The 102,679-nt window shown below is 50.9% G+C and overlaps 4 protein-coding genes across 9 annotated transcripts in view; 1 reads left to right on the forward strand and 3 right to left on the reverse strand.

The window, feature by feature from the left end:
• Window positions 1-2,458, forward strand: part of VANGL2 (VANGL planar cell polarity protein 2) — a 43,422-nt gene extending 40,964 nt beyond the window's left edge. For both annotated transcript variants that reach the window (XM_054010730.1, XM_054010731.1), the window contains exon 9: window positions 1-2,458. This exon is cut by the window's left edge and continues 3,000 nt beyond it. The gene's annotated coding sequence lies outside the window, so the exon portion shown is untranslated.
• A 7,944-nt stretch (window positions 2,459-10,402) lies between these two features.
• Window positions 10,403-25,651, reverse strand: LOC128827049 (uncharacterized). 2 transcript variants are annotated; one of them, XM_054010748.1, is made up of 7 exons: window positions 25,587-25,651; window positions 16,483-16,695; window positions 14,564-14,665; window positions 13,825-13,863; window positions 13,076-13,137; window positions 12,198-12,299; window positions 10,403-10,902 (listed from the first exon to the last, which is right to left on the reverse strand). In XM_054010748.1, the coding sequence occupies exons 1-7, from the start codon at window positions 25,645-25,647 to the stop codon at window positions 10,858-10,860; spliced, it is 624 nt and encodes a 207-aa protein (XP_053866723.1). In that variant the 5' UTR covers window positions 25,648-25,651; the 3' UTR covers window positions 10,403-10,857. The 2 variants fall into 2 exon arrangements, with proteins under 2 accessions (XP_053866723.1, XP_053866724.1); XM_054010749.1 differs by lacking the exon at window positions 14,564-14,665.
• A 4,640-nt stretch (window positions 25,652-30,291) lies between these two features.
• On the reverse strand, window positions 30,292-69,864 carry LOC128827042 (SLAM family member 5-like). 4 transcript variants are annotated; one of them, XM_054010737.1, is made up of 10 exons: window positions 69,810-69,864; window positions 45,880-46,185; window positions 43,474-43,740; window positions 42,177-42,200; window positions 40,689-40,790; window positions 39,342-39,389; window positions 34,952-35,004; window positions 34,120-34,212; window positions 32,820-32,921; window positions 30,292-31,432 (listed from the first exon to the last, which is right to left on the reverse strand). In XM_054010737.1, exons 2-10 carry the CDS (start codon window positions 46,178-46,180, stop codon window positions 31,346-31,348), a joined length of 1,077 nt encoding a protein of 358 aa, XP_053866712.1. In that variant the 5' UTR covers window positions 46,181-46,185; window positions 69,810-69,864; the 3' UTR covers window positions 30,292-31,345. The 4 variants fall into 4 exon arrangements, with proteins under 4 accessions (XP_053866712.1, XP_053866709.1, XP_053866710.1 ...); XM_054010734.1 differs by lacking the exon at window positions 69,810-69,864 and adding an exon at window positions 61,407-61,530; XM_054010735.1 differs by lacking the exon at window positions 69,810-69,864 and adding an exon at window positions 49,907-49,962.
• A 1,015-nt stretch (window positions 69,865-70,879) lies between these two features.
• On the reverse strand, window positions 70,880-89,241 carry LOC128827040 (signaling lymphocytic activation molecule-like). Its single transcript, XM_054010733.1, has 7 exons — window positions 89,151-89,241; window positions 82,422-82,742; window positions 81,260-81,541; window positions 78,163-78,261; window positions 75,765-75,838; window positions 73,378-73,473; window positions 70,880-72,216 (listed from the first exon to the last, which is right to left on the reverse strand). Exons 1-7 carry the CDS (start codon window positions 89,212-89,214, stop codon window positions 71,920-71,922), a joined length of 1,233 nt encoding a protein of 410 aa, XP_053866708.1. The 5' UTR covers window positions 89,215-89,241; the 3' UTR covers window positions 70,880-71,919.
• Between the last annotated feature and the right edge of the window lie 13,438 nt (window positions 89,242-102,679).

Genomic DNA, 102,679 nt, shown 5'->3' on the forward strand with positions numbered 1-102,679 from the left:
GGAATCAGAAACCTGCAATTCGTTACCGTGCCCCGGCCTCCCACTTTGTACCAAGTCTCCCCACTCAGCTGGTGCGTGTGTCTAGAACTCCCCACCCAGTGGATACTAGAACTGTCCGTCCGTCTTTGCCATGGGCCTGTATGAATTCTGCCTATGCCAACTTCAGTGCTGGGGAGAGGCCTGGGCTAGGCCTGCCATCCCCAACTGCAAGTGGCAACTTTACGATGGGCCCCTCGCTTGGCGGGTTTTCGTCTGACGTTTGTTTGTTTGTTTTTTAAGTCAAACCGACACGAAGTCTTTTTGGTTACAAATACCTCACGGGTTTTCTACTGGGTCCTTTCTACCGTCTGTGCCGTTGTGGTTGTGTGTGTTCGGTGTGAGGAGAACACCGGGGCTGTGTGAGGGTACTCAGAAACGGCGGGTCGCTGTCGAGGTTGGGGGGGGGGGTTGTAGGGCTCGCCAATTTCGTCACTGTGATTTTTTTTTTTTTTTAAGCACTAAAGTTATTAAAGGACTGTGACTTGTGGGGGCATGAGGGGAAATTGACACTATTTTGCTCTTGAAGTCAGATCTGTGGTTAATGTTTTTCCTTTTATTTTTAAAAGTAGGGGTCCCCCCCCCCCCCCCATGCTGTTGCTCAGAGGTTTACAATCGTGGTAACTCCCTATCTTTCTAACAGCCTCTGGGATGTCAACTGCCTTTCTGAGCTCAACTCCTCCAGGCTAGCCCCCCAGCTCGTGCCAGTTGCCGTAACATCTGTCCAGCAGTCCGCCTATCAGTCAGAGGGTGTTGTTTTGCCACCCATCACCGTAGTGTCTGGGCACCTTCCACATAAGATCAATAGCAAAGTCCCTAGTGGATTTCATGGCCCTTTTCGGGGTCAAAATTTGGCTTGGGGGTAGGTTGAGCCCAGCTGGGGATCTGGGTCTCCAAGTCTGTACAAAGATACTCTGCTCTCCTCACTCTCCTGTTCTCTCACTGTTCTTTGACTTAATTAGCACCAGGTTCACCATGCGGTCCAAGTTCACCCTATGCTGAGGTCCGTGCCCCACTAAACCCCCACTAAACCCTAAAACAGCGTTGATGGGACATCACTGGTGCAACTGCTCTGTGCACGACCTTCTGCACAGCAGGGGAACTCCATCCCCTCTCTCTCTTCTCGATTCCCAGCATCCTCTTTGCTTACCGCCCGGGTCCGATTTTGATCTTGGTTACACTGGTGTAAATCTGGAGTCACTCTGGATTTGCACAAGTGCAGCTGAGACCAGTCTGACTGTCTTTAGTCTTCCAGGGCTTTTAACCCTTTGTTTCTATCTCCCATTCCACCTTGCTTTGGATCTCTGTACCTTGGCCTTTCCATCACCACACCAAGCTGCCAGCTTCCCCATCCCTCCCTGCTGGGTCATCCCCCAAGATGAGTTCCCCTCCCTTTGCCTGGCTCCATTAGTGTCTTGCCTCATGTCCTCTCGACTTCATTTGCTTCCATCCTTCGGGCCAGATTCCGATCCCAGTAACACTCATGTGGAGTCCCGTGAGGAGGGTCCCTGGAGAGACTCTGGCTTGACACCAGTTTCACTGAAATCAGAAACCGGCCTCCAGCTTCACCTCCAGAGTCCGATATCCGTGTCACAGCACAGAGGGCAGTGAAGTGACTCTGGTTTTACACTTGTTTAACCACGATCAGAATCTAGGGCCTGATTCCTCATTGCCCTGCGCCTAGCTTTACACCAATGCATAGCAGGTGTCCGCGACGAGACCAAGCGCAGGCCCACCGAGAATCAGTGCCCATCGCTCCAATCTCTCAGATCCCTTAACATCCTCCACCTTCCCCTAGAAACCAAAGCCCTTCGCTGAAAACCCTCCGCTTCAGTATTCCAAGGACAAGAGGAACCAGCTAAAACATCTGGATCATTGAAGATGCTTCATGCAAACATCTGCTTCCATTACTGCTGCCTTCCACCATCAGGGTGATTACTTTACTTTCACCATTTCTTCTGCTCCAGATGATCTGTTAATGTCTCCTTTCCTGATCCTCCAGGGGGATCTTTCGCCGACATTGCTTTACGGATCAGTCACCGTCGCTGTGATCATCTTGTCATGTTTCCATGTGCACATTTACAGGGGTAGATTTTTTTTTTTAAGTTCCCCCCAAAAAATAAAATAAATACAGACTCTTCAGTGGAGTGAGATTGTAAATGTAGAGGTTTTAGGGGGGTTGTTTTTCCACTCTGAGTTTAGGGGGAAAAAGGTTTTGGGGGTTTTTTGTTTTGTTTTGTTTTTTACAGAGCTGATACCTTGTGCATGCGTGTAGAAAATTGTAAAATGTAAAATTGTTTTTTAATATATAAAAAGTTTGTTTTTACAGTTTGCAGTGAATCTAAGCATTATGGCCATGTTAGGAACTTCGGGTTTTTTTTCATAAATATAGGAACTAAAACTGTACAAATTTTTTTTTATATAAAATAAACACATTTGACATTTTCCTTTTCCTTCTTTTGCCTGTGACTTTGTTACTAAATTGAGACATAGAGATTTCTCTACGCTGGTGTTTTCAGTCTGTACCATACCAGTGCCAATATGGGAAGGGTGGCATGGTCCAGCCAGGCAGCATGACCTAATGGTTAGAGCACTAGACTGGAACTCTCTTTCCAGCTTTGATGCTGGATAACCTTGGGCCAGTCAGTTCCCCTCTCCGTGCCTCAGTTTCCCCATCTGTAAAACAGGGCTGATAATGCCAATAGAAGAAAATTCTGGCAGGGCTATTAAACCGCATGCTTCAGGGCATAAGCTAGTCTAACTATTTAGCAGTCAGGAGGGAACCTATCATGGGGGGCAGAGTACCTCACCTCTGCCTAGAGTGACATTTCTTCCACCTTCCTCTGAAGCAGCTGGTGCTGGACCACTGTCCAAGATGGCATACTGGGATAGATGGACCATGATGGGTCTGATTCAGTCCGGCAGTTCCTAGGTCCTAAGCAAGAGAGCTCCTCCCCTCTCTTCCTACGGGAGCCCATTTCCCAGGTAAAGATCTCATTGTCCGCATAAACGCTGGTGGTGTCAGCTCTGTGGGATGTAAACTCTGATTCTCAGCTGCTGCGGTGCTGCAGATGTTGCCATTGGGCTGGGCTGGACACAGGCAGAGGCGAGGGTAACAGTGTTTCCCCCAGTATTCTTGGTTCCTGTACATTACGCCTGTTTGTTTTTACAACCACCAGCTGTGGGTTTGGGTGTGTGCGTAGTGGGGGAGGAGGTGGGGTGATGGAGGGAAGTTGCTTTTTCCTCTAAGCTCACTCTGTGATCACGGGCTATGCACGCTTTTTCCAGCGAGTGCAAAGAATCTCAGAACAGACTGCTGGGGGTGGGGGGAGATGGATCATGTGACCACCACAGAGCATTTCTTCAAACACTGAACAGGAAACTTTATCCCAGTAAGGGAAAATGCATTCTCCTTCTGGCTGCACTGTGGAGTTTCTGCCCTATAACCTTCCCCGCTCTTGCCAGACTTCCTGTCACAATTTTAAAGAACCAGGACACGATCACAGAAGGCCAGCTTCTCATTTACAAGACCTTGGCTACACACACAAGTAAACTGTTTTAACTACACTGGTATAATGAAAACTGTACAAGCCGTAGTGTGGATGCAGTTACATCCGTCTAGCTTATTGCCATAAATGTGCCAGGCCTGGCCTTCACTGAGGTGTTAGCTACAGGGGAGTGGTGCTTAAACTCTACCGGGTACAGCAGGGGGTGGGTTGGAGCTCAAATGCTACCTAGTTTGTAGACACTGCTGCTACTGTCTGTGCTCTGTGCAGCGTGAGTGGTGGTTGTGCCACGGGTCTCACTCAAACCAGGCTAACTGCAGGGGCGTTAACGGTGCCATGAAGACAAGCTAAGTGTCGGGTGGGCGGGGGTGGGTGGGGATAGTGTAATTGAGAATCAGGTCGTTTGGGGTGTAGTTAGTTTCACTGGTTCCCTGGTATAGCCACAAAGACCCAGATCCTAAAATAAGAACATGCGATCGGCCGCACTCGGTCAGACCAATGGTCCATCTAGCCCAGTGTCCTGTCTCTGACAGTGCCCAGTGCCAGGTGCTTCCGAGGGAATGAGCAGAACAGGGCGATGATCCAGCCCCTGTCGTCCAGTCCCAGCATCTGGCAGTCAGAGGTTTAGGCACAATGAGAGTTAGGACTCAAGAAGCTCACACCCTTGCCCCAGTTCGGAGCCTCAGTGACTTGGCTCAGTCTCCTGGCGCAGAGCGGTCCACCTACACAGAGCGGCTCCCCTAGTCAGTTTCCCTTGGTGTGTGAACCAACCTACCCAGAGCGGGGAAAGAACCGCTTGAAAAATAGGAAAATGTGATTGTAGAAAACATGCCAGTTAGCCAGGGCGGGGGTAGCTCGAGCTACTTTTAATCGGTTTCTGCCTGGACTGGATTCCAAGCCACTGTTTTCCCTCCAGATTTGTCCCCTAATTTAAAGGTTCCACTCCCTCTGTGACCGACGGGAATGTTGTCGTGACAAGGGAAGACAAGAAGATATTTAACTAAAAGGGGAAACTAGGAAGGTGTGTGTGTGGGGGGGGGGAGTGAAAAGATGACGAGGGAGGGGTTTGGAGTCTTCTGGACGCCTCCCTGAGCACTGCGTGGCACTGGAAACATCCTGTATTTTCTCCCTTTTCCCCCAGTGCTGGCTCATTCCAGGAGGTCTCAGACGCCCTTCCCACCCAGTCGGCCTGTGCCGATGGCCAGTGTCCCCCTTGGTGGATCATTCTGAGCAATGTTAGTCTGTGACACGCCTCGAGCTGCACGTCCGAAGCCCTTGCCCATCGTTGCTCCACTCCCCTGGGGCCTTTATGAGTAAAGCCAGTTAATTCGCTAATTAAGCTCCATTAAGGCAGATGCAGAGGATATGTTTGAGATGAGACCATGGGGCAGAAATCTAATTGATGGAGAGCTTGCATCACGGAGCATGTTTTTCCCTCTCTGGTGGAGTCTCCCCCGTCGTTCTGCATTATTTTTTTCCATTGCACCTTTGTTGTTTGTTCCCTGGGAACTTTGCCACCTACTCTCGGACCTGGTGTCATTCTTCAAGGGCGACTCTGACTGCGAGGCTCCTAGGCGGACAAAGCACTTAACTGGGCCTTGGCAGACCTGAGGTCCAGTCCCAGCTCTGCCTGAGACACACTGTGTATCGTTAGGCAAGTCGTTTCCTCTCTGCGTGCTTCTGTTTCCCCAGCTTGGAGCTCTCCAGCGGAGTAATGGGGATTTCCACCAGCTGGGGATCTGGCCCTAGGACTGTTGATTACAGAGCAGTTGAATGGGGAAGGGGACTGGAGTCAAGAGGGAAACTAGAGGCCAGAAGGCTCAATGTAATTGGAAGAAAGGAGAGATGACAGTGAACATGTGATGACAGGAATCTGCCCCAAGAGGGGGCTCCAACCAAAAAAAGAAAGCACATGGTCTCTGCACCCCATACTGGAGCCAGCCGTTAGGGGTCGGGCACCACTCAGGCAGCAGCCCAGAGCTGCAATTTCTGGGGGAAATATTTGAGCCAAATCAGAGGGAATTGGAGATTTACATACAACATCCCGCCCTCCCTTCCCCCCCACCCCCATCCAGGACACTTGTTTAAAAGGCCTTGCAGAGCAGTGGGATTTATTCTAACCCACGGGGGCTCTGGGGACAATCAGCAGCTCAGATCCTACAGGGGGAGCAAGTCTCGGATCAATAGCTAGGGGAGGGGCCAAATAAATCAAACCCACCTTCCCCATGGGCTCCCTGGAATAGCCGAACATTTCCAAGGCTCAGAAATAGCCTGTGAAATTCCCCTCCCCCATTTGGGCCATACACCCCCTCCCTGCCTCCCCCCGCCGGTAGTTTATTTGTCTTACGGTAGCGCCGGGAGGGAGCCTTCCTCGTGGACCAAGCCCCCCACAGTGCTAGGCGCTGTACGGACACAGAACAGAAAGATGAGGCATGCCCCAAACAGCTTGCAGCATAAGACAAGAGATGACAGGTGGCTCCAGACCGACGGGGGAGCACAAGGAAACAGCCAATACAGGTTCTGATGGGCAGGTCTCAGCTCACGGCGTTCGTTGGGGGCCTCACGGCAAAGGAGAGGGAGGTGGGCCAGGTGCCTGATTTGCTCCACAGAACAGAGGAGTCAGCGAAGGCCTGTGGAATACCCGATGCCAGTACGGGGAGCAGCTCGTCCGTCTAATGCGCTCGTCTGAAGTGGCTGGGGGCTCCAAAGCCCAGGGGACTGGCTGGCCTGAGTCAATGTGGAGGCATCTGGAGCTTCCCCAGCAAGTCTCTCCCCTGCGTGGCTCTGGTGACAGACTCCTGACAGCACCGGCCATCGCACCTGCTGGACGCTTAGGCGGCGGAGCCGAGGCAGGAAACTAAGAGCTGGTTGACACACAAACGTTGCCCTGGTATAAGTAAAATCAGGTTAGTTGGCCCAGTGCAAGGCCCTGCCTGGGCACTGCTCACAGCTGGATTATAGAGAGTTAGCCTAATTCGGTCAATGGCCCGGCCAGAGTAGGGGGCGTGGCCAGAGGCGGCAGTAAACGAGAGCGTTCAGAGGCAGCTCTAATTTATGCCAGGGGCCCTAAAGGCCAGGTTTGAACCAGGGCAGCTCCCTTGGTGAATAACCGCTGATGGCTGAAATCTGGGCAAGCCCCCAGTGTAATTTCATGTGTCTAAGGTCACGGCCCCTGGCCAAAAGTAGGGGCTTGAGTTATAGCCACAGAGGGCCTGTGGGAATGGCCTGCCGCTCACTCACCAGTTGGGGGAGGTGGGGACAGGATATTCCATTTATAACCCTCAGCACACCATCCTCCGCCCCCAGAAATCCCACGCCCGTGGGGGACGTGTGAGTATGCAAATAGCACCTTGCTTTTTTGCAGACAACAACTATAAAAAGATGCACCCCGCGGAAATGTCAGCTACGAAAAGTTCAGGATTAGCAGCAGCAGCGTAGATCATTGTGTGTGCATGTACACATGAGCACATGCATGACACACAAACACGCGTGTGTGCATGCACATGCGCTGCAGAATGATCCAGTGATCAGCACCTGCCATTTCATGGCAGGAGCTCCGGGGGGGGTTGCTAGGGAGAGTTTGCTTAGCAAATAGAACAAGGTGTGTGTGTGTGGGGGTTCTTCTCCCCCCCCCCCCCAAATCATCCTGTTTTCTTTGAAACCAGACCCCAGGCCCATTGCCCCCACCAATCCACTTGTGCTTCATCGTCCTCAGAATGAGTCACCTGACAAAGGTGCCATGGTTTTGGGGCGTGAGTCATTTCCTTTGGCTTTAGCATTGTCTTATTTTCCCCTTCCACCTTTTCCATGGAAGATCCAGCCCCGTCTCTTCCTCAGAGAGGACTGTGGACAGCAGCAAACTCATTTGGAGTTGGGGGTACCCTCATGCCCCTGGATGTAATTCTCCGTGGCACCTCACCGGAGCGTGAAACGCCAGCACTTGGAACCAGCAGCGTCTCACACTCAGTTTGCACCAGTGCAAATGGCTGTGTATGGTCCAGTGTGCTGGGGAATCAGGCCTGTATGCTAGGAAGTGCATGGGGTAGGAGGCTGAAGGCACTGTTGATACCCTGCTGGTGGACTAGTCCTGCGACAAATCTGCTACAGACCATGGTGCTTATGTAAACAACCCCCCCATCCCAGCCGCCGTGCTCAGCCCAGCTGTGCGAGATTGGCTGACAGACTCTGGGCGCGTTTACACTAGCAAAGAAGGGGCCTCCAGATCACCAAGTCTGCTAAACCATTGGAGCAAACATCTTGGGGCCAGAGCTAAGACAGGAGCCAAATTGCCCTGTCTCCTTGTGCCAGCCCCCTCCAGGGAGAGAGACACGGGGTTTGCATTTCGGGCGGTCTTTGCCCTAACATGCATCCCTGCTATGGGGCCAGAGGAACACGCCCCCTCCCAACTTGACCACGCCCTCTCTCCTTTGGTCCTCGCACGCCCTGTTCCTGCTCCACCCCCAGCCTGGCCCCTTCCGAGATGCTGCATGTGGGTGCAGGTGTCAAGGGCCTCGGGGCAACAATGAACTGGACCAACAGGTGTCGCCTTTGTCTGCACTCCAGCGCCCTCTGCTGCTGGCACCAGGGAACTTGCACCGGCCCTAGGGCTGGCGTGACTCCCTGGACCCCGCCCACGTGAGCTTGTCGAGTCAAAGCTGTGATCTTGTGGTGGGACTTTTTGCCGGACGCAGTCACGGGTTCCCAGTCAGACCCAGCACCATTGCCCCTAGGGGGGTCAGAATCCCCCAGAGCGCAGCCTGAAAAAAACCCAGCTAGAAATTCCATCAGACCCCCTGACACTGAGCGGTGAATACCCCCGACTTGCCCTTTGGTGGCTGGACTTTTGTGGACCATTCAGATAAAAAAACGGGGCCCAGAAAAATGTTTGCGTTACAGATAAGTGCGTTTCTGTGAACCAATGTGTACCAATTCCCAGAAAGAGGAAGCAGCGTCGCTATCTGCTTTAACCAAGATAATTTTAAAACATGAGCTAGATATTTCTTCTTTTGCTCAGTTTGCATTTAACGAGCTCAGCTCACTTCCTGGTGTGAATCTGAAGTAATTACTGGCTTCAGTGCAGCGACTGATTCCCTTGCACCTTGTGCCTGCTTTGGAAAGCGGGAGGAGGGGTGGGGCCCGAGACCTTAGTCTATCCAGAGATGATAAAACTGCCCTATGACCTCACAGGGTGCATTAAAGATTGTGAAGTGCTCATAACCGAGTAATGGGGGGCCATGTAAGTACCCAAGGTAGACAGGTCAAATGTTACTGCCTGGGTGTAGTAGAATTTTACCCCTTGTCCCAGCGTGAGTGACAACACAAGGTACAGGGCAAGGGGACGCCAGAGCCCTCTGCATTTTCACTGGCGTCACTGAGCTCCGACGCGGCCCACTGTGGCTTTTTAGACATGCCTCTCCAAGCGTTGGCATCCGCAGCTGAACCCGGCCTCCTTCGCTGTGGGCCTGGGACGATCTGGGGACGCTCTCTGTACAGTGTAGGAAATCGGTATGAGATGATGAGCTCTCTGGGCATATCTGTACTGAGCTGAGAACTCCATTTTGAAGGTGCAGCCTTTTCTCTGGTGTCCATTCGCATCCCTGTGGGACCAAAATTCCAGCAGAGCTGTAGTGGGCCAGGGCTGAAGTGGACCAAGGCTGGAAATAGCAGGTTGTTAATTTGGGAGTGCTCACCCATTGAAATAGAGTGTCTCGAAGCAACAGACTGGCTTCCAACCAGGAGAACTGGTTTAGAGGTTGCCTGGCATTGGCGGAAGGCTCAGATCCTCAAAGGCATCTGGTGCCAATGGGAGTTAGGCACCTAAATACCTCTGAGGATCGGGGGTCAAGTCACCCGGGATCGGGGGGTCTGGAACCACCTGAGGAGGGTGAGCAGGAAGCCACCTGACAAAGGGGGCTAAGTGTTACAAAAGGGCAGGAGCTGGCGCTGCCTTACTCAGGGCCTGTTCTTCTCCGGCTCAAGAGGAGCGAGAAGCCACCCAGCATGTAGGAGCTTGATGAGCCAGGGGACCCTGCCTACCTCCCCGAGAACAGCTGGTCCCCCCCAGACTCCGCTGAGAAGGGTGAGTGAACGGGGGGGGGGGGGGCCTGTGGGTTGGAGGTGAGGGTCTGTGGGAGCTGTACTCCCCTGTGCGTTCTCTGTTCACTGACAATGATGGGGTTAGAATCCAGGGCCCGGCGTGCGCCTCTGAGAGAGGTCAGTGGACACCCCTTTGGGTGGGGTTCTGGCAGAGGGCGTGTTAAGCAATGGCAGATGGGTCAGCACTAAGCTAGGGGCTAGACCCTGGTCGGTGGGCTCCAGCCCTCAGCAGGGGGTGGTAGACAGGGGGTCTGTGCCCCAGGGCTGTGTTCAGGCTCCAGGGGCTTAAATCATCCAGCAGCAGGGTTCCCTCCAGGGCCGGCTCCAGGCACCAGCTTGTCAAGCAGGTGCTTGGGGCGGCCACTCCGGAGAGGGGCGGCACGTCCAGCTGTTCGGCGGCAATTCGGCGGATGGTCCCTCACTCCTGCTAGGAGCGAAGGACCTCCCACCGCATTGCCGCCGCAGATCGCGATCGCGGCTTTTTTTGTTTGTTTGGCTGCTTGGGGCGGCCAAAACCCTGGAGCCGGCCCTGGTTCCCTCACAGCGATCTAGCAAGTGGCTGAGAGGGGCGCTCACCCGGGGCTGAGATGTGGCCTAATCCTGCTTTCTTTGCAAACCCCCAACTCCCATCAGTTCCAGAATCGGGGCCGGCCGTGTTTCAAACAATAAATATTACTTTATTGGATGAAATCCTGTGTATTGTACACACACACACACACCCCTCCACCCCCATTAGATTGCTCTACAGTTTTGATACTCCCAGAACCAAAACCAGTCCCCAATCTCACTAGGATTTAGACACGTGCTTAACATTATGGAGAATCAGGACCAAAGTTTGCCATCCACAAGGGAGCAGCACCACAATCAAGGCTAGGCAGCATAGTCCAGTGCCAGGCAGGGTATTAGGATTCCTGGGTTCTGTTTCCTCGCTCTGTTGCTGGCTTGATAGGCACGGTCACGTCACCTTTCTGTGCCTCAGTTTCCCGTTCTAAAATGGAGCTGTTGATATGTACCCCCACTTGCAAAGCATCTTGAGATCTACAGGAGAAAATCGCCATGGAAGGGGTGAGATTGACTGTCACCTCCTTCTTCATCAGGGGAAGATTTGGGGCAGGGTGGGAGTGGTGTACAGAGCTTTCTTCAGAAGTGACCAAAGCCTCTGTGGTTTCTCCATGTGTTGGCATCGCGCTGAGGGGCCAGGAGGCTCTGACATCGTGGGCTAGCTGGGCGGGGCCGCGCTATCAGCCGCTGTGTTCTGTTCAATCTAAGAGAAGCAAAATCCACATGAAAATGAGCTGGAAGGAAGCCAGGGAAGAGTTTAAAGGCTTCCACAGGCACTTCCCTTTCAGCACGCAGCTGCCCGTGACTTGTGGGTGCTGGGCACGGGATGGGAGCTGGCAAGAGAAGCAGAAAACCAGCCCTCCCGCCCAGGCCCAAGATTCTGGAATAATCACACATCCCGCTCTCCAGGAGCCCGACTGGCTGGGGGCAGCTGTGGAGTTTGCATCAGGACAACTCGTCTCTGGGCGCCGCTCAGAGCCTCCCCGGTGACCTGCAAACTCCTCTGCGGTTTGAGCCCAGCTAGAACAGGCCTGAGAAGTTCTTCTTCTCCTCTCACACCTGTGTTATCCCTGCTTTGGGCTGGTGGAAAGAAGAGCAGGTTCAGGCTCTCAGTGAGATGGCATGAGCAAAGGCCCTGCGGGCAGGCAGACAACTCCCCCCTCCGCTCCCAAACCAGGAAGGGGCTAACCACTGCCTGTAGTCACACTCAGCCCCACCTGCAGCCTCAGGTGTGCCAGGGCGGGGACTTCCTTGGAGGGTAGGAAAGGCTGCATCCCCTGCCCGCCAGGCAGCTGTGGGGAGACTGGTCTCCAGTGAGCCGTGGAAGTGTTTTTCATTTTCTTTGGGCTGCTCTGGCTCTCTGGACGGGATGGGCTCCTTCAGTAGCACCTGCCCCAGCCAGCAAGACTGCTGTCACCCAGGGACTGACCTCCAAGGTAAGTCACCCAGGGTGTGATGGGGAGAGGCAGCCTTTGGCGACCCCCCTTGCTAATTGGGGATTAACAACACCCAGCTCTTAATGAGCGATGGATGAAGAGTGCAAGTGTGTCATGGGGGAGGGTTAAAAACCTCTTAAATGCATCTGCTTAGCAGCTGCCCTTCATCCAGCCCTAGCTGTCTCCAAGATGGAGACGTGCCCGCAGGCTAGTCAAGTTGTCTAAGGTTTGGGTGGAGGGGATTTTGCTTTTGGGGAAGGAGTACGTGGGTGGGTGGGACAGGCATGGCAGGAGGAGAGAGACATCCAGGGAGAAAGAGAGAGACCGAGCAGGACAAAAAGCCCAGCAGACACCGCCTAGAAGTTGGGAGCAGGGTGTTTGGACACAGCAGCTGTCGGGGGTGCTGCAGGAAGTCAGAACTAAGCGTGAAGTTTTGCCATGGACGTCGGGGGCCCAGGATTTCACTCTAGTTCTTGTAGCAGCTGATGGCCAGGGGCAATTCCATCAGTCCTGGTGCTCATTATTTTCAATAAAGTAAAACCAAGGAGCAGTGACTTCTTGCCTGGCTGGGGGAAGGATCTGGGTCAGAGAGAGCTGCTTCGTTTTCCTCCGTGGTTAGTGTCTCCTTTGCCTGCAGCGTCTCCGCATGGGTCTGATTCCACGCCTGCAATACAAAATACAGCCACGGTAGATGTTCGAATAAGCCAACCCACTGCTGCCTGCCTAGGGGGTGTTCTGAAATGCTTCCCAAATGTGAATGGATGGAGCTCCGTTGCATTCTTGCTAAGCATTGTTATTCCCGTGTGGGGAAACTGAGTCACAGGTGCAGGGCTGTGGGGTAGAGCCCAGCATAGAGCCCAGGTACCTATCACGGAGCAATGTTTCCATGAGAAGTAAGGGCCATAGTTTCAATCCACTTTTGTACTGGTGCAGGGCTGCTGGAATCAAGGGAGGTATGTGGGCATGAAACTGGATTAACACAGGGGCTGAATCAGGCCCTAAATTTGAAGAAAAAAAATGGTTTAAGGCAATCTAGGAATGAAGACCCATTCGTGCGCAGGTGCTCACACTAAGGCTTTCTAAGCTGTGGGGTCATTGCATTAGAGACCCGTAAGTGGCGCTGGGGGGTGAGCGCTTTGAGATCTACGGATGCAAGCTTCTTTCCAAAGCAGGGTCTGGATCACTTACTCCTCCATTTTACAGATGAGGAAATGGAGGCCTAGCGAGGTGACTGGCTCAGGGTCCAATGGAAAGCCTGGCAGGAACAGAAGGCGGGATTCCGGACTCTCAGCCTCTTGCCCTCTCTCTGCCCCCCCATTAAACTGGGCCAGCTCAAAGAACTAGCCGGGTTCTAATCCGGGCGCGGATGGTCATTTGCTGGGTGGCAGGAGGGGGAGGGAAAATAATTTCACCGGGGCAGGAAATATCTTAGGGACCTACCTCCGGATGGGGGATAACATGGGCTGCACTGTGAACCACTTGATTGTCTTGTGAGTCAGAGTCTGCAATACAAAGCATTGGGCTGGTAATAAACCCACAAAGAAAAACCACCCAGGAAAAGCAGGTGCTCCACACCCGTTCCTGCTCAGAGCAATCAGGGGGCTCAGCCACAGCTCCTCAAAGGGATTTGGGCAGCTAACTCCCATTGAAATCAGGCCAACGGGGGTCAGGCCCTTAAATACCTTGGGGCAGGGACGGTCTGTGTTGCCTGTGTTCGTACAGCTCCTAGCATCGTGGGGTCCTGGGCCATGGCTGAGGCTCCAGGTTCTGCTGCAATAGGTGTAACTAATACATGTTTGTAGGATTTAGCCCCAACTGTGCTGAGCCATGGAAACTGGCAATGCGCAATGAACGGAAAGTGCAAAAGAAGGGAAAGGAAAATAGACCATGGTGGGGGCAGGGGGGGAATCTTGTTTGCAGTGTTGTTGTAGCCATGTTGGTCCCAGGGTATTCGAGAGACCATCCCATTGAGAGTCCATGAGATTTGTGCTTCTGAATCACTCAGGTCCAGAGCCTTAAAGATGTATGGGTGCCTAAATCCTGGTGAAATCAGGCCATCGGTGGGAGTTAGGCCCTTAAATAATTTTGAGGTTCTGGCCTTGGGCACCCCCCGATCCTCACGACTCGGATACCCCAATGATGGGCACAGCATAATGTGAATAGAACGGAAGGAGGGGAGTGAATCTTACCTGAGGATTCATCAATGGACCCGGCTCTGCTGCGGCTTTCTGAGGAACAAAACCAAAGGGCGGCGTTAAGTTAAATCACCGGGGGAATAAGTGTTTTTTTATGTTCTTCTGCATTCTCCAAAGAAAGCAGCGTGGTGGTGAGGGTGACTGAGGGAGGCAGGGAGTGGGGGGGGGGGGGGGCAAAGGGCTTTGGCAGGAAACTAAAGTGAAGTTTCAACCCTGACTCCCTTAATGAGCTGGCTAGTGTGTGAGTGCATCGTTGCTCTCTACTGGATGAGAATCAAAACTACTCCATAGTGTCATAGACCCTACACAGCTAGCCACTGATGGGGATTCTCCTGTAGCTCAGGTGGCAGGGGCCTGAGGTTTGGGAGCAGCAGGATCTAAAAATCGGACCCTGCTGGGCCCGCAGTGTGCAGCGCAAGTCCCGAAGGGCTGTGGGTGCCTGCAGCAAGGTTGCTTTCTGGCGTAGCAATGTGCAATGGCATCGTATTGCACGGGCCGTACAAGGTCATGCTGCACAGAGAATGCCACTGCGCCTCAGCCCGGCTGGCCTCCACGCGCAGTCCAGGTTTGTCTCCGTATCGGCCCCTCAAAAGAAGGACTGTCTGGTTTAAAACCAGGCAGCTGACCTGCCTAAGTCAGAGTCACCTGCTGCCTGTCACTGAAGTTAACAGGGCAGTTGAGATCAGAACTGGGCCTGGAAATTCCAGGCCCACAGCCAAGCCACACCCCGCACCTCTCTCTGTGGTCTTCCTGTACGTGAAATACAGGGTGATCAACGCAATGACCATGAACGCCGGCGGGACCCAGTACTTGATCGAGCTGAAAGCCGAGGCTCCTACAAAGGGAGGAGAAGGAATTGAGTCACAGCCAGGGACAACTCTTTAGCTGGTGTCAATCCATACAGCTCCAGGGATGGCGACAGAGCCTGGTTGATTCAGAGCAGCCCGGAAAGGTCTCCCGTTAGTTCACTGCCATAAACCCGCTTGTCACTCTGCTCTGTGCCTTATATCACCGAGAGGGCTGGCCCTTAGGTGCAGCCTCTGCCCCCAAGGAGCTTACAGTCAAAGCAGATAAAGGGCAGGAAGGGAAACTGAGGCAAGGCAGGACGTGACTTTCCCAGTGGCAGGAGTAGAACTCAGGGCTCCGGAGTCCCAGGCCAGTGCTCTAACCAGTAGGCTGTAGACCTATCTAGTGAACATGCTGAGCTGTGGGTGGGAATCATAGAATATCAGGGTTGGAAGGGACCTCAGGAGGTCATCTAGTCCAACCCCCTGCTCAAAGCAGGACCAATCCCCAAATGGCCCCTCAAGAATTGAACTCACAACCCTGGGTTTAACAGGCCAATGCTCAAACCACTGAGCTATCCCTCCCCCCTACTGAGTGCTTGCTCGGGGACACCGTGCTGGAATTCTTGCTCTCCATGCTGCGGATGGTGCAGGTGTAGTTCAGGAAGCCATTGGCCGGCTTCTGGGTGATGCGGAGAACAGGCTCTGTCGACAGAACGTGGCTCTTCCCAGGCTGGTGACGTCCCCGCCTCTTTCCTGCATAGTGCAGGTCAAGGTGACGTTGCAGATCCCCTCCCTGGAGTGGATTGCAATCACTGGCTTTGACAGCTGCCCTGCTGGGTTGACACGGGGACAATCATCATCCTTCGCTCTCCAAGCACCTCACAAAGGGAGGTCAGGATCATCCTGCCCATTGCACAGATGGGGACGCTGAGGCATGGAGCAGGGAAGTGACTTGCCCATGGTCACCCAGCAGGCCAGTGGCAGAGCTGGGGCTAGAACTCGGGTCTTCAGAGTCCCAATCCAGTGCTCTAGGCACAGGTGTGGCAGATCCAACTGCAGTGTCTGCAAATGCAGCTGCCTGTAATTGCAGTCAGGGAGTAAATCCTACGACCTAATCTTTATGATCTGTATTGGGGTGGCCCAGGACCCCCGGTGCTAGGTGCTGTACAAACAGACCAAAGAGATGGCCTCTGCCCCAGAGAGCTTGCAGTCACCTCCATTTGCAGTTTGTGGGGGATGCTAAAGGTTAACATTTTGGAAGTCACCTCAGTGACTCGGACACATAAGCAGCTTTTGGGGGACTGAGGCGCTTCGCCCTCATTGGCTTTCCAGGAGATCTAGACTCCAAGTTTTCTTGGAAACTTGTACCCAGCGTGCCTAGAAGCGACACGGCACCAGCAGGACAGAGAGCTCCTTTCAAGAAACTGTAGCTTGGCTAATAAACCAGCCCTGGGAAGGGAAGGGTTAGTATGAAAGTCTGTGTTGAGTGGCGCTTTGGTGGGGAGGAGAGTACACGCTGCGTGGATGGACCTAGTTCTGGAATGGGGGAGATGCTGCTACTCTCTCTCTCTCTCAATACAGCTTCGTTTCTCCTTTGCTGTGTCTTTGACCCAGGCTGTGTGCTGAGCAGAGGTTTTCCTTGAGCTGCTCTTGGCTCCTCCGATGCCTGTGTGGCTACAGTTACACCCAGTTCAAATTTCTGAGTCATTCAAACTATTTCCCAACCTGCTGGAGTCTGCCACGTCCCCTTTGGCAAGAAATCCCTGGGTTCATCTGAGTGGATTCACTCATGGGTAACAGCTCAGCGAGGGGAGTGGGGGCTCGCCCTGAAGGCGGTTGGCAGAGCTCTCTGCTCAAGACTTACTGGTTTTGTGCCCAGGGGTGTCCTGTACTGGGATGAGAACTGTTGTGTTGGGCGTTGTGGGTCCTCCTGTGGAGGTGGCTGTGTTTGTAGTGCCCCATGTTGCATTTCGGTCTGTTCTCTCTGCTGTCCAGGTGAAGTAGCTCGCGGTTCCTCCGACAGGCCCACTTTGCCCCGGGTCCTTGGACGATTGTCCTTGTTCTGCTGCTCTGGCAACTGCAAAAATTGCGACAGGTTTTATTTTTAAATGAAAAATGGCACATTAGCACTTCATAGACACAGCACTTCAATGCCTACATGAGTGGGGTGCTAGTCCATGAACAGGGCTCCCGGTAATACAACAATACAGATAATTAATATTAATTGCCAACCCAAGCGCTTAAAAACCAGGAGGCAAGCTCCCAAAAATCAACACAACTTATTTAAATCTCATATTTTTCAGCTAGTAATTAATATACAATTCTCTCTGTTTGCCTCCTGATTTCTGGGCCTCTAAGGTGCAATTGCTTTATGTTTTCAAGCTTTTCGCTTTCTAACCCTGCAGGATAGAAATATGTGGTGTGACAAAGTTCCTCCTCTGTCTTGGTGGGTTCTGCGCTTATTGGCAGATTTTCTTGCCTCAGAGATTCACCATGTGGGTTGGGGAACAGCCCAGAGACCTTCCCCTCTGGAAGAACCCACAGTCCAGGTCAATTGGGAGGTTTGGGGGGAACCCAGGCCCACCCTCTACTCCGGGTTCCAGCCCAGGGCCCTGTGGACTGCAGCTGTCTATAGTGCCTCCTGTAACAGCTGCATGACAGCTACAACTCCCTGGGCTACTTCCCCATGGGCTCCTCCAAACACCTTCCTTATTCTCACCACAGGACCTTCCTCCTGGTGTCTGATACACTTGTGCTCCTCAGTCCTCCAGCAACACTCACTCTCAGCTCCTTGCACCTCTTACTCCCAGCTCCTCACACTCACACCACAAACTGAAGTGAGCTCCTTTTAAAACTCAGGTGCCCTGATTAGCCTGCCTTAATTGATTCTAGCAGCTTCTTCTTAATTGGCTCCAGGTGTCCTAATTAGCCTGCCTGCCTTAACTGGTTCTAGCAGGTTCCTGTTTACTCTAGTGTATCCCCTGCTCTGGTCACTCAGGGAACAGAAAACTACTCATCCAGTGACCAGTATATTTGCCCTCTACCAGACTCCTGTACCCCACTGGTCTGGGTCTGTCACAGTGGTTTGTTTGTTTGTTAAACAAATAAAGGAAGTGGAGATTATTATCTAATCACAGGATTCCAGGAGTAGGCGCTTTGAAAAACACCAAACACTGTGAACAGAGCTGGGCAAAAATATGTCAGTGAATGGTAAATTTGCCCCCCAACATTTTTTTTTTCAGGGAACCAAAACTATTTGCAAATTTGGGTCAAATTCAGCAAATAGTTTGTACAGGAAAAAAATAATTGCTTTTTTGGAGGGTGTGAAGGGGAAATGTCAAATCAAACCATGTTGATTCAAATCAACATTTTCAAAACATTTCATTTGACCCAAACTAATTTTTTTTTGTTTGTTTGTTTCAGCGAGGGGAAGAACAACAACAAAAATATTCAGTTTTGGTTCAAAGCGAACTGACTTTTTAGATTTTTGGTTTGGTCACTGAACTGAAAAAATCAGTTATTTGCCCAGCTCCAATTGTGAGACTCACGATTCAATCACAAGAGTTGGCAATATTGGGACTAATCCAGACCTGGCCTATGTCGGTGCTGCTCCAACCAGGAGTGGCTCCAGGCACCCGTGCAGCAAGCGCATGTCTGGGGCGGCAAGCCGCGGGGGGCGGTGTGCGGGTCGCTGTGAGGGCGGCAGTCAGGCTGCCTTCGGCGGCGTGCCTGTGGGAGGTCCGCCGGTCCCGTGGCTTAGGTGGCAATTCGGCGGCGGGTACACCGAAGCCGCGGGACTGGCAGATCACCTGCAGAAACGCCGTTGAATCTGCGTGACCCCCCGCAGGTATGCCGCCGAAGGCGGCCTGACTGCCGTGCTTGGGGCGGCAAAAAAAACATAGAGCCACCCCTGGCTCCAACTGAGATCAATGAAACTGTATCAGCTAACGCCCGCTCTGCCTTTACCCCTCTCTCTTCTGCGTAAAATACACGTTGCCATTTAGCAGGCCAGATTCTCTCATCTGATCCTGACTCTCTGCTCCACTCAGGCAGCACCGATTCCTTTGTGACCTCAAAGCATCACAACAATAATCTAAAAGGTAAAACAAAATCTAATAATGAACGTATACAGGTCTCATTGAAAGGTGACGATGTTGACTAGAAAGGTCACCAGCTCTAGCATCATCTTGTTCATCATTCTGATCGCTGACGAGAGTGTGCAGGAGACCACAGTTTTCATTGCCTTGGTGTGTACACAGGCAAATTGTTCTGGCTACAGACACAGCTGATTGTGCGGCTACTAGGGTTACCATATTTAGTGCCTCCGAAAGGAGGACACTTTAAAGGGGCCCCCGCCCCCAGCCCCGCCCCCGCGCCTGCCCCAACCCCGCCCCCTCCCCAAAGTCTCCGCCCCCTCCCCTGCTTCCCGCGAACATTTGAGTCGCGGGAAGCCTGAAGCAGGTAAAGGGGGGTGTGGGGGGGAGGGGGAGGAGGCGCGGCCCACCCCCGGCACCGCAGGTCCCCAGCCCGTCCCCCGAGCCCCCGGCCCGGCACCCAGTCCCCGGCCGGGCCCGGCACCGGGCCCCCCCGAGCACCGCCGGCCGAGCCCCCGGCCCAGCACCCGGCCCGGCACCCGGCCACCTCGAGCACCGCCGGCACCCGACCCGGCACCCGACCCGCCGGCCGAGCCCCCCGGTCCGGCCCGGCACCCGAGCCCCCGGCCTGGCACCCGGCCCCCCCCGAGCACCGCCGGCCGAGCCCCCGGCCCAGCACCCGGCCCGGCACCCGAGCCGCCGGCTGAGCCCCCCGGCCCGGCCCGGCCCCGGGTCCCCCCGAGCACCGCCGGCCGAGCCCCCGGCCCGGCCCGGCACTGCCGGCCAGGCCCCCCGAGCACCGCCGGCCGAGCCCCCGGCCCGGCCCGGCACTGCCGGCCAGGCCCCCCGAGCCCCCGGCCCGGCCCCGGGCCCCCCCGAGCACCGCCGGCCGAGCCCCCAGCCCAGCACTGCCAGCCAGGCCCCCCGAGCCCCCGGCCCCGCACCGGGCCCCCCCGAGCACCGCCGGCCGAGCCCCCGGCCCGGCCCAGCACCCGAGCCCCCGGCCCGGCACCCGGCCCCCCCGAGCACCGCCGGCCGAGCCCCCGGCCCAGCACCCGGCCCGGCTCCCGAGCCGCCGGCGGAGCGGCCCAGCCCGGCCCTGGGCCCCCCCGAGCACCACCGGCCGAGCCCCCGGCCCGGCACTGCCGGCCAGGCCCCCCGAGCCCCCGCCCCGGGCCCCCCCGAGCACCGCTGGCCGAGCCCCCGGCCCGGCACTGCCGGCCAGGCCCCCCGAGCCCCCGGCCCGGCACCGGGCCCCCCCGAGCACTGCCGGCCGAGCTCCCGAGCCCCCGGCCCGGCACCCGCGCCGCCGACCGCATGTCCGATTTTCCCGGACATGTCCGGCTTTTTGGGATTTCCCCCCGGACGGGGATTTGGAGCCCAAAAAGCCGGACATGTCCGGGAAAATCCGGACGTATGGTAACCCTAGCGGCTACCCCTTCTGATAGAGGCACAAATAAGGGCTTGTAGAAGCTCAGATCTCACTGGGCCCTTGAAGGACACAGGAAGTCGTTCATCAATCATTCACATTTTTCCATCCCTGTGGCAATGGTGATCCAACATCCGGTGTCTCAATATACAAAGACATCCAACTCTGTGTTTGCCAAGATGCTCTTATGACATGTTCTTCAAGACTGTCCACATGGTGGGCGTTTGCCCAGTGACTTGTCAAGGGCTAGATTGAGGGGCAAGCAGTTGAGGTCTCTGGGGGTCTCCTTTTCTTTCTCACTCTGGACGTACGACACTGCTGCCAACTTCCTTACTGCAGAAATTGCAGCTTGTCCATCAATCTCTGAAGGATCTCTGAAGTGGTATGCTCCCTTCGTGCTGACAATATTAAACACAGATTTTTCCCCCTCAATACCAGATAGGGATGACACAGAGTCACATCCTATGAATACGTGTGAAGCCAGGAAGTACGTTGCAGAAGTCAGGAGTGAGTGTGTCGCAGATTGCATGCATGGAGACAGAGGGATGCTTGTCAGTTGTGCTTATCTGGCCCCCATCGCTGTAGGTTGTGCCTCGCAATCCTTAACATAGTTATCCTTGCAACACCCCTGTGAGGCAGGGCAGACCTATTATCCTTATTGTACACATGGGGAAACTGAGTCACAGAGCCTGGTGGCCCAATGGGCAGTGGCGCTGGAACGCTTTTTATAGTGGGGGTGCTGAAAGCCAGCAAAATGATCCCAAAACACTTTACCTCGCGCCCCCACCCCTCAGAGTGGGTGTTGGGAGCAGGGCCATGTCTCCAGGAGGTGGAGACACAGACGGGGTAAAGGGGCCGAGGCTGGGGCCATGGCTGGGGGCAGGCGCGGGGCCAGTAGCCTGCATGCAGGGCTGGCAGCTGGGACCCTGGGCATGGGGCCAGTAGCCAGGACCCCACATAAAACCTGGGGGTGCTGCAGCAGCCCTCCACCCCTACTGCCCATGCCAATAGGCGTTAGATACCGAAATACCTCTGAGGATCAGAGTCTAAGTGACTTGCCCAAAGTCCTGCAGCAAGTCTGTGGTAGAGCAGTAGGGTGACCAGACAGCAAGTGTGAAAAATCAGGACGGGGTGGGGGGTAATAAAAGCCTATATAAGAAAAAGACCCAAAAATTGGGACTGTCCCTATAAAATCGGGACATCTGGTCACCCTATAGAGCAGGCACTTGAATCCTCTTGTATCTAGGCCAGTATTTCTCAACCTTTTTGATACCATGGACTGGTTGCTGCCTTCTTAACCTGCGTCAGGGAGATCTCAGGGACTGGCGCCAGTCCACAGACTGGTCATTGAGAAACACTCTCCTAGGCTACCTGCTAGTTGAGATCCCCGAGAGAGCACGGAGGAGTTACCAGCTGCTGCGGCGTTGGTATGGACGTTGCTCTGTCTCCAACCCCCTCTCTTGGCCCCAGTCCTGTGCAATCCATCTGCCTACCTACTCAATCTAATCTAACATGGTACAGGACCGGCTGGTCCTGATCCTGTGAGCTGGTGCATGCGCTAATCTCTTTGGGCCTGGGCACACTAGGATGAAAAGAGTTTTCTTTAAAACGTGTTCGAAAATGCCCCCATTTAATCCTGGTGTGCACAGGCCCCTAGTAGAAATGAATCGGAATGCGAGACTGAAAGCCTTGATTGTCACTGCTCAGAAATATTCCAGGTGCTCCGTGCAGAGAGATGGTTGCATACAAAAGGAAGGGGGAGTGGGTGATTAACATGCACAATCCGAAGTAACCAGGTCAGGCTATTGAGACTAACAGCTTGATGGACCTTTCTCTTATCCCAAGTCTCAGGGGGTCGCCGTGTGAGTCTGCAACCACAAAAACAACAAGGAGTCTGGTGGCACCTTAAAAACGAACAGATTTATTTGAGCATACGCTTTCGTGGGGAAAAAAACCCACTTCTTCAGATGCACGTCTTAAACCCACTTCTTCAGATGCACGTCTTAAACCCACTTCTTCCTTTATCCCAGTGTCAATCAGAGGTGACTCCATAAAAGGCACTCATGGGTGCAAATGGAGAAGTAACTGCACAAAGCTGGTCTGAGTGGAGAATTGGGCCCTGCATCTGTTCCCAGGATCTGAGAAATCCCTCCCCCCTCCCCCCAGTCTAAGGGAATATTATCCAGAAGCTTTTCTGCAGAGCTCATCCCTGCAGGGGCTAAGCCTTTGCATATGAAGTGCTAATATTCCTTTAAAGACATGGTAATGCCAGGCAATCTGGGGGTCTGCATTGCAAAGCAGGGAGGTTTGAAAGAATTGCCTGCATTCATTAGCTTCCCATTCAAGCGGATGCCTCATGCAGGTTTCTGACATTCCCTCGCCCCTTGGGATAGTAACCAGCTCTAAGGCTCTGGTTCTCGGGGCTGCGGACCCCCAGGGAGCCGCAGTCTAGGCCTAAGATTTCCAAAGGGGTCTGCGCCTCCCTTTGACATTTTTTAGAGGTCTACAAATGAAAGAAGGTTGAAAACCACTGCTCTAAGGGACAGAACGTCACGGCACCCATCTTTGAGCCTGAACTCCGTTCCCCGCACTCCCATAGGTGAAAACAGGGGTTACAGTCTGCCTGGGAACTCTACATTTCCACCTGTCCTGCAGGAGAAAAGAGCCGTTTGGATGGGAACTCGGGACTTGAGCATCAAGCCTGGTGCTGGAGGGATGGGCACGCCAAGGACCACGGGCTTTGGGGTGCATTTGACTGGCTGACCAGCTCTCTGAGCTATAACGGTGTCCCGCCCTCAGAGCACACGCAGCCAACGAATGCTCTACACCGAGTGTCTGGTTGGCTGCACGTGGGCCGTTGTGGGCGGAGCTCTTTGGGAAGCTGAGAACACGTGTCTCGAACGGTCCCCTGGGAGCCATCTTGGCGGCATCAAGTGGGTGTCACTGTAATTCCGACCCCTGCGAGCGTCCCGTAATGAGCCCGCAACAGAGGGCGAGGAGATGAGATTCCTACTCGCTCAAAGGGCAGATACAAGCGGGCAACAATTCGGAGTCATTAAAGGAACGAAGTGACGCTAATGACCCAGCTTGACCTCACCCGACATGCAGCTGCAAGCTAAGGCTTTGTCTTAGCTCCCCCCTCCGCCCCAAAGGCCCTCCACAGGGGTCGGGGCAGGGTGTACATACTAACCCTAACTACCTGCCTTGTGCCTGCTCTCCACTAGGAGAGCGATCTCGATGTGAAAACCCATCCGGCCGCAGCAGTGAAGGCAAAGCCTATGGAATGTGGAGCAACGGGGTGACCCTGGAGAGTCCAGGCCCGGGGGGCTGGCGGGGGGGAGGGAGGGCTGGTCCCGTCCCATGTCAGTCCTGCTTGGGCACAGGACTGGCGTATCTGGCTTGTGACTTGTGCCCCAGGCTGTGTGCTCTCTCCCTGCTGTTTGAGGGAACCAGGACTTTGTGCCTGTCTGACAAAATCCTTGGTGCCCCTCTGTTTACAATTCCTCCTCCTCAGCGAGGTCCGACACTTCCTTTTTGATCAACCAAAGCGAGCAGCAGAGCGCCTCCGTGGGAATTAGAATCAAGGCCTGTAAGCTGGATTAACCTCTCCACTGCCGCCACAGCACCAACGGACGCTCCCTGCAGCTTAGCGAGTGCAGCGGCCCCCTAGGAGGGACCGACCACATCTCTGACTGACAGGAAGCGCCTGTTGGGTGAAGCAGCTGTTGCCCAACACCTGCTCGAGCAACCCTCCTAGAAGCATGGCGCTGAAGTGATGTTGAGCAACGCTTCCCCCAGAGCTCATGCGAAAACAAGGGGAGCATCGAGCGGTTACTTTGCTGCCTCACGGTGACGGATAGAAACAGCAGGACCCCGAGCCGCCTCAGACTGACCCTCCCAGGTGGTTGGGAAACTCGCCCGCTGCCCCCGACTCAGCTCTGCGAGTGTGCAGCGATATCTAGAATGTCGGCGCATAGCCAGGGATGGCTCAGCGTCCGGGAGAAACAGGCCCGAGGTCAGGGGATGGAAATCAGTGGCAGGGAGACTTAAAGCAAAGTGGTTGTTTATTTGTGTAACCGTCGCATTTAGGAGCCCCAGCCACGGAGCAGGACCCCGTGGCGCCAGGTGCTGTACAAATACGCAGCAAGCAAAGACAAGCCCCTTCCCCAAAGGGCTGACAATCAAAGTACAGATAAGAGACGGGGAGCACCAGGAAACAGTGAGACAACAGCCATCACCCTGATAAGCTGGGGTCTCGGCTCACCAGCAGCCTAGCCATTGTCCTGCTCTTTGTATAGGCATCCCGGCAAAGGAGACGTGTAGGCCAAGTGGCAGGAAATGTTGTCTGAGTTTTTCACTCTGATTAGCTAATTCGGAATAAAAGAGCAGCCAACACACAAACTCTTCATTCGACCTGTGTTAGCTGCACAGGTTCAACCCCAGGCTGCTCTCTAGGCTTGAACTCGCGCTGCTAACCCAAGTTAGACGCCGAGCTGCCTTATCTCCACTGCTGTTTGAACCCGGTTTAGCTAACCTGAGTTAAACTCACACTTCTTTTTGTAGCGTAGACGTGCCCCAGTGTAGCCAATCTGTGAACTCCCTGCTGCAGGAGAATCCAATACTCTGGATTATACAAAGGGCTAACGCTGGATAATTAACCAACAGAGACACTTGTCGTTTTCTGTGCTAAAAGACTAATTCAATCTTGTTTTAAGGCATCAGTTTATGGCTCTAGGGGTCAGAAAAGAAATCCCAGTAGCCAACCACACCTACAGCTTTGCCCAGCTGTATTATGGGGAGTTTTCAAATTCTTCTACGGCATCATGCAGAGGAAGGGCCCCGGGTGTGGGGGACCAGTGGCAGAGCACCACTTGTATGGTGTTCCTGGACCTTGTCCAGGGTAGGGTTACCAGAAAGCAAGTGTGAAAAAACGGGACAGAGGGTGGAGGGTAATAGGCGCCTATATAAGAAAAAGTCCCCCAAAAGGGGACTGTCCCTTTAAAAATGGGACATCTGGTCACCCTAGCCCAGGGTCACAAACCAGTCAGTGACCAAGTTGAGACCATCACTCAGCTCCTTACTGTGACTACTGGACCACGCTCGTCCTATCCCACACAGACCAGTGGAGCTCTGTAGCCCAGTTTCCAACTCCCCTCTTTCTAATGATTAGACGACCTGCCCTTCCCAGAGCTGGGACCAGAAGCCAGGAGTCCTGCTTCCATTCCCCTGCCCTAGCCACTAAGCCAGATTCACCCTCCGGGGGTTTTGCTTTCGCCTGATGCTCTGTTATGTTATAAAAGCCCCCTAGCCTTGCAGAGGCTGTGAGCGTCAGCTACATCCGTAAGCACAGATCTCTCCTCTCGCAGGTGCAGCCAGGGCCACTGAAGCCCACTAGAAATAAAACAGTCCCCGATCCTCACCCCCAGTCCCTGACTCTGGACTCACCGGTTCCAGCACACAGCACCGAGATCCAAACCCACCACACGCTTCTGTCTTTTGGCACCATTCTCTGAAACTCAACCACATGCAGCTGAATTCGCAAGCTCTTCCTTCTCCAGCTTCCTCTTGGGGAATTAAACAATGTGCAAGAAATCCATGTAGCAATCTGGGTGATGAATAAGAAACAAGTTGCGTTCTGGGCTTCTGGTTTAAAGCTGGAGCGGATAGTTTGAGAAAGGTGGCTTTATTCAATTGCAATGTCTCACTGATTGTGTTTATCACAGTAGTACTGAAGGACCTGCTGAAAGCAAGGGAGGGCAGGGTGCTTGGAGCTGTACAAATACAGGGTTGCAGACAGTTCCTGTCCTGAAAATCTTATAATCTAAATAGGCAACACAACAGGGGTGGGGGCTAAAACATTCCAACAGCGATCAGGGTGATGGGGGTACATGTCATGTTGGTCCTCCCATTTTGGGGGGAGTGGGGTTTAGTAGTTCCATTAGCTAAATGGAAAGACGTGGGATGGGAGAAGGTGGGGTGAACAGAGCAGGGAGAAGAGGGATGAGGGGAAGGAGGGATGGATGTGGAGCTGCCTGGTAATAATTCATGAATACAGCTGCCCTTTTGTGTTCCGAGCGGCTAGTCAGATTTCAGGGCCCCTGGGGCTGTGCCGGTGGGAAGTAGAAAGTGATGGAGTCTGGTATCTTGTCTGATGCTGTCTTGTTTGTTTTGTTACAGGGAAATGCAGGAGGAACCGAGAACGAAAGGGGCAGTTTCTGAGCTCGCAGCCCCAAGTCGCTGTAGCCAACACCAGCCCCAACAGCTGTCCAGCTTTCTCCAGGGTGTGTCTGTGCTCTCGGGCTACGGCTTGGCTTTCTGGCTTCTTGCCTCCGCCTCGCTGCTGCGTGTGATTTACACACACCTGCTCCCCACTCAGGCCAGACTCCTGGGTGGGATCAAAACCCCCTTTCCCCTTGCCGGGGGAGGGAGGCGGTTCTGATTAACCCAGCCTGACAGTTCTGTTAATTGAAGGGTGCGTTCATGCCCAGTCTCAGAGCCCACGACCGTCAAAGCAGTCACCAGGGCCCCTAGCATAAACTGCTGTACACCGGCCTGGCGATTGGGATGTTACTGTAGGAATAGATTGGGTTAACTCTAGAGTGGGCTGACTGGGGAAACAGGCAGGACGGAAAGGAGCGGCTCCAGGTAAGCGCCCGCTTGGCCAGCACTTGAGTTGGCAAAGGACAGCGCCGGACCTATGGGCTCTCAGGGCTTCGGCTCAGCCTACAGGGTCTGTCTTGAAAGTCCACAGGCCGGGAACACCGAAGAACAAAAGAACTAGAGCAGGATTTAAAAGAGACCCGCTCAAGTGTGTGTATGCAGGGGGCTAAACGGGGGGGTGGGTATTTGAGGGAACCAGACTGGGACATGACCCTGCTGGGCCTGCCTAGGTCGCTAGCAGGGGATGGTGAGACTGTAGGGGAGGAGCTGGCTGGAGACTGTCTTTAAAAGTCCTCTCTCTCTAAAAGCTTTGTTCCTACTGCGAAGATAACTAGCGCTGTTGTCTGCAGAAGGCTGTCTGGTTGCTGTACACCGGTCACAGATTCCCAAAGGGAAGAACTGCCCATGCCGAACGTGGTCACACCTTCAGGATGCCGGGGGGAGGAGGGGGGGGAAAGGGGGATGTAGCCCAGGGCTCGGGGTAGGCTTGGGAGAATTGTGGCATTGCGTGCCAGGAGAAGTAAAGGCAGGAGGGCTGACGCCTGAGGGGATGCACGCAGAGACCATGTTACCCGCACAAAATTCTCTGTTACTCACACTCTAGGGCACCCACCCGTACCCTGTTCCTAGAGCTCAGGGGTCACCTGCAGGTTTACAGGACCTTTTACCGGTGAAAGAACCTTACACAGTAATATCCTTATCCTTATTTATTAACAATCCCACAAACAGACGCACACGCTACACACACCATGCTCACCGCTCCCAATAAGACAGATGAACTTTTCCCTGCTGGCCAGTCAGGAGCCGGTCCATCTGGGGAACTCCAGTCTCTGCACGGTGTCATTGGCAGAGAGTTGAGGTCTGGCCGCTCTGATCTTTGGGGCTGTGTCCTGGAGTTGGTTCCCAAAGAACTTCCTTTTGGACCCCAGTTTATATAGTGAAATTTGAATCCTGTTTAGCTACAGCTTAACCAATCATTTTATTAAGTTTTACTAACCAATCCTAACACGTGTAACAAAATTCTTTAACCAATCCTACCCCACTACCTTAATTAATTTATACCCAGCAAAATTAATTATGTACAGACAGAAAAAATTAAAGAACCAGACAGAGACCATACAGATAAACAATAGGGAAGGGACCATAATGACAAAACAATGAAGAAATGAGGCTTTCACAACCGCAACTGGTGATAAGTGATTTTTTGACAGACAGACGCTATCAAAATAAGTTTTCTTAAAGAACCAGATCTTAAAATGGTTAATCTGGTGATAGTGGGGGCCATTAGGACGGGGGTCTCCTTCTTAACAGCCGGATATGACATTGTTTTAATGTAATTTAGATGGAATGTGAGGATATGACTTCCTGCTTCTCAGTTAATGGCCGCTGCTCTTTCAATCTAGCTGCAGACGAAGGCTTTATCGTTACACCCAGAGGGGAAGAGGTGCAGACGGAGTAACAAGGGGGAGGTGTGGAGGCGGGAGAGGTGAAGACTTAGCCCGGGACATTTGAGCAATCAGCATAGAACACTTATATGGCTCCATCCCCAGGTCTCCGAGTGCTTCACAATCCCCAGTGTAGTTAACCTCCCAGCACCCCTGGGAGGTAGGGCTATATACACACGACATAGATAGGGGAACTGAGGCAGAGGCTACATGACTTGCCCAAGGTCACACAATAGAGCAGTGGCAGAGTTGGGACTAGCTCCAACGTCTCCTGACACTGTACTGACTTGTACTAGCTGAGGATCACACATATTGACTGTAGCCCTGGTGGTGCTGGGACAATCTCCTGCTGAGGGTCTGTGCTCTGGCTCCACGTGCCGCTGCACGTCGGCTTAGTGGGTGATCCTCTCTGCTGATAAGAACTCCTGCTCTCCAGCCAGCCCCGCGTTCCCACTCCCACCCTTTAAAAAGCATTCCCCCTTTCCACAAGGTGTCTGCACGTCTAATCTCTCAGCCCCTGGCATTGGCCTGCTAAACCCAGGGTTGTGAGTTCAATCTTTGAGGGGGCCATTTAGAGATCTGGGGTAAAAAATTGTCTGGGGATTGGTCCTTCTTTGAGTAGGGGGTTGGACTAGATGACCTCCTGAGGTCACTTCCACCCCTGATATTCTATGATATGATTCTATGCACAGGCCTTTCCCTCATTGGCTTACACTGATGCAAAATTTGCATAACCGTGGCAATATCTGGAGACCCCATCTATGGTCAGGAGTCCATTATGTGCACAGCGTCCACACACCCCTGAAGTGTTCTTCTCTGCATCAAGAACACAAATGAATTATTCCTTTGCTGAGCATTTTGGGACAGTCCTTCACATACTGTGATGTGCTTAGCTCATAGGAGTTGCAGGTAGAAGAAATTGGCTGAGTCCCACTTGGTCCAATCTCCCTCGTCTGTGGAGAATCCATTCATGTAAAGTCTCTGGATCGTGTCCTTACACAGTACACCATTATAGTCCAGGACCCCATGGGGTTAGGAGCTGTACAAACACAGGACAAACAGCCTGTTCTTGCCCCCCCCCCCCGCCCCCACTCCCAAAGAGTTTACAGTCGAAGTAGGAAGTTTAAAGTGGGAGACTGTTGCAGGTGTAGAGGCAGCATGGGACACCCCAGACTATCCGGATGCCGACCAATATTGTTTCCTTGAACTCCCTGCTGGTCTGTCTGTGTCCGCCTGTTCTCTCTTGGTGGAGAGTTAGATTGGAAGCCCTTTGGACAGGGACCGTCTTTTGGCGTGTGTTCGTACAGCATCTAGTCTGTGACTGGGCTCCGTTTTCCCAGGAGGAAGGCACACGAGAACACACACAATAAATAAAAGGAGGATGAGGCAGAGGGACCAGTAGGGATGTGAGATCGGGGAGGGGGTACATAGGGAGTGCTCAGTAGGCAAGAACTGTGGAAGTGGAGGAGGTAGACGTAGCGTAAAGGGAGGAGAACGGGATGATTGTGTGGGGAAGACAGCAGAGAGGGACACCGAAGAATCGAGTTCATGTTGTGGCCCTGCCACAGGCTCCATCACTTGAGTCCAGATTTTCAAACGAGCTTTGCCCCCAGGACTGCGACAAGGGCAGTGGGCTGCGGGGAACCTGCCCCGGCCTTGGGCTGAGCCTCGAAAGTTTGGCCAAAAGTTGGTCGGTTTTCAATGACTTTTTGTTCCCAAATCTCTGTTTTTAAATCTTCCAAAAATGAAATTAGTCAAAACCAAACCAAACCGCTGAGATTTTGTTGAGACAAAACAGTTTGTTTGACTCAAACTGAACTTTTCCACTGACGTCCTTCCACAAGACGTGTCCGTCATGTTCTATGTCCCACCGGCGCAGAGCATGGCACGGCGCGTCTCCACATTTCTGGTCGGGTTTGCATTTTATTTCCTTTGCTTTATCCCGTCTTCACTTTTTTTCTTTTCCACGTTAGTAAAATTCATCCCCTTTGTTATAGCTGGAGTGTGCAGGGGAATGAGGAGATTCCCGCCGAATCCATCTCAATGTTCCCCTTCAAGATATGACCTGACCCACCTTGTCTCTGTAATATCCTGGAACCGACACGGCTGTGACACCCCTGCTTACCCTCAAGACTGAAACTTTTCCGGGGCTACTCTCTGCCTGCTGAGGCATGTTTATATGGAATCCCTGTGCAAAAAAAGTTCCTTCATTTTTGAATAGGACGATATGAGGTAGGGCGGGAGTAAACTCGATCATTTATTTGTTTGACCAGCGCTGGCTGTTTGGAGCGGATCATTGGCGTGTCGCTGGGCAACGAGAGATGCCATCCAGTGAAAGAAAAGTGCTTTGGATTTGCCCAAGTTATAGATACTTAGGGCCCAGGTCTCACCGCTTTGCAGATCATTTTACACAGGCCTGACAGGTTCCAGGTACCTGAAAGTGGGGGGTAGCTCCTTTTTAAGGCGTCTGAACACTGCCAGAGCACTGTCAAGGGGCCGTAATGTAACAGAGAATCAAGACTTCATTTTTTTCCCTTGATGGGGGAACCTAGAAAATTCAGCAGCAAAAAAGATTATGCGCCTGACCTATGTACACTAATACCGAGTTTTGATCCTGTGTTTGTCACCAAGGTCTAGAGATACTTTACCTCAGCCTTAAAGATGAAGAGTGTTTTAAGGGGGGCAAAGCTCTTGGGTAAGGGGCAAGCACGGAGGTGAATTTCACGCTACATGCCTTGTTTGTTGTTTTGATTTGCATTGTGTAACCACACACTGCCTGGGTGTGGTCTGTCCCATCTAGCAGCACTGAAACCACTTAGAGAGAGAACCGTTAATGAGTCTGCTCTGTCGCCTTAGCTAACACGCAGTTGGCTTTTAGTTCATGAGGTAGCGGCTCATGCTTTAAGCCCGCCAAGGACCGGGGTCTGTCCAAATTACAATTGCAGTAGCGGATGGGAGCCCAGTCAGGGACAAGGACCCTATGGTGCATGGCGCTGTACAAATTATACGCATTGATCCTCTGCTGTTTGGGTGTCTGATGCTGGAGTACTGAATTATTCCTTGATTCTCGCTGCATGTTTGTGTTGCCTTGACAAGCTATTAGATGATCTTGTCGTATTCTGATGGCCCTTGAGGTTTTGGAGTGACCGCAGAATCATCAGCATCTGTGGACTTGGCGGGCTTTGTCTGCAAGAACAGAAACAGCAAAGAGCAGAAACGTTAGCGACGGGAAAGCCAAAAACATTGAAGAACCGTGTCAGCTGCCCTGCACCCAGTGCCAGAAACATGCCTAGGTTACCAGGGGCCAGTCTGTTCTCACGGGGGATAGAAGGACTTGTGGGAGTGTCTAGAGTGTTAAGATTACAGCTGGGTGACATTTTTCAACTGAAACTTAATTTCAGCAAACAATGCAGATTTGGCAACATCAAACCAGTCCAGGAATTCGTCTTGGTTTGGCTGAATTGTTTGTCTCGGAACTTTTTTTATTTTTTTTTAAATCAATGTTTTGACATTTTTGAAATGAAATGTTTTTCTTTTTTTTTCTTTTTTTGGTTCACAATGACTTGTTTTGAAATTTCCTTTATTTATTTTTTTTGAAATTCACAAATGTTTGAAAATGCTTCGAATGGAACTGAAACATTTTGTTCAACCTAGGGTTACCATATTAAAACATTTTAAAAAGAGGACACTCCACGGGGCCCCGGACCCGCCCCTTCCCCGCCCTCGCCCCAACTCCGCCCCCATTCAAACCCCTTCCCCAAAGTCCCTGCCCCAACTCCGCCCCCTCCCCTGAGTGCCCCGCATTCCCCCTCCTCCTCCCTCCCAGCCACGCGAAACAGCTGCCCGAGCGCTACCGGCTTCACGGTTTGCCGGGCAGCCCCCAGACCCTGCACCCCCAGCCGTGCGCTTCCCCAGCGCAGCCGGAGCCCGGGAGGGGAATCGCCCAGCTGGGGGTGCAGGGTCTGGCAGCTCGGCTCTTCAGCTGCGCAGTGCTGAGGTGTCTGGGGGGAGCAGCAGCCGCCGCCGGAGCCGCTCTAAGGTAAGCAGGGGACAGGGATGCTGGCAAAGCATTTTCCCGGACATGTTCGGCTTTTTGGCAATTCCCCCCAGACGGGGATTTGAGGACCAAAAAGCCGGACATGTCTGGGAAAATCCGGACATATGGTAACCCTAGTTCAACCCAAAAGTTTATTTTTTTTCTTTCAACTTTTCAATTTACTGCAAATCTTCCTCCCCCTCCCTCCCCCAAAAAGTTAAGATTGAAGTGTTTCCCTTAGCTCTCCTCTTGGGTGATGGGGCTCCCCTGTTCCCTACAGGGGAAAATTCCCACTATGTCCCAAGCCCTGAAGTCAATGGAAGTCGCAACCAATTTAGGCCTTGACTTCGCATGCTACAGCTCATGACTAGAGCCCATTTGGAGTCAGCATTGCTCTGCATGGACGCTGGGGTCCGCCCACATGATGTCATTGCAGGATCGGGGCCCAACTGGATATAGAACGTGGCCTCTCAAGCAGCCATGGCCCTACAAGCCCTGAATTCCACCCTCTGATAACAAGGAGCAAACCCCTCGTGCCTGGGTTGGCTGGTTGACTGTGGCATAAATGGTTCTCTCGCTCTTCTCCGTGGACTCCAGGCCGTCCTTGGACAACTTCTCATCATCCGTTTGCGGAGGCGACTGCAATGAAAGAGACAGAGCTGTCACTCTTTCTGGCAGGAGACAAAAGCTCTGAGCGCTGGGAGATCCGGGGGGGAGACCTGGTCCCACGAGCGTCAATGGGGCCGGGAGTTTGCTCTGAGCCAGGGGTCCCCAGTGTGGGAAAGCTTCCCTCTGGTCCGGCATGGGATGGGGACTTTGGGGGTACGTCTACACAGCTCGCATCAGCCAGTCTCCGAGCCCAGGCCCGCAGACTCAGGGCTTGCAGAGCTCAGGCTCCCATGCTAAAAATAGCTGTGAATACGTTGTGACTCGGGCTTGAAGCCCGTCTCCTCCCAGCTCCTGTCTGAGCCGTAACATCTGCACAGCCGTCTTTAGCCTCACAGCCCGCGTCTGATCTGCCGACCTGCTGCTGCCGGTGAAAACAGGTGGCCGGCGCCTGATTCTCCACTGCCCCTGGCGCGGTCATTTACCCCAGTGTAGAATGCTCCCGTCCTGAGCTGGTGGCACTCGACAGGGCTGTCAATCAGCACAGAAGGAGCGGGACCATGGAGAATAGGGCCCAGGGAATCTGGCAACCTGGGCATGCAAAGGAGACTCACTGGCCTCACTTCCGTGTCTTGCTCTGGGCTGATTTGGAGGCATAAAGAGGGGCAGGGGAGCCTCCAGCCAAACCTCCCAGGTGCAGCGGGGTTTCCCTGGGGGTACAGGGTGTCCCTACACTGCCTGTAGAGGCCCTTGCCCAGGGCCACGCCGGGGGTGGACTGGCAAAGAGTGCAACTGGTGGCTTGGGAACTGTGAGCTCCCACTCTCCTGGGCCCCTGGGGCTGCTCTAAGTTGTGCTGTGGGGGCTGGTCCTCTTCCCAGACCAGATCTCAGAGCATAAAGGGGAGATAAAGTCTCTTTTGCCCTGTCTCTATCTGCACTGGCCCCTGCCACGCTCCGTCTCCTGCAGGGCTCAGCACAGAACTCAATTCACTGTGTTTAAGCATCAATTGTCATCCCTGCCTCCAGGTTTCACTGATGTCCAGCTCGTTGTCCATATTCTCCCTGAAATCAGAGTGCACCCAGCCACGGGCCCGTTACCCCAGGGGCGGGTGGTTGTTATTAGAGCCCGTAGCATGCTAGGGGTCAGCAGTCACAGTGTTTAACTCCGCCAGCCAGGAGAAGGAACCCACGCCAAATAAACATACAGGAAAGCAAGGTGTAGAGCTCCTACCTCGTTTGGGTAATGGACCTTGGAATAGATAGTTTTTGTCTCATCCTTCTTGGTCTCCAGGCTCGCTTTCGGAGTCCCCGTTCTACTGTGAGGCTAAATAGACAGACCCCCCCCAAAGCATCCATTAGTGAGCTGCACACAGATTTGCAGCAGCTGAGGCACTGAGCAATCGATCTATTGGGGATCGACTTATCGCGTCTAGTGAAGACACGATAAAATCGATCCCCGATGGCTCTGCCGTCGACTCCGGAAATCCACCGATGCAAGAGGTGGAAGCAGAGTCGACGGCGGCGCGGCAGCGGTCGACTCGCCGCCGTCCTCGCAGCCAGTCGACCTGAGAAGATACGCTATTCACGTAGCAGAAGTTGCGTATCTTAGGTCGACACCCCCCCCCCCCCCCCCCCCGTAGTGCAGACCTAGCCTTGACTTTAAACAATGCTTTGCAGAGTCAGGTCAGAGTGCAATCATCACCAGGGGCAAACGAGGTCAAAGCTGTGGTCAGAAAAGCCCCAAAGGATCGGAACGGCTGCTCATTCTCTCTAGGAGCAGCTGCCGCTTTCAGCTCGACCGAGCGTTATTGCATGTTCCAAAGGGACGTCAAAAATGTTCTGGCTGCTTCCAACCCCTCTTCCTCCTCCCCCATCACAAAGTGACCCCAGTGTTTCTGTTAGCCCCGCATATCCCTTGATTGGGGCCCCACAGTCCCATACGTGTGGTAAATCTAAGGCACTGGTACCATCAACCCATCCTGGCTATTCGTCTGGCTAAGCCGAACCACTGCCTTGAATTGGTAACGGTTTCACCACGAGGGAGCTTTAGGTGAACAACTCACCAGTGGCAAATTGCCGACTTGGGCGTAAACCGTGTTTTTTTCTGGATCGGCCTCTGCAATGAGAAGAACGTGAGAAGTAAGTGAATGGAACAGACCCCACTGCCAATGGAGACTGGGAACTGGGAGACACTGGACTAATTACATAGGGCTGGGAAGTCCCCCTGGGGTGCCCTCATCCGTTCTGTATGGTAACTTCAGACAGATGGAGAGGACATGCATTCTCCTCTCGCCTGAGTGCTTAAGGGAAATCTGTGTTATTTCTGATCCATGTTACTGGGCTCATTGGGCAATTAATTGATCTTTGATTATTAGCGGTAAATCTGCCCAATGGTCTGTGATGGGATGTTAGATGCGGTGGGATCTGAGTTACTACAGAGAATTCTTTCCTGGGTGCTGGCTGGTGAGTCTTGCCCACATGCTCAGGGTTTAACTGATCGCTATATTTGGGGTCGGGAAGGAATTTTCCTCCAGGGCAGATTAGCAGAGGCCCTGGGGGGTTTTCGCCTTCCTCTGCAGCATGGGGCACTTGCTGGAGGATTCTCTGCACCTTGAGGTCGTTAAACCACGATTTGAGGACTTCAATAACTCAGGCATAGGTTAGGGATTTGGGTGGGTGAGATTCTGTGGCCTGCGTTGTGCAGGGGGTCAGACTAGATGATCATCATGGTCCCTTCTGACCTTAAAGTCTATGAGTCGTTAAAGATCCCTGGGCACTTTGTGAATGACCAGGGGGGTTCACCTTAGAACCAGGCCAAACTCTAACTCTGGTAACTATAGCAGTGTTGCTATGCAGTATTAAACAGCTGCCATGTTCCCCCTCAGAGGTGGCTGCATTACAATGATGGGTGACAAAAATCTCCGTAAACTTTATCAATCATTTTGTAAGGCACTTTGGGATACCTAGGGATGAAAAGTACTAAGTAACTGTTCAAAGAATAAATAACAGGTGACTAGTTGTCTGTGGAGCTTTTACTTTCAGTAAAAGAAAAGACTTTTTAAATGAGTAATCTAATAGCCCAAAACAATAGTGGGGGGGGGAGGAGCGGGTTAAAGAGGGGAAAATACTTATATTTCTTCAATTCTTCCCCCTGTTTTTGTTGAAATTAAAAATTCTTTAGAAGCTCGACACTTTTTTAGAAACTTGAAAATTTGCAACCAGTTCTACACTTGCTTCAAAACAGGGAAAATGTAAAAAAACCCAAAATATTTGGGGAGGGAGAGGAAGGGGGGGTGAAAATTCAAAATTTGTGAATTTTTTACAATCAAGATTTGAGAAATTGCTCCCAGCGCTCTGATACAACCACTAAAACTTAAAACTAAGCTTAAAACCACACAGCCTTAAAACTAAACCAAAATAGCAGAGGTATCAGGGATCTGCCAGATCCCGCCCACCGCTGCCGTAGAGGGCTTGGATATCCACGTTAAGACATCTCCAACCACAAAGAGCAAACCAGGTACTTCTCCATGCATGTAGCCTTTATTTCAAATTAAGGAAAAACAACAAAGACAGAACAAATATGAAGTCTCCATGGGAGAAAGATGAATAGAACACAATGGCTCATTTTGTAACATGTCCAGTCTGCACAATCCCTCGGGCTAATTCTCCTCTAGCTTGCATGTTGTGATGATGACGACAACTCCAAAATGAGTTATTAAAAGTCCAGGGAATGGGAAGCATTTGTTGAGTGGCGACAATCCCGGCATCTTTTCTCCTTCCGTTTGGTTTCTTAGAAGGACATTTATACTTTGCAGCTTGAGAGGTTAGTCTTTCCGATTCAGGGAAGCACTTAGACACGTGGTTAGCTTTCATAGTAATTAATATCTACCTCTTGTCTAGAGCTTTTCATCAGTCAATCTCAAAGCGCTTTACAAAGGAGGTCATTATCCCCATTTTATGTAAGGGGAAACAGGCACTGAGCAGGGAAACTGATTCCTCCATGGTCACCCAGCAGGCTAGTGGAAGAGCCGATACTAGAACCCTTGTCTCCTGAGTCCTAGTCTGGGTACTGTCCACTAGGTAACACTGCCCATCAAAGCCAGCTTTAAGTCCCATAAACTGCACTGGGGCTACGAAAGTGCTTCAGTGTTCTCCTGAATACAGATACCCTCCTGGAGTGAGACAGCTGCTTATGAAGCAGCGCCCTTCCTCCTTATGTGCCATCTCCCCCAGCGTCTGCATCAGTCTTTAAACTTGTCAATGTCATTCTTCTATTTTCTTAGCTCTTGTGGGATCTTTTGCTGTTGCTTTCAGCTGCATTTGCACTAAAATACTGTTCAAAGTTACAAGTCCCATGCTTCCAAAAGTTCCTTTGTTTCACTTAAGCCGGAACCTTTCCATATTCCTGTAAGTGTCCATTCCACCTTTCTATTTGTCTTCCCTTTAACCCGGAAATCTCTCCCACGCTCCTTCACTTTCTCTGAGCTACTTGTTGTTTTACCGTCCCATCCTCACGGCCGCATCTTTGTCCTTCCCGGAAGTGGAGAGTAAAAGGTATTTTCATGCGTAGGTGCCTTGTATTCCAGATTTAACAAAAACAACAGACAAAGGAAGAACAAATGTAAAGTTGCCAGGAGAGGGAGTGAGAGCCCAGTGTGTGTTATTGGCCCTGCGACATTCTGCCTCTGAGAAAAAACACAAAGTGGCACCTGCCTCACTGCTACCTACAGCACAACCCTTCCCGTGGCTGTCCTGTGCAACCAAACCAGCCTAATGGGCAGCACCAGGCTTTGGTCTCTGGCCTAATCCCTGCACTAAGATCTCTGGCTTTTGGCCACCTACTGTATTTTCTAGGTAGATGGGGCTGCATAAGTGTCCCTCCTCCTCCTCCCCCCCTACCAGCCACTCAGCTCGCAACCTTGCCCTCATCTCCTCCAAGGAGAGAGACCGATGGAGCTGGGGGCGGAGCTGAGGGGTGGCAGTGTGAGGAACAGCTGGCAAGGGGAGGGAGGGTCTGGGGGATCAATGCCACAGACACAAACTGTGCACCCCTTAGCACCCCCCCCATTAGACACGGAGTTAAGGTCTGGGGAGGGAGGGGAGAGGGAAGCACAGCACTAGAGGGTTAGGGTGACCAGATGTCCCTATTGTATAGGGACAGTCCCGATATTTGGGGCTTTGTCTTATATAGACTCCTATTATCCCCCACCTTCGGTCCCAATTTTTCACACTTGCTGTCTGGTCACCCTACAGAGGGTATGCAGGCTAAGGGAGCTGGATGGGAGTGTGGCTGAGGGGAGTCCGGCTGAGGTGCGGGGATTGGATGGGGAACCAGCCAGAGGGGGAGTAGTCCTATGGAAATAATGCACATTACAGTAACGCCCTGCGCTGTGTGAAAGACAGTACAAAGACAGTACGCAGGAAATGACCCAGGGAAAGGAGCAAACCACCTTACGTGCATATCAGTTAATGTCCCCTCTACATTCAGTCCCAGCTGTTTGCTCCTACATCTGTTGTGGTAGCTCCTGTGACCACCATGCAGCTACCGAGAAGCTGGAGGAATTAACCTTTTGGCTGTTCGGTGGTGTTCTCCGGCTGGAGTTATTTACAAAGTTAATTTTGCAGCTGGCCAATGACTGTGCTCTACTTCAGGCCCAGCTCAGCAGTAGCTGGGTGAGATTCTGTGTTGTGCAGGAGATCAGAATCCTTGGCTTGTTGGGGATAATGACAGGGGTGAAAGTAACCGAGGACACTTACCGATACGGGGCAGGGCGGCTCTGATCCCTGAAGGGGAGGGGCATTGGGCAGAAGGGGCGGGGCTAGGGGGTCAGCATCCCCCAGCCAGCCCTTCCAGGCCACCTGTCCCATGCCGCCTGGGGCTCCCGTGTTGATTTAAAGGGCCCGGGGCTCCAGACGCCGCTGCTGCAGCTGCCTTTTAAATCGCCGGCCCCAGGGCAGCTGCTCCCTTTGCCCCCTCCCGCCTGTCGGCGGCCGGGGGGGGGGGAGAGGGACGTTAAAGCGCTGCAGGGTCCTTTTAACGTTGCTGCCCCGTCCCCCCCTCCCCGTCGACGGCCCTGCCGGTACAGACCCTACCAGCAGGGCCGCCGACAGGGGAGGCAAAAGGGGCAGGGACTTTAAAGCACTTTAATGTGGGCTGAGTATGGGCCGGTGCTGGTTCTTACTGGTACGGAGTACCAGCCCATACCGGCTCACTTTCACCTCAGGATAAGGACCTCCTTCTTGGGCTGGTTTTGCCCAGTGCCTCGTACCGGGGGCTGCATGAGGCAACAGTAATAGCACACGATTGTAACAGTCCCTTCTGGCCTTAAAATCAGAGTCCGTGTTTGCCCCAAAGGGAAAGGGGCTGAAAATCAGACTTGGAAAGTAAAATGCACTTGGGTGGGTGGGAAGAGGTGCAGGCCAGGAGGTCAGTGGGACACAGGAGACTCTTACCTGCGCTGCTAGCAGGTCCTGAAGTCCTTTTGCGAGGCTTTTGCGAGGCTGCGATGGAAAAAAACAAAAGGGGACGTGCATTAGAAGACCACAGATCAAACCAAGAGCAAAATGTCGTTGCTTCCTCTGTGTCTTTCAACCTTCTCCACACCTGGAACCCTCCCTGTCCAGCCAGGGCCGTTCCTCCCGCACTAGGGGAAGGACAGGCTGGTGGTGGGGAGAAGCAGAGCAGGGGCCTTGCTGCTCGGATGCGGATATCCTGCACCGTCTCCAAGCAAAGCCCTGCCGCAGCGGCAGCTGTTCCACTCCTTCTTTGCTGCTCTTTGCAGACCCCCCACCCCAAGCTAATCCCGCGACCCACACTGATGGGGTGTAGAGGGTAATCACCAGTTCCTTCCGTGATTGCAGAGTCCAGGCCGGGACTCAGGGAGAGCCTTACACACTGAAAGTGGGTGGAAATGGCCCCCTGAGAGCGCCTCCTACCCCCCCCCCCCCGCACTGGGGACCTCCCTGGCTGTGTTGGAGCTGGGAGAAGAGCTCTGCACCTGCCCTGCCGCAGCACCTGGTGTAGGGGACAAGTCAGGAGTGTGGCTGAAGTGTGCTGTGCTGTGCTGCAGCTAATCTCAGCAACCCAAGGCCATCGGGAGCACCAGGAAGCAGAGCATAATTAGACCAGCCTCGGGGCTGCTCTAATTTACAGCAGGGGAACATGGGGAGCAGAAAGGTGGCAGAAAACCACCTTGGTCCTTGCTCCAGGAAACAGCACCTGACAATCAGGGCCCACTGCAGCGGCTCTAGGTAGCACGGAATGGGAGCTGGGGAGCCAGAGAGGACCACGGAGTCCGTCTTTGTCCTGCAGCCTTGATAAAGATTCTGTTTGTATTCCTCAGAGCCCAGCCCAGCCTCTTCTCTACAGCGAAAGTCGTCACAGGCTGCTGCACCCTACGTCCAGCAGGAGAGTTATTCTCCCCAGAGGGCATGAGAGGGTAATCTGCCACCCCTCCTCTGCAGCGCCCAGTGGAGTTACACTGGGGGGGTGGGGGGCTTTACAATCTGTACCAGCCCCCTCCCCTGGCCTTTTTAGCAGCATTGCATCTGCCTCAATCGAAACGCCTCCTAGCGCAGTGCGCTCCTATCGGGGCTGGGACTTTGCAGTCACAGTCCAGCCTTTGTACCGCGTCAGCTCCGAAGGGCAGGGGGCTTTGCCTTGCAAAGCATCATGGTCCTGCCTCAGTGCAGGGGGCGGGACGGGGTGACCTCGAGGCCCCTTCCAGCCCGACATTGCAATGATTGACACCTATTGTGCTACAGAAGCTGTTGTTATTCCACCCCAGTGAAGAAACTTGCCTGTTTTGCGCCACAGAGCAACGCTGGAAAAGCCGACGATGACAATAACAATTGGAACTGCAATTGCAGCTGTATTGGCAGGTTGGAAGTGATGTGGGTTTGCTTAAAAGAGAAAATAAATAGTTCAGTGACAGTGAAGAAAACGGCCATGAGATGTAACTGAAAAGCGCATTCCTCCTCTACACCACAACAGGATGCCCGTGTGGGCTGCAGGTCGGCAGTTTTCAAACCATCTCCCGAGACCCACCAATAGTTTGCAGGCTCCTCTCCTGCTGCTACAACCAGCCAAGCAGTAGGGGAATGTTTGGGAGGCCATGTCCTGCCTCAGCACTGAGTGTTGGTAAATAACCCTCATTCAAAGACCGTTGTTTGTCCTGCTGACCAGTACAGTCGCCTTGTTCGCTTGTCCTCCCTGGTCTGTCTGAATCCAGCTGTCTCCTGTCTTATCTCTTTGGGGCAGGGACCCTCTGTTTTCGTTCCGTGTTTGCACAGCGCACTGGGGTCCCCGTTTGTGACTAGGGCTCCCAGCTGCGACAGTAATACATTATTATTATTATAGTTTAGCCACTCCATGGTGTTACGTGAAGGGAAAATGGCAGATGTCTTGTGCAAGGACAAACAACACATTTAATTAGGAAAAAAAAAAACTTGGGGAGCTTTGGGCCTCAGTCACATTCACACCCCGGCTCCTCCCCACCACTCTGGCATTGTAAAGCAGACTTAGAGTGAGTGTAAATATAACTTCCACCCCCGTTTGAGATCCCTGCATGCTGCCATTGCCATGTAAAGGCACCAGAGGAAGAGCTTTTGAGGGGGAAATACAAAGCGCCTGATTCACATGGACACTGAGTTCAGTGGACAGACATAGCCAGAAGTCCATGGAGCGACGCCGATTTCTATTTGCTGAGGATCTGTCCCGTTTTGTTTACGTTCCTCCAGATGCTTTCAGTACTCCAGCCCTGTAGGGGACCCCAGCAATAGCTTGAGTTATTTCCCTATGTCAATGCCAAGCCTCCTGGCCTGTCTCTGCAGTGATGTTTTCCAATGGACCTAAAGAGTTTCTTCCATTTGAACCCAGGTTTGCTCCTGAATTACCACTTATTGGGCCAGGGTCCCCAGCTAATGGAAAGCGGCATAGCTGTATTGACTTCAGTGGAGCTATGCTGATTTATACCCGCTAACATCTCCAATATTGCCAACCTCCAAATGTCCAAATATCACGAGATTCAAAGTAATATTAATTTTTATTTTTCTTCTGTTTATTGAGCCCTTAGGGGTCTATAACCACAAGGACTAGAAACTTAGGTCTCCCCCGCCTCCCCATGAAAGCTGTGATCTTATGTAATCCCATGATTCCCGGAGCTGGGGCTTGAAGAAAAACAGTAAATATCACAATAAAATGGTGAGAGTTGGCAGCACTGGATCTAGCCCCCCGAGACAGTAATTAGCTGGCAGTTAAAAGCAGACAAGACGGTAAGAGTGGCTCACCAGTGGTGGTGGTTGTTGTGGGTGCTGACGTCATGTGGTAAAGTGGCGTTGTTGCAATGTGCGTGATGGAATACAGCATAGGGAAGAGAATGGGGACAAGGGAATAAGTGTATCTGGAAAGACACCATGTTCCCGACGCAGACCCAATGCCAAGGAAAAGCATGTGTGTGTGCATGAGTAATATCCCTTGTGCGCCCAACCACCACCCACCCTCTCTCCACCCGCACATCCCACTTGGAGTACCAGGAAGAGGGAGGAACTAATAGCTCCATTCTGTTTCTCCTAAGTAAGGCCAGGGAAAGTCAGTAACAGTCTCCACCTAGACTGGAGTATGAGCCGCAGGGGGACTAGATCTTCATGTAGAAGAAAAGGGAGTTAGACCATTCTTCTTCCATCAAGTGCAAGTCCTGCTCCAGCTACTGGCAGGAATTCTTGGGGTCCCAAAAATTCCTCACATAGGCAACAGCTCCTTCTGCTTCTCCCACCTCTGATCCCACTGATGTATGCCCCAGTGAAGAGGCAGGAGGGGAGAGACCTCTGCAGTTCTTGGCTGCCTCCAAAAATGGAAGTATCTAAAATATCCCATGATATTTATGAACTGGTGGAAACAGGAATTATGGGGACTCCTGGGACTCAGCCTGATTCTCAGAATTTCTCAGAAAGATAAATATTTGAGCTTCTATATTCTGTGCTTATCCATCACTGGGCACCCAAGTTCTTCAAGTACTAATTGTCATTATTTGCCTTCTTACTCCCTTTTAAAGAAGTCATCCTTATACTTTCATCTCCATAACAATAGATAGGTTTGAAAAATGAAAAATAATTTCTTGATTTTTTAAAAAATTGTTTGTTATGCAAGGTTCAAAATGGACCCTTTTAAATGATATGATTGCAATATATTTAATCAATTTTTTATCAAACTCATTGTTGAAATGGTTATCAAAATTAAACAATTATTTTATTACCAAAACCAGTGTTTTCCCATTAACCAAACATATAACCATTTTCATTTAAAAAATAAAAGAGTCAATTTTTCATGAAAAATTTTGGTTTTGTAAAAAGATCATTTTTCAGTGCAAAAACTTTTCAGATGAAAAATGTCAACCAACTCTAGGTAACAATCAGTTCTGAGTGAGAGAGTGCATTTCTACTCTTCTACTGACCCAATCAATCTATGATTACAATGAGCCTGCTCCTGCCATTGACTTGAGAGTTCTGCATATGACAAGTGGGCCCTTTAGTATCATTGACATTTATGGGTTAAAAAAAAAAAAGTCTTTGATGCAGCGAGAGTTACCTTTGCAAATGGTCTTTGGAAACTCTGTCCTGGAGCTGTTACTGACGGGGTTCTGGGCTGTGCAGGTGACGGCCAGGTGAGCATCACGGGGGCTCAGAGAGATGTGCAGAATGGACTCATTGGGTACAACAGCGCCCCCTGCTGTGTGAGTCCAGCTGTAGGTCACATGCTCCCCTCCATCCCTGACAGTGCAGCTCAGGTTGTAGTTACAGGTTTCACTCACACAGGTCACTGAGTCACAGACGACAGCTGGCTCCGGTACTGGCTCTGCCGGGGGGATGGCAGAGAAAGCAAAATATGAAAACGCTGCAGTCTTACAAGCAACTGCATGAAGACACCAGGACAGCAGAACCACAGGTATCACAGAATTACAGAATATATGGAAAAGACTCATAGACTTTAAGACCAGAAGGGACCATTGTGATCATCTAGTCTGACCTCCTGCACAACGCAGGCCACAGAACCTCACCCACCCAGTCCTATAACAGACCCAGACTATCTGGCTGAGTTACTGACATCCTCAAATAATGATTTAACGACTTCAGGTTACAGACAGAGAAACCACAATTTACCTATCCTAGAGCACATCCTGTAAGCAATGCAGGATTGCGCCATACAATATACTTTCCAGGGCTTTCTCTATTCCAATTTTAAGTGACTCAAGTGATGGAATCATCTAGTAGAGATGTGTACAGATATTCCTATTTGAATTCATATTGGATGATAATTGTATTCAAGGGTCCTTATTCAGAAATATCCACATTCAGGAAATCTTAGGGGTAATGGCACAATATTTATTTTGTGAGTTCTATTATGGTTCTTAGAACTCACATGAAGTGGAGTTCGTATACAGCTTGGAATGAGGGAAAGAGAGCTGAATAGCTGGATGGTGTCTCAATCATGCAGAAAGACAAGGACAGGACTTCCTTTTCCTTCCCTGCAAAGGATTCTGGGCAGGGAAGCCCTCTATAAAACTCCCTGGCTTTCAGTTGGGAGTCACAGTTGGAGGAAGCAGTTGGAGGAGGAAGGGGTACAAGGAGGAGCTTGGGCCTGGTGGAGTTATGTTATGGAAGGTGTTCCCTGTTTTTAATTTAAAAAATTTGGTATTATTTTTAATCCCCCCTAAACAGGTGATGCAGGGGTGGGGCATGCAGGGTCCCCAGATTTCCTGCTTGGCTTATACTGATAATGCTCAGTAACTCTGCTGAAGCCAGCTGTCCTCACTCTGCTCCTCCAATATCAGGAGGCATGGGTTGTCTCTACCTCTGAACTGGGTCTTGCTGCTTTATTGGACAACCTTGCTGCTGTACTCTACTACACCACACCTACTTTGTAAAACAGAGAGGGAGAGAGAGAGAGAGAGAAACCTTTCCCTTCCTAGGAATCAGCTGAAGGACTTTTGGGTCTGGATGCAAGATGCTTTTACAGCTGCCAAGTTTCATACAACTCCATGTGTCATTATTTATGCAAATTATCAAATGAGCTTACTTGCAAATAATTTGCATAAAACCATAAACTTCAAGGTCAACACACCTTGCCCCAAAAAGTGGCAGAGGTAGGGAATGGAACTGCACAAAACCTGGCAACTGTGGTGGGTAGGTACTGGAAGTTGTGGGTGTAGGAGGGAGTGGAAGAAGGGTACCACAGCATGTATGGGACGTGCTGGTGGCTTTCTAGTAGGTAGTGGAGTAGGAGAGGGAGGCTGGGGGTGGATGCTGGGTTTTCTGTAACTGCTGAAGTGCCTGGGAATTGTTGTCTACTAGTTGTCTGGGGCTGCTGAGGGACCTTGCCACACCTGGTAGGGGAAGAGCCTCACCTCATGCTGCTGTCACTACCACCTTCTCCTCCAGCCACTGCTGCCATCTCCCACTCTTCCAGACTCTGATCCAGCCGGGGAGAGACAGAGGAGGCGCCTGGCTGCCAAACTAGAGACCTGCAGCCTGCATCTTTTCCACATCCTGAATGGATGCAGAAGAACTCAGCTGAGCTGAGGGGGTGCATGATGACAGGCATTGCCAAATGTATGAGTTTCAGGCGAAATGCCAGACACCTGGCAGCCCTGAATTGGTGGCTCTTTCTCCGTTGTAGACAAGGGCATAGAAAACCAGACAGAGCTTGGTTGATTCAGGTCTCAGTTACATGGGACTTACACCAGCATGACTCCACTTACTTCAAAGCAGTCACACCACTGTAAACCTGGTATAAAGGAGTGATGAATTGGGGCCTCCCACACACTGCTGCAAAGTCAGCTTGGGGTGGTAAGTGGGAGAGGATGTCCTGGTTGGTGGAATAGTTTTTGTTTGTTATATGGGAGTTCAGTGTTCTCAGTAAAATGCCACCAGGTGTAATTTTTACTTTGTGAAATGTTAAAATTAAAATAAAGTAAAAAATCTGCCCCAGACTTACTGTACACACGCAGTGTGAAGCGCTTGGTAACAGAGCCTTTATCCGTGTTTACGGCCGCTCTGTATTGTCCCGTGTCCTCCATCCGCAGGTGGGTGATCTGTAGAGAGTAGCTCTGGTCAAGGATTCCCAGGCGTCCGCGGTAATTTGTTTTGTCTATCAGAAGGACATTGGGTGGTTTCCCTGGTGTTACAGTTACTAGACTGTTTGTGTTTACAGTCCAGGCAGCGATCTCGAATTGCTCTGCTGCTGGGATCTCCAGAGGGAAAGTGACCGACCCTCCCAGAATCCCGCTCAGCTCCATCGTGCCTGCATTTTTGGTACATGGAAGGAAAGAAAAGGAGGCTTTAGGAACAGATCGACCACACACCCCATCACAACAAGTCAAGCACATTCCACACCCACTCCCCAGGCAGTGCAGCTAAGCAGAGCCTTGGAAGCGTATTGCTTTCAGTTTATTAAAAATGTGCTTTTTCTGAATTCTAAGCCCATGAGCATATACTTACAGAAGAATATGCAGAGTCATATAGGACCAATACCCACCTCAAAACTTCCCATATCACTCCCTCCTTCCCCAAAGACACAGGCAAATCATAGGAAAATGGCTGAGCTTTGCAACCTGCCCTGAAGATCAACACACCTGGGCTCTGTGAAACCAGTGTGGAGGTAATTTTGCTGAAAATGCTTTGCCACCAGTTTCCAGGTGATTAAATATGGGAGTTGTTAGCTTGAGCAGCTCAGATGATATTAAACCCAACACCTTACATTGCACCCAGAAATGAACTGGAAGCTAGTGAAGATCTCAACACAGCGGGGTAAAAATTTCCCTCCAAAATCAGACTCTACAAGCCACAGTGGAATAAATCATTTTGTGCTCTTGGATGAGGCAGAGGGCCTTCTTGATGGTTCTGTTACTTCTTTTGGTTTGTTCCCTGTCTACCCCTTCACTTCCCATGGGCAACATGGCAGAAACAAGTTTTTAGGGGGTTGGGTTTTATGAAGCTGGATTCCCCAGTTTGTCAAGTTCACTTTGTGCTTCTCACATGGCAGCTGAAGAACTGCCTTGGAGAATTCCCCCTGTGGAGGAGGAATCGCCACTGGCTGCCAAGCTGGTGGAGGTGGATTTGTTGCACCAGCTCTGATCCCTATCCCTGCTGCTTCCTGCACCGCAACTCTGGGGGTCATGTCAGGGTCTGTGTCGAGGAATGAGAGGGGAGAAGGCATGGTAGAGTCAGAGGTGGCTTAAGGTTTTCTGGGGCCCTAGGCCAGAGCAAGTGGGGGCTCCCTCCCCATCCCTTCCGCCTGCAGCTCCTGTTCCACCCCTTCTGTCTGCAGCCCTGCCCACAGCTCCACCCCTTTCTGCCCCTTCCCTGGGCCTGCCCCTGTTCCACCCAGGGTCCCCCCCATTCCTTCCCTACTGCAGCCCCACAACCTCTTTTTCTCTTTTCTGCCTCCCCCCCGTCCCAACTGCGGCCCTAAGATTAGAGAAGCTCTGTCCACATGGCTTGGCATGGCCCGGGGCGCGGTGGGGAGTGAGAGCTCCTCCAATCCCAGGGCTGCAGTGGGGGTCCAGGTGCTGGGGCTTCCCCTGCCACCCCCAATGCTTCTGCAGGAGACCAGGGTTGGGGTGCTGGGTGCTTCTGCCGGAGAGCAGGATTGGGTGCAGGGGCTTCCCATGCTGCCCCACAGCTTCTGCTGAGGGTGGGTGGGGGGCCCTGAGGCTTCCCCTGTCTGGCACTTCTGCCATACCGCGGCTGCTTCCAGGGATGGGGTTGGGCAGGGGCAGCTGCGGGGAGGCCTCCCCCATCCCACAGTTGCTGCCACAGAGCAGGGTTGGGGCATGGGGTTTTCTGGGGCCCCTAAATTGGCCGGGGCCCCTGGGCACGGGCCCCGTCGGCCCTGTGGCTAATCCGCCACTTGATAGAGTGAGTCTCCACTATGGCTGATATCCCACTACCCATCTGTAGCTTTAACCTACCTGGGGCTGGGTGCATGAGAATCAGGAAACTATAGCCAAGTTGCACCCCGCCACCCCCCACCCCTTCTCCAAGCTGTGCTCAGGCACCATAAGAATCAAGCCCATAGCTTCTTTAGTGATGAGCAGGGTATAAATGAAAATGTGGAGATAAGAAATGAAAAAGAAGAGGAATGGAGGCTGAGGAGTAGAGAGGAGAGGGCTGGGAGGGAATGGGAAAGGAGACCAGGTCTGAGATGCAGGCAAGGCCAATAATAAATAACAATAATGGTCCCTAGGACCCTGCTCCTCCCACGTAAAGGAACAGCTTGGGATTGTGTTGTTTTTCGCTGTTACACTTAAAGCTAAAAAGATGACGCCTCAGTGGTGCCTTTAGCTCTTCTTCTGCTGTCCTGTGACTCTGGACAGGAAACAGCCGCTCACCCTGACAGCATGGGACTGACAGATGTGGAAACCCCCAGAGACTAATCTATCTGGACAAGACAAGAAATGTCTCAGCCGCTACGGGTTCATTAACTGGATGTGTCAGAGATCACAGCTTAGTGAGATGTGTAAGGCCAAATGTGTCCCTCCTACAGCTCCATATAGTAGTTACAGCTCTCTAATGACTGGACAGACAGACAGAGACGAACCAGAGCCCAGGGTCGGCTTTACTGTGTGTTGGCTCTCGACCAGGCTGGCTGTGGCAGGCAGGGAAAATGCCTGTCTCAGTTAGAAATCAAGTTGCAGGAGTGATGCACTAACTATTTCGAACCAGATTCTGATCCCTCACTCAGTGTGTGCCACCTCACAGTACTGCCAACCGGGAGTGTCAAAACTCCTGAGTCAAGCCCCCCAAAATCAAGAGAATGGCTTAGAAATCATAAGATTTTTTTTTAAATAATAAATTTGGGGCTCTTTCTGTGGGCCCTCTAGTGTTGTAGCCTTTACGGGGTCACGACTTCAAACTAGAAACGTACTTTTCTTTTTAAAGGAAAGCTGAAATTCTCACTTAATCACCAGACTCCAGGAGCTGGGGCTTTAAGAAACACCCCCAGACTCTGACTTTGCTCTGGAAGTAGTTCGTTGGGCCCATTGCATTCTGTACTCTTGCTCTCGTTGAGTAGTACCTTTAAAGCCATTTGTGGTGTAAGATGCTATCTAATATAATTAAGAGACATCAGAATCTGACCCTTACGGTACATCTACACTGGAATAAAAGTCACGTGGCCTGGCCGCGGCTGGCCTGGCACAGCTGACGGGGGCTTGCAGAGCTTGGGCTGCGGGGCTGTAAAATTGCTGTGTAGACGTTCGGGATCGGGCTGGAGCCTAGGCTCTGGGACCCTGCGAGGGGGGAAGATCTCAGAGTCCTGGCTCCAGCCTGAGCCCAAACATCTCCACTGCAATTCTGTGAGCCTGAGCCAGCCGCGGCCGTGCCCAGGTCGTTGATTGCAGTCACACACTCAGCGTCTGGACAGTCTATACTCCATTAAAGTCAATAGGATGGTGTAGTGGGGCAGTGTGGTTCCCCGCTGCCCTGGAGAGAGACAAGCCCCAGCTAACCTCTCTACAGATGGTTTGGCCCTGATGGGATGTCTACAGTGCATATGAGAGCGTCACATGTACCAGAGCTCGTTGATCAATCAGCTTGCTAGAAATAGCTGGGTAGCTGTGGCAGCATGGGCTTGTACAGCGGTTCCCCAACTTCATTGCACCACGACCCCCTTCTGACAACAAAAATTACTACATGGCCCCACGAGGGGGACCAAAGCCTGAGCCTGCCTGAGCCCTGCTGCCCTAGGTCGGGGGGACAAAGTCAAAGCCCGAGCCTGAATCCCACCACTCCGGGTTGGGAGGCAAAAGCCGAAGCCCAAGGGCTTGTAAACCGAGCCTTGCTACCCAGGGCTGAAGCTCTCGGCCCTGGGCGGTGGGGCTCGGGCTTCAGCCCCGGGCCTTAGCAAGTCTAACGCCAGCCCTGGGGACCCCATTAAAACAGGGTTGCGACCCACTTTGTGGTCCCTCCCGACCCCCAGTTTGAGAACCGCTGGGCTAGTACAATCCCTCCTGGGTACGTACAGTAGTAGGGTGGCCAAGCCTCTTCCACCGTCCCGTCATTTGGCTCCATGGCTGGTTTTAAGGCGTTGGCAAGATCAAGGCTGGCTCTGATACGTGTGCTGCGATCACACCCACTGACTGCCGTGTAGCTGTAGCCTTCAGGATTTACTGCCTACAGCTAGGCTCCGATGGAGGGTTTATTTAATCTCGTGATTTGCCCCAGGTGTGCACATTTTCTCTGCCCCCTCCCTATTTGCTCTCCTTTTGCCACATGAGTTTAGGGAAGTTGGGTGGCGGGGGGGGGGAGTGTGAGGTCTGCCCATAGCAGTCTGTCATTTATTTACATCGTGGGTGGCAGCCACTGCTCATCCCTCACTGACTGCAGCCGGGATCAGATTCTGAGTCGCTCTACACTTGCGTGAGCCACTGTCAAGATTGCACAGGCTCAACTTGGACCTGATTCGCCTCTGGTTCACACGAACGCCTCGCCAGCGGCGTCTCCTCTGGTTCACACGAACGCCTCGCCAGCTGAGTCTCCTCTGGTTCACACGAACGCCTCGCCAGCAGAGTCTCCTCTGGTTCACACGAACGCCTCGCCAGCAGAGTCTCCTCTGGTTCACACGAACGCCTCGCCAGCGGCGTCTCCTCTGGTTCACACGAACGCCTCGCCAGCAGAGTCTCCTCTGGTTCACACGAACGCCTCGCCAGCAGAGTCTCCTCTGGTTCACACGAACGCCTCGCCAGCGGAACTCAGTGGAGCTATTCCTGATTCACAGCAGCGTCAGCGAGCGAGACGAGAATCAGGTCCTCGCTGTGTAGGGAAGCAGCACCCGGAAGTGGTTTTCTGTTCTTCTTTCCAGCCTCCTCCGGACTCTGAAGCATTCCCTGTGCACAGCTAAGAAGCCTCACCACAGGAAGAGCAAGAGTGACGATGAGCTAACCCCTGGGGATTGGTGATGAAATACAGAGCTCTGCCTCTACGTCCCTGGTCCAGCTGTTCCAACCAGTCACTGTGGTGGCTGTGTAGTGGCTGCTGTGTGACGTGAGTTGGTGGAATCTACGCAGAGCCTGATGGACACGTGTCCAAATGACAATCTGGTCCATTGCTGGCGTCTAGACACCTAGGTCTGAATGATCCATGGAGACGATTCATTTCTGACACCTAGATGTGGTTCCTCCAGGTCTGGGTTCAGGCAGATGGGGAAGTTTGTGCCGCCACGGCCCGTGATACACCTGCGGGTGGAGGACCTGTGTCTCCAGGGTTGTCAGTTTGGTGCCTTTCACCAGCACGAAATTCATCAAGGATTCAGACCTGAAGTCCTCCATTGGTCCAGACTCCCCATTGTGCCATCACTGGGAGATTTGCTGAAATTTTGGGGCTGGATGCTACCCTCCCGAAATTAGTCAGTGCGTTGTCAGCTGATTTGGTAATTAAGACAATGAGCTGGGACCCAGGAAATCTGCATGTGGTTCCCAGCACTGTCAGACTCATATGTGACCTTGGGCAGGTCATTTAATCCTTGTGTCAGTTCCGCCATCTGTAAAAATGGGGATAATGATCCTCCCTTTGGCCTGTCTAGTCTGTTTAGACTGTAAGATCTTCAGGGCAGGCCTGTCCATTGCTCTGTACATGCGCAGGCCTAGCACACGGGGGTCCTGATCTCGGTCGAGCTAGTGTAATAAATATAAATCTTCAATTTTTTTGACTAACGCTCTGTTCCTCATGCCCTGCAAGTAGTTAATTCTGGACTATGGCACAGCAAACACCAGAAAAATCAGACGGAAAGGATGGAAATAGTGAAAGAAGATGAATAAAGCACATTGGCCTTAAAAACCTACTGGGTGAGCTCCTGGCCCCATAGAAGTCAACTGAAGTTTTGCCATTGATGTCAGTGGGAGCCAGGACTTCACCCTGTGAGTGGGGAGATGGAAACTTGAGTCAAGTGCTACCATGGGATTGGTGGGGCCAATCCAGTCTTCCTGGGTCCGTCTGCCTGCCCCATGAGGTTAGTTCCAGAGCTCACAGGATGGTTATATGGTCCTGAGTTTATTTCTGGCACCTTGACTGGACTCAGCATCACAATAGGATTATATATGGAGATATACCTATCTCAGAACCGGAAGGGACCTTGAAAGGTCATTGAGTCGAGTCCAGTCCAGTCCCCTGCCTTCACTAGCAGGACCAAGTACCATCCCTGACAGATTTTTGCTCCAGATCCCTAAGTGGCCCCCTCAAGGATTGAACTCACAACCCTGGGTTTAGCAGGCCAACGCTCAAACCACTGAGCTATCCCTCCTCCCCCAATGCATTGATATGTGTCAATCATCATGCACTGATGTGATGACATGGCATGATGATTGCAACATGGCAGTGTGGCATCATGATTCTGGTTTCAGCATTCGGTTAAAGATACGTAGGTGGCTAATGACAGTTCAGCCTCACTGTGAAGTGCCCTGACGGAGCATCTATCCCAGCTAGAGTCTGAAGAATGTACAGATGGAGGCCCCGGTTCTTCACCATATGGCACCTGGGGTTGTCATGTGCACCTCTACAGATCCTTCAACTTTACTGAAGTCAACAGAACTGCACGGATTCTGGCCCCTGGCTGTGCTACACCCACTTTGCACTTACTTTTCACACGTGTAAATGACGGCACAAGGTGCTAAGCAGTGGAAGAATCAAGCCAAGAGATAGGAAATGAGGGTGTGAAGAACAGAGTTAGCTGTAACCACTGTGACCTCCATAGGTTCCAGTTAGACTTCATGGTCAGGCAGGGTTTATACCTTTCTCCAGAACGTCAGATTCTAAAAGAAGGTCCCTTAGCTCTTAGAAATGTGAGTGGACAGAATATAGATGATATTACTCCTGATTGCAGCATTTCTGATCTTCCTTTATCTCTGTAGGGAATCGGGAGCTTCTATTTCTGGTGAAATTGCTTCACAGTTTCTGAGAATTCAAGATGTTAAGCATCAGTGAGAGGGAACTGGACCTGAAAATAGAGAACCTGGCTCAGTGGACGTCCATGGGTGCAGCTCTGTTGGAGCAATGCTAATTTGTGCCAGTTGATTAGTTGACAGAATGTTCCTTCTAGCACAGAAGCTTTGTGGAAACTACTAAGCATGGTATGTAACCTCTAATTTAAATCAGCTTCTCTACCAGATGACTGGCAGACAGCTAATGTGACACCAATTTTTAAAAAAGGCTCCAGAGGCGATCCTGGCAATTACAGGCCAGTGAGCCTAACTTCAGTACCGGGCAAACTGGTTGAAACTATAGTAAAGAACAGAATTATCTGACACAGAGATGAACATGATATGTTGGGGAAGAGTCAACAGGGCTTTTGTAAAGGGAAATCATACCTCACCAATCTATTAGAATTCTTTGAGGGGGTCAACAAACATATGGGCAAGAGTGACCGGTGGCTATAGTGTACTTGGACTTTCAGAAAGCCTTTGACGAGGTCCCTCACCAAAGGCCTTTAAGCAAAGTAAGTGGTCATGGGATAAGAGGGAAGGTTCTCTTATGGATCAGTAACTGGTTAAAAGATAGGAAACAAAGGGTAGGAATCAATAGTAGTTTTCAGAATGGAGAGAGATAAATAGTGGTGTCCCTCAGGGATCTCTACTGGGACCAATCCTATTCAGCATATTCATAAATGATCTGGAAAAGAGGTGTGGCAAAGTGAGGTGGTAAAATTTGCAAATGATACAAAATTATTCAAGATAGTTAAATCCAAAGCAGACTGTGAAGAGCTACAAAAGGATCTCACTAAACTGGGTGACTGGGCAACAAAGTGGCAGATGAAGTTGAATGTTCATAAGTGCAAAGTATTGCACATTGGAAAACAGAATCCCAACTAGCCTTACAAAACAATGGGGTCTAAATTAGCTGTTACCACTCAAGAAAGAGATCTTGAAGTCGTTGTGGATAGTTCTCTGAAATCATCCACTCAATGGGCACCGCAGTCAAAAAAGCGCATAGAATGTTGGGAATCATTAGGAAAGGGATAGACAATAAGAAAATATCATATTGCCACTACATAAATCCCTGGTACGCCCACACCTTGAATACTGCATTCAATTCTGATCACCCCATCTCAAAAAAATATCAAAATTGGAAAAGGTACAGAGAAGGGCAACAAAAATGATTAAGAGGTATGGAACAGCTTTTATATAGGGAGAGATTAATAAGACTGGGACTTTCCAGCCTGAAAAAAATGACTAAAGCAGGATATGATAGAGGTCTATAAAATCATGACTGGTGTGGAGAATGTGAATAAGGACGTGTTATTTACTCCTTCCTATAACCCAAGAATTAGGGGTCACCCAATGAAATTAACAGGCAGCAGGTTTTAAACAAACAAAAGGAAGTACTTCTTCACACAACATGTAGTCAGCCTGGGGATGTTATGAAGACCAAAACTATAACGGGATTCAAAAAAGAAGTAGATAAGGTCATAGAGCACAGGTCTAGCAATGGCTATTAGCCAGGATGGGCAGGGATGCGACCCCGTGCTCTGGGTGTTCCTAGCCTCTGACTGCCAGAAACTGGGAGTGGACAACAGAGGATGGATCACTTGATGATTGCCTGTTCTGTTCTGGTCACTCCCTCTGAAGAGGGAAGAAGTACTCCCTCTGAAGCATCTGGCAATGACCACTGTCAGAAGACAGGATACTGGGGTAGACAGACCATTGGTCTGATCCAGTATGGCCCTTCTTAAATTCTTGTGTTCATCCCTTAATCACTGTACAAAGCAACACAAAAAATTTGCTTTAGCAGTTGTAGTCCAAACATATAGCAGTAGGATTACTGAGAGAAAGAGATTAGAGAGGATGGTATATACTGTGATAGACAGATGAGGACATATTGAGATAGATGGATAGACAGATCGATTTGGATGGGGATAGATGAATGGATGGATAGGCAGGGATTCACCCCGTGAGTCAGGAAACAGTCCAGAGACCTTCCCCTCTGGTAGAAGCTACAGTCCAGGTCAATTCCTCCTGTGTTTGATCAGGAGTTGGGAGGTTTGGGGGGAACCCAGGCCCGCCCTCTACTCCGGGTTCCAGCCCAGGGCCCTGTGGACGGCAGCTGTCTAGACGGCCTCCTGTAACAGCTGCATGACAGCTACAACTCCCTGGGCTACTTCCCCATGGCCTCCTCCAAACACCTTCCTTATTCTCACCACAGGACCTTCCTCCTGGTGTCTGATAACGCTTGTGCTCCTCAGTCCTCCAGCCGTACGCCTACTCACTCTCAGCTTCTAGCACACCTCTTGCTCCCAGTTCCTCTCACACACTTCCTCTCCTCTGGCTCCCTGGTTCCCCCTGGCTTGACTGGAGTGAGCCCTTTTATAGCATCAGAGGGGCCTTAATTAGAGTCAGGTGCTTAACTGCCTCACCTGACTCTTAGCAGGTTAATTGGAGTCAGGTGGTCTATTAGCCTGGAGCAGCCCCTGCTGTGGTCACTCAGGGAACAGAAAACTACTTATCCAGTGGCCAGTATATCTCCCTTCTGCTACTCTGCTGTTCCCAACTGGCCTGGGTCTATCACACTAGGAATAGGTTAATGAATGGATGGATGGACGGACGGATACGCGTGGAGACAGAAGGGGAGCTAGACCAACAGGCTCATTGTGGTGCATGCATCTGCCTGTGCACAGCAGTTTAATTTGATGTTATGTTCTTGGTGCGTTTGCTCTGGGGATAAATTTTAGCAGTGTGGCTCCTGGGTAGGCCACAACAGCTCCCGGCGAGGAGTGTCTGAGGAGCAAGCGAGGGCTTTCTCTGCCAGATGTGTCCTGGCAGTTAGCATCCCTAGCTGTGAGAAGGGTAGTGGTGGGGCCTTCAGAAAGGACAAAGAGATTGGCTGGCTCCACTACAGAGAAGTAGACTATTTCTAGAGGTACGGGGCTTACGAGGAGGATGGACAAAGCGGCTGTGTGCTGGGAAGAAAGGAAGCGGTTGAAAGGTGCAGACAGAGCCTTTGACACACAAAGTCACAGCCACCAAACACTGACCGCTGTAAAGCAGTTGTCTAGACACCAGTCCTGTAGGGATATTAAAGAAGGTACGAATAGAGATTCCCCCAACTGACAGTGACCCCCTTATAATTTGTTTTCCACGCTTTAAAATTTAACAGTTTTACCAAGTACAAAAATCTCTTGGGTCTTTTGTTAAAACTTGTAAGCTACTGTTTGTAGAAACCATTAATTATATTTAGTTTGTGAAAGATACTTTACTACTATGTAAAACTTACAAACAAGTTAACTGACTTTGTTTTTGAAGTAATTGATACAAGGTAAACAAACACTATAAGCCGTTAAGTGACTTTTACTTTATTTAACGGCTCCTAGGACAGACCCCCACGCCTTGTGATTAAAGGGCGGGGAGTCTTAAATGAATTAGCACACACCCTGAAAGTGGTGGAAACAGTAAATTAAAATATGGTTAAGATATGGAATGTATGCTGATAAATGCTTAATATACATAAATGGTTAGGGAGGTGCCAGCCTATTTATTGGCCAAAGAATGTGTCAAGTGGATAACCAGAAAACCCCCAGCAGGTAAACTGGGATCCACCCCATCACCTGGAAGGATGAGAAACACAAACTTTGAACAGTGTGAAGCCACCAGGAATGTGCCACTTTAAACAGGAATGTGCCATTTGCTGATTAAGTCAGCAACAGCAGGATGAAACAGCTCCCATAGACTAACATAGGAATTAATTCCTATAAGAATGGACTCTAAAGACTGATGACTTTGAGTCTCTGGTTCTGCTGCCAGCCTCCAGGAGCATCAGGTGCACCTGACACGGACTCGGCTCCATCCTCATGACCAAGATACCTGGCCAGTAACTTGGCATGAGCAACTTCTAGGCTGGTAACTATAACACCTATACAGAACTTAAATTAATGATTGTGTAAATGACTCTCTCTCTCTCTCTCTCTCTCTATATATATATTTATATATATACATATGTGTGTGTATAAGAAATAAGTAGTCAAACAACGTTGTTTACTTTTATCTTTTGCTTTATCAGTATATTTACAATAAATGTGGCATCTTTGCCTTATCCCTCTTAATAAAATCCTGCTGGTTTTTATTCTATTGGTATAACATTTTGGTGGAGAATTACGAAAGGGGGAATATTGGTAAAATGCCTCAGTTATTGTAAACATTGGTGTGCACACCACCAAGTAAACTTAGCATAATACAATCTGGTTAACCAAACCTGCTGGCCTCCAGATAGGTAGCAGGAAAATAACAAATATAAGCTACGATTTCAGAATCTAGGCTGTGTCGCTTGCTGAATGATGTCAGGAGCGACAGGAAAGTTTGAACAAGCTTTTAAAAATGTTCAAGAAATGCTCAGTTATGCATGACTGAGCATAAGAGGAGAACTTAGGGTTTCTCGCTCTGCCCCTGGAAAGGGTTTTTATATTTGGTGTATGAACCCTCGGTGGTAGAAGCCCGAGCAATACAGAGGAAAGCTTAGCGTCTCTCCCTCTGGCCCAGAGTGGGTTAAAAACATAAGATACAGATCTTGTTCTGTTAAACCAAACTCTGAAGGATATAGGAGTTTGGGCAGTGTAGTGTGATTTATGTTTGTTTGGTTTTGTTTTTGTGAGTGATATTGTGGTCATTTCACAATTTTGAAAGAAATGTTTAAGGAAAGGGACCAGGAAGGGTGGGGCTGGTTGAGAAGCCCACCCGCCTTGCTAAATTGGTAGTGGAACAAAGCTTGTGCCCATGAAAAGGAAAGGTTCATTGGAAAAAGCAGAAACAGGCCCAGGCAAGCAACAGATAGAAAAATTAAAAAATTGGTTGAAAGCCTTAAGGGCATAGTGGCAAGAGTAAGAAAGCAGTAAGTGCAGGCATGAATCCCTGAAACAATACTTAAAATGGTAAAATCTAATGGATAAAGGTGTCATTTTGGGAGATAAACAGTAATTTAAGGAAAGACCTTGAAAAGTTAACTCTACAGAGGCTGAACAGAATTAAGCAGTTAAACTTTGTGAAAATGTTAAAAAGTACCATGTTAAAGAGAAAAGGAATTCTTGGTTTCTTTGCAGCCATTCTGAAGGAAAAATGGGCCCTTTTCCAAAGGAATGTCTGTAAATAATCCAGGTATTTAAAATAATTTGACTACGAACAATTTAGTCAAATTTGTTAAAAACATGAGGGGATTCTATTGGAACTTAACTGACCCAAATGTATAAAGGAAATATAATCTATGTATAGCTATGTAAAAACAGCAATATAGAAGAGATGTTAAGGAAAAGAAAATGTGTATGTATCTATTTGTCTGTAAAAATATGTAACGTTCTAAGAACCTAAACCAACACATCTGGTTTGTAAAACTCCTGTTTTGTAGGTTTAAGATAAATTAGTTTAGTTTTGTTTTTAATGTGTAACAAAATAGCAGATGAGAGCTATAGTAAAAGAATAAAAAATTAATAGTGCTCTCTGAAGCAACAGCGGGGTAAGTGCACAAAACAAAACAAAAAGCGCTGCTCGAAACGCTGAGCCTTCAGATGGCTCTGTGTAATCAGACTGTCACTTTGACGAGGGTACATGAAAACTCTGTAAAAACAAAAGGAAGCAGCTGCAGTTTGGCTTCTATGGAAGCCCTGTAACAAGGTTTTCCTTCCATTGGCTACATGCAAAAATAAAAAACTGCGCCAAGATTTACAAGCCTCTGCTGCAAAAGCAGAGAAATAAAATGTCTGTCCATTAGTACCCAAATCCAGTTAGAGGTCCTTAAGGTTGGGTACAGAGAGTTAAAACAGATATCCAATGTCATACAGGACAGGCTTGGAAAGGTTGAAGTTGCAAAGCGGAGAAGTGTCACAGATAGGCAAGTGCCCACAGAGTAAGCAGCATCATTCAGCAAAGCTGTCTTAGGGTCCCTCCGCAGTGCATGTAAACCCAGGCGTGTGGGACTCAGTGTTCCCAATCCCATGTAAACCTGAGTTTATAGTTGCTGGATCTGGATTTCATGGCCATGCTAATGTGTCCAGACTGTGCTAAGCAGACCTGCTGACTCAGGTCTGTGGCTTAAGCTGCGTCCACACTGCAAAATGACAGGGCTTGAACCCCAGTCACAGCGGGACTCAGGCTGTGATCCTCCTCCCCACAGCAGGGTCCTAGGACCCGGGTCCTGAGCGCTTGCTGACCCAAGACTGGCTGATTTGTGTGTAGTCAGAAGGGGCGCCTGGGCGCAAACTTGAGTCCGAGCTTGGGCTTAGGGTGCAGTGTAGACGTCCCCAGTCAGCCTGATCCAGTTCCCATTGATGTCACTGGGAGCCTTTCCATTGACCTCAATGGGCACTGGATGGGCTGCAGTCGGTCAGCAAATGATGGCGTAGCTTGCTCTCGGTCAGCTCAACTGCATTAGTCTGTCTTTGCTGAGAGAAGAAGTGGAGAAGTAAAGGTCTCCTCGCTTGTGCACACATTGTTGATCAGGAAGCAATTGGATGAGCTGTTGCTGGCACATACCAGTGTGGCAAGATCAATGCTACAAAAGCTTTTTGGTAGTTGCCACCTGCCTCGGGTGACCAGACAGCAAGTGTGAAAAATGGGGACAGGGGGTGGGGGGGTAATAGGAGCCTATATTAAAAAAGCCCCAAATATCAGGACTGTCCCTAAAAAATCCGGACATCTGGTCACCCTACACCTGCCAGTGTGGTGGAGTACGAAAGACAAGCCGTAAATAGACCGTTGTGTTTCAGGATATAAAAGCACCTGCAGTCCACACCATGGCGAACGGGCAGTCTTGTACAACAGCCTTGCAACCCAAACTGATCCTAAAGAAATAGCAAAGTCCTAAACTGTCTACTCTCAGAAAGGTGGGGATTTGAACATGGGCACACCTTTATCTGAAGCACTGCACTGCGTTGCTAGTGTGTTACAACTGCCAAACGTAAGTGTTCAAAAATCCTGAGTAAAGCCCCCCAAAATCAAGAGATTGGTTTAACAATTGCTTCACATTTCCAAGTTTTCTCTGCAACCAGAAGGGCTAGAAACTTTTTTTTTTTTTTTAAATAAAGGCAAATTGAGATTTTTCCTGCAATCTCTTGATTCTAGTATCTGGGACTTTAAGAAAAAAAACTCTAAAAATCGTGAGACATAACTTCATGAGAGTTGGCAATGCGGTAAATTCCTAGGCAGCACATGCTGTATGAGTGACTCTTTCCTTAGCTACATTATAACTATACAGAAACCAGACAGTTTAACTAACTGCTTGAAAATTAATAACAGAATCATTCAACCAACAATACATCTCATCAATAATTAATATGATGGACAATCAGTTATTAATCTAGCACCCAAAATGCGCTAGGCCCTGGACAAAGATGGTCCCCGCTCTGAAGGGTTTACCATTTAATTTTCTAATTTAATAATTAAAAATATTGCCCCCCATCCCGCATCAGGATAAGTCAATGTGGCCCCTTGTACACGAATACAGACACACTGAAATCAACCGGGTACAGGGATCCCAATTAATAAATGGGTGCCTAGATTTGCTTGATAACATTCTCTGGATGAAGAAGAACAGGAGTACTTGTGGCACCTTAGAGACTAACAAATTTATTAGAGCATAAGCTTTCGTGGACTACAGCCCACTTCTTCGGATGCATATAGAAAGATTCTCTGGATGGTTTACACTAGTAAATGAAAGAGTTCACCATAATCAAGTATCATAAGCAACATGACGCAGGAAGCAGTGAAACACAAGAGATATGAGCCACATGCTAAAGAAATGTTGTTATTCTGAAGGGCTCAGGGAAATGAGGCAATTACTGGTTTCCCGGGGCCCAAGTCACAGCCGCTGCTACTGACCACATGGATTTTTGTTGCTGCCGTTATGAAATTTTGTAAGACTTCCAACATTGTGCAATGAGGCACAAGACATTTTGTAAAGCTCCCTTCGCTCCCGTGGTAGAGTCCAGTTCCTACTTCTGCAAGTGCCTAGCCTAAGTAGTACTTGGCACAGTTATGGAGAGGGCAGGGATCACTAGCCCCATTTTACAGACGGGCAAAACGCAGACACAAAGTAGCGCAGTCACTTGCTGTCAGAGGGGCACAGCCAGGATTTAGGCCCTAACTCTCATGACTGTCCCTGTTGTCTGCTAGGTCACAGAGCCTGGAGGACCCGCTAGACTCCCCAACAGGCTGCTCCGACCTGAAGGCGACGCTGACAGGTGCTCAGGGCCAATGTGGAATGGCTCCAGTGTGTTGTAGCTTGTAGCACAAACCCCACTGCCACTTCAATGGCTGGCAGCCTCCACAGAGAAGTGGGGGACTGACTGAGCCCCGAAACCTGAACTGCCCTCTTCCGCCTAGAGGTAGCTCCCTTCAGGCCTGGAGATGAGGCCAAGCTGCCCTATATTGTAGCCCTTATGTCAGTGGAGGAGTTCGGCCTCCAGCCTGTATATATGATAAAGCCAGGCCGGCATTTTCCCTTCAAACACCCAGCAAAGGCAACGGACAAACTCCCTTCACAGCCCGCACTTACCGGCTTTGTAGAAAAGGAGAAGAGTGAGCCACACACACCAAGGTGTCCCCATTTCTCTGCCAGAGCTGGTGCAGTTTCCTATGTGACTCGAACAGTCACAGGCTTCTGAGACAAGCCCAGCTCCTTCCGCTTTACGACGATCTTGGGAGACCACAGCTACAGGCACTGCGCATAAATTTATAGTGTAACACCGGAAAAGAGAACTAAGTAACTACTGCTTCTGTGGCTTTCAAACTTTTTAACCTCTGACTGTGAGCCCCCCCTTCTAAATTAAAAAGGGAGTTAATTTAATTTAACCGGGGCTCAGTGCTGTCAGCCCCACAGAGCCGACAGCTTGCGACCCCCCCCCCCCCACGTAACCACCTTGCGACGCCGAGGGGTCATGCCCCCCAGTTTGAGAACCCCTGTACTACTTCATTAAAGCTACGTCGGTGCTACGGAGCACCAGTGGTGGTGCGTAGGATGGGTGCAGCCACACTGCGATGTGTAGTTACACGTGTCTGACAGGCTCTGGTGCAGGGGAAGGCAGCGGAGAGTAGTGTAGACAGCTTGGTCTAGAAGCGAGTCGCGTATGGTATGTTCTCGGGTACATAGTCACACCCTTCGGGCGTGTCTTTACTCTTCTCCCGAAGCGGACTGCATGGCTCTTCATACCCGTGCTGGGGGGAAGGCTACCCAAGTACATACTCTACACCACTGGTTCTCAACCTTTTGGGGATCAGGACCCATTTGTAAATGTTTATGCCCTGTCGCCCCCCGGTAAATAGTCAGGGGGTGGAGGCCCTGGGGTGGTTTCGGTAAGATCCTGCTGGGGGTTGGGTCCTGCCCGGCACTCACCCTCCAGTGGCGGCTCCGGCAGCTCCAGTGCAGTGGTGCTGGCTGGATTTCAAAATTGAACATTTTAATTTATTAAAAAAAAAATTACACTTTTTATTTTAAACGAACAGTAACATCGTTGGAACGAAACCACTTTCCACACTTTGAAATGTTCACAATTAATATAAAATGTTTGTTGGTCAGGTCCATTCATAACCAAGGAAGGGAGCAATGGACTGGGCAAAGAACCGCATTGCTGGGGCACCAGTGCCATGCGTGTTATGAATCAGTGTAAACCACTCAGGATGAAACTCTCTGCCGGATAGTTATTAAGGGAAGTGTCTGGGGTAAAGCACCACTGGTTTGTAGTTGCTCACTTACTGTACCAAAGGAGGGCTCACATTTTGAGGCCATGTGGTCCTAGCAGAACAGCTTTGACCTAAGGGATTTCCCAGGTGAAACCCCTGTAAATGGAGGGGAAAGTGACATTTACTCTGTGAAATTCCAGAAGAATCCAAGAAAGACTCAGACAAGTCTTCTCAGGACAGGGCAGCGGTGCCTTGGCTGAGTTCTCTGCCAAAGGGAGTTGTGCCTATGTGTAAACGGGTACCTCCTCTCTGCCAGGTAAACAGGACTCATGGATAGTCTATAAATAAACAAGTAGCAAATACCCCTGCCCTCGCTGATTTCTGCTCTAAACGGGAGAGCCCCCACAATCTACCACTGCTCAGCAAAGGGGCAACACTATTAGATCTGGACTCCCCTGGAAATGTTCCTTTTAAAATGTACTAGGACAAACTCTAGTACCTGGCTCCATCCCCCTTACACTGCTCTGGGCAGCTGGAGATTTTCCTGCCATAATGGGGCATTCAACACAGGAGGCGTTCAACACTGGGGGACAGTTCTACACCCCCTGCACCCAACCCCGCCACGTAGGGGGCATTTCTGGACAAGGTGGGGCCTGTGGCTGGAGGTAGGAGCTGGAACGTGCTGTGCTCTGGCATTCCACGTCTGATGAGTATTTCCCACGGGTCTGAGTTGCTGCCACAACCTGAGGTTTCCCCATCGGCCTGAGAATTAGAGAAGGGGATAGGTGGGTTAAATCCCACACACTGGGTCCTGCTGATTTACTGTATTCATGACATTTTCCCAGTGCTGCTTAGCTCAGAAGTGTCGTCCGCTTCCCCACAAAGTTTTGATTCCGTTTACTAGGCTGATCAAGTGACTCGGGCAGGATTACACACCGAGACAGGCATTCGGCTGCTCAGGGAAACCAGGATCCTCTTCTCTTTCTCAGGGTTCGTATCATGATCATCACCCTCATTATTCTTTGTTGCTCTAGCACAGGGGTGGGCAACCTATGGCACGCGGGCCGAAGGCGGCACACGAGCTGATTTTCAGTGGCACTCACACTGGCCACCGGTTCGGGGGGCTCTGCATTTTAATTTAATTTAAGTGAAGCTTCTTAAACACATTTTAAAAACCTTATTTACTTTACATACAACAATAGTTTAGTTATATATTATAGACTTAGAGAAAGAGATCGTCTAAAAACGTTCAAATGTATTACTGGCACACGAAACCTTAAATTAGAGTGAATAAATGAAGACTCGGCACCCCACTTCTGAAAGGTGGCCGACCCTGATCTCGAACGACATGCCTTTGTAAGCCAAACTGAACTGAGCACACATTCCTATCCTGCTTTCTGACTCGGCGTATACATTATATATTTACCGATCCCTTCACCCCCACACAACTGCGGCCAGCGGTGGTGGAGGACTTGAGTCAGGAAACCACATAAGCACGTGCTTAACTTTGACTTCAGTGAGAATTAAGCATCTACTTAAAGTTAGGCTCATGTTTGTGCTTCCCATAATTGGGGGCTTAACTAGGGTGACCAGATGTCCCGATTTTATAGGGACAGTCCCGATATTTGGGGCTTTTTCTTATATAGATACCTATTATCCCCCACCCCCATCCCAATTTTTCACACTTGCTGTCTGGTCACCCTAGGCTTAACACAATACAGCCATGCCACACAATGGCACTGGGACAAGAACTGGTCTGTCTCCAGAGGACACTCCAGGGAACTAGAATGCACCTACCCCATTGGGCTGCTCCAGGACAGCAGGACGAGAACCCTGCTACAAGTTCTATAGGATGTTTTATGATCAAGGCGAGAGCAAGTCAAAAATTTCCCATCCAAACTGTTTTCAGGGAAAAGGGGCCTTTTCTCCTAAACAAAAATGTTTGCAGGAAATTTTAATTTCATTCAAAATCTATCTGAAAAACTGGGCATTTTCTGAAAAAAAAAATTAAAAAGCAAACAAAATGTAGTTTCTTTTGATATTTGCGTATGTGAGTAAAATACTTACCCTTTCCCAACTAGTTCTAGGACCTCGTTTTAAAAAATCTCTCATCTGAAAGGCAGCATCTGCAGCAACCAGGAAACCCCCTGCCAACATGCCAGGTCATTGATCTTTGAATCACAAGCACCACTTTCTGGGATATCCTGAGTGTCCATCATTGGTGTCCAATCCAAGTATAGCTCAAGTCCAAATCTGCTTAGTTTATAGTGTCAGGTCTAATCACACGCTGTGGTGATACACTAGCTAACTAAACTAGGAACAAAAACAAAGCATTCATGAATTGTATGGCAGGTTAATGCTGTTCAGTTATTAGTTAACTTAGACATGAAAACTTAGAAGGGGGAAAATGAGAGAAGAATGATGAGGAAGTGAGCAACAGAAAGGAGAGGAAGCAAAAAGGCAGAAATAGGTAGTGTTATTTCCTTGGGGGCAACAGTTTTAGGAACACAAGATTCTATTACCACGACAACCAAATACAGAACAGGCAGAATTTCTGTATTTTTATAAAAATAACGAGGAGTCCGGTGGCAAATGACTAACAGATTTATTTGAGCATAAGCTTTCATGGGTAAAAACCCACTTCTTCAGATGCATGGAGTGAAAATTACAGATGCAGGCATAAATATACTGGCACATGAAGAGAAGGGAGTTACCACACAAGTGGAGAACCAGTATTGACAGGGCCAATTCAATCAGGGTGGATGTGGTCCACTCCCAATAACTGATGAGGAGGTGTCAATACCAAGAGAGGGAAAATTGCTTTTGTAATGAGCCAGCCACTCTCAGTCCCTATTCAAGCCCAAATTAATGGTGTCAAGTTTGCAAATGGTATCAGAGGGGTAGCTGTGTTAGTCTGAATCTGTAAAAAACAACAGAGGGTCCTGTGGCATCTTTGAGACTAACAGAAGTATTGGGAGCATAAGCTTTCGTGGGTAAGACTTCTTGCATCTGAAGAAGTGAGGTTCTTACCCACGAAAGCTTATGCTCCCAATACTTCTGTTAGTCTCAAAGGTGCCACAGGACCCTCTGTTGAAGTTTGCAAATGAATTGTAGCTCTGCAGTTTCTCTTTGAAGTCTGTTTTTGAAGTTTTATATTTTTATAACCTTCTCCATGGGGGATGTCGGTGTAATATTGAAGCAAATCAAATACATGGATGAGTATCTCCTAGCAGCAGCCTGGGGAGGTAAAGGACTGTTATACCCAGTTTACAGATAGAGAATTGAGGCACAGAGGAGGGGTATGACTTGTCCAAGACCATACGGGGTAGTCTGTGGCAGTAAATGGAATTCAGGGATTTTTGCAGCTTAGTTCAGCGCCTTAGACACAAGACCATCCTGGTCGGTGCTAGGAAGGACAGTAAAGGAGAGATCGCTCCCTGGGGTGCTGTGGACCTAGGGTGAAATTTGGTCCCAAAGGGTTTCCTACATCATGAAAATGCCTTGCAGCAGCTCAAGGAGTGGGGGAAATGAATTCAGGGTCTGACTGTCAGGGTGATTTTTTTTCCCCTTGGGGTGGTGACAATGACAGATACTAACCACAGGTTTCCCCCAGAGCTCAAGGGTGAGTTATTAATCATTTCCATTGCATGTGGCTGGGTGCTGCTCACGGAATAGAGGGTTGTTTTCACGGCACTGTTAGCAGTGGCTCTTCGCCACATTTTAGCCCAACCCCCCCACCCTCCACACAGAAAAATCCTGAACCGGGGTTGGACGTGCCTTAGCCCAGGGTAGCTGACCCAGAGCGGGGTGTGGATTAGAACCTGGGCTCTGCTTTAACTCAGGCTGGAACCCACCTGCTTTCAGTGAGGACACAGGCTAAACCACTCCAGTGCTGATACCCCCAGTGTGTTCCCACAGTTCCCCCCGAAGACCAGATACGTTCTCCCACAATCGAGAGGTGAAAAATTACAGCGTCTCAGCACAGAGAGCCCTGGGGCACAGACACACAGGTAGTGCTATGTAGTGGGGATGCTCCCGCCCCGGGTTGGCTAACCCGCGTTCACTGTCCAGCGCAGACATTCCCCATCCTAAAGATCTTAACACTCAAAAGACACAGAGGGTGGGAAAGCTAACGGGAGCACAGAGAGGCAAAGGGGCTTGCCCATGCTCCGGGCCACCGCTGTGTGCTAAGTGGGCTGCATGCAGCCCGCAGGTTGAGAACCACTGGCGTATGTATTAACTTTTCAACTTTTAACCCACTTTTAACTTTTAGGCACCCCAGAACATCGGCGCCCCTTGGCACGTGCCTCCTGTGGTTAATTGGAAATCCGGCCTTGCCCACGCTCACTCAGCAGGTGAGCAGCAGAACCTGCACTAGAACTCAGGTGCCCGGCCTCCTGCTCCATTTCCCTAAAGACCGGAGTGCAGGCGCTCAGTAAAACTCAATGGCATCTCTGAATTTTTGCAATTGCATTTTTTTTCCTTGACAACCTTTTTTGAACAGCTCTAGCACTGTAGCAGGAGGTATTAGGGACTCGAACTCTGCCCAAGGGCATAGCCCCAAAGCCGGGGCAGTAGAAAACTGTTTTTCACCTGGTTTTGCACTAACGGTTTAAAGAACCCACGTGGTGCAAGTTCACCGGTTTTCATCAGACAGTGAACAAAGGACCTGCCAGCTGCCCACTGGCTTTGCGGGGGTGGGTGAAATTCACCCCTATGCAGAGTGTGAGTGCAGAGTTGTGTGGGCTGAAGGGGGCATAAGCGTTACCTTGGCCTTGTTCACGGGGGGAGTTTCACCCTGGGTGCAATAGTGGTTCAGTAGTTATGTTCATCCTCGTGGTTCAGCAATCTGCCCCCGGCCTCCCCCACTGCACGTCATCCGACACCTGCCCTGCAGCAGGCAAGGGGGGCTACGGACATCCCTACACGCCATCATTCATTCCTCTATCTTTGCTATCCTGAAATGCACCACCTGGGCCCTGCCTCTTGCTCTTACGTCCACCCGTGTAAAACTGGGGCAGCTCTACTGAGTTCAGCCGAGCCACCCCCAACTTACGCACCTGTCAACAGCAGCACAATGTGACCCTCTTCTCAAAAGCGCTGATCACTTTCTGCTAACCAACGAGCAAAGCCACTTTCAAAACTGAAAGTGGGTTTGTGTAGGGGGATTTTGCGTGTTCCTGCTTCACTACTGCTTTTCCATCTACAGAGGCGAGGTGCCGTTCGCACCTCTGCATCAGTGATTCCACTGCAGGGGGAGGACGGGTGGTGTTTGAGCTACTGCCCTCCCCCCCTGAAGTTCTGCTCCCCGGGGGATATGTTGAATGCCCGCCCTGGCCAGCACTGCCCAGCCAGGGACCCCACCGCACAGCAGAGGTTGTGTGCGCCCTGGAATTGCAGTCAGCTGTTCCTTCTAGGATGGCGGAGCCCAGTCTAGGATTTAAGGAGACCCCATGTGGTGACAAAAGGCAACACGGGCTGGGAGCCAGAGAGAGCCCTGGGATCTGTGTCCAGCAGTGTCAATACAGAATCCCTCTGTAAACATCGCAGCCCGGCCCTGTCCGTTCCCTATGGCCGATCGCATCTGGGGGCTTTGCCCCAGCTGGGGGGCCTGGCTTAGGCTGGTGTATCTAAGGGGTGAAGAATCCATTAACCCTCTGCCCAGGTAGGAGTAACTCTCGTGCGCTGACCGATATCCCCACTGGTCTCCTGCAGGTGCCTCATTTACCCGTGAAGCTGTGGAACCAACATGGATAGGTGCACGGGGCATCCCTGTCTGTGACACCCCACCCCCACTCCCCCCGACCAGGATAAATACCAAAAAAACCTGCCTCCCACAACTAAGAACTGGGGGGCGCGGGTTATCCCACTTCAGCCCAACGTGTGCTTCTGACACCTTCCTGGGAAGCAGCTTCTGCTGGGCCACTGTTGGGGGTGGGATCCGGGGCTAGATACAGGCCTGATCCGGTCTGGCAGGTTCCATGTTCCTGTGCCCATGTCACGAGCTACAGACCCTGTGGCCTGGCCTCAGGGTGAATGAGATCAGGGGCAGCCCCGTCTCTCTTTGACTCAATAATCCCCCTCTGGCCTCATCCCGAATCCCAGGCCATCTCTGCATGCTGAGCTCATCCCAGGTGTGGTTTTTCCCAGATGCAGGTGGCTAGCAGGAGAAACAGGGAGGAAAGTTCCCGCCCTTTCTAGCTCAGACACCTCCCCGGCCTGGGAACCCCCTGGCCCATTAGCAGCAGAGTCTAAGGTGTGGTTATCTCGGGGAAGGCTATTTCAGTCTGCATGAACAAGGACACCTCGCTCCCCACACGGAGGAGAGGTGTGAACTACTTGCAAAGAGCACCTATGACTCAACCCTCCCTGAGAAGGTGGGATGCTAAGGACACGATCCTGCCCAGTGGCGGGTGCAGAAGGGTGCGGATCAGTGCAAGCACAACCCGGCGTGGTGGAGAACTTGGGGCCGGCGTGATACTCTACCCCAACAGAAGCGGGTGAGTCTGACAGAGGGTCTCGTTAGCATGGAGGTTCATGCTTATTCCCACCGCCTCTCTCCGCGGGCAGCCCCGGGACTGCAGAAGCACAAAGGGCATCACCTCTTCGCCCCTCCCTAGCAGCAGAGAGCAGCCTCGGCGGAAGAGCTGGCCACAGGTTGGTACTAAGAACACAACTGAGCGCCGCTCTAACGTCAGCATTCTGGGCCTGCAGGTGCCGCTGCCTCCCTGGGGGAAAGTGATTCTGGAGAGATCAAGAACCTGCAGCGGATGCAAAAGGCTGCGGCTGGAGCGGTCTCCGAGGGGGGAGGTTGGGTTTTCAGCAATTAAAACGTCAACACATTTCTTTGGAGGAGTGTAGCGAAGTGAGACTCATTCGCGCAGCGCCTCCGGCTGGTCAGCTTGGGAATTAGCTCTCCAGCATACAGAGCGCCTCCTACTGGCCGGTGTCTCGCCTGCCGCTGACCCCCATGTCCCTCCAGACCCCAGTGCCCTGTACCGCAGGGTTCTGCCCCAGCAGTTCTCCACCACACTCTGGGTCTCCCCTCCCAGGGGAACCCCCAACCCTCTCACCCACCTTGCCTCAGTGGCGACTGCCAGTTGTCATCTAGCCCTTGCTCACTGGGGCAAATTACAGACTGTCAAGGCCACTCACCACTGGCCAGGAGGATGGACCAGCGTCCTTTGCCTATCTCTGGGCAGCACCTCCCAGCCCCAGGACCTGCATGGGCCTTTACCAAGGCCTCAGCCTGAGGAGTTGCCAGGCTGGAGCTCCTCACCTCCTCTAGCCGCTCCCCAGCCCTGCTCCACTCCAGGTACCCTTTTCTCACCGGCAACTAGGTCCTTCTCTCTCCACAGCTAGAGAGAGACTGGCCCAGTGCCTCCCTGAGCCCTTATAACAGCTGTGGCCTGATTGGGGCGTGACCCCAGCTTTGGCTTCTTCCCCAATCAGCTTAACCTTTTTTCTAGGAGCAGGGTAACTGCATCGCTTCAAGGATTTTATTGTCAGTGCATACATTTTTTTTCCTACAGCTGGCACACACAGTCAGCTCACGCTGCACAAATAACATAAGTTGTTCTCTGAGGTTTCCAAAGCAATTTACAAACACTGTTCTCTCTCCATGCTGTATGTTGGTATCATGATCCCCATTTTACAGCTCGGGGGGGGGGGGGAAACTGAGCCACAGGGAGGCAAAGGGACTCACCCAAGGTCGCATAGAGAGTTGGTGGCAGAGCTAAGACTGGAACCCAGGAGTCCAGATGCTTAGTCACCGCACTCTGACTGCTAGACCATGATGCCTCTCGAGTTAATGCAACATGAGAACCTTTTAAAAACAGTCTGTGTCATTTATCAGACTATCCCTACCCCATCTCACAGGTCAGAGGGGTAAGGACGTCAGGAATGTGTCTGCCCACAGTTGGGACATTTTCTGGGCTTGAGAGCGGGGGGTCTATTCTCTGATGGTGAAATTCACACCTGTGCAGAGGGCCGGCCCGAGGGCTATGCATAACTAGAGCCGTGTGCAGGGTGGAAGTGCTGTTTAACGAGATTTCAAAATATGGCTTCATTCCGAATCGAAACGACAAATCCCAATTGCTTGGGGGCACTCGGAACATTTTGCTTTGATGCCATTTCATTCTGAGTTCAGCTTTTCTAAAAACGCCGTAGTAGAACGCAAATACGTGAGATGCATTGTAATATCTGAGGCAAAATTTTAAAATAATTCAGAACGAAAAGTCCTATCCCCACGAAGAACTGAAAGGCTGTGTTCCAAAAACTGCCAGAATGGGACGTTACAACAGTATTGGGATTCCCCCCCCCTCCTCCCCCCTCCTCCCTCCCCCCGGTTTTCTTCCGAAATGAAATTCCAGCAAAAAATTGACCTGACTTTGCACGGCGTGTTGATTTTAGTAGAACTGCACATTCCTATGGAAATCGGGTTTGTAAACATTTCTCCAATCAGCTCTTTGTGCAAGCCACAACTACCGAATGTGCCACCCTATCCCCATCTAGAGGGGGCTGGCCCGCATAGCAAGGTTGGTGAGCTTACAACAGAGCTGGGCAACTCATGCTTTGAGATCCACGGTTCAAGCCCCACTGCAGACAGAGCCAGTATTACAAGTGGGAGCTTCTTTGGGGAATTGAGTAGGGGGATTTAAGATCAAACTGGAGTGCAGGCCTCATGTTGGACCTCGGTGCGGGGTGAATTTCACTATGCAGAAGCAGGCAGGGGAGAATTCATCCTCAGTGTGAAGCTGATTGAAGCAGGATTAACCCTCCCGGAGCCCAGAGCAGAATCCCCGTGGAGCCTGCTGCTGCTCTGGGACTGAGAGGCAGGTCTAACATTTCTATCCTATCAGCAGCGGGGTGATAATACAGAGGGACAGCATTCACATGGGCCAAATGCGCAGAGGATGTAAATCTGTAGCTCCATTGCAGACCAGGGAGCTAGGGTGATTTACACCAGCTGAGGACCAGCCCCTTGGGATCCAGTTCGCTTTATTTTTGAAACCCTCCATGGAACTTGCAATCGACAGATTCACTGTCTCTGCTCCCCTCTAGTCCTCCAGCATCAGCCTCCTTTCGGAGCCATTGCACCATCTGGCTGGCGGTGGTGAGAGAACCTTCTCCTATGCAGCTCCGGTCACCGGGAGCAGCCTTTCTGTATCTCCCTCGGTCTCCTCACCTAGCCAGTCTCACCTGCGATCCTCCCTCTTTTTCCTGTGCTTGTCTCTCTATCTGCCCAGCCTTGGGTTTTATATGGTCGCCGATCATGGTTGTCTTTGGGCTCCTCTCACGTAAAGTCAATAGCAAGGTCCCTCCTGGGTGTCTCCCCTCACTTAGATGCTTCCCCGCTGCTCTGCTGTTACGAACTATTTGACTCTCGTTTACAGCAGCGGGTCTCGATTTGGATGAGACACGTTATGCCAAGCGCTATTGCACGGTGGAGTTTTATCCCGTTTCTGTGGCGCCAAGTGGGATTTCGCGTGGACGTGGTAAAAGTTCGGCCAGCTGGAGAGATGGGTTTCTGCTGCATGCAGGGTAAAAGTCTGTTGATGTCTCCAGAGCGGGTACAGACCACCTGTGACTGTGAGGGTCTTGGGAGAAATTCTCTCTGATGAAGCTGACATTACACCGGCGGGCATCACGCTGTCATAAATGGTCATCAGCCCCGGATCTTGGGGCTGGGAAAGAAAACAGGGCAAGAGCAGACAGTGAGTGCGCAAACCAAGCAATGCACGGGGATTGAGGCACCCACAAAACCCCCTGCAGCCCCGTGGCTTCGGCTGCCACTTTCAGCATTAAAGGGAGCAGGAAGCAAAGGACCCGCTGGCCCATCCGCCAGGGGAGCTGAGTTCAAGGATTGCCTGTCCTGTTCCCAGCCCTGCAGGAAGAAGGAGACGTGTAATATGCTGGCAGAGTGTGTGTGCATGTGAGTGTGGTGGGCCACTGGAAGATAACAGCCTACTACTGCTGCCATCTAATTCAAACTGGAGCAGGGGCAGAGAAGGGCTGCCAGGGTGAGCCGGGGAATGGAGAGCTGATCGGGGAATCTCATTGCTCTCTGTGCATGCAGCAGGGGAAACCCCAGGGAGGGAGAAGAGCCGTTGAACTAAAGGACAATATTGGCGCCAGAACAAACAGGGATAAACCGGCCAGGAGTAAATTGAGTCTGGAGATAAGCAGATTTCTAACCATCAGAGGAGGGAGCTTCTGGGGCAGGTTCTCAGTAGCAGTAGTGGGGGGAGGGGAAGGGGTAAACAACCCAATTGGTTTGAGGATGGAATTTGATCAAGTTTATGAATGAGATTCTGCGAGGGGGGATGGCTGAGAGAGCAGGGACAGGCCTCCGGGACCCAGGAGGTCCCTGCTGGTCCTACGTTACGTAGGACCCTGGAGCTCAGGGTCAGAGATTTGTGCTGTGGGGCTGAACGTTCAGGGATGACAACCCGCTGGCACCGGGGCTGTTGTGCAAACAGCCAGCTCGGCTGCTGAAAACGCTTCCCCGTGCTTTGCCCGCGTTCCCAGGCCAGACGCGTCTAGAGCCAGCAAATGAGTCGGGCAAACATCCCCAGACACGCTCATCTGCACCTCCAGCGCCGGCCCCTCAGCAGATGTAAATCAGGAATAACTCCACTGAACCCAATGGAGGATCGGGCCCAACCTCTTTTCTGCTCAGCATGGGTTGGCCCAATTTGTTTGCTGTGACCTATCACGTGCTCCTACAGCGAAGGGCTGGATGCAATAGGCGTGAGGAGGAGGGGATGGCTGATGACAGCCGTTTCCTCCCCGGGGAGGCATTAACTGCAGGGCGAGCAATGAACTGCACACGAACTCCCTCTCACCTGAGCCGTGTCTGGAGGTAGCCCGGTGGCGGAGGCGTAGATGGTGGTGCACTCAGAGCACTTCACCACGGGAGGGGGGCGAGAGCCTTTCTGCTGCTGTGCAAAGAGAGAAAAGTGTGAGACCAACATCTTTAGCAGAAGGAACCCACCACTTCCTGCCCAGATAGCAAGGCGAGCCGCGTGTGCTAACTGCAGCCATCAGCCTCCTGGAGACCACGCTCCACGCTCAAAAGTGGGCCAGGAAACCACCTGTGACTGTGAGGGTCTTGGGAGAAATTCTGTCTGATGAAGCTGACATTACACCGGCTGCTTCCGAATTACAGGCTACATTCCCCCAGGCCAACACATAGGCCAGCACGCCTCTCTACACCCCCACCAGCCAGCAGAACTGGCCAGATGTGCAGAGGGGCTGCATGCTCAACGAGGGTCTCCCTGCTGCTCCAGCCCCAGTCTCTCCCAGCGGGACATGCAGAGAGCTCCCAGCTACGGCCCAGTGCCTGGCCAGAGACCAGACTCATCTCGCTGGAGTGTGACTGCCGCTGGGTGCCAAGCCAGCCGCCCAGAGGCGAAATCCCCAAGCACTGCACAGCCGCTCCACACAGTCCCTGACAGCTGACTTTAGCCACCTCAGCTTCTGCAACAAACCCCCCCTGATTCTGATCTCGTAGTGCGTCCTTTGGTCCACGCTATGTATGGATTCAGTGATGAGCCTCTATCGACCCCCAGTGGCCAAAAGTGTCGGGCTCGCAGGGCTGCCTGCCTGCTCCTTGAGACTCGCCCAGTGAGCAGAGCCACGTTTGGGGTAAACTCCCACTGAAATGACCTCAGCGTTGGACAGGAACCACTTCCACTACGAAACTGTGACGTGGCTAGTTGCTCTCCATTCAGATCTGTCTCTGAAGTTATCCGTATTTATGCTGCAGCAGGTGAGATTCTTCTTACGGGGGGTCTTGGAAGCGTTTTCGTTGACCACCCCTCATGCACGGCAGCCAGGTTATGACGGGGAGAAGTTTGCCACAGTGCATCGGCCGACTCCTTCAAATGCCTCAGCAGCAGAACTGTGTGACGTGCCTCTCGCTCAGCGATCGCCCCGGTGCGGCAGGCTACAGGGCTGCACAGGGGTCGCCGAGGGCAGAATTTGGCCTGCAGAACCTCGGGTGATTTGCAAGAAGGGAAGAACTCAGCATGGCTTGCCCAGGGGGGAATGTAGCTGGGCTGACTGCTAGGAAACCAGCGCAAAACGTCCTCTTAGTGACTAGATCAGGGAGTCACTGAGAGGTGAGAAACATGGGGCCAGTTCTCAAGTCCCTCAGAGCTGCACGAATGTCCCCGTGCCCCATAGGGAATGTCTACACCCCACGCTCAGGTGTGAGCCCCGGCCCTCTTTCCATCCACACACAGATCAGTCTGACTCGGGTCAGCGAGCGCTCGGGACCCTGCTAAGGAGATGGTCAGAGCCCAAGCCCAGCTGGGACTCAGGTCCAAGCCCTGTCATTTTCCAGCCCGGACGCAGCCCAAGCTGCAGCTCCGAGTCAGAAGGTCTGTGTAGTGCGGTGTGGATGGGTTAGCAGGGCTGTGAGCCCCGGGTCCAGCAATTGGAAGCCCAGGTTTACGATACATCCTGGATGCTCAGGTGTGGGCTTGGAAACACAGAGTCCACAAGCCCGGGTCCCACAGAGCTGCAGTGCAGACCTACCCCAGACGCTCCTCTAAAATTGCCCCTGTGAAAACTCAGCTGGGGCCAGACCATTTGGCGGTGGGTGCGCGAGGCGGAGTGGAATCCACCTCCCCCCCTATAGCTGCGTCTTTCCCTGCTCAGCAGACAGGGCGTAACCTTCTTCGGGGCAGTAAAATGAGAAGACTCAAGTGACGCAGGTACAGGGAGCAGGAAGGTTGTCAATTTTGGTTGGATGGATTCCTGGAGATTTCATCGCTTGACATAATCTTTAATTAAAGATTAATCTTTAATTCCTGGAGACTTCAGGCCAATCCTGGAGGGTTGGCAGCCCTAAGCTAGGTGAACATCGTGAGTTTTCTGAATACAGCTGGACGCTAATGCAGTTTAAAATCAGTCCCAGAAGGGTGTCAATTCCCCTTTGTACGGAAACGCCTATAAACGACTCAAACCCAAGCGAAGCAGGATGTAAGTGATACATGAGCCTTGTGGCCCTCTTCCCAGGGTAAAATTCACCCACGTTGTAGATGGGACTTTAACCTTCTAATGATTTAGTTGGTGTTGGTCCTGCTTTGAGCAGGGGGCTGGACTAGATGACCTCCTGAGGTCTCTTTCAACCCTGATATTCCATGATTCTATGAATGGAAGGCCAGGGCCACCTAGGTGGGCGCTGGATGGCTGTCGCACACAAAGAGCAAACGCCCAAACTCACCTCCACTCTCTGGACTTGTGAGTAAATTGTGCAACTTTCCTTTTCCTCCTTCAGCTGAGAATGATCTTTTTGGCCTGATTGGAAAAACAATTGCAAGGGTTGTTAGGGCAGGAGACACACAGATGGGACCACGTCAGCCTTGTGATCTAGATTCGTAGAGATACAGGCAAGGACCTGTCAGACGACATCACAATTCTTGCAGTCTACGCATTCGTCAGCAGAATAAGTTCCTAATCAAATTCTGGCTTCCTCTAAGATGGCGGTTCCCAAGCTGTTGGAAGTTTAGCTGCCTGAAACCGGTCACATCCCCCTTCAACTCCACCAGGTGTCGTAAAAGGCTGACGGACCGGGCAGGTCAAAAATTTTCCATCCCTATGGTTTTTTGACAGAAAAATTAAGGTTCTTGGCTAAACAAAAAATGTTCATGAAAAGTGTCTGCTTTTGACAGAAAATTTCAATAGTTTGTCAAAATATTTAAGCCAAAAGTTGAAATAGGTCCATTTAAAATGGCCTCATGGAAGTTGTAGTTCCGTGTGATTTATGCTCCCATTCGTCTTTATGGGCTGATCTCTCTGGTTGGACTGCATTTCCCATGATGCACCTTGCCCAGGGATTCCTATGCTATATCTGCTCCCCTCATAAAGACAGGAGAGAGCCATGCATCATGGGAAATGTAGTTCAACCAGGCGCCTGGCCTGTAGAGGGCAATGGGTGCATGAGAGGCCCAAACTACAACTTCTAAGAGGATCATCCATTGCCTGGCACTTTGTGCAGTCATTTTGCACCTATGCAAAGTGGGTGTAAAACACTGTTTTTCTGATTTGCACTCACATCGCACTAACATAAGTGCCTGCAGAAGGCGAAGCACAAGGGTGAATTAATTGCACCTTGCCTTTCTATTTATCTAAGATGTACGCGAGATACCTATCATGTTATATCTAGGCTAGGATCCCTCACTTCCCTTGAAGTCATGAGAGGAGATCATATCACAAGAGCATATGATGTTCATGATATGATGTTCAGCATATGATGTTGTCACATGATGTTCGAGTGGTTACATTTTTTTTTTAACCTTCCTTCCTGCCTCTTAACTCTGTATGCTGGGTGGAAAAAATACATCTATTCTTTTTAAACCTAAAATAAACTACTAGGTGGAGTTCCCTTGAGACTGAATGCATGGCTAGTCTGCTCAGTACAGGTGAAATTTACCCATGTGCAGAGACGCAGCACAAAACCTACGCACGCAGGCATTTCCAGGCTGGGTCAGAGCCAGGGGCTAGTTAACCGACTCGCCTGTATCTGACAGTGGCCAAGCACCGGATGCTGAAGGCCAGGTCTGCGCTGGAGTAGTCATGTGGTTAGGGGTGTGATTTTTACTGAGGTTTTAATACCAGCAAAAGCCCTAGCATAGGCACAATTACACCAGAAAAAAAGTACTTTTGTGGGTATGGCTTGTTTCGTTTGGGGAACCAGAATATGCCACACCAGCAAAAGCAATTTGTTTTGCCGCATAAACTGCATCTACACTAGGTAGATTTGCCAGGATATCTATATACCCGCAAAGCTTTTCCAGTGTAGGCCTGGCCTCAATCCCTCCCTGCCTCAGGTCCCCATGTGTAAAAAACCAGCACTTCCCTACATCACAGGGGAGCTGCGAGCGTGACTGTATTAAACATTGTGAGGGGCCCAGTTGCTGCAGTGATGGGGGCCAGGTGAGTACCTTAGAGAGACAAAACTCGGGATGTTCTCATTATCTGGTGTATATGTCCAACCCCTCTTTGAATGCTGCTAAATATTTGGCCTCAACAACATCTTGTGGCAATGAGTTCCACAGGCTAATGAAGGAGGACTTACGTGGTGCAAGGACTGTGTGCTGGCCCTTTGCACAGGGATAAATTTCACCCTAAAGTCGCATCTAAACACAAGTGTCGTACAGCTTTAACTATATTGGCATATAGTGCTACAACTCCCCCGACTAGAGTGGACGGAGTTATGCCAGTAGGTAAGGTGTTTATTCTTGTACGAGAAGGGGAATAAACTATACTAAGCTACCTTTATACTAGTATCACTAGGGTTGTACTGGTATAAATGATTACAGCCCTAACTGGAAGCGTTATACCGGTACAAAAACTGTGCATTGACCAGGACAAAGGCTTGTGTAGACACTCCATGGCTTACATCGACTGTTACTGGCTTTCACGAGCTGTCCCACAATGCCCCACGCTGACAGTACAATCGATACAAGCGTTGCTGGTTGAGGATGCGCACCGCCGACACAAGGAGCACAGTGTAGCCACGCACGAGCGCTGTAATTACTGCGGTGGCTGTATGCCGACGGACGTTAGGTTTACAGCGTGGACTTGGCCTAAGACCGTAACAAGTTCTCTTGAAAACCTACCTCTGTGTCTCAGCCAGTATGTGACCCCTGCACCGAAGACCAGGACCCCCACAATGGCTATTGGCACGATGGATTCCACGAGTTCATTCCTGAGCGAGCCTGGAAAGTGATTTACAAAGAAAAGAAGATGCTTAATAACTGATCCCTGACCTTGGTGCCCTGTTCTAAGGGGAGGTGATCGTTAAGCAGGAGCGAGGGCCCATGCAGCTTTAAGATCACATTGCCGCTTCCTTTATCTCTTTAATCGCGGTTTATTATCTTCGTGTAGAACAGACAGAAAACACAGGAAGTGCAGAATCAGCAGAAGGTACGGAAGGCCCCAATCCAGGCTTCACTTGAAGTGTGTAAATAGCCCCGTTGGGACTCTCTCTAGCAGAGTAAAGGGGAGTCAATTACAACCCCTTTCCGCGTGTATAGACTTCAGTGTATCTGAGCGGCAGATCCATTGTCTACACTAGGGCTCCTCATGTGCTTAACGTTAAGCACGCTCGTGATTTGCTAGACCAGGGTAAAATTTTCAAAGGCGCCTAAGTGATTGAGGAGCCTAGGTGCCATTTTCAAAAGGGCCTTACTGCCCAGATTATCAAAGGTATTCAGACTCCTAACTCCCATTGGTTTCAAAGGACATTAGGAACCTAAATACCAATGGGCTTTAAGAACCTAAATCTAATTGAAATTCAAAAGTCACTCGGGGCTGGATTTTTAAAGGTACTTATGCACCCAATGCCCATTAAAACCAATGAGAGTTGGGCACCTAAATACCTTTAAAAATCCAACCCTAAGTCTCTTGCTGTCCGTCAGCCTCACTGATGAGCCGGCAGCGTTAGGGTTAATTAGTGACCCGAGTAGTGATGGTGGAGCAAGGCCATAGCTACAAAAATGGAGCTGGGAACTGCTGGAGGGGGGAACAAGGCGAGTTCTCCTCTGGGAGGAGCTGCCAGAGGCAAGGTTGAGGTACCCCCAAGGTGTAGCGTAGGAGAGGGAGCAGGGGGGAATTGTGCTGGGGAAGAAGCCGTTCAGGAGAACCTTGGCCGGGGCCAAGAAGCCGAGTCCAGTCGAGCCCCAGAGGGACAGAACAGAGCGGTGGACGTTGTTTGTTCGTGCACTTTAAGTTGGCTCTTTAGTAACCCCGGGAGGGGCATGAACTGTCACATAACTTGGCATGAGGGCCGGGCCCTTGACAACCCCGAAGGGAAGTCGAAAGAAGACACCGTCTGGAACTGGCCATCCTGGGGCCAAGGCAGTGGAAAGAGGATGGGAGAAGCGAAGTCCCCTGTAACGCCGTGTCTAGGCACAAGGGGGCACCCTGGAGGTGAGAGCACCCGCTTACAAGCGCTCTTAAAATGTGGTCCTACGTGCCGAATTCTTACGCTTCCCAATCTGGTGCCAAATGCCTGGAGCTGCTCCACACGTCGCTGCTTCGCTCTGGTTTTACAGCTGGCTTGCCAAGCTCCCGCTGGTGTTACACTACGGTAGGGTGACGCCACGGAGGATGGACTACACCGAACGCTGATCTCTCGTTATTAATAGCTATCGTTGGTATTGGGGGGTGTCTAGGAGCCCCCGTCATGGACCAGGCCCCCATGGTGCTAGGTGCTGTACAAACACAGAGCAAGGGGACAGCCCCGCCCCCAAAGAGCTTCCAATCTATGTAGACCACAAGAGACAACAGGTCAAAGATGGGCGCACAAGGACGCAAGGAGACAATGGAGGTTCTAGTGTCAAACAACCGTGGATTGGATTCCCACTCACTCCAGGTCCCTTTACCAGGAGGCATAAAGAGGCCTGGGGGTGAATGAGAATCAGGCATAAACTCCTTATTGTCTTTTTTTATGTCTAAACTGGTTCTGCTCCTTAGGAGTTGGCTCCCAGCCCCGATGCTCTAGTTTCTCCGACATTACCTTTGCAGTAGGACTGTCATACGGTCTATGTTTGTAAAGGGCCTGGTCCAGCTAATCACAAGGGGATGGTTTTTTCCCCTCCAATACAAGACAGCAAGGGGCAGGGTAGAAATCTGGGTCTTGCGCCCTCCGACTATGTTAATTCAAATGAATGGAGACTTATAAGAAAAATGTCCCAGGCTGAGGCTTAAATGTCTCATTAAAACACCCCATAAAAGTCCCCTGCGTCATAAAGGAGGTGTCAGAAAAACCCCAATGAGCGAGAGAGAGCTCTATCCCCCAGAGGCTATTCGAGAGGGAGTTCCCACGGAGGGTTTTAAATGTTGCAGTAGGTGTGTTTATAACCAACCCTGGGCTTTACTGTACTGTAACCGGGGCTGCTGCATGATTAGCTCTGAAAACCAAGTGACCATGAAACCAGAGGCAGGATTTCTATTTACACTAAAGCTCCCGCAGGGCAAAGAGGTCTTTAAAGTGGATGCAAATTACCGTCACAGCCCCCGTTAAGGTTGCTTTATGCAGCCGGAGTGGTGTAAAAGACCCTGGTGTACATCAGCCCTCTATGTCCTCAGCCCACAAGGAACCTGACCGGTGCCCGGGTCTGTCTGGACGTAAATAGTGAGTAGAATAGGTGCCAGCAGATGGAGCTCAGGAACAGGAGGTGTAGTTTGGGGGTCTGTAGGACCCCTACAAATGGCTCCTTACCCAGAGCTCTGAATGCCCGGAGCCCGCATCTGGCTGCTGAAATGGGCCCTTTGAGCTAGTCCTGCTTTACGTGGGCATATGTGAGAGGAGAATCAGGCCCATTGATTGCAATGGAGCTACGCTGATATGCACCAGCTGAGGATCTGGCCCGCTTAGGCACCAACGCTTCCTTCAGAGCCAAGCTCAATGCCCACGTCTTGGGTGGTGGCCGTGAGTTTAAGCCAGGTGGGCAGGGCCCGGGGCTCAGTTCTGAGCTCAGAGACTTGGGCTCATCCCTGTCTCCGAGGATGGAGATGGACCCAGAGCCTCCACGGAAGACCCAATGCAAGGTAAAGATGTTGGGCCAAGGCCTGGCGCGGCTGATTTACGCCAGCTGGGAATTTGGCCCCTAGACCCAACGTAGCCAACAGCCAAGCGGCCCTTGGCCCCGGTGGGCACAGCCACTGCGCAGTCAGAGCGGATTTGCCCCTTTCTCCTCCAGCATCACTTACCGCCTGGCTTGTTGCTGCACTCCACCGAGGAGCTGAACCTGGTGGCTTGCTGGCTGACTTTGTTCCTGGCGGTGCACTTGCAAGAGAAGCTGCCCTCCCCTGAGGGGAAGAAGAGGTGCAGGAAGTTGTCATTGTAGGGGTGCTGGGAGGTGTTGCCCTCGCTGCAGTTCCAGCTGTAGGCCACGTTGTCCCCGCTCTTCACCGTGCAGCTCAGGTTCATGGTGCAGCTCTCGTTCCCCAAGGTCTTGCTGACCATCTGGATGTCGGGGACGGACACCCGCTCTGTAGGGAGTGATGGGGAGGGGAGACGAATGGATTATCTGGGGAAGGATGGAACTGACAGCCCTGAGTGAAATGCTGCCAGCCTGATCCGGCTCCCAGTCCTGCTCTGGGTCATCCCCTCTCCAGGGCATTTAAACGCCAGCAACATCGGCGCCATTCGACTGAGCGGGAAGTTCTCGCCGCTAAGGCCTTCCCTGGCTGCCGAGTTCGGTGCAGCTCCATGAGTAGTGTTCTATGCAAATTATGCCATGGGGTCATTTGCATATCTGTGGATAATTTGCATATGCCCATGAATGTCAGATTATGTGCCCCAAGCAAGGCTTGCACAAAACGTGGGTGCTCTCGCTAGGGCGGCTGGGTGCTGGGGTGTCTGTAGCAGGTGGGGAGGAGGGTGGCTGGGTGTGCTGGATAGGTGGGTGGGTGCCAAAGGGCATGTGGGCCATGGGGTGCTGGAGGGTGTCTGAACGGCACTGAAGCTGCTGGAGAGGGTGAGTGCCAGGGTCTCTACAGCACCCCCTGCAGGGAGAGGCTGGGACTGGAATAGGCAGCAGCTCCTCGCACAGCCAGCGCGCTTGCCCCACTCCCTCCACGATTCACGGCTGGCTGAGGTTGGACTAACTGAAACCAAGCACCAATTTCATCACGCCAGTGGCCTTTTCTCCTAGCAACTGACCAGCCACAGAGCTACACCAGTTATTGGGACCTAGGATTAGGCTGACCAGATAGCAAGTGGGAAAAATCGGGACAGGGGGTGGGAGGTAATAGGTGCCTATATAAGGAAAAGCCCCAAATATCGGGACTGTCCCTATAAAATCGGGACATCTGGTCACCCTACCCAGGATAGTTCCCCAAACCTGCATACGAATACTGTGCTCATTACCATACACTTCCAACTGGAGATGCAAAAACTCTTCCTCAGAGCCTTTGTTCACCATGTATTCATAGTGCCCTGCATCCGTTCTCTTGGTGTCCAGTATTTCCAAGGAGAAGTTCTCAGGATGAAACTTGATCTGCTCCTTCATGTGATTGGTATAATTGTTTCCAGAATAGCAGATGATAAGTTTCCTCTTGGTTCCAACGGACAGTTTCCATAGAGCGTTGCTAAATTGCACAGTAAAATTCTGAAATTTGGGTGTTATGCTCAACAGCGTTGGGCCCCCCAGGCTTCCATAGACTGTTGTTTCTGACTCAGAGCTTGTGCCTACAAGGAGCAACGAAACAGAGTTAGCGCAGACATGAGTTGATGTTTTACAGACGGCGACGTACACAGCATTGTCCACCCCAGGAGTTCAAAAATCACGAGTCAGACCCCAAAAACAACATGAGATGTTTAAAAAGTTATATATTCTGGAGCTCTTTTATTTGCCATCGGCTTGCTGAGCCTTTAGGGTTACAGTCAGGCTTCCTTTTCTAGCTTTTCTCTGCAAACAAGAGCACTAGAAATGTACTTTCATTATTTTTTCCAATGAAAGCGGAGATACTCACCTAATCACGTGACTCCAGGACCTGGGGTTTGAAGAAACCTCCCTCCCCCTCCAGCAAAAAGCAGACTCATGATCAAATTACAAGAGTTGGCAACAAGCCATCAAAAGTTTGGTGTCCAAGCTCCATCAACTAGCAAGCCCTGTTCCATTACTAAGAGTGTGATTGTGTCTTGGGCTGCACTGCTGCTGCATAAGAACGGCCAGAGTGGGTCAGAACAAAGGTCCATCCAGCCCAGCATCCTGTCTTCCGACAGTGGCCAGTGCCAGGTGCCCCAGAGGGAATGAACAGACCAGGTGATCATCAAGTGATCCATCCCCTGTCGCCCATTCCCAGCTTCTGGCAAACAGAGGCTAGGGACACCATCCCTGCCCAGCCTGGCTAATAGCCATTGATGGACCGATCCTCCAGGAACTTATCTAGTTCTCTTTTGAACCCTGTTATAGTCTTGGCCTTCACAACATCCTCTGGCAAGGAGTTCCACAGGTTGACTGTGCACAAGGAGGAGTAAGACAAGTGGGCAGGGAGGAGCGTAGTCTTGGCTCTGCCCCCAAGCACACCATCCAGCGCCGCACTGTTAGTGAGGGCCAGAGGCTGATGATGGCGCTGCTGGTGGAAGGGCGAAGCAGGGTTCCGATTGTGCCTCTCTGAATTTTTCCCTTCCCTGCTCTGCTCCCAAGAAGGAACAATTGCCTATATGTGGCAATGAAAGGCTCTGGCAGTGGGAAGGTGGGGGGACACTAGGCTGCTAAAAATCACAGTGTAGACAAGGGAGGCCCAGCTTGGGTATGTAGAGAGAACGTAGGGTACATAGCCTAGGGTTGAGGCATGTCTTTATTCTACTTGCCTAAGCATTGCCTCGCTGTCTGCACAGCTGTTTATACCCGGGCTAGAAGGCATGCGGTGTATGGACTCCACATGCCGCTGGAAGGAGCGTGCAGTGTAGACGGACCTTTCGATCTGTATTAATGAGACCACTTGGCGGTCCAAAGCTGGGAACACCCCAATATCTGCCAGGGCCAAGAACACACCAGTCCGTTCAGGCAAGACACAGAAAATGTTTTCAATGGATGTTCCGTCTCTATTTGAGTAGGTTAAAAACAGGAACACTTGCAACGTGTGGTCTTTCTAAGAAATCTGCACCTGGTGTCACTCGGCTGTTCTCCAAGGGCAGCCAGACCCCCAGCACGTGCCGTCTGGCCAGCGTTCCACTGATGTCAATGGCTCAGAGCCCGGCTATTGTAAGTTGATGTCGCGCTGGACACCGCTTGACACCAGCTGAGGATCTGGCCCATTGTCTGACTGAAATTAGCGACATTGCTTGTACGGCCAGGTCGGGGTGGCAGGGGCTGGCCCAGTTGGTAGACGCCCGGGCTGGTTCGCGTACCAAGAACCCCCGCTCCCTTCGCGAGCTGACAGGAAACCCTCGAAAAATCGACACAAGCAAAAAAGTTTTCATTTTCAGCAACGTTTTTCTTCAAGTGCTTTTAGGTTGTCGGAAGAAAAGGCAGCTGTATGATGATCTCCCTGCTGCTTTCACCAGTCCTCTGCTTAGCTGAGGGGCCAATTGCTAATCACACCAAGGCCTTGTCTACACGCACAGCTTGTACCACTTTAACGATGGAGGGCTAGTTAAAGTGATACAATCCCCGCAGTGTGAATGCAGTTAGACAGGTAGAAAGGTGCTTTATATTGGGCTAGCTATTCCTACAGAGAAGGGGACTATGTTATACTGGTCTAAGGCACCTGTCCGGGATTGTACTGGTATAACTACCCCGGGTGGCACTGGGCTAACTACATTAGTAGAATTAAAACTCACAGCCCTAAATGAAATAGTTAAACCGGTGTAAAAACTGTGTTTAGAGTCAGACGAAGGCTCAGTTGCAAAGCCAGAGCAGAGCATGCAAAGAGACCCTGACTCAATAAAGCGTCTTCGCTGATGAGCGGCGCTTGCCCTGGTTTGAAGGCTTCCAGAGCAGACGTTCGAAACCCGCCAGGGTTCTGGGGTGGCCTTTAAGTGCAGGATAAAGGGGAAAGTCTTTGCTTGACTCAGAGCAGTTCTGAGACAGACTCCATGCTGGAAGTGACAGTCCCTGGCAACGTGAGGCTGAGTTAGATTAGTGTGCTTTTTTCTGGGAACTGTGGGCTCAGGATGGTGATGACAAATGAGAATGAGTTCAGAGGGGAAAAATGACTGTTGCAAGGGTTATCTATAAATAGCTGATAAAAGGTTAATAAATGAGGAGTCAGTTGTTTTAATAAATGACCTGTTGGAATGGTTGATTACACAGCCCAGCCTGCTAGAATACCTTCAGCTGATGTGCTCAGGACCATGTAGAACAATGGTTTTCAACCTTTTTTCATTTGCGAACCCCTAAAACATTTCAAATGGGGGTGAGGATCCCATTGGAAAGCTTAGACCTAGTCTGCCGACCCCCAGGGCTCCGCGGACCACAGCTTGAAAACCACTCATCTATAGCACGTGTCTGTAACTTGCTCGCATCGTTGATTTGTTCATTTACCCTAAATGGAACCTTAATATGAGGGGCTGCAGGCATTTACTGCCACAGCAAAGGGGGTAAGGAGACAGGCCACTGTCTAGAAGTATTTGACAGGGGGGGAATTGTTCAGGGTGGAACAATGCCCAGGTAGAATGAGCTGAAATTGTGAAATTTGGATGGCGTCTCCCAGGGAAATCTCCTTCGAGTGAGGTGTGTTAGATTGTGGGGTCAGGCGGGAGACCCGTCGCTTAAATCCCTTAAAACTAGACTGGGCTCAGTTCTCGAGAAGGGAGTCCTGCGAAATGTTTGCAATGAAATCTCCCAGCGGATGGAATTCAGCAGTGACCCGCCGACGGAACGGAGCCGTTAGCGAGAGATGGGCAGGGGGGAAAAGCTGATCTTGTGTTTAAGGCACGAGGCTGCAGACCAAGAAATCCACATGCAATTCCTGCCTCTGCTGTACACTCCCTGCTTGGCCTTAGGTAAAGCTCTGGCCCTCGGTTTCCCCAGCTAAGATTTTCAAACGTGGCTCGTGATTTTGGGTACCCAACTTTAGAAATAAGGCTGAGATTTCTAACAGGGAGGGCGATTAACCATTGGAACAAAGTGCCAAGGGAAGCAGTGGTTCCTCCGTCTCTTGACATCTCAGATGAAGACTGGAGGCCTTTCTGGAAGAAATGCTTTAGTCAAACACAAGTTATTGGGCTCAATACAGGGGTCAGAGGGTGAAATTGAATGACCTGTGGGATTGGAGGCTCTAATGGTCTCTTCTGGCCTTAAAATCCGTGAAGCGTGAGACAGCTCAGAGGGACTGCCTTGTCAAAGTGCCGAGCACCTGCCTTCTGAAAGCCAAGTGCCTTTCAAGTGTCTCAAGTAGGGAACCCAAAAGGCCTGATGGCAAATGTCAGGCCCCCATCTGTGAGCGGAGCATCATAAATCCTCTCCTTCACTGTCAGGCTCAACGCTCGTTAGGTGCTCAGACAATGGGCTGATCCACGCTATGGAAAAACACAGTTAATAAAAACAATTTTAAACCTCCTCATTTTGACTTGGGGATGTGTGTGTGTGTGTGTGTGCACGCGCGCACAGAGATACATAGATTGGGGTCAATGAAAAATGCCCAGGACTGTCCATTTCTCCTGGAGAGAACTTTGTGAAGGCATCAGCCCTCCTTGGTTGAAGGAAGTCCCCGAGAGCCCCTTTCCTCCCTTTACCTAGGGTACAATGATTCACATTCACCCGTCCTATTGATTACCGAAGCTTTGTTTTTGTAGGAAACATTAGTAGTGAGGGATGCCAGCTCATCATTGACTGAGTTGTTGTTGTCAGTTAAACTGGAAGCAAAAACAACTCATTTTCCCGCCCGCTCTTTCCTATGAATTATTTCCATGAGAGGAGGGGGTTTGCCCCACACAGAAAAACAACAAAGGGGGGTTCCCCCCCCCAGATAGCAGATCCCCATCCGGCCTAGTTTGCAAACACACAGTTGTACAGTTTCAGTAAATACCATAAACCATCACAAAATAGCCCACTCAGCATGTAGCTGTGTGTTCCCAGGATGTGGCGGGAATAGACAACGCGCTTGGTTTTCATTGATGCTAGTACCAGAGTGTAATTGAGAACCAGGCCCGAGAATGGTGTGTTGTGATTGGGATCTTAACAGCGACTGATGGAAAAGCCCTGTTAGATCATCTCGAAAATCCCTCGGCCAGGGCAGAGTGCCCAGCCAGCGCGCACATCCAGTATGAAGCAGGCATCTCACCTGAACTCTGACAACAGGCAACACCGAGTGAGACAGAATCCAGATGAGAACCCGGCTAGAGTCCAGGACCAGCAGCATTCCAAAGGGAAAGCTCACGATGGGATCAGAGATGGGCAGTGAGTCTAAAGCAGCTCTCATGCTATGGGGGACTTTTTTGGTATGCCCCCGACACAGAAAAACCCAAGGGGAAGTTACAGCATGCATTCGCCTGGTATGAAGCCAGTTTTGAACCCACCAAACCAATGAGAAATTCCAAACTGAGGCTGTCTCGTGATCTTCTCCTTTTCTTTAACTCATCTCATTTTGCCCCATATTGCAGCACATTCAGTAGATGGTGTCTTGCGCATTGTTAATGTTGCCTAGTGGTTCGAACAGGAGCGCGGGAGTCTGGACTCCTGGGTTCTAGATCTGGCTCTGAACAAGTGTCCAGGTTCCCGGTTAGACCAGAGGACTGGGAGTCAGGGGTCCTGTGTCCGTCTCTGCTGCTGCCTGGGTGTGTAATTATGGGCAATCTGCCAGCCTTCCTGGTCCGCCCCTTCTGTGAAATGGGGATAATCTCACTGGCCGCCCTCCCAGGGAGTTTGAGTGGCTCTGTCATTAATGCCTCAAAAGGGTTTAGAGACCCATGAATGGAAGGGGCTGGGGTGTGCAAAACATCCTCACTGAGCCCTAAGATGGAGGCACCACAACAGAGTTACAGAGAGAGAATCGACCTCAGTCCGGTTCCCGTTGCTTTGTTTGACGTGAGGCACGTCCTTGTTGTCCTGCATGCACTTGGCTTTTTAAACAGGCTTCCAATAATAGGAACGATTTTTTTAAGCTTCACTTTTGACAGTTGTTACACCTGCCCTGAATGACAGGAAAATCCTAATAGGACCCCAGGAGTCTTGACTCCCATTCCCCCTATTCTAACCACTAGCCACACATCCCCCGCAAACTGGGAACAGATCCCAGCAGTGCTGACTTCCAATCTAACCACTAGACACACGCTCCCTTTAGCAAGACATGGCACATGCATCCCTGGACAGAGAGTAGCCAGTAGACCCATCTCCAGAGCCCTGGATAGAACAGCGTCTTCTCTGCATAGAAATCCGAGATCACAAAGACCTGCAGAATTAGGGTGATTTCATCCGTCCCACCAGGATCACCCTGGCCAGTGCACGCCGGCTCCCTACCCGCTGTTCCACGGAGGTTTGCGACACAATCCATTTCTAGACTTTGAGCCATTGAGTTTTAAGTGATGTAAACTTTGGGGCTGACCCCCCCCGTTCAACAACCTGACCGACAGAGCTCACCGTTTGTAAACTTCACCTGACAGCCAGCCTCCATCTTCCCAATTTCCCCCCATTCCTCCTAGACTGTTATTATTTATTGTGGGAGCATCTCGGACCCCCAGTCACAGACCAGGCCCCCCTGCGGCTAGGCTCCCTGCGAATCACGGTAAGTGACAGATTCTCCAACTAGTTCTATTGACGTCAACGGGACTCCTTGTGAAATAAGGCACTACACACACCCTGAGGAAGGGGGGCAGAGACAGGTACCGAATGCTTTCTGACGAATTATTCACCGAGCTCTCATATACATTGTAAAATGATTCCTTGCTGCACATATACAGATCGAGCTCTCTAGCTTGGTTCTCATCTCCCTTCACTGTCCTGTGAGCCTCCCCATATTAAAACAATATGATCTATTCACCCTCTTCAGAAAACTTTCCTCTTTTTAATGCAGATTTGTATTCTGGCTATAAAGCAAAGCACCATCTGCCTCATGCATGATAAAAGCAATTGTCACATAGAGCTCTGAACAGCATACACCCGCAAATCAGTTTGCACCAAGCCATTTAACCATAGGAAAACGTACATACCCCCAGCACAGCAAAAAGAAATGATCAGCAAAATGCATTCACTGCAGTCCATCTCTCGACACATGAAACTTTGCTTGCAGTGGACTTAGTATTTAAAGGTCTGCTGACACCACATACAGTAAGACCAGGTGTATTCAAATAAGACGTACGCTGGGACCACGCATGTTTCCTGTTTTTGGTCTGCTGTGTCTTTCCTTTTTTCTTGGGGTGGAAAGTATTCAAAGTATATAGAGTCACACTGCTTAATGCTTTACTGCACAGCTCTCCAGCAGCTCACAGATACATAGACTGTGATGTCAATCGATAGATAGATAACTGGATAGTTAATACAAAACAAAACAAAAAGCCAATGTTAAGTAACAGCTAAGATTGCTTAAATGAAAAATCCACCCAGTTCAGTTCCAGAAAAGCTAAGAAAGGACCAGTAGGACTAGGAGACCCCCTTTCCTTTATCACAAATAGTGCTGTCAGCTCACAGACAATAGATTCATAGACTCATAGACTTTAAGGTCAGAAGGGACCAGTATGATCATCTAGTCTGACCTCCTGCACAACGCAGGCCACAGAATCTCACCCACCCCTAACCTATGCCTGAGTTATTGAAGTCCTCAAATTGTGGTTTAAAGACCTCAAGATTCAGCGAATCCTTCAGCAAGTGACCCGTGCCCCACGCTGCAGAGGAAGGCGAAAAACGTTCAGGGCCTCTGCCAATCTGCCCTGGAGGAAAATTCCTTCCCAACCCCAAATCTGGTGATCAGTTAAACCCTGAGCATGTGGGCAAGACTCACCAGCCAGCACCCAGGAAAGAATTCTCTGTAGTAACTCAGCACTACCCCTATTCCTCTAACTCCCACTGCAACACAAACCATCAACTTCAACCTCACACTTTCACAGACACATAGCATCCCATGAACATAAAGACTGACCCGTGTAAACTGCACCTGTCAATACAGCAGCATCCAAACCCCATCCATCAGGCCCCACAAAATCACGAGACTGGCTTATAAATCAGGAGATTTTTGTAAAAACAAAAATAACCGCCATTCGGGTCTTTTTCTTTGCCTTTTGTTTCGGCGCTTCTAGTCACTCGATTCATGTTTTCAAGCTTTTCTCTGCAACCACAAGGCTAGAAACTTACTTTTAAAGAAATGAAAACTCAGATTTTCTTGCAAGTTCTTAAAACCAGGAGCTTTAAGGTAAGCCCCAAATAGAGGTCAGAATTAAGGGTTTACATTATAGTCTGGTCAGGACCCACGAGGACATTATGCCTTCTTGCTAGGTGAGATGCTGCGGCCTTTCCTTCTCCTATTGCCACACAAGCCAGGACTGAGCCCTCAGCTTTGCTTAAGCCCACGCAGGACCAACCTGTGAAAAGCCAGTCTGCAGGAATTCACTTAGTGGCAGCTGTGTAAAGGGCGCACCAGCCCGAGACCATCTGCTGTATGTACTATATTCTCTGAGCACTACACTAGTTTTACCTGCCAATAGCCTCACAGTGCCTGTGTGAAGCAGGGCCCTGCTATTAGCTCCATTTCACAGGCCGACAACTGAGGCCCAGTGGGTAAGTGACTTGCCCAAGGTCATGCAGAGTGTCTGTAGCAAAGCGGGAATTGAAACCACGTCTTTCACATGCTAGCATAATCTGGGCATATTTGATCTAATCAATTTCCTGCCAGGGCAGGGACCTCACGCATCAGCAGCTGTCACAGTTCAGGGCAACTGCACCTGTATTCCCCATCTGTAGTCCAATGGGCAGCGTGATGGTCGATGAAATGTGGTGGTGACGAGTTAAAGGCGATCCGCCTTAGAAGGAGTAATTGGAACCGCTCATGGACACCTCTACTAAATAGTAAAATTAAGGCCCTATGTCATTTGCGATATTGTGGAAATTGCGAGTCCCCCCAATATTAGACTTCCGCTGATATTTTGTCAGCCGGGCAGCTGATAGCGGGAGTCCCCGGCCACCAGCCACCCAGACTCCCACTGTCAACCCTGGGAGTTAACGGCTGTAATCAGTTGCAGCAAAATGTCTGGTTATCAAAAAAATTAGCAGGCCTAAGATCATACTTGAGTGTTTATATTGTCCCAGCAAATATTTCTTAAACCAATAGGTCTTCTCCGGCTTTTCCAAACGACTGCAATGAATAAAGGGCCATTGTTACTTTTCCACGTCTTGTCCACAATTCAGCCGCGATTATTTGACAATCATCCCGCAATTCAAGTATGTTGTATTGATTAGATGGAACAAATGGGCCCAAAGTGTCAAAGGTGTTAACATGACCCTGAAACTGTCCAGCATTAAACAAGGTTTGGGGTTTGGGGTTTGGTATAGAGAGATCTCAGCTTGCTTAGTACCATGGCAAGCACCCCATTAAACCTCCTTTTAACGCTTTATTAAAGATAGGGGCAAGAAAGAAAAAGAGTGGAGGAATCTGAAATTTAAAATATTAAGTACAGTTTTTATTTTAGCAACATTTCTTGTTCCCATTCCCTGTTTCATTTTTAGAAGGAAAACCTGCGTTGACATTCTCCGATGGCATTAAAGCTGCTGCTAACCGTCCTTTGGGGGGAAAAGAGAAGTTCGTTGAGATGAGCTGGAGCTGTCGTTGTTCCTGGTGGTGTTAAAGGCTGATCCCATTTCCTAGAAGGCAAAACAAGACGACCGCACACAAATGTGGGAGGGGGAAAGAACAGCAAAGATAGAAAATGCAGCTTCTGCCTTTGGTGTTGAGGCTCACATGCAACTCACAGCTGGCAAAACACCGACACAGTACATGAGCTGGGAGACATTGGGAACTTTCACTCTCTGTCACACTACCAGGAGAAGGGATGTTCCATTAAACTGAAAGGCAACTCACTTAAAGCTGATGAAAGGAAATGCTTTTTGATGCAATGCATAGTTCACCTGTGGAACTCCTTGCCACAAGATATTGCGACCAAGAGTTTAACAGGATTAATAACTAGATTAGACATGTATATGGATAAAGAGAATATCCACCGTTACATTAGACTGGATAATCTTTTAGAAAGGATATATACCCTCATGCTTCAGGGCATAAACTTACCTCTAATGCTAGAGATTAGGAAAGAATGTTCGCTTGGGTCAAGCTATTCCATAACAGTCCACTAGGGAGTACCTTGCACTTTCCTCTGAAGCACCGGGGTAGCAAAGCTTTCTCTTTGTGCGGAGATGTCAGAGCAAATGGCTAAAGTGCAAACCAAGCTCGTGGAAAGGATGAAGTTCCCAGAACGAACTGTAGCCCAGCCCACGCTTCAGGGAATCCAGTCGTTGCCACGGAAAGGTATTTATAAAAAGACATTCCCCAGCCACGGATCTGACTGAGAAGGAAACAACAATAAACTCGGATGTGACGCAACGGGCAGGCTGCATTTGTCAGGCGCGGCTGCTTACCCCCGCTGGCCCAGCTGTGCCTCAGAGGAGAATTTTAGCCGTGGAGCTAGCAGGGAGGGGAACTGCAGCTGAAGAAAAAACAACGAGGAGTCCTTGTGGCCCCGTAGAGACTAACAAATGTATTTGGGCATAAGCTTTCGTGGGCTAGAACCCACTTCATCAGAGGCACGGAGTGGAAAATACAGCAGCAGGTACATATACATAGTACATGAGAGATGGGAGTTGCCTTACCAAGTAGGGGGTCAGTCTAAAGAAACTCAGAAAGTCAGCGGAAGAAACTCTGTGACTCTCGATCCTGGAAACCCCCGTGCCAGGAGTAAGCTAGCACTGCTCCACTGAAGTCAGTGGAGTCACATTGGTTTATATCAGCGGCCGGGCTGACCCTCAGTAAACCCTGCATTGTAAGCGGTGGCACTTTTCTTCTACAGAGGGGTCACGTGAGAGTCGGGTGGTGGGGGTATAAGCAGGGGCGGCTCTATGTTTTTTGCCGCCCCAAGCACGGCAGGCAGGCGGCTTTCGGTGGCATGCCTGCGGGTGGTTCGCCGGTGCCACGCCATTGGCGTACCCGCCCCTGAATTGCCGCTGAAGCCGCGGGACCGGCGGACCTCCCGCAGGCATGTCGCCCAAAGCCGCCTGCCTGCTGCCCTCACAGCGACCGGCAGGCTGCCCCCCGCGGCTTGCCGCCCCAGGCACGCGCTTGCCTGGAGCCGCCCCTGGGTATAATTATATGTTCTCAACTCCTCCTTAGATTTATGGGACTGATCCAATTTTGCCAGTCATTCGCTTGCAGGATGTTACTGGACCTTGACATCGTCTCCTGGGCCTGCAAACTAGCGTAGCCTGTTGTGTGCGATGTTGCTGTAGCTCTGTTGGGCCCTGGGAGCTTAAATTCATAACTTCACTAGACACTAAAAAGACACTGGAGTTATGGCTTCTGACAATAATCTGTAGCCCACTAATCCCCCTTTGTCCTGTGGCTGCAGAGGGGTTAATGGCCCATTTCACCTCGAAGGGTCTCTTGCAACATGTTAACTCCTGACACTAAACAATCTGTGCCACCTTGTAGGTAGCGGTGATACTCCGAGCACCTTTCCCAGACCCGAGAAGAGCTGTGTGTCACTTGAGAGCTTGCACCTTGCACCACCGAAGTTGATCCAATCAAAGATAGGACCTCGCCCGCCTTTTGTCCCTAACACGTCGTTGTAAGCACTTGGGGGCATGGACTGACTATTTGTTCTGTGTTCGTACAGCACCTGACACATTGGGGTCTTGGCTGATGTGTTACTGCCGCAGAGATGATTAATCATCGTAACGGCACCGTGACAGCATGAGGGGATGAGGTTTTTATGCCGTTTTGACTCTCTAAAGGAAGACGGGGCAGAGACTGTATGAAGTCCACCATGGATCTTGCCATTGTGATGAATTTGAATCCAGCCAGCGCGGGGCACAATAGCTGTGAAGCGAGCACAGCGCCGGCTTTGGCATGGGTAGTGCCAGCCCAGCACAGATCCTGGGCACATACACTGCTTCCTGACCGGCTCTGAAGCCCACCCTGCTCTGTCTTCACTGCTATCGTAACCCGCGCTAGCTGGTTCAGGCTAACCCGTGCACAGCTTTGGCTGTATGGATGTACCCTCAGCGTTTAGCCGTTCCATGCTGCTGTTCTTTTCACTCTGTACCTCCAGGAGTGGGGACGGGCGACTCGAGTTGAGACCCAGGAAGCCACATGCCCCAGGCTGAAACTTCATTGTCCCCTAGAGCCCAAGCTGGGCTTCTGAGAAGGCCGGGTAAGAAAGTTTCCCGTGGCTATTCCACGAGGTAATCCAGAGTGTAAAAGCCAAGCTAAAGGATTCCCCTTCTTCTGCACTTAGGAAGGTCCTTCCTCCGCCCCCATTAACAATTTGGGCAGTAGGGAAGCTGCCGCCAGTGTTTGTCCTGTTTTCTGCAAGCCCAGCTCCTGGATGAAGGTGGTTTCCTGAGAATCTCGGCTTTCATTTAAAAAAAAAGGATCTAGCCCCCCGTGGTGGCAGAGGAAGGCTTGAAAGCGAGAGCCCTAAAGCTGAAAAACACAGAAGGCAAACTAAAAAAACCCTCAACACTGAGTATTAAAAAACAGCAACAAACCCTTGTGATTCGCAAAGCAGGAGTTCTGAGTGGCCTGTCTCATGATTTCTGAATGTGGGGGATTGGCAACACCACTGCCCCCATCTAACTGGTTTTCTTCCCCCTCCCGGCCAGATAAGTGCGCTGAGAACTCAAATGCAGAAATGAGCGAGAGAGGAAGCTGGCAGTTAAATGGGGAGGGGTTTCCCGCCCACCAGATTGCACCACATCACAGCAGTCACCAACCATTGGCACAGTACAGTGGTGAATCAAGCCCCTGGGGTGCAAGCCGGGGGAGGATCAGGCCCCTTGATTTGCAGAGGGGTCTTTATTAGCTGAAGATCTTGGGGGGATAGATTCTCAGTTACACTAAGGCCCCTTTACTCCACTCCGAGCATAAATTACAGCGACCCCCAGAGCCTTGGCATAACTGGGAAAAAAGCCCCACATCTTTATGAGCAGATCAGTAATTTCAGGCCTGATTGAGAAGTGCATTTTATTGATAAACGGGAGTCAACACAATGAGCAAACCATCACACTATTGGCTGGATCTCAGCCGTGATGCTTCATGCCCATAAGGAGGAGATGTTGGGAGATGATCACCTTCTGCCTGCAGATGGGAAATGCCTCGGCATAGTCTCTTGCTGCTTGTAATCTACAGTGGCTTTTTAAAAAGCCACAGTAATGAATTCTGCAGCAGCTCTTCGCGTTAGCAGACCTGAAGTTCAGGAAACTTACAGCAAGGGTTGGTGGCATTTGGATGCAGTTGGCGTTATATCTTCTGTATCCTCGTCAGCAACAAATCTTCCCTTTGCATGCATTCCTGTCACTCCAGTCTGCATTCGAAGGCAGCGTGTGGTCCTTATTTCAGAATATTGGTCATGCTGAAGAGGAGTCCAAAGAACATGAAGATGCATGTTGCCTTCAGCGCTTGGAAAATGGATGCCGGGGAGCCACTTTCTGTTGAAACAGACAAACACACAATGAACATTTGCCTCTAGGTCTCTGGGGTTATTTTCTGCCTACGAAAGCGGCTATTCGCTCCTGCCTATCCCCATTCCCTCTTGCTCTGAATATAACTTGTTCTTTGCTTTGCGGTAATGCCCAGGACCCCGTGGTGCAAGGCGCTGTACAAACACCAAACAAGACGACAGTCTGTGCCCCAAACAGCTCACAACCTGGTGCAGGCATTTACACCAGCGCAACGGGATATAAAATGCTACTAAATGAGAAAGAGAAAGGCCAGACACTCCACTGGTGTAAGTGACGGGGCAAGAGGCAGGGCACTGGAGAAGCAGACCACCGTCTCTCTCACCAGGCTAGACAGACTACACTAGAAAAGCTTTGCTGTGACAGCTCTACTGGTATAACTAGTCCAGCAGAGCCACCTATTGAGGACAGTTTATAGCAGCACAAGGAGATGTTTGTCAGTATAGTTAAGCCTCCTCCCTGAACGACACAAGCTAGATCAGCAAAAAGGACTCGTTTGTCGGCACAGCTGGGGAGTTTGGCTGGCCCAGCTCTGTCAGTCAGGGGCATGGACCAGCACCTCTGTGCCAACAAAACTTTGTAAGAAAGACATGGCCCATGCCCACAGGTCAGGATTTGAAAGGCTTGGGTCACAGCCCTATAAGGATAGGGGCCTGCATCTAGGATTAAGTGGGGCCAAGGCACGCGGCGGGCTCTCTGCACAGAGGTGAATTTCATGCAGCGGGATCGTAACCCACGCAGCTCTGCCATGGCCACGCTGACCCCAGGACCCCATGCCTTTCAGGTTGATCCTAGAGATGCTTCGATAGGAAGTTACCACAGTAGTCTTTTATGGAGATCGTTTTTGAGCCCTGGCTGACGGGGTTCCTCGCCAGGCAGGTGTGCACCATGTCTTTAGCTCTTGGCCGGCTCAAGATGCGCAGGGTGGGTCCTTCCTTGATCTGGATGATCCTCCTGCGGGTGTATGTCCAGATGAAGGTGGCGCTTTCCGCTCCCTCGGCGACAGAGCAGTTTAGCAGGAGGTTGCAGGTTCCATTCAGGATGGCAACGGCAACATCTGGGACCGGGATTTTCTCTGCGTGTCGGAGGGAATACGAAATGGGAAAGGGAGCAGTGAGAATTCCCTGCGCTGCCTGCACGTAGCTTTGAGCCCCTCTGTGCAATCCCAGGTTTCCAGCCCTCTCATCTCTTTCCATAGCATAGACGCAGGATTATTCCGGAAGAACACCTCTGGCTGGGGTCCTCTGCAGGACTGAACCCATCCTTTGGCATCTAAAAGCCTAAGTTACATGAACTAAAGGGCTAGGATATAGCCACTAACAGGAGACAGTGAATTACTCTTTGTTAATGGAGGTCACATATAGGGCTGATTTGAAAATGTGTGTGAGGGGGGGAGGGGGTTTCTACATGGAATATTCTAAGTTTTTGATAAAAATTAAAAACTGAAATATTTCAATTCTGAAATACAGTTGTGGTGCCTCATGGGAGTTGTAGTTCAGGTGCCCCCTGTCCCCATTCTTCTCTACAGGCCAGGCTTCCTAGTCAGACAACATTTCCCATGATGCATCATGGTCTCACCTCAGTGAAGGGAGGGCGTGCAAGTTGGTAGTGCATCATGGGAGACAGAGTCTGGCCAGAGAGACTAGCCTGTGGAGGAGAACAAGGCAGTGAGGCCATCAAACTACAGCTCCCATGAGGCACCATGGCAGGACAGCCGAATCAAAATACTTTTGTTTTCAGGTGAAAACCAAAAAATGTTCAGTTTTTGGGTGGTGAGCTTTCCAACAGATACTTTAGGCAAATAAAATCCATTTATTCAACCACCCAGTTTTCCCTCAAAAAACAGTTTGCACAGAAATTTTTCACCCAGCCGCCCCATGGCCAGGAACGTTTGCCCTGAGATTCAAAGGTCCACGCAGTGGAGACCCACATATGCAGCATGTAACCACGCCCCAAGTGGGCGTTGGTGATCCTGCTGTCATGGGATTTTTGCCCTTGATTTCAATAGGAGGGGTAGGCCCGTAATTTGTCAAGCTCTTTCAAGGTGACAAGCGTTACACGTGGACGTGTCTAAGGGGTTAGATGTTATGTACAAATATTTTCATGGGGAATCTTGTTAAAATATATATATTTATGTGGAAATAAACACCTACCCACAGGGCAGTTATATCCACACTTGAGCTGCAGAAGACGAGAAATTAGCATGCGCCCCTCATTAAAACTGAGCGCTGGAATGCCATGCACTCGTTAAAGAGCTTCAAAGGAGCTGACTAGCTCCCTGTTGACCCTTGGAGGAAACTGGCCTGAGGGGTCTTTGTTTAAGGAAAGCTCTTCAAACAGACACAATTTGAATTTAAAAGAGACGGGAGTTTGATTTTCCTCTCCCTTGCTCTGGTCTGATTTCCAGAGATGGACCAATAGCTCAACCGTCAGCAGGTGGAAACGACCCCCCAGCAGCCCACCCCCACACTCACTGTATACGCGCAGCAGGTATTCCGTCACGGTGGTGGTGAACTCCGTGTTTATCTGCGCTCTGTATATGCCCCTGTCCAGCACGCTCAGGTTGCTAATCACCAGAGAATAGGTATGGTCCAAGACCCTCAACCGCCCTATGTAGCGTTTATCCAGCACTTTAACTGCGGCTGGTTTCCCTTTCCTGGGGGTAAACGTGGCGAGGGTTGTGACCGAATTCCAGACGATCGTCTCCACGGGTACCCACGGGGGAACTTTGAAAGGGAAAACGACCGACCCTCCTACCATCCCAGTCAGCTGGATCACCTGGGATTTGGTGGTGCGTGCATCTAGAAACACAGAAAGAAAGAGAGAAGTTAGGAGACTGATGGAACTGAGTTTTTCAAAGTGAGATTGATTTCTGAGTCTGATGAGATACTTCATGCAGATCGATATTATCGATCCATCCCCAGGCACGCCTCTCTATCCACATACATGTTCCTCCACCTATCTACAGATTGAGTGAAACTGGGAGTTTCCATTCGCTGGGAAGCTACAATATTTCAACATTCATTTTCATTTTCCATCCCACATCAAGATAAAAAGCCAAAATTTCACAGTTATTTTGCAGAATGGAAATCTTGGAATATTTCAGTTTGGAAGCGTAGAAGGATTTAGTTTCAGCGCTGTTGACTGAAGACATTTGGCATTCCCGAACGGCAATGATTCATTTCAGTTTGTTAAACTGAAACTTTGTTTCAAATCAGTTCAACATTAATCTGCATTTTCCCATTGAGACACATTTAGTCACCGAAGCTGTAATTGGGAGCTGGATGCCTATGGGTTGGGCCGGGCTCCCTCTTCCATCATGTACTGAGAGTCATGTGACTCCCATGATGCACCACACATCTTGGTAAGAGGGGAGCCTGTATTGCTTTATGGGACATGTAGTCCTCCAGGGAGCCCGGCCCAGAGGCGAGAATGGAGGCCCAAACTACAAATCCCATGAGGCAATGGACTGACAGGGAAATGCTATTTTAATATTTTGTTGAACTGTTTTGAAAATAAACGTTTTGGGTCAATTCAACAGAACAAAATATTCTGATTTGGGTCAAAATGACCAGAATTTTTTTTTTCTTCAATTTTCAATTGGAAAAGTTGAAAGTTTTCAACAAAATTAAAGAATTCCCACAGAAAGTTTCGATTTTGCAAACATCGTTTCTTCATTCCAATGGAAAATTCTCAAACACACACACACACACACACACACACACACACACACACCACACACACACTTTACCTGTGAGGATGAGGCACGTGAGCAGACAACATAGTCCCAGGATCACCATCCTAACACCAAACCAGTAGCTTCTCCAGTAGGACATTCCCAGAGAGTCCTAGGAGGAAAAGACATCTCAGGAGGGGCCGCTCTGTGGGGAAAGAGGAAAGCGAGGTGAGCATTTGGGAGCCGAACTGTTCACAAAAGAAGGCTGGAGGGTCGGATTTCCACAAGAGCTCAGCAGCACCCAAATGAAGTGGGCCAAAGTGGGAGCTGCTGGTGCTCTTGGAGAAGTCTGGTATTTACGTACACAAAGCTGCATTTGGTCTTCTAATCGTAACCCTAATACCCTGAGCTCTGACCAGGGGCCCAGGCTGAGTGTGTCTGTAATGGGGGCTGGTAGCTGTGACTTATCAAGACATGGGAGGTCATGGAAGGACTTCACAGACTTTTCTGATCCAGCCTCTTCCAGCTATGTCAGTCCCAGTGTCTGATTCTCCTCTCATTCACCCCAGCATAAATCCAATTGCATTACTTCTCTCAGGGCAGAATGTCTCACTTTTACCACCTGTGCCTCATTTTTCTAAACTAACGAGGAAGATGACACATAAAACCAAGGTCCCTTGGGGTCATTAGAAACCCAGTGGCCATTTTTGTAAGGTTTTAGCCCTGCTGCCAAAGTCCAACGTGGGTGAGTTGCTGGGATGGGACCGACTGTTATGGACCAGGCCATAAGTGACCTGGCCTAGGAGTGGGAGCAGCTGTCAGGTCTAGTGGGCAGAGCAGGCATCCAGGTTGGGGAACAAAGCCAAGTCTTTGTATCAGAAGCAACTACCAGAGTCAGAGCCAAGGTCAGATACCAAATGGCAGAACCAAGGGTCAAGACAAGCAGGGTCAGAAGTTGGAGGCCGGGGTCGGCGCCAGGCCTGGTAACTGGAGGCGAAGCATAAGGGCAGGAAATGGAGGAGAGACAAGGGCTGAATATGGAGCAGGGTGGAAACAAGAGAGAAGGCAAAAGCAAGGTGTGGAGCAGGAAGCAAGTTGGGTGTAGCCACAACAGGAAGCCACATTGTTGCTCAGACAAACGTCCTGTTCTTCCTTCTGGCTTAACTAGTGTGGTTGGACCAGTCAGTGGAGTCGGGCGATCCTCCAATCAGGGCTCCCGTGGGTGGAGTCTTGGCTGAGTCTAGTCCTACCAGCTTGTGGGCACTCCAGGTTTCAGCTGACACTGGGCGCAGGGGCCAGGCTGCAGACGCAGCTATCTAGGGACTCCCAGACCTGGGTTCAAGACCTGGGACATCATTCTGAGCTGGAAGTTTGGCTCTGGAAGCTCCTGAGTTGGGATTAGGCCTGGCCCATCTCTAGTGTTGTGGTTTTCAAAGTGCTGCATGACCACTACCCAATGCTCCAGGTTCTCTAACACAATGCTCCAGGGAGCAGATTGTCATTATCCCAGAGAGAGAAAGCGCCTTGTCCACACGGCAAGTCATCCGGACAGCCTAGACCAGTACACCACTTTGCCTTAGGCTAGGACCATGGCCAACCCTAGAGAAGCCTCTCTCCAGGGCAGATGAGACAGGAGGAAAAGGGGGGAAGGGGGACCGGAGCTTGGGGGGGCCCCCAAACTTCTCTAATATCTGTGTAAATAAGGTCAAATGAGAGGGGGTGGGGCCGTACCCAGGCCCCAAATTTCTCACAACAGGCCTGCCTCTCGCAGATGTTGCCATCTTATGGATCACTTTGGGGGAGGGGGAAAGTAGTCCCTAAACACCCACCTTCACATTCTGTCTCAGCTACTTACCTGGCCGCCCGTCACCCTAGGACCAGAGCACTTCCCAGCCTCTAACAGTTACCCTAACCCCCACCCCTCCCCATGAGGCAGGGGAGTGCTGCTATCCCCATGGTACAGGTGGGGAAACTGAGGCACCAATCGACTCAGAGCATTGCCCAGGGTCACACAGGGAGTGTCTGGTAGAGCGGGGCACTGGACCCAGAGTCGCCGGCTAGTGTCCTAGCCACTGGGCCATGCTTTTGCATAAGCCATTGAGTAATATCCTTGTGCTACCTGTGTTCCCCCCCACACACATACACACACACACTGGTCCCTTCTCCCTCCTCTTCTGACCCCCTCCTTCCCCCACTCAATCCTTCTCCCCCCTTCATCCTTATATTGCCCCATAGCAGCCCCACCCCCTAAGCCCTGTTCCCCTGTTTCCCCCCCCCCCCGCTGTCTCCCCTTTGCAGTCCCATCCCCACAGCATCCCAAGCCCTGGCTGTCCTGCCCACACAGACAAACTGCCCCCTGGACCTCCCCTATAGGGGGCAGGGACAAGCTGCTGCCAGCCACGCACAGGGCAGGAGGGGAGCAAAGTGGCATTGGCCAGTCTGTCCTCTGCAATGGGAGGAGGGCAGCCTGGAGGAGGGGGTGCAGGAGAGCGATGGATGGAGCGGGAGGGGGGAGATAGGTAGGGACCGGGTGCTCCCAGTGGCCAGAAGCCAGCACCCCAGCACAGCACCCCCTGGTGGCCCCTCAGGAACTGGCTGGTCCCAAAGGTGTGACATGCCTGGGGGCAAACCAGCATTCTAAGGGTTAATAGGGTCAAACCTCTCCCCCAGGATGAGCAGTTACCATGGCAGTCAGCATCCAGGTATGTCTCACCTGTAACAGGTGACGGAACCATCTCTACTGGGGGGGGGGATGAAGAGGAGAGGAATCTATTAACCCTCCCCCCCCCAACACACACACAATTTCAGTTCACATTTGTGCACACTCATGTCTAGTGATGTATCCTTGTGAGTCTGGTGATTATTTTTATGGCTCGTTTGTACAACCGTGTTATAGAACAGCTCCCCCCACATCCCCCTCCCTTTGCAGGGCGAATGGAACATTCCAACAGCTTCCTTTCCTCCCCCCCCAACTTCAAAGAGTCTGCACCCCGATGTAACCCCTTCCCTGCCAGAGGGAAAGAAGGAGAGAGAAAAAACATCATCTTGCAGGTATTTATCTAAGCATCAGCCTGCATCCAGGAAGGACCAGAAATGGAGGGCCACTGGCATTAAATATGTAAACACATAGGGAAGGAGCAGGACAAAGAGGTTTGGAGCCCAACTGATTGAGAAAATTCAGAACAACAACAAAGACAGGAGTGTGTCTGTGTGGCATCCATGCGTGCATTCCTTAGTGGGGAAAAATACATCAGAACAGGTTGGATAAACACCTGTCTAGGTTTTTTAGGTCCTGCCTCAGTGCAGGGACCTGGACTTGATGACCCCCAATTTTTTTTTCTTCAGCAA

The sequence above is a fragment of the Malaclemys terrapin genome, chromosome 21, assembly GCF_027887155.1.
Source record: "Malaclemys terrapin pileata isolate rMalTer1 chromosome 21, rMalTer1.hap1, whole genome shotgun sequence".
In the NCBI taxonomy this organism is placed as follows: domain Eukaryota; kingdom Metazoa; phylum Chordata; order Testudines; family Emydidae; genus Malaclemys; species Malaclemys terrapin.

Coding starts and splice junctions, on each gene's coding strand:
- LOC128827042 (XM_054010734.1), bottom strand. CDS start 61,458: ATGGGGACACCTTGGTGTGTGTGGCTCACTCTTCTCCTTTTCTACAAA. Junction 46,186..61,406: donor TCTCCTTTTCTACAAAGCCG/GTAAGTGCGGGC, acceptor CCAAAAATGCAG/GCACGATGGAGCTGAGCGGG. Junction 43,741..45,879: donor CTTCACACTGCGTGTGTACA/GTAAGTCTGGGG, acceptor TCCCCCCGGCAG/AGCCAGTACCGGAGCCAGCT.
- LOC128827049 (XM_054010748.1), bottom strand. CDS start 25,647: ATGGTGCCAAAAGACAGAAGCGTGTGGTGGGTTTGGATCTCGGTGCTG. Junction 14,666..16,482: donor CACCCCTGGGCACAAAACCA/GTAAGTCTTGAG, acceptor CTCCCTTTGTAG/GAGCCTCGGCTTTCAGCTCG. Junction 10,903..12,197: donor CAGATCCTTCCCCCAGCCAG/GCAAGAAGTCAC, acceptor TGCTTCTCTTAG/ATTGAACAGAACACAGCGGC.
- LOC128827040 (XM_054010733.1), bottom strand. CDS start 89,214: ATGTGTCGAGAGATGGACTGCAGTGAATGCATTTTGCTGATCATTTCT. Junction 81,542..82,421: donor TCTCCAGTTGGAAGTGTATG/GTAATGAGCACA, acceptor CACTCCCTACAG/AGCGGGTGTCCGTCCCCGAC. Junction 73,474..75,764: donor CACAAGTCCAGAGAGTGGAG/GTGAGTTTGGGC, acceptor CTCTTTGCACAG/CAGCAGAAAGGCTCTCGCCC.